The sequence below is a fragment of the Anolis sagrei genome, chromosome 4, assembly GCF_037176765.1.
Source record: "Anolis sagrei isolate rAnoSag1 chromosome 4, rAnoSag1.mat, whole genome shotgun sequence".
Lineage (NCBI taxonomy): Eukaryota > Metazoa > Chordata > Lepidosauria > Squamata > Dactyloidae > Anolis > Anolis sagrei.
Window position 1 is genome coordinate 139,631,006 of NC_090024.1, and position 144,179 is coordinate 139,775,184.

Here is a 144,179-nt window from a genome sequence, read left to right on the forward strand (position 1 = left end):
GGATATGATGTGAAATTGTACATTTATGTATACTATTTTGTGAATTTGAAACGTTTCTGTAAATTCATGACAATTCTCTAAGCATCATTTTTTTCACTATAGTAAATTCAGTGGGACACACTCCCTATCACCTTTGAAAGGGCTTGTAGTTTTACAGTGTCTTTTCATTGAATGATTCATTATGTTTAAATTTTATAGTGTTTAAAAACAATATCATGCACTCATAGATTCCTGATGTTATGCCCATGCTTTAAAAATAAGACACTGTTTCTAGTGTGGTGGAACTCTCTGCCCCAGAGTATGGTGGAGGCTAGATGGCCATCTGTCGGGGGTGCTTTGAATGCAATTTTTCTGTTTCTTGGCCGGAGGTTGGACTGGATGGCCAACAACGTCTCTTCCAACTCTAGGATTCTATTATTCTGTCATATTCATTACTCTTTTTAAACTACCAGATCTTAAAATATGCCATATCTAATTGTTTAAATTGACCCATGAAGTTAAGTTATATTGATATAGGGCATGTATGTGCAAATGTCACACTATAATCTCAATTTATGCTGTTTTTATTTCTTCCACCGGAAAACAGGTTTTAAAAACCAGTGTCAGCTATTGTATACATGTATAAATTACAATGGTACCAGGAAAGTTCAGATTAGTAATAGGAATCGAGAGCAAGTGTCAATCATGGCATGTTAGAATACTGACCCATGAGGTCTAGTATTGTCAGCTCTGACTGTCATAATATCCCAATATTTCAGTTGGAATTCTTTCCTCGAGTGGCGCTACTACATGGTCCCTATATCCCAGGGCTGATCTGGACCAGCAAATGCCAGATTGACCGCAGGATGGTTTTGACCACCAGCTCCTTCCCGCACCAGTCCTCCAGAAGTGGGAAGGAGTCCTGACTGTTTGACTGCACTGGTTCGGTGCTGCTGAACAGCCACCTTTATCGTTCCCCTCCCATTCTTGTCATCACAGTGGCCAGCAGATGCGATATGGCTAGTGGATGTCACTCATTACCTAGACTAGTGTTGATCAGGAAACAAGTACAATGCGAGAGAGGGAAAAAAGAATTGCCCTTCCCTTGCCCCCTTCTCCAATCACCCCTGTGTCTCGGCTAGCATCACTCCAGGCAATGAGCAACAGCCATTAGTTGTGTGAGTGCAGTATGTGTCCCAAGCCTCCTGAGCCTGGGAAAGATGGAATAGCTGTGTCAACTGGCTCGGATCCAGCCCAATTGATTAAACAGACCCAAAGAACTGGTTTCTTCAGATTCATGGGGGAATTTGGAGCAACCTGTGATTTTTGTTAATGCAGTTCAAGGCTGCATTTAGCCACTGAGCTAATTTGCCCACTTTTCAATATAACGGTCAGTGCAGATGTGCTCCTAGACTTGTATGGAGATTCCTGATGTATCCTGATTTCCCTGTGCCAGTCATGAAACCTAATAATAATAATAATAACCTAATAATAATCATAATCATCATCATTTATTTATTTATATTCTGCCCTATCTCCTCGAGGGACTTAGGGCAGATTCCAACAAACAAAAAAGGAGCAATCATTCAGTGCCTCGGAACAACAACAAATACAAAAATAATAACCTAAAATAACCCCACATATGAAAACAACTTACAACTTGACATATACAGATTAAACAAAGCTATCAAAATTATATCTAACTTAAAACCTAAACATAAAAATCCGGATTTATTTACCAAAGCCAATAAAGGTTCATCAAGATATGTGGGTTGATTGAGTTGCCAGTGACGTTAACGGGGCCAGCATGGTCCGGCAAAGCCTGAACACAATAACAGTTAACTCTACTTAGCTCCCAAAATTTGGTGCATTTTGTTTTGTTTAGGATAGTATGGTAATGCCCAGAGCATAGAGCATGCATAGAATATTGTCCAGTGATCCTGCAAGACAAAACCATAATCCATTGAAGAAGAGGAAAGGGCTGCTTATCAGGGAAATGAATAATAATTTCTGCATTGTTGTTTCCTTTCTAGTAGTATGTTCGATGGATCTCAACATCAGGAGTATTTTGTCATGTGCTTTTGGATATGGTTTGACCAGAAAAGTATTATTAAAAATCAAACATTTTCTAAATTCTGTGAAAGTGTTGGTTTTATTCTTTATGCCCCACTGTTCTATCATCATGTAAACATTAGCACTGGAAAATCTCAAAAACATTATTTGGGAAAAACTGTTTCTAGCGTTGTTGAATTCTCTTACGTTGTGTTAAAAAACCATATTCTTTTAAACATTGTTTTAAAATTTCTGCCCTGCTCCCTATTTAAATATCTATTCCTGCTACCTTCTTCAGGTCAGAAGTTAACTTTGTGTGGTTTCTCTTAATTTAATTTGGTAAACAACTAATTAAATCTGTTCGTTGTTTATCCTTTTTAAAGGTTTGAATATTGATGGAAGTGGTTTAAAGGAACAGAAAAATGATAGAACCAGTTCAGAGCCTAGTTTTTCATCTCCGGAAAGAAGAAGCTCTTTGTCAAGGTAAAGTCATTAAAATGTTTCATTTTTGAATAGCTTCAATCCACCGAGAAATGCTCCTAGAAAGTTAATGGAGCCTTGGCAACAATATTTTGATCCAAAGGCTATGGTTCAGATGTTTGTTTCTCTGAAACAACCGTTTAAAAATTTGTACACCTTAGAAAATATTTGCACTAAAGCCAGGTATTGTTTTGCAGCTGTTGTTTTCTCATTTTAAGACTCAATTGACATCTCAGTGAACCACAAATTAGCGTGTACAGCTGCTCTCAGTAGGACTACTTAGAGACCAGACAATGGAAGTTGTCAGGAAAAGGGCAGGCGTAAAACATAAAGTCTTGAAGAAATAAAGTGGTGTGTCGTCTTCTGGATGTAGTTGAAATGTAAATGAGCTTCAGCTCAATACCTATTTTGTGTCCTTTAAAGAAGTATTTGATACTAGATTATTTGTTACTTTCTTCTTTTGTGTTTTCAAATTGAGAGCATTTAATTAATGTCCTTGCTTTTTCCAAAAGAGGTGCAATTTATCTTTTTTCAGTTCTTTGAGTAACGTTTTGTTACTCTTTTTTCCCCCTTGTTAGCAGCATGAATCAAATTACTGGCAATCAAGCGGTAATAGCAAATGAACCATGGTAAACAATTGTGGACTTTTAGATTGGCTTTAGATTGTTACATAATAATTATTAATGCACTTTCATAGCTGGCTCTGCTTGTGTTTCTCCTTGGAAGCTCCTGTTTATGATGCCTGATATACAGCTTACGTGTTTATACATAGAGGTATAGTGTGATAGTGCCTTTTACTGTAAGCAGTCCTCATGATTACATGTTTTATCTTTCAATGTGCTTAGAATTTCTAATTGTGAACTACGTGATTTTTTTGTACAGGGTTTGGCCTGAATTATGTGTTATTGTGATATATTAGTATGTTGCATAGTATAAAGTATTCTATATCTGGTTTTTAAGAGGTAGGCATGGTAAGTAACACTTTTAAGAGTTGCTTTATTAAAATGAATGTCTTAAAATTGCATTTTCCAATTGGCATTGCTATTTGAGAGAATAATAGGCTGTGGAAGCTATATCTAGCATCCCAAAATTTGAAGTAGCTTTTAGCTATTATTTCTTTTATAAAGGAAGAGGCATATGTGCAAATACAATATTTTTTTTCTCAAAAATGAATGTCCTAGAGGGCAGTTGTTTACATTATAATATGAATCAGGAGTTTCTAGCATTTTTTTGAAACACAGTTCATACAATGCAAATTTTGTAGCATTGAGATTATTTATATACACGGCAGACTGATATTTGGAAAAACGTTTGCTACACTGTGTCATTTCTTGCCCCTAGCCTTGGGAGAAAATGCATTTCATAGTACAGTATGAATTACTACTACTTTTTGAAAAAAAACGAATAGTGTGCATTTTACCTCCCTCAGTAACTGGGAAATAAAATGCTTTTTAAAATCAAATCAGTTAGTAACACTTGCTGCTTTACACTTGACATCTATCTTAAAAAGATGTTTACAAGCACAGTGTAGGAATAAAGTGTGAAAGAATGGGAAATGACTCAAGTGCTTATTTGCAATTGGGACACAGTGAAATTTCTTACAGGCTGATGTCTAAGGATTCCACTTATTGTCACTCCTTGCGCTTTATTGCTTTTACAAGTGGTCTCGAAACCCAGTACTTGAAAATACACATAACAGTCTAGTACCACTGTGGTACTTTTATTTTTTCCCCCTTCGCAATGTTTAGTCACTGAGCTGATGAGTGACCTCGAAAAATACCCTGATGGACCTAAATAAAAAAATGGCTTCCTCTGATGTTCTACAGACAATAATTATGATGTGCTAGTTAAGCCCAAACTACAGCTGAGGGATTTCACTTTAAAGCAGAGGCTTGGGCGCAAAAATGCATTTATAGCTCTTTGTCTGGCACCTCATTATGCGTGGGCCTGATTCATTAAGTAATTGGTTTGCAGTTGTTTACATGAGTATTAAGGCTTTCTATTCAGCAGTCTTTGAGAGATACATTGTGCAAATGTTGCATGTTATGAATGCAGAATGAGGGGCAGCGGCCAAGTCCTATTGGCTAAACACTGCACTCTGTTGAAAAGCGAGAGAAAGAGATTGGGTGCTGCTTTGCATAGCAATGACTTTCTTAATAAGCTTTACAGATTAATACACGCAAGCTATAAAAGATGCAAAGAGATACTCTTAGCACATTTATCCATGCTCATTTCACTATTATGGCACTGGAGATGGGAAGAATTGAGTGCTTTCATATTCCTTTTTTTCCAGTGCAACTTCAGTGCATGAGACTTAATAGAATCCAATGTTTATTGTATTATAAATCATGGGGGGAAGTCAGCAGACCTGCAACAGTTTATTATTAAAGATTCCTTCAATGTAAATCTTTTTCCACCATTGTGTGTCCTACAGCAAAATCATTTTGTGGTTGAGTGGGGATGAAAGGCATAATGTACGAAGGACTGAGTCTTAATAGGAAGCTGCTCTTCGATTGAAGGCCACTTGTTCCCTTTTGTCTGGAGATGCATGCCACAGCTTCCTCTTCTCTGGCAAATATTCCTTGGTTGTGTCTTAGCTTGTTAAATTGTTTTTGTGCAAAATTTCTGCAGGTTAATACAAATATGTTTAAACTGAGGCCTGTCTCCCTAAACATTATGACTATAATATATTATCAAAGGAAATAGAATGTGTTTTAAACAAGTGGCATTATTTTGAAGAATGGGTATCATTAGCTTTGTCCGGGCCTTTCTATCAATGGCTGCGGTGCAATGTGTGTGGCATTTTGTAGTTCTGTAGCCCTACAATCCACCAGTGGAGGTCAGTAGCATTCTATTGTTGAAGGTTTTGGGGAAAGGCAGCTTCTCTTTCTTAGCTACTTTACATCTTTGAAGATTAAAACTAAACAAGATGCAAACATTCTGATATATTTCACTGGCAAAACAACCTGGATTGTTGATTTCCAGAAGTAAGCTATTACAACTGCCTTTTCAGTCTCATTTAACCCCACTGAATCTAAGGCAGTTTACTTCTGAGTAGACAAGTATTAAATTGCACTTTTACACCCCTTCCTTCCAAATAAGTAGAAGTTTTGAAATGGTTTACATATTTGAGTAAATAATTGGTTGTTGGTGATGGTTGCTTGAACTAATGAGTTCAATTTGTGATGTTTGGGTATCTGTGTGATGAATATGCCTCTTAGAATTCTTTGCATTCTTTGCACAGAACCATGATGACCATTGGGGGTCACTGTTTCCTTTACTAAATTGCAACAGTTTTAATTTGAAGTTTGTTTTTCAAACCAAATTAAGTTACAATTATGTAATGATGGAGATCACTTAGTATAATTGTTGTACTTTATATCATTTCCCACCCCTGCTTTAATTGCTAGGTTGCTACAGAAACAGATAATACTTTCTGTAAAATACAATATGCCACAAAGTTTAGCCATGTGATTATTAAATTTGGTTAGTTTTTGATATTATATATGAAAAGAACTAGCATTTATTCCAGAGGAATGAACATGTGTTTCAATTCGCTTGATGACAAATTTAAATAACAGTGTAAAATCCAAACATTCACCACCATTTGGATTTGCCTCGCTCCTTTTCCATTTCTCTATCTGGAAATTCCATTGCCCTTCTAGCTTGACCTCTATACTTCCTTTTGCTTCTGGGCCTCACTCCTCTAGATTCCCATCCACCCTCCATATTTTGCTATCAGTGATGAAGTAGATTGCATATTTGTTCTCTTGCTCCCATAATGCTAAATATGTTTGAAAGCTTGTGGCATTCCATATTGTTTGCTTGATACTCTATAAAAAAACTGGCATGTACAAGCAGAATATGATTTAGGAAGTTTTTGGATTGCCTACTATGAACTATATAGCTATAGGCAAGTCTTAATTTCTACCTGTGCCAGCAGAATGATAGTGATAGTATATCCCTAACTATAATGGAGTAGGGAGTGGCCAAATTAGATGGCAACAAGCGCCATACATAGTAAAGGTAAAGGTTTCCCCTGACATTAAGTCTAGTCGTGACTGACTCTGGGGGGTAGTGCTCATCTCCATTTCTAAGCCAAAGAACTGGCATTGTCCATAGACACCTCCAAGGTCATGTGGCCAGCATGACTACATGGAGCACCATTACCTTCCCGCAGAAGCGGTACCTGTTGATCTACTCACATTTGCATGTTTTCAAACTGCTAGGTTGGCAGAAGCTGAGCCTAGCAGTGGGAGCTCACCCCGCCTCCCAGATTTGAACTGCCAGCCCTTTATTCAGCAAGTTCAGCAGCTTAGCGGTTTAACCCGCAGCACCACCAGGGGCCCCTACCATACATTAGTGTGTATAAATCATTCTCATGGGCAGATTTAGTGTCAAAATTATTGATTTTATATGAAGCCATGAACAAACCAAGAAGCTAAGGGAAGTACCAATACCCCCACTACCATTCCCTTCGATGCACCGCCACTTCTATGCTTTTGGTTGGGTAAATGGTGGCATCTCTATAGTGCTTCCCCACCATAGCATAGAGAGCAGAGGGAATTGGTGCTTCTTTCAGGCTTTCTCTGCATGGACTTTGTGGCTTTCAGAGCTAAGTGCAGGGTGGGAGACTCTGAAGGAAGCAATGCCTCCCTCGCCATTCTCTACCGCAGCTCTGTTGCAGCTTCCATCTGTGGCAGAAAGAGAAGAGGAGATGGGTGCTTCTCCTTTCATTGATCTTCGGCCTACCACCACCACTTCTGTTCTTCCATGTGACTGACAGGCTATTCCTGGACCAAGGCAGGCTTCATAGCACCCCCTCACATTGGTGAAGGAAGCGAAAGGTTCCACAGATTGAATTTGTCTCTCTGGATTAGAACTGTGCTATTGCTTGAACAATTGTGAGAGGAAAAGGAACATCCACCCCAGAATTTCGCATGTCTATTTCTGCTGGTCTTTGGCCTGCTGCCACCACACCTGTTCTTTCATATGACTGATATAAACACACTAGTGATTACAATTCAGCACACACATGCACCCATGAAAAAAGTACTAGACAAGGTATGCTGTTGGATTTCTTTAAAAAATAATTCCTCCCTACAACATTTAGAACCGGCTACCAGAAGAAGATGAAGGAAGCTTTCAGTTTCCTGATGAGGTATATAGGAAGCAAGTAATACATGGGGAAGAGAATATCAGAGGAAATCTGGACAAAAAAGTGAAGGAAATATCTCAATTTCTAGTTCATGTTCATGCCTGTATAGCATAAGACTTTATGTGTGAGCATCCTTTGGAGGATCTTGACTATGGTGGTAGCTTGTGTAATTCGTCTCTTAACTCTTGCAAATCGCAAATATGTAAGATAAAATGTTAAGGAATAACTTAGCCAGTGTAAGAATCAGCCATTTCTACTTATGATGATCCTTATATGTTAGGAATTATTCATTTATTCATTTATAAATATTTATAAGACACATTTTAACAATGTGCGAATAGCAGTGTGTTAATTAAACATAATATAGTATTATATATCTAATAATATCATATTACAAGAAAGCTTTTAAAAATAGAAAACAGGGTCCCTCCACAATACATTAAAAGGCAATTCAGACAATATAATGTCATTTCCTTAAAATAGTAATACAATTGCAAAATGTCTGTAATATCAGATAAGTCAAAAGCCATAGGAAACAGATGATTTTCAAAAGCCCTTTTTGTAAGCTACAACTGAAGGGGACAATAGTACATCCTTTGGAAGTTCCACAAACAGAGGCCACTATATAGGTCCTTGGTATACTCCAGACTAACTGATCTTAAAGGTGAACCAGTAAGCAGGACTACTGATATTGGTCTTAAAGCATGGGCTGCTTTTTATAGTTGCAGGTCTTTTTAAAGATCTCATGTCTCCAAATCATTTACGTCATTAATTGTGAATAAAATAAAAGAGCACCCATAATTAAGTCAGTATAAATTCTAGTTGAGTGCCTTCAAGACATTTCTGACATCAGGCGGCCTTGTTAAAGGGTATTTCTAGCAAGAGTTACTCCTGGTCAGTCAGAAGGCAGATCAGAGTGTGGAGTTTCACTCTGTGCTGGATAGGGGTCACACTCCCCCTGAAGACACAGGTTTCGAGATTGGCAGCAAGATTGCTAACTGGGGCACCTTCAGGGAGCGGACAACTCTCCTGTTGCAGCACTGGCTTCCGGTCTGCTTCCAGGCTAAATACAAAGTGCTTACACACTGTAGAGCCACTTTTACATTTATATTTTGTATTTCTAGTTTTTGTATTTAAACAGTCCTTATTGCTATTGCACTTTATGAGGCTTGACCATTTATCCTCCCCATAGAGTTTATTTTATATGCATTTTTAAATTTTGATTTGTTATTTTATTGTGCTGTGTGTTTATGATTGCCTATAGCATTGAATATCTGCTTTTGTTTCTATGATTGTGTATGGCATTGAATATTTGCCTTTGTACTTGAAAGCTGTCCTAAGTCCCTTCAGGGAGAGAGGGTGGGTTAAAAATTATTATTATTATTAATATTAATATTATTATTATTATTTGAAACACCACAAGATGAGTCCACAGCAGACACTCTACTGGCTGTTGAATTGGATCACACGTCGGACACTTCCCAAGTGTCTAGGACTGTGTGATGTATCGGCGAATAATGCGTGCAGATCCCAGTAAGGTGGCCTTCTGCAGCTGGCAGATGGTAATTTTGTCAGTGCCAATTGTGTTTAAGTGCAGGCCAAGATCTTTAGGCACTGTACCCAGTGTGCCGATCACCACTGGGACCACCATGACTGGCTTGTGCCACAGTCTTTGCAGTTCGATCTTTAAATCCTCATATCGTGTCAGCGTTTCCAGTTGTTTCTCTTCAATCCTGCTGTCACCTGGGATGGCCACATTGACAATCCATACTTTGTTTTTTAACACAATGTGTGTTTTAACACTTATTATTATTATTATTATTATTATTATTATTATTATTATGCTTTTTTGTAGTTTAGTGAGGCAACAGCATGCTTTAGCACAGTAAGCTGAAGGCTTTATAAAACTACAAGTTCCACAATTCCATAGCACTGAGCAAGGCATCAAACTGCATTCATTCTACTACAGTATAGATGCATCCCTAGTTCAGAACTCAAACCACTACATCCAAAGCTGGCTCTTCTGTTGTAGTTTCCTGGATCTCCCTCATTTCTAAAATCCCCAAATTGGCATGGAAGCGGGGTAGGACTCTTTTCTTCCCAGGGAAATGAAAAAGGGCCCTCCTTCAAAACACAAAAGGAAGGAGAAAATCCTGTTTCTGCCTCAGAAAGAGAAACCAGAATATATCCCATGTGGAAAAATATTCTGATCTGCCAGCAAATTGTGTATAAAGAACAAAACCCTGTATAAATTATGCTATTTGGTCAGATGTACATAATAACTCTTGTAGCTCTGTTTGCTTACATCAGGGATCCTCAAACTAAGGCCCAGGGGCTGGATACGGCCCTCCATGGTCATTTACCCGGCCCTCGCTCAGGGTCAACGTAAGTCTGAAATGACTTGGAAGCACAGAACAACAACAACAACAGCAGCAATCCTATCTCATCAGTCAAAAGCAGGCCCACACTTCTCACTGAAATACTAATAAGTTTATATTTATTAAAATTGTTCTTCATTTTAATTATTGTATTGTTTTAAAGTGTTTTTTGCACTACAAATAAGATATGTGCAGTGTGCATAGGAATTCAGTATTATTTTTTCCCCCAAATTATAATCCAGCCCTCTAACAGTCTGATGGTGGACCCCTGGCTTACATAGTCTGTTCATCAACAGTTATTTACACACTCCCATACATAGCTTGAAAATAATTCCGTATCCAAGGGCTAGAAGAATTGTTGACAACACTGTGAACTGCCCTGAGTCCCCTTTGGGGTTGAGAAGGGAGGTAGACAGACTGCAAATAAATAATAAATAAATAAAATAAAAGTTTGCTTAAAAATTAAGATTCTGAGGAAGCTGATTTTTCTACGCAATATCACTTTTTGTGCTGATGTGAAATCATACCAAATATGTCACCCTGAAAAAAAAACTTTGATAATATTTCTGTATACATTATTTATCCTTTACAGAAGTGGGCTTCCCCAGTTTTGGAGCCAGGATTTTGGAGTTCACTGGTTGGAGAAGTTCAGACTTTACAGGCTTTTGAAGCAATCTTATTTTCAAAACCTCTTCAGAATTTATTACAGTTGCGCCTAAAGTTGTCTCTGGGCTTTTATTTCTATTTAAAATGTATATTACTGTTTGATTTTGATTTGTTGTAGAAACTATTACTGTAAACACATTGTTGCAAATGGTAAATAGAAAACTGCTTGTTAAAAGGCAGAAACATAAAATCCTCATTTGCCAGCTTACTTAATGCAGTCAGTCCTTACTTCCCAAATCAAATCCTCAAAATAATGAATATTCAGTAGATGACCTCATAATGTAATCCTTCATTGGACACTCCTGTGTTAGCTAAATTCCATGGTATCCACAAGTCAAACTAATATAATGGATGTTACCGATTGTACATGACCCTCACTTCATTTTGGAGAGAGCAGATCACCCAAAAATATGAGAATCAATGCACTATGTCTTAACAGAACATTGTCTCTCCCTACACTGCAATTAAAACTGATGATGCCATATTTTGTAACAGAACTGCTACCTGCTGAATCCTTCAGATGTTAAAGTTATTTAAAGAAAGTAGAAGATTTCTGAACTAGTATAAGATTATCAATGTTGAACGTATATGCCCACTTACCTGGAAGTAAGTCGAATTGAATTCACTGGTACTCCTGGGTAGACAAGAATTCATAGACTGGATTTTAAAACTTACATCGGATTTTAGCATTAAAAATGCTCTTGTTGCCACTTATCAGGCCTTCATATCCAATACCTCACCATCAGCAGCGCAAGACCTTCTTCAACAAAAGAGGCATTACAAGCAGATGCTCGCATATAAGAAAAAGGAAGCTATGAAAAACAACTGGGCTCAGCTTATCAAAGCTGTCAAAGAGAAAGACTCAGCCACTTTCTGGCATATTACATCAAATGCCCAAAGATCTGATCAACCTATTGTGGATTCCCACATCCCTCCGGGGATTTGGGAGGCATATTTCCAGGATCTCTATATGGACACCTCTACTGGAAGGGACTGTCCCAACTTTGATACAGAGAACCTTCCACCATGGTCACCTGTATCAGCTACAGAAATTAAGAACCTGGTTGCCCAACTACGATCAGGCAAGGCTCCAGGAGAAGATCTTATCCCAGCAGAGGCCATCAAGAACAACCTGGATTTCTGGACCCCCATCCTAGCCTCACTTTTTACATGTATTGACAACCATGGCCAAATCCCCAAGGATTGGGGGCTTGCAATCATTGTTCCCATCTATAAAAAGAAAGGGAAAAAGGATGATCCTGCGAACTATCGACCAATCAGCCTCCTTAACACTATCAGCAAGCTATATGCTAGACATCTACAATGGAAACTCCAAGATTGGTTGGAACAAGAAAGCATATTAGCTGAGGAGCAAGCTGGATTCAGGGAAGGTCGATCCACCATAGATCAGTGCCTAGTGCTGCAACACCTTGTGGAAAAATATTCCTCTCAAAACATAACCTCACTGTATGCTGCTTTTATTGACTTTAAAGCAGCATTTGATTCCATCTCGCGAGTTAAACTTTGGGAAAAACTGGAGAGTTCTACAATTGATCGCCGTCTATTATATCTAATACGCCAACTTCATGAAAAGACCACACTCAAAGTAAGATGCAACCCACAGGGCCACCTCACTGAGGCTGTTGAAACATGCAAGGGTGTCAAGCAAGGCTGCATTCTGGCCCCTTTGCTGTTCAACTTCTATATAAACTCCATAGTGGCCCAGCTTCAAAACATGGACTTCCACCCCCCAAAGCTGGCGGGAAGACACATCTCCATCCTGCTCTATGCAGATGATGCTGCTGTACTCTCTAGAACACCCATTGGGCTCAAAAGAGCTTTGAGAGCATTAATACAACATTGCAACACAGATCAGCTCCAACTCAATTACAATAAAACCAAAATCATGGCTTTCGCTAATAGGCCCAGGACTTACTCTTGGAGCATAGATGGTCATAAAATTGAACAAGTTACATCCTTCAAATATCTAGGTGTAGTTTTCCAATCTAATGGTAGCAGAAGAGCTCATGGGGATCAAGTATCCAACACCGCGCAGGGGAGCTCAATTGCCATTCTTAAATATCTCAGGACAAGAGGGGGTCACTTCACACCGGCAGCGCTCAAGCTGTTTGAAGCCAAGTCATTACCCAACTCTTGTATGGTGCTCAGCTGGGCCCCTTCCCCAGTTTTGCCCCATTAGAGGTGGTTCAGTCCAAGTTTCTGAGATCGGCCTTGCAGGTACCTAAATGTGTTTCTAATGCCACCCTGCGACTAGAGACGGGTTTTATGAGAGTGGAGGCCAGGGTGTGGGTGGCCATACTTAACCTCTGGCTCAGACTGTTCCGTGCACCCCTTGGCCTTGCCCCACTAACCATGGAGGATGACTTCCAATCCACATGGAAGCAGGCGGTAGAATCCAAAATCTCCTCGTTGGGATTTTCTCCAGGTCTACTATTAGCTATGGATTACAATCAAGCCAAAGCACTTATTAAACAACGTATCACAGACACAGAGCGCCAACTAGATCTGGCCTCGGCTCCAACCTTTCTTGTCAGTGAAGACAGCAGATACCTTGCCTCCCCTATGGCATATTTAACATACTTAGAGGTTCCTATTCATCGGAGGGCTTTTACCCTGGCGCGATGCCACGCTCTCCCATCAGCTGTACTCGACGGCCGCTACCGGAAGATCCCTTTCTCAGAGAGACTCTGCCCCTGTGACTCGGGCCATGTGGAAACAATAGAACATGTGCTCCTTCAGTGTCCGTTCTACAGGGATACCCGTGCCAGGCTTATCTTACCCCTGATAGACAAGCACCCAGGCCATTCAGGACAATTTTATACCTCCCTGCTACTTGCGGATACTAATTCAGCTACAACCTACAATGTCGCAAAGTTTTGTGCAGCAGCATACAAAATCCGCCAGGGAATGACTAGTTCCAAAAGTCAACTGTGTGTCCAGTAATCGTCTTCCCTGAATCTACAATTTGGTGATGGATCTGGACATTGTATGTTTTTACCCTGTTTCCCCTTCTGCTCCCTCACCCATATTGTGTTTTTAGTAGTTGTATTTATATTTTTAATGTACCAAACATGCCAGGTTTGTAAGGAAATGTGACACTATTTCCTGTGCTGGTCAATGACCGAAATAAATGTTTTGATTTGATTTGATTTTAGCATTTTCTATAAGAAAAGGTGCTTAAATCAAATATGTAGTAGTAAATACCAAGCATACAAGTTTTAATGTTAATATGTGGATGTTAACAGCTGTTTTTTGAAGATGGGGGATAATCAGATTAGTCCGATTTTGTACAAGATGGTGCACATAGGAAGCATAAGCAGTCTTTCTGGATTTCTCTGAATGCTGTGCCTCCCTAAATGCATCAATACAGAAGGTTAATAAATAGAGAATTTGGGGATATGGAGTGGATCTAAACAAGATGAAGAATTCTGGATATAGAAACGCAAGGAAATCCATTTTTGGATTTATTGAAAATGAGCTTAAAAAGAAATCCAGAATTGCCGGGTTTGTATCTGTCCTCTAATGAAGCTTTTAGCTCCAACTCAGATATAAAAGCTTCATTAGGGGACATATACAAACCAAGCAATTCTGGATTTTATAATTGTACAATCTATCTACAGAATCTATCTATTAAAAGCATGTATGCATGTTTGTCCATTTGTACCACAAAGGCTGTTGCTAGGTAAAGTGGCCCTCTGTGATGTCACTGCGGGAAAAAGTGACATGTAAGGTGGAAGGAAGGAAGAAAGGAAAGGAAAGTAACAGGAAGAGAGGAGGGGGAGGGAGGGAGGGAGGAAGGAAATGGAGGAAGGAATGAAAGAGTCACAAAGACAGCCTGCCTACTGTTGTCGGGATGGAGACTGTGTGGTAGGTCTTCTCAGAGCTGGAGAAGGGAGAAGAGAGGCAGGCAGCAATCCCAACATCCAGGTATATATGCTAGTATTGTACTAAATGCTGGGAAATGTGTCCCAGCCAACCAGTCTTGAATATACCTTTAAATGTAATTAGCAAAGCTTTTAACTATTAGACATACATACTGCCTGTTTTACCTTGACTAGTCTTGAGAGATGCCAACGAGATTCACTCTGTTAAAGGAGATGAGTCTTCATTGAACGAGTCTTCATCTTTTCCACAAAAGGGGTGAGAATCAACACATTTGGGTTTTGGACTGCAGTCTGAATTTTCCAGTGCTTTCTCTGCTGTTGCTGCTGATTCACCAAACCTACAGAGTTCTTGCATTCCTACCTAACAATAGCGGATCAAACAACAATGCCACTTTTAATTCCAACCAAGCTCTCAACATGGAGAAGCTAAAACATTTGGGCTTAGAATATTGAAATGTACTCAACTGCAATAGACCTGTTTGATATGAAAGAGCAGAGGCTTACAGAGGCAAGACTTATCTCAGAAACAATTGCATGTACATGATATAAAAATACAAAAGCTTACATTTATCTAGCAGTAGATACCTGCTTAATTTATCACATTTGGAATTTATGCAATGCAACAACAATATGAAACAAGTTAAAGGAATTTTATGATTCTCCAAGCAGAAGACCCAGACTTCACTAATTGTGTAGTTTGTAAATAAAAAATTAAAAAGACCTAGTATTATCATATTAACACATTTATATACTGGTTGAGTTTCAAACTCCTTGAAATTCTGTTTATTTCTGATCTTCCAAAATATTATTCTCCCAGTGAATGAAACAGAGAAAGAGATGTGTTAAAGCAAAATAATTTTAAATATGAAAACAAACCTGGGAGATGCTTTCCATAAACTTTGAAAAAAGGAAAGGAAAAAATAATGGTAAAAACACAGTGAGTCCTTGGTATCTGCTGGGGTTTTGTTCCAGGACCCCTGTAAATACAAAATGGATACTCAAGTCCCATTATGTTCAATGGTAAACTGATGGTTTCTGAGACATGGAGAGGCATCTCATAGAATCCTAGAGTTAGAAGAGACCTCATGGGCCATCCAGTTCAACCCCTTGCCAAGAAGCAGGAAAATCGCATTCAAAGCACCCCTGACAGATGGCTATCCAGCCTCTGCTTAAAAGCCTCCAAAAAAAGAGCCTCCACCATACTCTGGGGCACACCCTATCACCTCCTTGTTCTTCTTTTTTCTACTGACGTAAACAAGGAAGCCCTTTTTATTGTTTTTAATGTACCTGGCAAGCCTGAGCTCATTTTGCAATTTAGCCTTGCGAACTTTTTCCCTAAAGGAGTTGGTTATTCATTTAAATTCTTTTTTGGTGATTTCTGCCCTTTTCCACTTCTTGTGCACGTCTCTTTTGAGTCTTAGCCCAGTGAGAAGTTCTTTGGACATCCATTCTGGTTTCTTTGCCCTTGTCTTATTTTTTTCTCTTTGTTGGCACTGTTTGCAATTGTGACTTGAGTATTTTAGTCTTGAAAAACTCCCATCCATCCTGAATGCCCTTGTCTTTTAGTATTGGCATCCAGGGAATGCCACTCAGTATTTCCTTCATTTTTTGGAAGTCAGCTCTCCTAAAGTCCAGAATGTGGGTTTATTGTATTAATCTCAAAAGAAATTTGGCATTTAACAAAATCTGTACATGAATTTTTTGTTGAATAATGATTATGAGATCCTTGCAATTTTAGCTAAGACTGAAAAAATCCAGCAGGATTTCTTTCGTAAAGGTAACTGTGAATTTTTACTATAAAGATATCGGCAAGTTAATATGAGAAGCATTTTTTGAACTATTTAAAATGGCATAATGAGAAGCAAACAACAATTATTTTTTGGATGCAGAAAAAGCTTTTGATAATTTGACTAGAGCCTTCTTATTCAGGAAGATATTAGTTATGGTGATAATTCTCTCAAAGGAGTAAAAGTGATTTATAATTCGCAGAACACACAAATAGCGGTCAGTGTTTTGCTCACAAATCATCTGTAATACAAATAGAAGAAGACAAGGCAGCCCATTGTCTCATTTTCTTATCATTGATTTTGAGGCTTGGAATAGAATTATAGGATGAGACAATTTATAAAGGTTAAAGGAAATATTTCAGTTTAAGGGCATTTGCTAATGGCTCAGTGATTATTTTGGAAAATGCTTGGGAAAGCATAGACACACAGTTGGAGGAGTGAAGAGAATGTTGACAGTTGTCTGGATTTAAGGTTAATAAACAAAAGAGAATGATGTTGACAAACAACACAGTTCTATGTGTTTTGGATAAGAGATACTTAACCAGTACAAGTTTTTGTAATATCCAGTATGACATCTGCTATTGCAAGAATGCTTAGTAAAAAATTGCTTCTTCAACAATAATCTCTGTTGAGTTTCCTGGTAAGAATATTTGTTTCTTACAGTGTTGATTACTGTGATGTACCATATTTCACCAATTCTAATATGCACTCCCCTCCCCCAGAAAAGAGGCTGAAAAAAGGTGCATCTTAGAATTGCAGGTGTTCTAGATTCAGAGTTTGTTTGTTTGTTTTAAAAAAAGAGGATCAGGATCGGTGACTGTGAGAGTGGGAGGGAAGCCAGCTATCCCTGCCCGTTCCCAGAAAGCTGTAGCAATCCCCCAGCTTTCATGCCACTGCCTCCTGCTGCTGGCTCAACTGTAGCTGATGTACGTGGCTTCTCTCCATGCTGTCGCTGTTGCTCTTTGTTGCTGCCATTGGCTTAGTATCCCCAGGTTTCTTATAAAGGATCTGGGATGGTGGCGGCGACTGAGAGCGGGAGCCATGCGGCTTGTCAGTGCTGATTTGGGCTGTGGGGGAGGCAGGGCTTTAACGTAGAGGGCTTTCTTTGTAGGCTGGTTCCAGATCCCCACTTGGAGCAGCTGGAAAACTTGTGTTGCTTCTTACTGTCTGTGTACTGTTTCTCTCTCTCTCTCTCTCTGTCCTGCCATGTGTGCTGCATGAGGCAGCAACAGTGGAAAGGGGAAGCATGTTCCTGGCATACAGTGTTTCCTTCTACCTGCTTGTCTCCTCGCTTCTGCGACCTTCACTATTGATGGCAGGAAGCCGTATTCCCTATTTGTCCACTGTAGAGTGTTGAAGGGCATTGCTGTCAGAGGATGACATATATCTCATTAGAGGAGTAAGTGAAGGTACCTCTAAGATTGTAGGTGATGTAATTAGGTCCTGTAATTGTATTTCCTGAGTAGATGTGTGGGCAGAGTTGGCATCTAGGTTTGTGGCATAGTCTTGTAGCCGTCTCCATAACCATTTTGAGTGCCATCCTGCTGATAAGTAACTGTTAGAAATTGGGAGGCTGTCTACTGGCAAGTAAAGGCCTGCTACTAAGATGTTCATTGATTATTCATCTTCGCAGTCTCAGTTGGGATCTGTATGTCACTATTAGTTATATTCTGCCATTTCCTGTCTTCTGTCTGTAACATATAAGTTCTGGCTTCAACTTTTGCCTTGTTGGTTCATTTTTTTAACTTCATGTTATAAGTACTGTGCCTTGAGAAATATTTGCTGTATCTCCATAAGTTTGGTGTCCCTGTCTGTTGGATCTCAACAGATGCATTTGTACCAGAAGACTTGACTCTAAATTATAGATTTGTATTGTGTTTTTAGGCTGTAACATGTGGGCATGTAAGTACATGTAATGATATAGTGTGGTGTTTAGACATCCATTGCGTAGTTGTATAGTTCTCTTGATAGTTGTATGGGTCCAGAAGGTTCTCTTGAGAGTTCCAGTTTGATATTGGTGGTGGGGTGGAAGTTGTTGAAATTATGGTGGAATGTTTTAAGTGAGTCCTCTCCATGAGTCCAAATTATGAAGCCATCAATGTACCTTAGGTAGATGTGAGGTTTTGGGGTGCAAAGTTTATGAAGTAATATTCTAGTCTAGGTCATCCATGAAAATGTTGGCATATTGTAATGCCATGTGTGTGCCCGTGTCAGTCCCATTGACTTGAAGTCTTATGTTATTACCAAAATTAAAGAAGTTATGTGGGAGAACAAAGTGGCTAGGTTTGCAATGGTCCTATCTGGAATGATGTTCCTGACAGCTTGTAATCCATTCATGTATGGAATTCTACATTCACAATGGCTAACATGGTATTCTCTGGAAAGTTGTAGAAGACTATAATTTCAACAGGAAGTTGGTAATGTCTTTCATGTAGCTGGACATTCTGGTGACATATAATCTAAGAATATTAAAATTCCTTCCAGTAGTCATCTATGGGATCATTAGGACCTTGTAAAATGTAATGTTGGAAAGTTGCCTCTCAACTTCCTATACATAGTCAGAATTGTCCATGATGACAACAATTCCTCCTTTGTTTGACTCTTGTGTGACAATGTGAGATTGTTTCTTACTTAGATTGTAAGCATGAGGATAGGGAACTGTTGAACTGACTATTAGTAAGCCAGTCTGAGAGCCTTTTGTGGCTGAAGAACCAGGCATACACACTGTAAATAAATAAAATAAATAAATAACTACAATTCAGAATTTTATCCTGGATGACCCTGCCAACCTGTCCTATATCAATGAGACCTTGCTGGATGAAGCATGGAATGTATGTAAACTTTCTCACCTTTTCCCATCCAAGTTCTGTGTGCAGCAGCAGGTGACATCAGGAGATGAGGAGTAGTCACAATGGCCTATGGGATTCCATCTGGGTGCCCTATCCTGCAGCCTGCCAGGTTGAAGGTTGGTGGCCAGGATAGATCAGGACTTGTGCTGGTTTACTACTCGACATTCTTCATAGTTTTCTTTTGTAGAGTGGTATTAGAGTACTCACGACTTGTTGGGCTGAGAGATGTCAACACTTGTTCTGAAGCTGCCAGAAGTGGCTAAAAAACTTCAATACTTCTTTGACAATCTTAGTTTTGTTTCAAGTGTTATCTACACTCACTAGATCTTGATTCTTGTATTGTGTAGTAAGATGGTGAGTGGAGGAGGTTTCTATAATTCTTCTGTCACTAGACAGACAGATCACTGCATGATGGGACTTCAACTCAATTGACTCAGAACATTTACAAAGGTGAGGAAGCTATTGAGATAGTTCATTCCAGTAGAATGAATCTAAGTTGTCTCCTGATGATTCTCAAGGATTTTCTTGCTATCTTTGTAACAATGCTGTAGAAGCCTTCCTTGACCTCTGTAATGGAGAATTGGCCAAGGCAAACTATTCCCTTGGTAGTTGGTGACAATGAAATGAGTGAAACAGCAACTAGAGTGATGTTGGCAGAAATCTCAAAGTGAGTCTAATGAAGCACAGACAAGTCCTTTTCTGAAAACTCTATGGCCATGCACAGGCAAAGCAAGAGAGCAAAAGAAGTTTTTACTGAGACCATTGCATCAGCAAATTGCTTTCCAGCAAGGCTGTTTTGAGAGGTTGGGGTTCTTTCAGCCTGGTCCATAAGACAATTCAGTTAGACAGTCAATAGTGAAGAATCTCCCAATGATTTGCAGATAAATTCTCTTATTCCTTTCTACAGCTAATCCCCAATGCTATAAATGATACACATCAAGCAGCTCCTGTTGATGCAGTAGTAATAGATTCTTTTCCATTTGTGCAGGATGTTGAAATAGTCCCTGGGGAGGTGAGAACCACAATTTGTGGTCTAGAAAATCCTTGCCTCTCCTGTCTCATTAAACAGGCCAGAGGAGGGGTGGCTGATTGGTAAATACATGATCAGTAGCTACCTATTGTAAGGCAGGTTCTCTACATTTCTGAAGGAACCTGTTGTAAGATTGGGTTTTGCTGGACCTCTTAGTGACTTTCAGTATCTTTGATCACAATATCTTTCTTGACCACATTGATAGGATGGGGCATAGAAGTACTGTTGGACAGTGACTCTGTTCCTTTCTTGCTGGGGGAAATGCTGGTTGATTTCTTCGGAGTCCTTCAGGATTTTATTTTCCCCTCTATGTTATACAGTGTATATATAAAACCACCAGGAGGGGCTGCCTTGATTTTTGGGGCCATTTATTACCAGTATATGGATGGCACCAAGCGCTATTTCTCTTTCTGCCTAACTCCAAGGAAACACTCAGTTCTTGTGGGTTTTTTCGGGCTATATGGCCATGTTCTAGAGGAGAAATGCCTCTAGAACATGGCCATATAGCCTGAAAAAACCCACAAGAACTGAGTGATTCCAGCCATGAAAGCCTTCGACAATACATCCAAGGAAACAGTTTGTGGTGTAAACCAGCATCTGTCATCAGTAATGGATGGACAAATGAATTGAAACTTATCCAGAGATGACAAGAGAGTCCCTCATCATGCAAAAATCAGATTTGGGAATAGGAAGAGTTCACAGTTTGGAAAACGCATCAAATACTGAGCCTGTATACCTAGGATTCTGTAGTGACCAGGAGTTTATTTGCACATTCAAACCAATGTGCCAGATATGCCTATCCTGAGAAATTTCTGATCTAGTCATGCATTAGTTACATCCCATTTGAATGGCTGTAACACACTCAATGTGGAGCTGTCTTTGAAAAGTGCTCTTAAACTTCACTTAATCCAAGTTGCTGCAGCAAAACTACTGACTGGGGCAAGTTACAGTGAGTAGGTGACTCCTTTGTAACAACAGCTACTGGTCCATTTCTAGGCATAATTAAAAATGCTAGTTGCAATCTATAAAACCGTATATGGTCACGCTCAGGATTCTGAAGGACCATTCATTGGCAATGGAAAGCTTTTCAGTTCTAGGAGGTTTTTAGGAATGTATTGCAGGGGCATTTGATACTGTGCTGTTTTATTAGCTTTTATTTTTTTTAATCTGTATTTATTTTAAAAGTTTGCACTCCTTGGGTAGTTTAATTCAATTTTAACAACCTTTTTCATATTTTTCTTTTGTCATATCTGTATTAATTTTCTGGAAGTTGCTGAGTCCTTGGTGAAGTATTAATAAATATATAAGAACAAAAACCACAACACTTATCTACTTTAGTGTGCTTCTAGAGCAACTTGCAGGCTGCTAAATAAACAGTCCTGGCAGTATCGTGTAACTTTGGTATCATTTCACAGTTTTAGCCATGTGTCGCCTATGTAACAACAAAATCATCACTTTTAAAGTAAATTTTCATAGTAGTTTCATTGCAATCTTGTTGGAATTATAATCATAGTTCATTTCAGTTTTATATTGTCTTTTAAAATAAGGGTGATAAAGTGTGGCCCATGCTCCAGGAAGGCCCCAATTCACCTCTCATGCTTTTCAAAATCTTTTTGGAAAGCACAGTAATTTTGTCCCACTGCCACTCAATGTTCCAGCCCATCCATGTCCTCCAAATCAGCAAAAATCCAATAACAGCAATACCAGAAATGCTTATGTCATTTCCGGAAGCTATTATGGGTGTGTTCCCTGTAAAACAGTGGTTCCCAACCTTTTTTTTTTTTTTTGACCAGGGACCACTTGACCAGAAACCACTTTGACCAGGGACCATTCTCCAACCAACATTAGTACCAAAAGGGTTACAAATCAGTTTTTTGTCAACTTCAGATTTGGTTTGGTTATTTGGGGTGCTGGTTCAGAAAATTGCATTGGATAGACCACATCAGCTCTAGTTTCTGATACAGAACATATGCCATCCAGTAGTCGCCATCTGCTCTCCCACAGAAAACCATATTTAATCATCTAGATCTGATGTGATTTATCCAAGGAGCCAGGGCTGGTCAGCGACAGGGAAGGAGTGGCAGGTGGTGCAAAAGGAGCAGAAATAAAATAAAATAAATAAAGAGAAAGGAGACTCTCGGACCAAATTTTCATCCTTGTGGGCCATTGGTGGTCTGCAGCCCATAGGTTAAGAACTACTGCTGTAAAGCATTTGGCGGTGAAAATGATTCCTGCCTCCTCCCAAGTTTTGTAACAGTATAAGTTTGCTTCAGTTTGAAAATGTAACTAGGTATAATGACTATTTGGCATTCTAACACATAAGCAATGAGGGAACTGAATTCTCATTTATCATATTCAGCGCCACTTGGACAATTTACTTCCTTTTCCAAATGATGACAACGGGGCAGTGTTTGAACTGCAGTAGCAAATGTAACAAGATCTCTACATCTTGTTTCCATTGACTGATCTTATTTAACTCTTGAATAGACATTTAGGGGAAAGTTTTGGGGTGAATGAGAAGAAACAAGCTGAAATGTAATTTAGATACAAAGAATTGAGAGCAAGCCAGCCAGAATATTTTGGAGAGAGGTATTCAACTAATTTAACCAAACAAGAGCAAGTCTGTTTCATTTGAAAGTGCAAGTTCATAACTTGAGTGTCCTCTAGATGTGACACAACCCGGGGAAGCACAGATTAGTGGTGGATATGAGTACCTCTTAGTAAGATGCTATCTATAGTTGTTGCCATAGACTCTGTTTTTAGATCTCAAGGTTTGAAATTTTCTTGCTCTCTTTGTTTGTTTCTTGTGCATGATGCTGACATGCTGTAATATTTTGTGCTTGTTTTAATTTTGTGTGCTATTTTGAGAAATTAATTTTGAAAAGCTCATACATATTTTAAATAAATAGTGGAAATAAAATTTGTTGCAAGCTTAAACTAAGGAAACAAATCCTGCCAGCATCTATCTACTTTAGGTGGTTTGACAGCGTAAGGATTTCTTATCCTAGTTAGCAGAACTGCAGAGGGTGTCCCATGCATTAAAATGAACACTTTGATAGGAGCATTTATAGAAACAGATAACGGTTCTCATGAAATCACCTGTCCAAAGGGAGAGTTCTTTAAATCTGTGAGAGGTAACTTAAGGAATGTGGACCTAATTTTCTGTGGTGTCATCTACCTCTCAAGAAACCTGTAAGTCTACCTTTAATACTGCCCCTCTGGTAAACACTTTCTAATCTGTTGGTGTGTGTGTGTGTGTGTGTACGCATATGCCTAAGAGAGTAAGGGTGAATAGGGAAGGAATATGAAGGCACAAGAAAGAAGGTGTAGTCATGGGATATCATCCACATTTAGCTCTGGGTTTCACCACTTGCTACATCCCTCAGCCTCTGATAATGAAAGTTTCTCATTCTGCTCACACACATCATAAATCCACAATATCCTGTTAACACTAAGTATCTGTGTTATTGAATAAATTCGTAATACACAAACCCTGCATTCAATAGAAAGAACATTGTATTTCTCTTGATAGCACTTTTGTGGGGGCTATACGATATCTTACATGCAAACATGCATTCCAAACCTGGTTGCTATTTTGATTTTGGAAATCTATTAGGAAAAGCTGTGATTCAAAACAACAGTATGTTTTTTCTTGTCTTTTTTGTTCTAGATCAGAAGATCCCAATCTTTGATCTTCTAAGGGTTTTGGACTTCAGGTCCCGGAACTTTTGACAGCTTGCCAAGCTGGCAGGGGTTTCTGAGAATTGAAGTCCAAAACATCTGGAGGACCAGAAGTTGGGAACCAGTGCTCTAGATTCCTCTTGCAAAGTTTCTGATGCATATTTCCAAATACACATGTGCATACCTATGAAGTAGAGTTCTGATATATGGCTCTGTATGTGCAGAATATCTGCATTCTAGAGACTTCCTTATAAACATATATCATTTTAAAGGATGGTGCAATTATTACAGACCAATGTATGTGTGTATTTAGTACAGAATACCTACTTTATTGCGAGCTGCTTTGAAAGAACTTTGACATACCGTACAGGGTAGAAAACAAAGAAGAAAGATTTTTTATTTAAAAAACCTCAAATTTTAGGCTTTTAAAACCCAAGGGATCTACTCACCAGCATCCTACTGGTGACATACACAGATACAGCTGGGTATTATGTCTGGATATGGGATTTTTAGATATTGTGCAAGGAGATGCAAGTATCAGCCAAAGCACAGCCACTCTTTGCCCAGACTCATTCCAGCTGTTTGAGCACCAAGAGAGGAAAACATAGCTGTATTCTGAGCACAGATGTTATTCTTTCTTCCCTTTTTATTCAAAATTAGCTGTAATCAGTGCTTGTGTCTGATCAGTGCCCAGAAAAACAGAGCTCTACTTAGAAGTCTTGCAGAGAATGAGGAACAGCCTTCACTGCCTCCCACAAGTACACTGATCGAGACTTAAGCTCTGCTAGTATTATGGAAGATCTTGAGCGGTACATTGCATGATTACTTTTGCATCAATGGGAGGCTGGACTTAACAAGCTGAGGTTTACTAGCTAAAATAAGATCTACTTAATCTCTTTTCCACCATGTCCTCTTCCTGCATCATTTCTGCTTTCAGCATTTTGGTTTGTCACAAGTCCTTTTGTCAGGCAAGGAGTAGAGAAGGGAATATGGAACTATGGAACTCTGAAGCTTGGGCTGGAATAACTAGACCTATTGACTATGAGCTTTCTGAAAAGCTGGCTTGTGCAGGAGGAAATTTGAATTACATCTCATGAATATGTTTCAGATTGACTAAGGAATCAGTTTGTTTAAGAAGAAGTCATTCTGCAATATTATTTTCTACATTTGAATTTGCCTTCCATTTTCTCTCTGTAGAGATATTATTTGACTTTAATTACGAAACAGCAGACTGTCAGGTCACAATGTTCTTGATTGTATTTCCTGGCTTTTAAATGTCAACATTAGCTGTTATCAAGTTTTACCTGGGTTTTTTCCCCCTTCAACTCATTTTAATTTACCCTGTGCATTTTGGAAAGGCCTGTGCAGCACTCCTTCTCCAGAGAACCTTGTGTCAAATAGCTTGCTCAGCACACATATTCGTGATTAATTTGGTCATGCCCCTGAAAGAATGGCTGTGACCTTGAAAATCCTTTCTGCCAAGGACACATTTCTAAAACCAGATTCATCAAATGGATGATGCTGAGGTTGAGAGTGTTGTTATTCCTCTCCAATCCTACTCCAGCAAGGGGCACTGTAAGTACAGTGCCAAGACTTGATGGAGGGGATTTTATCTTTTACAGCACTCATATTTGTCTTTCGCTTTGGTTGGATCAGAGTATATAGCTTTTATGAACTCTCTTTCATGAGATCATTACTGTCTATCCAGTATAGCCCATTTATCTCAAATATTTTGCTTTTACTTCTTTACCCACAAAAAAGCCTCTCCTAAGGGAACCCTGGCTGAAGGCCTAAGATGCAGTGCAGAGCTCTACAGGGAGAATGATTGGGTTACAAAAGACATGCATGAACGTCAGAAGTCTGTTCTGATTCACTTTTCAAAATACAGAACATGTTTGGAAGCACTACTGAAAGGCATCAATGTTTTGTCTTCCCTCATTCAGACCAACATGCATTGTCATTTTAAAGCCAGTATTTACAAATTAATATATGATAGCCTGCAGTGGAAATGTTTAAAGTTTGCCTTAGGTGCATGAATAATCTGTGTCGGAATATAATCTTTCCAATATTAAATCTTCCACATCAAATAGAATGGAGGTCCGTTTTATTTTTCCTCCTTTATCAGAGGACACTTAATAGAATAGTTAATTCCTTACATCACTGCCCCTTGTGAGTGAGATTATTTCACAGCAGCAAAGCAGCAACACAATATGCTTGTGACACACAAAAGATCAAAATGATTCCAGCTTGTTTGGCAGATTCAAAAGGGTCTGTGATGCTGGACCCACAGGAGCATTCATTTAGCAGCACAGAATGGTGACTGTATTTGCATCAAGGTAGATCAAAAGCTTATAACATTTACATAGGAAGAGGTGGGCAGCTATGGAAACCCAACTGTTGAATTCTGGCAACACATATTCAAGCCAGGGAATAAAGATAGAACAGTGGGTGTATGGAGCAAAAGAACTGGATTTTCTTCTAATATATTTTAGAATGGAAATTACTGGCTTTTCTAAACCTCAGGTGTTTGTAGCAAAGACATTCAAGGCCAGAATATTCCAAGTACTTTTATGCTAACAGAGTTGGCCTTCAGGAAAAAAAAATCCTTTTTTCCCCTTAAAGTTTGAGTAAATTCACTGGCATTTGCTTTCTGAAACAATTTGGAATCTTAAGTTTATTGCATATATGTTATGTTTTAATATTTTATAGTGAATGCTTTTCCTGGATCGTGATTGCCTTTTGAGACACAAATACCAGGATATTAAATCATGTATTTATATGTCTAACATGTATTTTTAGCGGCAACATTATATTTTTTAAAATTACAGATAATTCCAAAACTAATCTAGGAATGGAATGGGAAAATTCTATTGGTAATGTCACAAAGGTTAGCCAGTAAACATTCTTTGGTTGAAAATGAAATACATTGCAAATATATAGGCATGGTTTTGCAAAGTGCACAGTGAATCAGCAAAAGATAAAAAGTCAGCCTTCAATCTGACTTTTGCTCTTAAAGAATTAAGATTTGTTCTCAACTTCCAAGGGTTCTGATTCACAATATATATATGTGTGTAGTTTCAGGAACACTGCAGTAAATGTGTATTTTCTAATCCATTTTTAAACATTTGTATAGGTTTGAAAACGGAGGGAAAATAGTATCTACAATAAAATCCAAAGGTAAGTACGCCATTGTTTGTAATGACTGATTTTGTGATTTGGGGCGGGGGGAGGCAAGAAGAAATTGGGGGCAAGAAGAAATTGTCTTTGCTTTCTCCATATTATTTGGTGCTCTTAGGACTGCCCCCTATGTCTGCAGAGGCTGCGAGAGGGGGTGCCTGCCTGACATCCCAGGGCCAACCTGGTATACGCCATGCTGGATCAGCCAAGGGATAGTGGATCAATGTAGATGCTCTGTGTCTTATCGTTAGACCTCAGAACTTCTGCATCTATCCAGTTACTGTCATGGCCAGCAGTTTTTCTGGACTGGCTTGGCTGCTTCTGTGTGCTTGGAAGGGGTCAAGCTGACTTTCCTCCCTGAGGAATGCATCACAAACTGCTGTGATTATCTGTACAGGCTTGACAGAATGAACAGTAGCTGAGATCTCTGGAGAAATAAGGGGTCTGTAAGAGATAGCTCTTCGGTAGCATGCCATACTTTGGCACTTGAACCTCAGCTGTTACCCTGAGTTAGAACTCTGGACCCTAACCTTTTTCCTGCAATCCTATTTTGGACTCTGTCATTCCTGTAACTTTGTCTTGGAACTTTTTCTGTCCTGAACCCTGGAATCTGAATCTTGTACTACCTTCCTAGCTTTGACTTATGGACTTGGACTTGACCCCCCGACTTTCCGGTTTTAGTTTGGAATGCTCACTATGATTTGTACTTGTGAATTCTGGAATGTTATTCTAAGTGAACTCTGGATTACTGTTTCTTCTTCTTCCTGGACTGGCTTTGTAGTACTCTCAGCCTTTATTGGACTTTTGACCTTGCTTTTGTTACCCTAGCTATGTGCTGTATTGTCTGTTTTGTTAGTCAGACCTTTGAAAAATTCAAGGTTTCCATTTAGGTAAATCTGGTATTGACTCATCCTGTATTCCTTTGATAAAACTCTGCTCTGGTCACTGGATGACAGCTGCTCAGAACATGACAGTTACTCAAATTAAAGAATGATGAGGTGGAAGAACAGTTGGGTGGATAGTTGCTGGATGGGAAGACTAACATGGGTTGATGAGAGGATTACAATCAGATGATGATTCATTTTCAGTCTTTTGTATGCGTTCTAACTGCAGTATTAAAAACCATGAATATTCTAAACAGTTGTGTTTTATCGAAGAGATTAATGTTTTGTCTCTCTTTATCCCGTTTTCCTAATCCAGCTTTCTGGGGTGAGTCTGATGACAGCAACTCTGAAATTGAAGCAGCTCTGCGTCCTCAAGTGAATTGCTCACATAATGATGAATTCGATGACTTCTATGATTAAGAGCCAAGAGTGTACACATGCACATACTAAACATTTTCTGGTAGTTTTTCCTGCATCCAGGAAGCAATGACAGGGCACAGTATAGTTTGTGTACTTTTTCCTGTTGGCCATATTTTTACTTCAGATGCCACAGTGTGCTTTCCCTCCCTGCTGGACACTGAATGTATATCTGCTGGTGAGCATATCTCCAAGAACTAAGAATTAGCCCTTTCAAAGATGTGCTTGAAATCCACAGTGATTTTGTAGTGAAGAACTGAAAATATGGTGTGCCCTCAAGTTAGGTATGTCCCCTTCCACTTTTCTCTACTCCTGATTGTTCCCCTCCAGGCTCTTTTTCATGTTCTTAAAAGGGCCATTAGGTTGTGGGTAAATATGTTTACATATTGTATATTGCCTTGAATTCCTGTAGGAACAAAGATATGCTGTTATTGATACCATTACTGATCTAGTTAGGTATTTTACCTTGAGAAATATAGGGTTTAAGCCCCATACATCCAATAGAAATCCACCTAGATCTCCCCTCCCCAACCAGGTATTATTTGAATTGGAAGTGCAGTTTGCATTGCATGGAAGCTCCTTTTTCTACATAGGGTTGGAGGGTTTGCATGAGTTTCACAGAAAGAGCAACAAGTTAGAATCTTCCTTCTTCAGTTAGGCTCATGCTCACCTTCAGTGGCTGCCAATAATTGAAAATTCATAGAGTTAGTAATTGTCATGCCTGCTGTAGTCCTAAGCAACCATTGTACAGAAAAGGGTTTTTTTTTAAAATATATATATATATAGATGCCCAGCTAGGAAATATTACAGCATTTGTTTTCAAGCCTCCCAATTAAAATATAATATGGCTAATTGGGGGAAAAATCTTACTACAGCTATGCAGATTTTTTTTTTGTTGTTGTTGGTGGTATATATTATGATATTTTTTGAACTGTGTGGAACTAAGTGAAATTGTTTTTAACTAAGTGGGCTTTTCTCAGAAGAATGCTGATGTTTTAATATTGTTCCATTGTGATTATATTAATACATTTTAATTTTACTTGAATACAATTTTGGGATTTGTGTTCTTAAAGGCAGCATATGAATTATAACAGTTATGTGTGAAATACTTTGTAGAAAAGGTTTCAAGCCTTCCCTTTAGATTTGAATCCAATCCCTTCTACAGGAAATAGTAAGATGTATAAGACAAAACATTAAGAGTGTATAATAAAAGATGGATTATTTTATGTGTGTGTTATACTTGCTAATATTTAAATCCACCAGTACATTTTCAGTTCTTCATTGAGCATTCTCTTCATCCAATTCCACACACACATTCGCCAAAAGCTGTCCCAAAGAAATCCAATTTCTATATCTTTTTGCATCAGCAAATTCTAAAAGGTAAGAAGCATTTGTTGCAGTAAAAAACATCAAAAATACTGAAAAGTTTCAGTTATATTCTGGAAAACTTATGCCACAATAAAAGTTTCATTCTTTAATATACCTCATCTTTGTTTATATTTGTTAATTTACTATGGTATCTTTCAAGATTCAGGATTTACATATTTACAAAATTTGCATTAAGCCGGTTGATGTTTAGAGCGCAGGGCAGTAAGTTTCAGTGGAAGCTGAAGCGCTTTATGAGGCAAACGTTTTCAGTGATCTTGTCCCTCTGGGGAGCATGTGACCTGCCTGCTTCCCCCTGACATGTAAGTATGAAATTATAATATACAATGCCATATTGATTTCCTTGTACACAAGTGTTTCCAGAGATTATGCAGCAGATCGACTTGCAAGACCTAAGAATGCTTGTGTCATGCCTTCACTGTTGCCCTGGGATAGTTCTCAGCCTGGTTGCACTAGACATCAGGTTTTTGTTTTTAACAAGCTATTTCTGAATTTTTAGTTTGCCATTAGTTGAATTCACAGATCTTGAGGGCCCATTGCAATGTTATTTGTACTGTTCCCTGTCAGTCATAGTTTCCATATATCGCTGAATGTAATGACAAAATCAGCAATGATAAAAAAGTAACAACGAAAAAAGCACATGGTTGTAGCACAAGCAGATGGAACCACGAGATCTGAAGCATCATTGTAATTGAGTGATAATGAAGTACATGTGCAATAAAAGTTGAAAAAACAACTGTGTGTGTATATACTCACACACATATACATACAGTACATGTAAAATGGTATTCTGAATAATGTTTTTGTAACTGTACATGAAAGAAAGAAGGTGAAAGAAGAAAGTGCTAAAGCTGGGTTGCAGTTAAACATAAAAAAACAGGATTCTGGCAAGCGGACTGATTGACAACTGGCAAAAGAGGGAGAAAACATGGAGGCAGTGACAGGCTTCGTATTTCTAGGTGCAAAGATTACTGCAGACACAGACTGCAGCCAGGAAATCAGAAGACATTTACTTCTTGGGAGGAGAGCAATGCTCAATCTCGATAAGATAGTGAAGAGTAGAAACATCACAATGGCAACGAAGATCCGCATAGTTAAAGGAATGGTATTCCCCATAGTAACTTATGGATGAGAGAGCTGGACCATAAGGCTGGCTGAGCAAAGGAAGATAGATGCTTTTGAACTAACCCTGTATTTTTATTGAGGTTATTATGTAGTGAATTTTTATCTATGTTTAAATGTTTTAGCTATTTTTATATTGTTATGGGCATCAAATTGTGCCTTTCTGTAAACCGCTATGAGTTGCCCCCAGGCTGAGAATGGCGGTATAGAAATATAGTAAGTAAATAAATAAAGAGTTATTGAATTGTATATGTGGTATTATATATTTTTTAAATTTTCTTCTGTAAAAAAGAATAAACACAAATGTTTCTCTCCTTTAAAAATCCAATCTTCCCACTTCTTTTTATTCCTTTATCCAATTTGTCGTTGATCCACTCCTTTGGGCTTCATGCAAATCTACCATTTGTCAAATCCTGTGCTATTCTTTTCCATTTCTGGCCAAACAGCTTACATTCAGATAATATTTTGACTTCGGTATTTTAGCAATTAAATGTTGTGGTCCTTCCATCAATTTCCTGGCTCAATCCAAATTGCTGGTGGACAAGACACTGCGGACCTACGTCTTTCTGGTTACTCCCCTTCACTCTGTGACCTTACCACTTAAACTGTTTTAAAACATCCCCAGGTGCATCTACATTGTAGAAAAGACATGGGCAAACTTTGACCCTCCAGGTGTTTTGGACTTCAACTCCAAGACATCCTGGCCATCTTACCAACTGTTAAGGAATTGTGGGAGTCAAAGTCCAAAAGACTTTGAGAGCTGAAGTTTGCCCATTGATCTGTTCCACCTTCCATGACAACATCCAGCGTGCACTTGCTGACAAAGATGACAGATACTTGCAGATCACAGGAAGAATTCCCTCACTGTCCAGCATGCCAGTCCTTCAGACTATGAATGAAAAACTGCCATAGCTACATTTCTATTGCAGGCCATGCCCCCAATTCTCAAAGGTTTTTTAATTTTGGAAATGACTTTAAATGCTCCTGCTGAGCATTTGTGACATGGGGGAGGCTGGCCATTTTAGCCGAAGAGTAAATTCTTTTTAAAAACAGAATTAGCTGTCCCCTGCCACACGTTGCTGTGGCCCAGTCTGGTGATTTGGAAAATAAAGTAATGAGAAAGTGTTGATTTCTAATTTATTTATTTATTTATAGAAATACTGTAAATAAATACACTAAATAAATTTCTAATATATGTTATTCCTTTCTGCAACTAGAAATACAACAGTATTTCTTGTTGTTTCTTTGTCAGTGTTGATGTGGAGAGTATCTGGTTTGCCTACTCTGGAACATGCAGCATATAATTGTCCTTCTTTAGGGGTCCCTTTCCAATCTATGATACTATATTTGTGTGTGTGTGAATCATATCTATCTATATCTATGGCTGGATGGCTCTTTGTCAGGAGGGCTTTGATTACGTTTTCTTCCCCTGGTGAAGGGAGTTAGACTGGATGGCCTTAAGTATGGAGTTTCTGTGTGGGATGTTTGCCCCAATTCTGTTGCTGATGGGGTTCAGCATGCTCTTTGATTGTAGGTGAACTATAAATCCTAGTAACTACAACTCCGAAATGTCAAAGTCTATTTTCCCCAAACTCCCATCTGTGTTCATATTTGGGCATATGGAATATCCGTGCCAAGTTTAGTCTAGATCCATCATTGTTTGAGTCCACAGTGCTCTCTGGATGTAGGTGAACGACAACTCCCAAACTCCAGGTCAATGGCCCCCAAAACCTTCTAGTGTTTTCTGTTGGTCATGGGAGTCCTGTGTGCCACATTTGGTTCAATTCCATCATTGGTGGAGTTCAGAATATTCTTTGATTGGAGGTTAACTATAAATCCCAGCAACTACAACTCCCAAATGACAAAATCAATTTTTTTTTTGAGTGATGGTCACTCCTTGGGTTAGTAGGCGTCTTGTGGTGGCAATTCGTCCAGCGGATTTTGAGTTATGATGCCACTCAAAACGAACAAAGCATTTTATATGTATAGAAGGAATATTTTTGGCAATTTCCTGAGAAAAAAATAGTCTTAGGGAATCACAGTTTGCCCATGCCTGCCTTGGCTCAAAGCTATGGAATGATGGGAACTGTAGTTTGGGAAGGCTCCAGTACTCTGTGGCAGAGAAAGCTAAAGGCCTTGTGAAACCACGATGATTCCATAGCATTGAGTCTGGGTAGTTAAAAGTGGAGTTGAGTTCCTTAAACCCAAGACTCCCAGTACCGTTTGAGCAGAATGGAGATCATGACAATAACCATCATATGTATCTAGTTAAAGTGCATTGAAACAAAACACGTAAACTAGTTTCCTGTGGATAGAGAAGGATTTTCTATCCAAAGGGCATAAGTTTTATTTTTTTCACTGATAAAATACAGATAATGTCCATGCATGCCTTCAAGGATTTGTAAACCTAATGACTTTAATTAAAATTCATGTTAATAATAATAATAATAATAAAGTGGAGTCGAGCTGCATTATTTCTACAGCATTGATCTACTCGTTTCTCCCTCTATGCCAGGCATGGGCAAACTTCGGCCTTCCTAACACCTCCCAACAAAGGATTCCCCGGGCAGCAACCAGCCAGCCTTTGAAGCTGCAAGGCCATTCAATGCTAATCAAGGTGGCCAACTGCAACATTCACACTTGCCTCAAGCAGACAGGAGTCCTTTCTCCTACCCTGGACATTCCAGATATACAAACCTCACTTGACTAGTTTCTAACAGACCTCACAACCTCTGAGGATGCCTGCCATAGATGTGGGCGAAACGTCAGGAGAGAATGCTTCTAGAACATGGCCAGACAGCCCGGAAAACTGACAGATAGGCTCTTAGATTCCTAATAGGCTATTAGGAATTGTGGGAGTTGAAGTCCAAAACACCTGGAGGGCCCAAGTTTGGCCATGCCTGCTCTAAGATCAGACTTCCAGTTGCCGCAAATGGAAACAAGCAACTTACACTCTAAAGCCGCCAATATTTTGATAAGTTACTACATTTCCGGTATTCCGCTCCCCTCCCCCATTCATACTCAGCTCCCGCCCGCCTATTAGCAGGGCTTCCTTTCCCGCGCATGCGTACTACTCGAGGGCTCGCGAGCAGGGGGCGGAGCGCCGCAATGACGTCACTGGCCACGTGAGACTCGGAGCACGGCGCCCGGGTTCGACGTACGTACGAAGGTACGGCATCTGCTTTCCCTCCACCGTCAAGCTAGCCGTGACCTGGTGACCCGGAAATTGTCGCCGCTGCCGTCGCCGCGGGTTAGCTTTCTGAAGGCTCGGTTGACCCGAGCAGCGGAGGCGGCCAATGGGAGTCCCTGCCTTTTTCCGGTGGCTGAGCCGCAAGTACCCCTCGATCATCGTGTCCTGCACCGAAGAGAAGGTGAGTCCGCCGCCGGGGAAGGCCTCACTTGTCTTGGTGCGAAGGGGCGCCTGGATGAAAGCCAGGCCGAGGCTGGAGGAGAGGCCTGCCGCTCTCGCGAGGTTTCCTGCAGCGCCTTGGGAGTCTCAGGCGGGCCCTGAACCGCTTCCCTCTCCACGTGCGGTTCTCATCCGGCCCGGATAGAGTTTCCTGCCCAACCTCCTCTTTTGGCTCCTCACTGTGCGCTTCATGGGCTGGTTTCCCTCCATTTTTGTGTGTCTATGCTAGGCATGGGCGAACTTGGGCCCTCCAGGGGTTTTGGACTTCAGTCCCCACCATTCTTAACAGCCTCAGGCCCCTTCCTTTTCCCCCTCAGCCGCAAGTCCAAAACACCTGGAGGAGGGCCGAAGTTCGCCCATGTCTGGTCTATACTGTTTCTGATTCATTGTCTTCTCAGTATCCTTATGTCCAGTGGGGAGGTGTGTCTTGTCCCCGTGTTTCACAAAGGATAGGAGGGAAAGTGATTTATCTAACCACTTTATCCCATTGCGAATTTTCTCCCTCGGAGGACACTGCAGCCTCTTTTATTTATTTACTTACTTAGTTACATTTATATGCCTCCCTTCTCACCCCGAAGGGGACTCAGAGCAGCTTACATGATATAATTGTTTCAGACTTGTGGGTTATTTTCTTTGGACTTCATTCTGGTCTTGATATAAATACAATTAAGACACTAGGAGTCATTCAGTATGTGTTCCTACGGCCGGGCAGCTAGGCCTATAAGGTATAATTGTTTGAGACTTGTGTGCTATTTTCTTTGAACTTCATTCTGATCTTGATGTAAATACACTTAAGACACTAGGAGTCATTCAGTAGGTGTTGCTATGGCCGGGCAGCTAGGCCTGGGCACCCTGTCCAGGAGTTATAAGGCAGCAGGGCCGAAGAGGTGTTTCTATGGCCCCACACAGGTGTTGCTATGACCAGCAGTGGGCAGTTAGGCCATTGAAGTACTCTCAGCATGAGGCTGTGTGGACATGGAGGCGCCCTGTCCAGGAGTTATAAGGCAGCAGGACCGAAAAGGTGGTGTTGTAGCCCTGCGCAGGAAGAGGCAGAGACCGCATCACATGTTCCAGGGTTGAAAAGAGGCAGAAATGTCCCGAAAGGAGGGAACTCAGCAATCTGTGATCAGAGCTCCTACCTCTTATCACACTTAACTCCCATCTTTACAACTGAAAAGCAAGTGGGATGGGAACCATCAACGTGTTTTCCCATCCTGTTTCATTGCCTAACTGTCAGTATCCTCTGGGGTTCCATGCAGGTCAATGGGATTCTATGGAAAGCAATGGCTTAACCTGGAACTCCCTTTCCAGTGACATCAGATCCGCCTCCTCCCTCCCGATCTTTTAAAAACTTAAATTCTGACTGTGGAAGCAGGCCTTTGGCGACTTAGACCCTGCTTTCCCATGGAAAGCAGTGGTTTTGACCTGGCTCTCTGTCTCTTGTGTCCTCTGGGGTTCCATGCAGATCAGTAGGATCCCATGCAACAGACCCTCACAGACCCGACATGAAATAGGACGATGATTTCAGGATTGGTGATTTGGTTACATGCTTTAACTGGTTTTAATTGAAATTTATATTTTATTGATTTTAATGATGCATTATTGTTTATTGTATAACTGTGGCATTGAATTTTTGCCAAAACAAGGAAGCCACTCTGAGTCCTAGTTGTTATATATCTTCAGTACTAGTTGTTATATATCTTCAAGTTGTTTTTTTATTTATGAAGAAAAAGATATGAAGTTTCACTAGGATCCCATGGAAAGCAGTAATGTTTATTTATTTATTTATTTGCAACATTTTTACCCCACCCTTCTCAACCCCCAAGGGGGGAGTCAGAGCGGCTAACACTGGCAACAATCGATGCCGCAGTATCTCAGTATAACAACAATATAAAACCATAAATACACAATAGATTAAAAACAATAACATTAATAATACAGTCATATGACCGTTCCCATTATCATAACAATCACATGGTGCAGTTCAATGTCCAAAGTGCCATTATGCCTACTAGCCAAAAGCCTGGTTAACCTGGCTTGCTGTCTCTTGTATCCTCAGAGGTTCCATGAAGATCCATAGGATCCCATTGAAAGCAGTGGTTTTAACCTGGCTCTCTGTCTCTTGTATCTTCTGGGGTTCCATGCAGATCAATAGGATCCCATGGAAAGCAGTGGTTTTAACCTGGCTCCCTGTCTCTCGTGTCCTCTGGGGTTTGGGGCAGAACCATAGGATCCCATTAAAGAAGTGGTTTTAAACTCTTGTCTTCAGTGTAAGGGGCTTTGGACTGGGGAAGGAATCCCTTGTTTTCAGATATTGTTGTTTCTCCTGATTTTTTTAAAAAAGTAATACTGACCTTGTGATGAATGTAAAAGATGAATGTATTGCCAGCTCTTAAGTTTCCAGTGTGAGTCTGATGAGGAGGCAGAACTCCTTAAAGGGACAATCACCCGTGCTTTCCCCTCTCAATGTGATGAGGTGTTAGGAGTGCTTAAACTTACGAAAGAGACAAAATGGTTACAGTGGACCTTTCTAGTCCATGAATTCAACTTTCTACTGCTTGAAAAAAGAAAATTACAAAAATTAAATTTTGGTTTGGCCATTTAACTATGGCACTGTATGTAATGGGAATGGAGCATCCACAGATGTTGGTCTCCAGAGTTATTCTTGGGCCTCTCCACAGATGCCAAGGGCCCACTGTCCTTGTTTCTGACTCAATCTATTCCCATTTGTAATACTTACACTTGCTCTTTGGGTTTTTCGACATAACCTTTCATTCAGTGCAGGTCTTCTAACAATTCTTCAGGGTTTGAACACGTTTCATAAAATTTCTGAATCTGAATGGAGAGTTCATTACAAGCACTTTGTGATTCACACAAAGGGATATGCATGGATATCATAAGCATGTGTCTACTTCTAACAGATTGGTGCCCCACGATTGTGAGATGATCTGCCAGAAGAGAGATGACAACTAAACAATTTGAAGAATTTAAGACCCAAGTGGAGGCCTTTCTCTTCCAGCAGGCCGATTATTATCATAATAATGGTGTATACATACACACATTCTTGATGCCTTTTGTCTTTGTTGCACCCCTCCTCGAATCATAGGAGAGATGTGTAACAAATAAATGTATTATTGTTACCAGTATTATTATAACGGTTTATCCAGATGAGTTATGTATGCTCTACCATAATGACTTTGTCCACGCATTCAATTTCTGAGCTGGAGTAAGAAACGTAAATGATGGAGTTAATGAACAAGTGGCAGGTCAATGAAAAAGACCTTCCACTGATGTATAACAGTGTGAGAAGAGTATTTGATGGAGAGACCTAGTGTGGTGTGACACATTCAAGTAAAACACCCCAAAGTAAACAAACAGAATGCCATAGGTTTCTGAAAACCCAGTCCACTTTGTCAGAGGCATAAGGTGATGTCCTCAATTGATGGATTCATATACATATGCCGGAGTGAGTGAGGATTGTGAACAGTAAATTTGTAAGTGGCTTAATGGCAGAAATTACTGGCTGCTGGCAGTACTAGTTGCTATATATCTTCAAGTTGTTTTTGATTTATGAAGAGGATACGAGGTTTCTTTGTAAGATTTGTCAATAAGAGATTTACCTTTGCTTCCTCAGATATTGAGGCCCCTTCTACACTGCCATATAAAATCCAAATTACCTGTGTTGAACTGGATTTTATGGCAGTGTAAACTCATATAATCCACTTCAAAGTAGATAACATGGATTATCTCCTTTGATAATATGTATTATATGGCAGTATAGAAGGGGCCTGAGAGCGTTTGACTGGCCCAAGGTCACCCAGTGGGTTTCACGATTGTTTCTCAGAGTTGTAGTCCAATGTTCAAAGCATTACACCATGTTAGCTGCCCATCAGACATGGTAGACAACTGTAAAGGATTGAGAAAGATAAATCACAGCTAGTGGGCACAATCGTATTCACAGTAGGAATGCCTGACTTTTCCATATCATTGATCATGAATCCAGGAATATATAATAGCAATGGGTAACTTCCCCATTATAGGGGGCACATGTGTAAGTGTTTATACCACTTGTTTTGGAAGGACCTTTCCTCATGCTCTGCTCCTTTTTAATCTCAAAATGCCTGGGTAACATAAGGCCTTTTGCTAAAGTATGAGGGGTTTGATTGGCAGGTGATTTTGTAAGAAACAATAAGTGATCAGAAGTCACTTGCTGGATACCCTCAGAAGTTCTGGGCAACCCAGCCACAAGCCACATTTGCTCCTGGTGATTGACAGAAACATCAGCATGATAGTTGTTTGAAGAGGAAAAACTTGACAAAATAATGTGTATACTCCAGTATAAATCTTGAATTTTAGTCCAACAATAAGAGTGGCAAAAGCTTAGACCATTCTAGCAGAATCTAAAACAAACATTGCCCATTTTCTACCCTCTGTAACACAGCACTGCTTTGAATTGTTTTGAATTCCTAGTTGGGAAAATGATAGTGGCACTTTGGAGCTACCCCTCAAAGGAACACCACGAGAATAGATGCAGTCAGTGCTTGTTTTCCGTTCTTTCAGGATAGGCAGAATACTTCTCTATACTCAGAGAAGGGAGTGGTTCCTTTTAAAATAAGAGTTAATTCCATACCTCTTGGCAGAATGATCCTTGGCCTACATATGGACCATATAGCATTCCATGATTATGGGCACCAAATCCGATCTCGATTTATACATGAGGTTGATTTATATACAAGTATATATGATACTGTTTTGCTACGACACCTCCTGCTCCTTTGTCCAGGTCTGGAGGACTTTTGTCCCTTACAATGTTTTTGAAGCCATGTTCAGGCCCTCATAAATGCATTTAAAATACAACTATCACAATCTCCTATCATTGGGAATACTGCCTGGTATATTTAGAAACTGATGTCAAAAGCATATAGAATGATAAATCTCTAAAATTCAGTGTCTTGTATTTTAGCTAAAATTATTAACACCTTGATTTTAAAACATAGGATTCTAGAATTCTTTTCAGTATGACATGGTTTATGATTTTGTGTTAGTGGACTCATTCTGGGTTTCAGATTTTACCATCCTAAATACTAAGTCCCATTCACATCAGATGGGGTGCTAATGGGGGGGGGGGGGGGAAGCATATTTAAGCTCTGGCTTGACTTTGGGAGCTGGGCATGGGAGGAATTAAAAAGAGTAAGGTAAATGCGTTGGAAAAAAGGAGAAGCAGGGAAAGTGGGAAAATAAGGACATTAGAAGAGATAGTCTGTCTTGATCCAAGAAAGGAGGAAAGCAAAAGGAAACAGGGATAAGGGGAGATATGCCCAGTTAAATGCGCAATTCCAGAGGTTAGCCAGAAGAGATAAGGAACTATCTTTAAATAAGCAATGCATGGAAGTGGAAGAAGACAACAGAATAGGAAGGACAAGAGACCTCTTCCAGAAAATTAGAAACATTGGAGGTAAATTTCAGGCAAAAATTGGTATGATAAGAAACAAAGATGGCAGGGACCTAACAGAAGCTGAAGAGATCAAGAGAAGATGGCGAGACTATACAGAAGATCTGTATAGGAAGGATAATAATACTGAGGATAGTTTTGACGGTGTGGTGAATGAATTAGAACCAGACATCCTGAGGAGTGAGGTTGAATGGGCCTTAAGAAGCATTGCTAACAACAAGGCAGCAGGAGATGACGGGATCCCAGCTGAACTGTTTAAAATCTTAAAAGATGATGCTGTCAAGGTGATGCATGCCATATGCCAGCAAATATGGAAAACACAAGAATGGCCATCAGACTGGAAAAAATCAACTTATATCCCCATACCAAAAAAGGGAAATGCGAAAGACTGCTCAAACTTCCGTACAGTGGCCCTTATTTCTCATGCCAGTGAGGTAATGCTCAAGATCCTGCAAAGAAGACTGCAGCAATACATGGAGCGAGAGTTGCCAGATGTTCAAGCTGGGTTTAGAAAAGGCAGAGGAACGAGAAACCAGATTGCCAATATCCGCTGGATAATGGAGAAAGGCAGGGAGTTTCAGAAAAACATCTACTTCTGCTTCATTGACTATTCTAAAGCCTTTGACTGTGTGGATCATAATAAATTGTGGCAAGTTCTTGGTGGGATGGGCATACCAAGCCACCTTGTCTCTCTCCTGAGGAATCTGTACAAGGACCAAGTAGCAACAGGAAGAACTGACCACGGAACAACAGAGTGGTTCAAGATTGGGAAAGGCGTACGGCAAGGCTGCATACTCTCACCCAACCTTTTTAACTTGTATGCAGAACACATCATGCGATGTGCGGGGCTGGATGAATGCAAAGCTGGGGTGAAAATTGCTGGAAGAAACATTAACAACCTCAGATATGCAGATGACACCACTCTGATGGCCGAAAGCGAGGAGGAGCTGAGGAGCCTTCTAATCAAGGTGAAAGAAGAAAGCGCAAAAGCCGGGTTGCAGCTAAACGTCAAAAAAACCAAGATTATGGCAACAAGAATGATTGACAACTGGAAAATAGAGGGAGAAACCGTGGAGGCCGTGACAGACTTTGTATTTCTAGGTGCAAAGATTACTGCAGATGCAGACTGTGGCCAGGAAATCAGAAGACGCTTACTTCTTGGGAGGAGAGCAATGTCCACTCTCGATAAAATAGTGAAGAGTAGAGACATCAGACTGGCAACAAAGATCTGCCTAGTCAAAGCCATAGTATTCCCTGTAGTCACCTACGGATGTGAGAGCTGGACCTTAGGGAAGTCTGAGCGAAGGAAGATCAATGCTTTTGAGCTGTGGTGTTGGAGGAAAGTGCTGAGAGTGCCTTGGACTGCGAGAAGATCCAACCAGTCCATCCTCCAGGAAATAAAGCCCGGCTGCTCATTGGAGGGAAGGATACTAGAGACAAAGTTGAAGTACTTTGGCCACATCATGAGGAGACAGGAAAGCCTAGAGAAGACAGTTATGCTGGGGAAAGTGGAAGGCAAAAGGAAGAGGGGCCGACCAAGGGCAAGATGGATGGATGGCATCCTTGAAGTGACTGGACTGACCTTGAGGGAGCTGGGGGTGGTAACGGCCGACAGGGAGCTCTGGCGTGGGCTGGTCCATGAGGTCACGAAGAGTCGGAGACGACTGAACGAATGAACAACAACAGGTCTGAAACATACCAGATAGACACTTGAAGTAATTTAATACCCACATTGAAACTACCTTGTCTGGTATACCCCATGTTATTAATAAATTGTAGGAAGTAACATATCTTCTAAGAAATTGTAAGATGTGCTCTATCAAAAGCTAGTTCTACATGTGAGAAGGATCAGAAAGACAACGGTTTTGTACTGTACTGCATCAGTCACTTGGGTAGAAGTTAACTAGAAACTTCATTTTTTCTGGGTGTACATAATTGGGAGGTAAAACAGAAAAATCAATGAATAATAAGCAGGTTGCCTGAAAGAGGAAAAAAGTGTAGCATGCAATACTCTTTTCGACAAAAATAGATGGCATAGAAATTTTGCACCAACCCTAACTATGTGTTAGCTAGTGACAACATATCATAAGAGAAATCATAAGAGCAAATTTTAAAAAGTGACATTGGATAAAAGCTTATTGTAGAATATTGTTACAAGGAATAAGAGAGAGCACAACACCTAAGGGAGCTTATGCTGCTGGAGTTCCCATCCTATAATATATAGGGTATGTCAAAAAGATTGACCCAATTTGAAATCATTACTTCTGCAACCATGAAATGTCCATGAATGAAACTCTTCCTACTTGGAAAGGGGGGGGGGAGGCATAGAATTTCTAAGGATTACCACTAGATGCCTCTCCAAATGCGCAAACAGCCCCTACGGTCATTTGCTAGTTGGCCACCCCACAATGCAAGACCTAATGAGATATTCTTCATCTACAGAACTATTTTTTTAGTTTTGTTTTTGGCTCAAAATGGTTAATAAAACTTGATAGCTCATTAAACAGTTTGTAACTTTTTGTGTAATTGTGACATATTGCCATTGTAAAATATACTGCTTTGAAATATTTTGAAACACTGTATATCACAAGGGAAAACCAATAGCCGCTGGTATGTTGTAAATAAATCTTTGTTTTTAAGATGCAATATCAACTCTCTAGCTGAAGAACGTTCCTGGTATATCCGTGTTATTAATAAAGTTTAGGAAGTAATATATCTTCTAAGAAATTATAAGATGTTGAGTTCCTGCTTACTGTTTGCTATGTTGGTTATTATGCCTCTGGTCCTCAGAGGTATGACTGATGTCAAGTTTCTATGTTTTCTTCCACCTGTATAATAATAAAAGTGTGTGTTCGTACTGTCTCTGGCATATTTCCAGAACTATTCAGTCTAAATATCTAAAATTTGACATACATACTAAGTCTATATGGATGACTTAGCTAGTGACAACCTTGCTTTTTGGATAAAGGATACTAAACTTGTATAATGTGCCCAAGAGTAAGTATCATGGAGTAAAGAACTGTTTACTTCTGAGTAGCCATGCTTAGGATTGCAAAGCACTCTCCTTCCATTAATTCAACAATCCTAAAGCATCTTTAAGCAAATATGCTTTTGAATAATATATCATGGTTTTATTTTGGAAGCTTTAGGTGTTGATTAGAAAAAATATATGTACGTGCACATATATGGCATTATATAAATAGATAATAGTGTGGTCTATTGGTTCAGAATTGAAACTATGAGTCAGTTTCCACTGAACATCCCTTTTTAGCAGGGCAAAAAACATTTGGCTTCCTCAAATGAAAGCCTATCTACACTGACCATTTAATACAGTCAAACTGTGGTAAATGGATTAAAAACTCCCATAAATCCACACAAAAAGAGGTCATTATTATGCATCAGTGCTCTGTGGTATAATCACTCACCCAGGACTCAAACTGGTTCCTAGACTTCCTATGTAAAACCATCCAAAGAGAGAAACTGCTTTCTTCAGAACCGTATTTAAACTATCAAATGGTCAGTGTAGTTGTGCCCTAATTTGATTACAGCCTCCACAATTTCTTACAATTGGTTGCTCAGCTTTTGGTGAATATATTTTTTCATTTATGAATGAACCTACTTTTTAACTTCTTTTCAGCAGTGGACCTTCTGAGTTACCTCCAAACACTATTATCCACATTTCAAATAATTAGAAAACACTGGTATCTTACCAAGGTGGTTAAAGTACTAAGTGTTTATATATCTGAGGTATATTTAAAGTGGAACTATGTTGTAAAAATACATGCTGCTTTAATCTGTCCCATTGTGAGAGATACATCACTCAGTAAAGTGTTGCTGGTTGCAATGCTACTTATTTTTTATGTGGGTGTAGATCCCAGTACTCTCTTGTTGTGTTTATTCCAATAAGTGCATATGGAATTGCAGTCCTTGAAAAAGAAAAGGCATAGGAGAATAGCTCGTGGTTTCTTATTCACTTTAAAGTTCTGGGCCTTTGTTAGTAACTTGCTATAATGTTGCTATTGTTTGCCCTCACCTAAGTTGAATCTCTCTGCATTTCACAAACTGTTTTATTTTCAAAGCAATTTGCTTTGGGAGTCTTCCAGTTTTTTAAACTGATAGAGAGCTCTTCTGCAAGAACTTACACCTGTTTCCTGTTTCTTAAACAACAAAGACTCCCGTGGAAACTTTTCAAAAAATTTATACAACACGAACTTCCATGGACTATCGCCCACTTCTCCAGATGCATGAAGTGTTATCAAGCATTTCAAGTGTGTATGTGTGCGCGCGTAGTGACAAAGAGTTTGAGAGAGTACACATAATGGACAAGGAAGATTGAGGATAATTTCATATAGAGATGTGATTCCATTCACAGTTTCAAAAATAATGCTGAGGTTATAATTAGAGAGGTTGACAAATCAAACATTACTGCAATCATGAAAAAATTGGACTACATACAGAATAAGAGGTAACCTTTGAGCACCACCTTTCTTAAGAATGACAAGAGAAAATACAGAACCTGGTTAAGATATTTTCTGCAGATTTGTAAGTTAAAAGTTCATGGACATAAGAGCCCAACACATAAACTAGCCACTTTTTGACATACCATAGTCTCAGGCATTAGTATTACCACAGCAGGAGTTAAGCTATATTTACCTTATTCTAGTCCAGTATGAGAAATCACTTATTTCTTGAGATGCAAACTATCAGCAATCTTTCAGACCCCTCTTATACTGCCATATAATTGAGATTATCAAAGCAGATAATCCACACTATATTTTAGCTAAGAATGAGAATCCACATTATTTGCTTTGAATTAGTCTGCACTACCATGTAATCCAGTTACAAACCTGCTCAGGAACTACGATTAGCGAAGGAGGCCCTGCTCTTGGTCCCACTCCTGTCTCAAGCACAGCTGGTGGGAATGAGAGGGGGGCCTTCTCTGTGATTGCCCCCCCCCCCTGGAACTCTCTCCCCTCCTTACTCTCTTTTTAAAAACCAATTAAAAACCTATTTTTGATCCTAAGCATATTGAGACGAGGAGGCATTAAATATCATGTATAGTCACTCTGGCTGCTGACTACAAAAAAATCCCATATTTTTATCTTATTTTGCTTTGTTTAGATTCTGACTGTTTCTTCCCAATGTAAGCTGCGGAATTGTATATTTGTTTTGTTATTATTATTATTTAATTCTTGTTAATCTGTGGTTACTTTTGATGTAGATGTGGTTTGTTTTGGGTTAGAGTAGGGTGGATTATTTTGTCGTCTTCTAGTTTTTATGGCATTGAATATTTGCCAATTTGGTGTTTACTGCCCTGTGTCCCCTCGGGGAGATAGGGCGGGATATAAGTTTTATTTATTATTACTCTTACCTTGCCGTGGGCCATTGGTTGAGAAAATGGGAGGCCAGATGATTCTAAAATTCGATTGATGAGCTCTATCTGGCACATTTCCATATTTTGGGCTAAATGTGCCCTAAAATGCTTCTGTTCTTGCTGCACCAACTCCTCTGTGTATTGCCTGTGTTGTAATGGGATATAGCTTCTAATTGCAGTTTTTAGCTAAGCAGGAGAAGTGTAGCCTACAGTATGTAGATTAAGTGTACTGAATCAGAAGGATTTTGGTTGGTTTGCTGCCAGGCTGCAAAGGTATATTTTTGGCCTATTAGTCATGCCTGTAAGTGTGAAACCCTAGCAGTTACAAGATCATAATCCCAGTGTACAGCCTCATAAGTGTTGAATAGGATGCCAGCCAACATCGGTGTGGATGGGACTCACCTGAAAAAGTTTGTCTTCAGAATTTTCATGCCACCATCAACGTGCATCTGGATCAGCCCACAAAGCTGACTCACTTCTTTGAGTTAATGCTTTAGCTACATAATGGCCATACGATCTCTACTATATATATTGAAATATTGGAAGCTTAAGGAATGGTCAATAAAAAATTCTGGTAGCTATTGGGAGTATAAACTGCAATGAATTTTTAAAACTTCAGTCACTTACTAAATATCTCCCACTGTTTTCATTTGATCAGATGAATGATTTTCTTGTATACCTTGGTTTTTTAAAATCATGTCAGAAATTATTTGAGAAACTGCAAGTTGCTTCTAGTGTGAGAGGATTGGCCATCTGCAGGGCCTGTGGGAGGCTTCTCTCATGTCCCCGCATGGGAAGCGGGAGCTGACAGATGGTAGCTCACCCTGTCTCACGCATTTGAACCGCTTACCTTCAGATCAGCAGTTCAGCTGGCACAAGGGTTTAACCCATTGTTTTAAAAGTTATATGGTCAGTTTAATTCCTAACCAGTGGCTGCTGCCGGATGCCCAGAGTAAGGCAAAAAACCTTCAGGCTCTCTGGCCAATTTGTCATGGAGGAAAATTCCTTCCTGACTCCCAAAGTGGCAGTTAGTGTTACCCCGGGCATGTTGGCAAGAACCACAGACCACCACCACATTGCCCCTTGCTCAGAAGGTTAAATTCTTGCTCTCCTTCTTTAAGACTCAGAGAAAAAGTCCTGACACCCATTTGTGCCTTATCAGTTCGCTTCCACTCTCTACAAGAAAGCTGACTTGATCTTCAGATGATTCATTTTGCAAGGCTCCAAATCAATATCTCTTCCTAAATCTTTAGCCCACAAAATCATGCCAGTTTTTATTCAACTGTCTTCTAAGTTATATTCTAAAATATGTGTATAGTCTCTGTACAGTAAGCCTTTGCTACCCTTTTAGAAAATATTCTCCAGCTCTAGTTGAAAACCCTACTCTTGCATCATTTGTAAATCTATCAAGTAGTTGTTGGAAGCAAAACCAGTCATTTATCTCTTAACTCCTCTCTCCTTCTAAGTCTCCATGGCTCATTTTCTTTGGGAAGATACTCCCTTTAGGTCCAGCAGTTGACTTCTCCATCTCATTAAGTCTGTGAACAACCTCACTGCCATCCAAACTTTTCTTCCCATCCTCTTTTTTTTATCAACATGTTCTTGTCAGTACTGGTATTTGAGACACCCTCAGGCTCCTGCTGACTCATTTGGGTTCCTGAGGCAGAAAATTCCCAGTCAAAAACCTCTCCTTTCCTGAAAGCAGAATCAGTGAGAGAAAATTAAGAGAAATAACCCACCTTTCCTGCCCCTTTTTGATCCTTACTGCCCAACTGATGAAGCCAACTGCTTCACTCTGGGCCCCTTACTCCTGTCTTGACTGCCATGGAATCTTTGTTGCATCACAATGGGAAACTTAAGGCATCATCCATACCCTGTTAAAGCCATGGGTATCCTGCCTGGAGAATATGGCTATTTTGATAGATATTCCTATGCTGGTCCATAAAATAATAAGAATAAATGGATATATTTTATTTAATGTCCCGAGTTTTTCACAATAGTGTTTGTTAGAGTGTGTTCAGTGGTTCAGCAGAGACCAGAGATCTGTATTTAAGGAGCAAACACACCAATGGCTTGGAGACAGGAAACGAAACGTTATTGTAAGAACTCTATTCCTAGATATGAAAGTTACTCAGTGAATCATGGAATCATGGATCATTTCCAACAAAGTTGATTCACAACATAGATGAAAACTGAGGCTGGATCTTCATTGCCAAATAATGCAGTTTGAACTTCATTATATTCAGTTCAAACTGCATTATTTGGCAGTGTAGATCCAATTTGATTTTCCCAACTTTGGTGTAGAAGTCCCAAAAGCAGTAGGAATAGACAGCACTGAACTGTCTGAAAAAAATGTGTTTGCTGGCGTTACTGATGTATTGATGGAGTTAATATATGAGTCTGTTTACAGTATAGTACAGTCAGTTGAAGTGTAGTACAGTATAGTACAGTTTGATATAATATTCAGTTGACATGAAACCAATAAGAAATATACCTGTGTGTTAAATAAATAAAGTAAGTAAATCAAATAAGTTAATTTAAACAAAGACTACTCATGTTTTGGTCTCTTGAGAGCATGATTTGAAAGCAATATATTTTATGAGAGAGTAGATTTGGGGGGGGGGGGGGCAACTGAAATAACACTGCAGAAGATCTGCTATAGATTTTATGCACTGGCATATCTTTGTTCCTAACAGTTCAAAGAGATAACCAGGTATATCAGTCTAACAGCTGAGAAACTTAAATTGCCTTGCATGAATACTAGTGGACCACTAAGGAGAAGATTGATTCAAGAGTTTTTAACTCAGGAAGATCATACTTTACAAAAAGTTACGATCTCTAACAAGGACATGCCTTTCCAAAAGATTACGATTATTCCAAATAGTTTGAAAGCCAATTAATCTCCAAAAGGGTCACACTTCCAAAAGGCATTGGAGATTCCTGGTTTTCCCAATATGCCTCCAAGGGAGATTATGGCCTCTTCCTGACATGGCCACTTCCTATTGCAACAATCTCTACATGGAGCTGCTTTTGAAGATAGTTTGGAAGCTTCAACTGGTTCAGAGATCGGCAGCCAACTATCGGCCAGTTTCCAATCTTCCCTTCTTGGGCAAAGTCCTGGAACGTGTGGTGGCTTCACAACTCCAGGTATTCTTGGACGACACGGATTATCTGGATTCGGCACAGTCTGGCTTTAGGCCGGGACATGGAACTGAAACAGTCTTGGTCACCTTAGTAGATGATCTTTGCCAGGAACTAGACAGGGGGAGTGTGTCCCTGTTGGTTCTGCTGTACCTCTCAGCGGCCTTCGATACCGTCGACCACGGTATCCTTCTGGGACGCCTCGTGGGAATGGGCCTTGGAGGCACTGTTTTGCAGTGCTCTGGTCCTTCCTAGAGGGTCGCTCTCAGAAGGTGTTATTGGGAGACACCTGTTCAACCCCACAACCATTGTCTTATAGGGTTCCTCAGGGTTCAATACTGCCTCCCATGTTGTTTAACATCTACATGAAGCCAGTGGGAGAGATCATCCGGAGTTTCGGGGTACGATGTCATCTGTACGCGGATTATGTCCAACTCTGTCACTCCTTTCCACCTTCTTCTAAGGAGGCTGTTCAGGTCCTGAACCGGTGCTTGGCCGCTGTAACGGTCTGGATGAGGGCGAACAAATTGAAATTGAATCCAGGCAAGACAGAGGTTATGCTTTAGCAGGGAGGTGTTGCCCAGTTGGCCTGCTCTGGGTCTTAGTGCCCATTGGATTCAGGACATATATTAGGTACAATATTTTTAAACTATTGGTTGTCCAAAGGCATTGAATAGTTGCCATATGTAAAGCCTCCATGAGTCTCCTTTGGGGTAGAGAAATGCAGGATACAAATAGAGTAAATAATAATAACAATAACAATAAATAACAATAATAACATTGAAGCATTGTGTGTGTGTCTATGTGTCTGTTGACTTAATGGTGACTCCATGAATTTCATAAGATTTTCTTAGGCAAGGGATCCACAGATACGGTTTTGGCAGTACCTTCCTCTGAAACATAGGCAAGATCTACACTGCCATATGATGCAGATTGAAACTGCATTATATAGTCAGTGATTTTAAACTGTTGACAGAGTTGATTCCTGGCTCTCCCTTCAAATTTCTTTCGCTTGTTTTGCTAATTAGTCGCACATTTCTGTCTCTCTCTGTATTGTACTATGTTGAATAGTTCAAAATAACAACAGTAGCAAGAGTGTTAAGTAATGGAGTGAAAACCATGCCTGGTCTTCCTGTAATAAAGCCTGTAAGACTTTCTTCATCCTTTTTGTCAACATCACAGTAAAAATCTTGTAGGGGAAACATCCTTCAGAGCTGTTCAGGACTGGGCCCCTTCCTCCTCCTCCCCTTCAAGGTGAGACAGTTTTGCGAGGGGAAAAATATGGCCGGGGAAAATATGGCAAATTTGACTCCCTTTAAACGGGGAAAAAGTACACCTTATATTTGAGGACATAGAGCATTTTTAATTGTTTTCCAGTCGGCAGTTGATCAAATCCTTAAATGAACAGAGAGGGCCCACTATATTAGATTATATTTTGCCGCCTCTTAAGGATGTTTTATCTGTGAATTTCTCCCCTGGAAAAGGTTTGGGCTCATAGGCTCAGGTGATTGCTTCCAGCTCCATGATTCCATTAATATTAATATTATTATTATTAATAATAAATAGCAGCAACAACACTTTATATTCTGCCCTGTCTCACCAAGGTGACTCAGCAGATCACAGTACACACACACACAGCAAACATTCAATGCCATTTTGGACAAACAGGACAGAAACTGACAGAACATAAAGGAGGTATGTTGTGTCGACATCCAGCTTTTTTTGGCGCCTAGGAGGTTGTGCTCAAATCCAGCCACAGGGTTGCTATCGCTTCAGCCTCTATGAGGAAGAGCCACCAGAACTTCTTCCTTTTGGTCACCGGACATTTTCTTATCTTGTTCTTTTATGGTGTCATAAAATATCTCCCCCGCTTTTTTAGTGGTACCTAATTTCTCTACTTACAACTCAAGCTGTTTTCAAACTGCTTAGGTAAACAGTGAGCTGGGCTGACAGATGTGTGCTCACGGGGCTTCGAACTGGTAACTTTTTTGTTTTTAGGCCTGGCCAAGGGACAGAGGTGGCCTTGGTCGCCTTGGTGGATGATCTACGAAGAGAACTAGACAGGGGAATGTGTCCCCACTAGTCCTCCTGGACCTCTCAGCAGCTTTCAATACCATCGACTGTGGTATCCTTCTGGGCCATCTCTCCAGGATGGGGCTTGGGGGCACTGTCTTACAGTGACTCTAGTCCTTCCTGGATGGTCTGACCCAGAAAGTGGTGCTGGGGGACTCCTGTTTGACTCCCTGGCTGGCTGCCTGTGTGGTCCCTCAGGGCACAATTCTGTCCCCCATGATGTTCAACATCTTCATGAAACCACCGGGAGAGATCATCCAGAGTTTTGGAGTTCAGTGTCAAATTTATGCAGACAACACCTGACTCTGTTAGCCCTTTCCATCTAATACCAAGGATGTTGTCCTTCCCCTAAACCAGTGCCTGTCAGCTGTGATGGACTGGATGAGGGTTGATAAATTGAAATTAAATCCAGAAAAGACAGATGTACTCCTGGTCAGTTGGAAGGCAGATCAAGACGTGGGCTTACAGCCTGTGCTGGATGGGGTCACCCTCCCCCTGAAGACACAGATTAGCAGTCTGGGGGTGCTCCTGGATTCATCACTCACCCTAGAACCCCAGGTGTCGGTGGTGGCCAGGAGCACCTTTGTACAATTAAAACTTGTGTGACAGCTGCGCCCATACCTCGAGAGGCCAGATTTGGCCATAGTAGTCCACGCCTTAGTCACATCCTGCTTAGACTACTGCAACAATCTCTACATGGAGCTGATTTTGAAGATAGTTTGGAAGCTTCAACTGGTTCAGAGATCGGCAGCCAAATTGCTACCAGGAGCTCCATACAGCGAGAGATCCACTTCAATGTTGCGGCAGCTCTACTGGCTGCCAATGTGCTTCTGGGCTAAATACAAAGTGCTGGTCATTATCTTTAAAGCCCTAAACGTCTCGTGTCCAGACTATTTGACTGATCGCATCTCCTCTTACGGACACTGCGGTCATCTGAGGAGGCCCTGTTCTTGATCCCACCCCCATCCCAAGCACAGCTGGTGGGAATGAGAGAGAGGGCTTTCTCTGTGGTCGCCCCCCCCCCCCCATCTCTGGAACTCCCTCCCTAAATAAAGCTGCCCCACTCCCTCCTCTCCTTCAAAAAACAACTGAAGACATACTTTTGCCCATTAGCATATGGAGAGGAGGAGGTTTAGATGGCCGAGAGATCACTGCCAGGCCTCTGGTTGAGAACCATTTGTAGTTGGACATTTCTGGACCACACCAGCCCAATGACCTCATCTGACTACACTAATGTGGATGTTTTGTTTAGATTTATGTTATTTTAGAATTTTGTCTGACTATGTGTAGTTTAATTTATTGATGTCAGGTTTACTTTATTGATGTTAGGTCTTAATTGGAAGTTAGGCTTTAATGTTACTTTTATATGTGGGGGTTTTCTGGGGTTTTATGTTAGTACCATGTGTTTTATGTAGGCATTGAATGTTTGCCATTGCTATGCTGGAATCTACCCTGTGTCCCCTCGGGGCGATATGGCGGAATACCAATAAAGTTTATTATTATTATTATTATTATTATTATTATTATTATTAGACCTTATCATTGCTGGTGATTTACCAGCTGTGCAAAAGCCCGGCCATACTGTTTGTTGCCTTCATTTTGGTATGGAATGCATTGTCAGCATCTTAAAATCATCTGTCATTCCTTCTCTGCAGCCAAAAGAATGCAATGGGGTCAAAATTCCAGTTGATACCAGCAAGCCAAACCCCAATGAAGTGGAATTTGATAACCTATATTTGGATATGAATGGTATCATACATCCTTGTACACATCCTGAGGACAAGTGAGTGCCTTTCATGTTTAAATAAATCGCATGACTGTTTCAAGTATGTGGAGTACTTACACAATATCTTCCATTGCAGGCCAGCACCAAAAAATGAAGACGAAATGATGGTGGCCATTTTTGAGTATATTGACAGGCTTTACAATATTGTGAGACCAAGGCGACTTCTCTACATGGCAATAGATGGAGTGGTTAGTACCAAAATAATGGTTCTCAATGTGTTTGGTTGCCCAATACAGATATATTCAGAGATAAGCTATGTAGAGAGCGCAACTCCTACAACAGCTTTTGTGAAAAGGAGGCATTGGGGATTTTCAAGGGAAAGAAGTCTGAGATATTTGGTGTGGATTTAGAGTAAAGCTGTCAAACTTGTAGCTGTCAAGATATTTGGACCTCTAACTCCCAGGAGCCCTACCTAGCTTGTTCAATGCCCATGAATTCTTGGAGCTAAAAACTAAAACACCTGGAAGGCCACATATTCAGCACCACTGATTTAGAGCTTTATATGTAGATGATTAGATTCTTCTGGTCTTCCAGATTCAAAACACTTGAGAAAACCATATAGAGATATATTTTTTTTGTTCAGGTTGTCTGTGTGCTACACGAGCATTGGTGACAAAGGATAAAACCCAGATGAATTATTATTGAAGCATATAGAATTGCTTTGTAGTTTCTTAAAATGGTATTGCAGGAAGGAATGTCAGTGACAACTTCAGTTCTCCTTTGTTATCTTTAAGCAAAATAGCATATGTTTGGAATATAAATTCACATATTCAATGTAATGCAGTCCTCTCTGATTTAACACAAGCACAAAATCTCAGTGTAAGTAAAGCAAATAACAAAACAGACCTCCTTTATATTGTTAACACCAATTCTGCTCTTATAGGCTCCCCGTGCAAAAATGAACCAGCAAAGGTCCAGAAGGTTCAGAGCATCAAAGGAAGGAGTAGAAGGTGCAGAAGAGAAGCAGAGAATAAGAGAAGAGATCATGAGTAAAGGTATGTAGTCTTTGTATCTGTTCACTGTAATTATAAATGATATGTACAGTTGCATCCTGTGACATATTTATCCCTTTGAGGGAATTTGTAAAAAGTTAAAGTTGAAGGGATGATGTGGGTGGTGCATAATCACTAGCTTCTAACATCGGCAAAGCAGCTGGAAGTGACTTACCATTCTATTAGTGCATTTGGCTGAATGCGGTTACAATACCTCCATATATGAGAACTCACATCTATAATCTGAATGTGAATAAAAATCCAGGCTTGCATGTTGAATGCATGAAAATCTATCTTACGGGGTGCTCAGGGGACATTGGAGGTGGGACTTACATATACAATCATGTTTCCATCTCCAGTTGTATCCCTCTACAACAGGGGTGTCAAACTTCTATCCATCAAGAGCCACATCAGCATTATGGTTGCCTTCAGAGGGCTGTTGAATCCATGGATAGAGAGAGTCCATTATATATATTTTTAGATAGTGGTTGGTGCTCTTTAGGTTTTACCAAATTTGGGTCCTCAGATGTTTTTGAACAACATCGCTTTTTGATTATCCGCCACGCAAACTGGAGATAATGGGAATTGCCACCCAACAACATTTGTGGCTCGGAGGTTGGGGAAAGAATCGAGGATAGTTTAAAACCAGTCATCTTATCCACAAGCCATGTATCTACATTTTAAACTCCACTACCTTGACTGAACAGAACAAATCCACAGACTTCTAGATGTTACTGTATCACAACTCCCATCAGCTCTAGCCATGATGTCTAATGGTGGAGTTGTGGTCCAGCATCTGGAGGGCTACCTAAAGTGATATGATGGGCCGGATTTAGCCTGAAAGCCTTGTGTTTGACACACGTGCTGTACAGGTTCAGGTGACTAAACAGAACTGTTACTGTTATTTGGATGAACTAATCTTGCAGATAGCAAATCACTGGATTTGGGAGGAAAGCCTCTGATAAAACCATATTTAATTTTGTATGAATAAGATAAACTGTGTTTTTGCAGATTGTACAGACAGCCAATCTTCCATTTTTGCAGGGGTCATGTGCATAGCCCCATCTCCAACAAAAATAGAAAAACAATGAATTTCTCAGGAAGGTTGCTACCTGCCATAGACCCAGAGGGAAGAGGAGGAGTAGCAGCCCCTACATGCTGTCTCCATTTTATTTCCCCTGTGGATACTGGCTTCTTTTCCTCTTCCTCTATGCTATGTGTCTGTGAAAGGCAGGGAAGTACCAGGAGAAATAGACACATGCAGCACACAGGGATATGGAGAAACACAGGTCCAACACACTGCTCCCTCTTCACTTACCCCACATATCTTAGTTTCCAAAGATGGGGCTGCACTGTGAACTTTCACACAGCCACTCTTTCCTCAGGTGGTGAGTGGCGTCATCACTATCTGCGCTTTCCTCCCAAACAGCAAAACCTATACCAATATAGTCATAGATGCAAAACCTATACCAACATAGTAACAGTAAATGAGCATTGGATTGTGATATTAGCCAGTTTTTGATTGGAATTAACTGTAATTCTCATAAAAGAGTTGTTGGCAAAGTAGGATATGATGGCTTCTTAAAATTAACTGTGATGGAATATATCTTTTCTCCTTCCTTGCCATAATTATTTTTGTCAACCTAGTTTTTAATTCTGCTGTGTTGTTTTCAAGGTGGATATCTTCCTCCAGAAGAAGTAAAAGAAAGGTTTGATAGCAACTGCATTACCCCCGTAAGTAGTCTTTCACTTTAAATTCGGGAAACAATGTTTGCAAATGTAAAGGAAGAACTGTGAAACAGTCTTGTGCGCTTCTAGGACTTTTGGAAGATAAAGAGCATATAGAAAAGAACTTTTAATGGAAACTTTTAACATTAGCTGAAGAATGAACTTTCTTTTGACTTTTTATTTCCTTTGACTTTTTATTTGCTGGGGAGGAGGGAATATGTCATTTGAGGCATGAGGAAAATTAGAGAAAAGAAAGGAATTGGCCTGATAAAGCTCCTAATTGTACCTTGGATCTTGTAGGTGAGCATTTGGGATAGCATGGTCTAGGCATGTTATTTGTATAGACATTCATTTCCTGTCGTGGTCAGCTGTGAATTGCACATATGGTCTATTCCTGCGCTCTTGAGACTAATTTGGTAGTTAGAGTAGCCCCGCCTACTCTCCCCGTCAGTATAAATAGCCTGTGGAAGGGGCTACTGCCTAGTTCTTCTCATCCGCCGCTACAGCTAGGAAATTGGAGACTTCATTGGACTGCCATCAATTTCAGTTTAAACTTATAACAGCAATCTAGGACTCTCTAACATGGCTCTTATACATATTATCTCTCATGAAGAATGTATCTCAAACTTCCAAAGCTCATAGTACTAACGTACATTAGCATAGCGTTTGTAGTACATTGCAGTAGCAAGAAATGTCAGCCTACACCATGTTGTGTTGTATTGGTGTTACATATTTGCTGAACCAGCAAACATACCTGTCGTCATAAATAACCAAATTTTAAAAAACAAAACAAAACTGTTGGGATGTCTTGCCACTTAGTTGTGGCTTTTGTCTTATTTGACAACTTAATTTTGAGTCATCTCTAAATGATATTTGATTTCACTTCTATCAAGAATCAGCATCGTTCTCTTTTTCTATTTATTTTTTTTTGTTTGGAAAAGAACTGCTTATCTATATTTTACTCTCTGGCTCCACACCCCAAAAATAAGTATGTAATCTGCCCACCTATATTTAAATTATGTCCTGCATTTTTGTTGTTTAGGGAACAGAATTTATGGACAATCTTGCTAAATGCCTTCGCTATTATGTTGCTGATCGTTTGAACAATGATCCGGGATGGAAGAATTTGACGGTAATTTTTGATCTTATTATGTCCAAGTAAACAGAGCTTTTCCTATTTTTCACAGTAATTCCCAAGTGTACTTTTTTATGTACATGAGTTGCAAAAGACAAGTTTTCAATAAAGCAGAGGTAGCAATGTTTAGGAGCTTCAAAGGTGTTCCATCAAATTGCGGGAAATGTATAAACTTCTAGATGTCGGACAGCTATTTGTCTCACCCCTGCTACTGAAACAACAGTGAGAGCGATAAGAGTTACAGTCCATCATCATCTGCAGTTTTTAAAAGGTTACTCTAGGCATTAGAAAAATGAGAACAGCTATGGTCAGGTAATTTTTATGGTGCTGCTATTTCATATTATATTTATATTTTATAATTTTTCTCATGTATAGGTTATTTTATCAGATGCCAGTGCTCCTGGTGAAGGTGAACACAAAATCATGGATTACATACGAAGGCAAAGAGGTAAAAATCATATTTCTTAATGATCTTTACTAATAGATACATAGGAGTCAAACAAGGTGATTGGATGTGAATAAATAATATTTTTCTGAGTATGGTCAAAAGATGTAAAATATATAGAGAGCAGTAAGTGAAAGATATATATTGCAATGGCTTGAGTACACAATATAGTTTTTGGAAGATGTGAAATGAGATATAAAATATCATCTAAAACAGTGGTTCTCAACCTGTCGGTCCCAGGTGTTTTGGCCTACAACTCCCAGAAATCCCAGCCAATTTACCAGCTGTTAGGAGTTGAAGACCAAAACATCTGGGAACCCACAGGTTGAGAACCACTGATCTAGAACATTTGGGTGGGATTTATGTCCCCCATTTTTTGTCACAGTAATGATTTCTGAAATGAAATACCATTTACACTTATGTATAAGTTGACCTTATGTATAACAAGGGGACAGGTCTTGCAGACAAAATTACAGATTTTTATATGACTTATGGATGGGTTGAGGATAATTCTGTGGAAAGGGGAAACCGCCAGTGCTGTCTCAGGGACAGCCTTCCCTGGCCACTCTTGTCTCCATTTTCCTACCCAGACATTCAAAAAGGCCAGAAATAATGTCATAGTGGAGAGAATAGAGGAGATCAGTGCTGCTTTTAGGTTCCCCTGGGCATAACTCTTACCTTTTGGCACTCTGTTCAGAGAAGGAGATGGATCTTGTATAGTATAGTGCTTATATTGATCCATGAATAAGTCAGCCTATGTTTGGGACTAATAGGATTCAGACCTTTGACAGTAATCTTATAGTTGTTTACCTACACGAGTTTGGAATTAAATGAAATGAAAAACCATACATTAAGCAATTTGGTAATAATAGTGGCTAATATAGTCATACATTTGTTTATCTTCCTTTGAAGAATTAGCCAAGCCTGCTGCTTTTTTACCTTTCAGTTTAATTCTCAACTTGCTTGCTACTCAAAATTCAAAGCACAGCTAAAAATATAACATGTCTTTGTTCAGTAATAGGGATGAGTAATGAGGCAAACAACCTTCTGTTGCATCTGTTTGCTCTTTATCATTTACACCTATTTTTTTTTATTTAGCTCAACCAAATCATGACCCAAACACTCACCACTGTTTGTGTGGTGCTGATGGTAAGTCAATTTTAGAGATTTTCTTTAATCGTTCTATCTCAAAAAGGAAAAATGATATTATCACCTGAGAACCTATTGTGTGCACTATCAGCAATAAATCATATTAATGCAGGGTGGGATCTAGTGATATATTGGTGAGATGATTAACTGAAAACTGTTCTAGGTCAGATCTTGTTTTTTCCTCTTGTTCTGCTCCATATAATTAACTAATATCTTAAGAACTTGGATGTGGGTTTCTGGTCCCTGTGCAATTTCTTGTCCCTATACATTTGTCTGTAGAATGATGGGTTAAGGGAGCAGACAGGTTTCACACCCCCACTAACATTTATAGAGAGATGTCATAGACAATGGCACCATATTGCATACAAGTGGTACCTTTGTACAAACTTCTCAAAAGTGCAGGTAGTTGACTATTTTTGTGGACTCCCTGAAGCAAAACTACACAATTTTGAATTCTGAGGGTGCCGAGTTGGGAAAATGTGTAGATACCAGCCACCAGTGCGTAACTCAACCCTCCTCCTCCTCCACAAATGTCTTTAGTTTTGGAGAAATTCCACCTCCTATTTCTGTCCTGCTTTCAACCAGATTCCCTCCCTGCACAAATCAATATGTTTTTGATTTAGGGCAAAATTTCAAAAAGATAACTGAGTAGTCAGCTAAGTTGCAGCTTTGTCCAGTACTGCCTTTTGGGTCCATTTCATCTGTAGGAGTATTCCTCCTTATCAAATGGAGTATCCCCCTTTTCTTACTTTCTGCATGAAGTGCTATTCAGATGCTTTCTCTTTGGAATCGTTGCTGTGGAGAGTTACTGAAGAGATGGCTAATCCTCTAATTTCCATGGAAAACCCTGATAAATTTAGGACTCATGGTTCCAGTATACATGTTTCTTAAAGCACTGGGAAAACCTCTGATTATCTGTTGTGACTTTATTGTACATTACTTTGGGCCCAGATGGATAGATAACTGATTCATAACTACTTTAAAATCACAGCTTGGATGTTTGTGGATTAAAAGGATTATTTCCACAGCCAGACACATTCTCTTCATTGCCTGTTCAGTACTAACTAGAATTTGCCAATTTTAACTTTTTTGTAAACTATGCATAAAATGAATCAATAAGCACATGACTTGTTCCCACCTCTCAAAGTTCAGAGAATCATCTGATCTTGAACTATTGTTGTAGCTGTTTACTCAAAGAAAATGTTAATATTTGATGTTTGCTCATTTCTTTGATAGCTGACCTCATTATGCTTGGATTAGCTACACATGAACCAAATTTTACTATCATCAGAGAAGAATTTAAGCCCAATAAGCCTAAGCCGTGTGGTCTTTGCGGCCAGTTTGGACATGAGGTTAAGGAGTGTCAAGGTCTGCCGAAAGAAAAACAAGGGGAGGTAAGTTAAACAGTTCCCTTCCTTCCTTTTCGTGACATCTAGGTAATATGCAAATAATGAAGGGTTACATTGTGATGTGGGAGAGCCCTTCAGATTCTGTCATAAAGCTCACTAAAATAATAGTGTTATTAAGTATCACCATCACAAATTATTACATTGTCAAATTTCTTATTACTCAAAAACTTTAGAAATGGTTTCCAGTTGCTCAAAAACCCTTCAGTAGGTTTATGTTTACATTAACTTGTGATGACTATGTCTTCCATGAACATGTTGTCTGTCTGTGTGTTTGCAAAACTTGTTGAGAGTACTTTGATTCTGGCCTGATTGGACTGGGTGGCCCTTGCGATCTCTTCCAGCTCTGTTTATACGATTCTATAACTGTGAGTTGTAACATTTTTCAGTTTTCATTTCTGCTGGTAGGAAAAGGTTAGGCAAAACAAGATTTAAGCCTCTGAAGTGCAGGTCTAATGTTCCGTCTCCCAAGAGTTTGATTTTCATTGCCCCATAGTTGTAGGAAATAGCACCTCTTTTGCATTTTTTCCAGGGTTGTTACAGACTCAGCAACACCCTGATAGTTTACCATTAACAGAGGCATGAAGTCAGCCTGCAAAGCCTTTGCTGCTATTGGCTTGCAAAAGTATCTTTTTGATTTTGAGACCGCCCCTTTTTCCTGGGGATGAAATCTCCATTTTGAGAAGCTCTTCTGCCTTCTATAGTATAGCAAAAGACTCATATGTGCTTGTGGTCAAGCCAGGCCAGCTCAGACAAGCCATCATAAGTACTAACCTCTTGCCTTTAAAACTAGTTCTGAGTTTAGATAAGGAAAGACCTGCTCTTTCTAAAATAGCAACTCAGCACTAGAGCAGAGAATATCCCAGGATTTCTCTGCCATTGGAAGAAGTTCTAACTACTTCTTCTCCAAGCTAGCTTTGAGTTTAGATAGGGAAAGACCTGCTCTTTCTAGTATAGCGACTCAGGGCTAGGGTAGAGAGTATTCCAGGATTTATCCACCATTGGAAGAAGTTAACTCAGCAGCTGAAGGGAAAAGTAAGAAAGGAATATCCACATGATTTTATAAGTTGACTGTTTGTATTTGTAACCTCAACAAGTTGTGCCAAGCCTGTCAAGGACTTTGAGAAAATGAAAATCTTGTTTGATGTTCAATCTGGAGATACCTTAGTTGCTGGGACTCCTGAGCTTCAAAGTAAGGCCCCTGCGGTCCACCCAGCTAAAGAAAGAAGCACATCATAGTTTCAACCTTAAAGTGCCTAGGTGTGACTGCACATCTTAGAAAAAAAGGGGGATGCAGGAGTTTAATTGTTACTTGGTTTCTGTCATCATCTGCTGAATATGTCTGCGAATTCTATGCCCTGTTTGTGCAGTAGCCAAATATAGTAAATGAGCTTTTGTTGTGGTGAAGCTCCTCAAATTTGCTGCTTGGGCATTTGGGAGACTTTTCAGATAGTGGCCGAAGCAGCAAAGAGGGAACGAACCTGAGTTTGGCCAACTACGCTATGATTAATATGTTTGTATATGAAAGCAACTCTAGTTTGTTCAACATATTGTGGTAGAAGGAAAACGTAATATTATGTGCATGCGCAGTATTGTTTTGAGCTATGCATGTTGGTGAATATAATGCCTAACCATTTATTGAACGGGGGGACGGGGTTGAAGTGCAACTATTAATCCCTCTCAATGTGCCTAAATACTCTAAAGCAGTGGTTCTCAACCTGTGGGTCCTCAGGTGTTTTGGCCTACAACTCCCAGAAGTCCCAACCAGTTTACCGGCTGTTCGGATTTCTGGGAGCTGAAGGCCAAAACATCAGGGGACCCACAAGCTGAGAACCACTGACTAAAGGGATCAGATTCCTTTTTATCTTTGCTCTTAAGCTGGGTCATTTCTAATTATTACCACAGAGGTTCTAGTGCCGTAGGCTGTATTTCAGAGAAAGGAACTGGCAAACCACCTTTGAGAATTCCTTGCCTAAGAAAACCTGTGAACATGACAGGCATTACACAAATACCAAATTCTTATAAACAATGTAACACAGTTATAGGAAAAGTACAATAAATTCACCAGAGTGGCAAAACTGGTTTAAGGATATGATTACTAAACTTGCTTACATATGAGTGAGCTACATTGAGCACATGGGATTTTGTTACAAAATTAATCCATTTATATTTATGGTTAAAGCTTTATTCCTAAACACACTTTGTGAATATAAACTAATGAATTTAGAGGGATTTATTTTTGAATAGGTATATGTGTGATTTTGGTGTGAAATAAACTATTTCAAAAGCAAATCTTATGTTTAAATACTGTGTTATCTTTACTTTGTGCAGCATGATCAGTTTGCAGGTAGTCCTCCTGGTATGGAACAAGAATTTATCTTCATTCGCCTGTGCGTTCTGAAAGAAGTGAGTGTTTTTATTTTTACTTAATTAATTTGTATCCCCCTTCACAAGAGTTTCAGGTGTTGTCACAAAGTTACAATTTCCGTTCTAAATTCCAGTAATTGAAATTCAATTACCAACATTTAAACTGGATATGTTTCCCATGATATACAGAGAAGGCTCTGCTATGTATTGTAGCCTCGTAGACATGCATTTTACGGATCTTAAAAGCTGGATGAGCCTGTAATTGGGGAGATGGTCCTCCATGTTCCTGGATTCTGAGTTCTTTGGGGCTTTCCTAATTGTTATTAATGCCTCAGGTGACACTGGTGGTAGATCAGGAACCACAGCAGATGTTTCCAAACAGGTGCTCACATCTCCTTTCCCATTTCAAACAGAAGTAACATTAAGATGTGCTGGAATTAAGGCTGCTATATCTTCTCAGCTCTAGTTTTGAAAACAGAAGATGGCTGGGGCGGGCTGGGCTGTGGTACTAAAGGAGTTCTTTGTCTGCGTAGATTCAAAGAGAAACCTTGACAAGACAAATAAATTGAGAAATCAACAAATTAAGCATTTCTCAATTGAATGGGAATTTGGAAAAACAGGCCAAGTCTGGATATAATGCAAGGAGATGGGGTTTTGCTTAACTTCCAGAAAGAGATATTTGTAGATTTTTAGCTTGTAGGAAAAAGTGTCACTTATGATTTTTGTCTTGGAAAGCCATGACCTTTTATAAATCATAACCTTTTGGAAAACCAGAATCTCCATAGCCTTTTGGAGACAAATGATATTTACAACCATTTGAAAATTATAACCTTTTGGAAAAGTATGATCTTCCATAGAAGAGCCAAAAACTCGTTTGAATGAAGTCTTCTCTTCAGTGGTATATATCCACATGTACTTATGCAAGGCTTTGGTTTTCCAGTAGTTAGACTGATAACCTGGTTGTTTCTGATCTGTTAGGAACAGAGATTATGCCAATGCACAAAATATAGCAGTTCTTCAGAAGTGTTCTTCTCAGTGCCCAAAAACATATACTCTCCCATAAAATATGTTGTTTCTATATGATGCTCTCAAGAGACAAGAATAAAGTAGACTTTGTTAAAAGTAACATATTTGGTTTACTCACAACCTTCATGTATTCAGCATACAGGTACATAACTTGTCAATCCAGTTACAGATGGGTTTGAAGTAGTTTCTCTGTGCAGATAACACAGGGCATCTGTCTTAGAATCAACAACAACCTGAGTTTGCTCTTAACAGTCCAAAGTCTAATGGTATCTCTGTTCTAAAATCGAGTCTGAGCTCTGAGTAGTCCCAGATCTGATCATATGGTCTGCGGCCCCTCCCACAACCTCAAGAAACATAGAGTAAAGGGAGAGCTGCATACCAAAACATACATATACAATACAGTAAGCAAACAGAATCATATACAAATAAATTATTAGCAGAGGCTTGAAGAACACTTTCTAACACTTTCCAATCATTGGGAAGGTTAGACTGCATTCACTTAATGAAGAAGATAGTTATTCTCAAATTGAATTTTCCTCACTGGCTGGCTAATTATTAGATACTATGCCCTGATGTAACTTACAGACACCCCCCCCCTTCTCTTTTTGAAATAATTCTAGTATTTGGAAAAAGAACTAACGATGGCGAGTTTGCCCTTTGCTTTTGATGTTGAAAGAAGTATCGATGACTGGGTTTTCATGTGTTTCTTTGTTGGAAATGACTTTCTTCCTCATTTACCCTCATTAGAGATCAGGTAAGGTCTACAATATTGCATGCAGAAATGCTTCATTGCATGATAAAATATTTTAATTATATAAGAAATATTGGGTAATGAAGAAAAGTTGTAATTAATATCTAAATCGAGAGCTATTTAGGGGACCCAAGGAGTAGGTATGTCGAGTGCAATTTTCCCCTTTCTTCAGAACCCATATCATACTATAATTTTATTTTGAATGTTCCCTCAGCTTCAAATACTGTTTTATGCTCTATGAGAAGATCAAATTGGTATTCCTGTTAGTGTGCCAAGTTAACTGTTCATTATTTGGGTCCTGGTTGCATTCAGCTTTTCGCTGTTCAAAACTCAATGTATGCTACAATTGGTTATTGAGTTATATCATATTTATAGCTTTTAAAATACAAAAAAGTCTAATTATTTATGTGCTGCATTTATTATTACTGCAGTTTTAGTCCTCTTGAGCCTTAGGCCCCTTCTGCACTGCCATATAAAATCCAGTTTATCTGCTTTGAATTGGATTATATGGCAGTGTAGACTCATCTAATCCAGTTCAAAGCAGATAATGTAAATTATCTGCTTTGATAATCTGGATTATATGACAGTGCAGAATGTACCTTGGATGGCTGTTTGAATGGGTCTTGACTCATTTACTCCTCATTTAGTAGCTAGCCATGTGTGTCCGTGTCCCTGTGTGTGTGTTTTCAGGCTCCAAGTAATTCAGAATGCTTTTTTACAGAGATTTTTTTCAGATCCCCGTTTCTTCTAGCATGGCATAAGATGACAATTATAATAGAGTCAAAGGTCAGCTTACTGGCATGTAGATACCCATTCTTACCGTCTTATTTTTTTGGTGGTCATGCACTGCTCACACAGGAGGGTGTGGGTTACATTTTATCCATTATTGGAACAAAATAATAGTTTTTCTAACAGACAGCAGTGTTGTCATTGATTTGAGGTAGCATAGAAAGCCAGTTAGTGAAATCAGTTCCAGTTCAAAGATGACGAATTAAATGCAGGAGAGAGATCCAGAAAGTTGAAATTTAAAAGGTAACTTGTATTAGCTCTATTCTGTTTACGTTGCCTTCCTAGACTAGCTGTTGCTGATTTGTTCTTCTATTTCAGGGAAGGAGCAATTGATCGCCTAGTGAACATATATAAAAATGTTGTGCACAAAACTGGGGTAAGTGAGTCCTGCAGCTAATTCAATAACCATTTTTGAGAAAGAAAGGATAGTTACACTCCTGTTTTGATACTTAACAGGGATACCTTACTGAAAATGGCTATGTCAACTTGCAAAGAGTACAGATGATCATGTTAGCTGTTGGTGAAGTTGAAGATAGCATTTTTAAGAAGCGAAAAGATGATGAGGTAAACAGTACCTTCATTTTTTTGTTTGTTTTTATATAATGTAATCACAGTTATCACAATGGACTTCATTTGTTATTTTATTGTATTTCTTAGTTCATTGTACAAAATGCATTTTAATTCAAATGAATCCACCTGAGCTGTTAATTAGTACAGTATGTATTAACTTTCCGTTTTGTTGATGGTGACGGTATTTTTTAACAGCTGTTGGTTTAGAAGTAGATCCAGTTTGATGCTGGTGAAACGAAGAATACTGCCAGCACAGTTGCATTGGATTTGACAGTTGAAACAGTAGTGCAAGTTACAGCACATTTGCTGCAAGTTACAGTCACTTGCACAGTGGGAAATTACTCGTTTTTTGTCTTGTGTTAATTTCTGCTATTCTAATAAGCCTTGTACTATAAAAGTGGCATCACTCCATTCAGGCCATATTGTTTCATAACAGGAAGTCTGTAAAATGATTACAGATGTGAATACAATGTGTTTGGCTGTATTATTTTCCAAAAATAAGCAAATTCATGTTTTTGGTAATTTTTTTCTCTGTATAGTATGATCCACTATATCTATGGTACTAGTAACTGCAGTATCATTTATCCACATTTGATAAAATATATCTCCTGCAGGCATGTGATTCTGTGATATTCCTGGGCCAGAAATCCTTCATTGCAATAGAATTTGCCATTATCTGTCATTTCACATATTCTTGCAAGTTCAGGGAATGTATCCCCCACCAATGCAGGGGTCATAATGCATTTTGCATACCACTTAGTTCTTCTGATAGATTTCTTCTTTACGGCAGGAAAATTTCAAAAGACGACAGAAGGAAAAACGAAAAAGAATGAAGGTAAATATAAAATTGTCCAAATTTTATTGAAAAATTGTGGATTTTTCTTTTGCACAGCATAAACTGCTTTTTGAAATTGTCCTCATTTTGAAAAGTTGCTTAGTTTGAAAAGTGCTTCTTTGGGTAACACAAGCCCTTGTGAATAGATTCCTTGAATCCTAACTAAGTGTGGCAGATATAGCACAATCCTTAGACTGAGTTTTTAGAATTTAGCCATGTTAAGTGACATATGGTTTACTCTCGTGTAAGTATGTATGGGGTTGCTTATTTAGTTTGATGCAAGCCATACTTGTGGTCTTTCTTCTGTATGGTTTCTAACTCCAGCTATCTCTGTAGCTTATCATTCAACAGTTTAGAGATCATTGCATTATTTTCCCATCACTGGGAAAAGTGAGGTACCTTTAATTGTGGATTATTGCCCATGGGATACTATTCTATTTTGAACCGCTTCCAGCTGTCTGAAAAATGGGAAAGAATGGAACAGCCCTCTTGGCTATACTTTGTCAGTGGTTGTGATGAGGAGATTTGTGTATGGTAACTAGGTCAGGGCAGTGAACATAATGGAAGGAAGGAGAAAGCTGGTCTGGAAGTAACCTTGTTCAGAAATGAATTAAAAGTCTAGGGGTAGGATAGGAAAGGATATAGGTATTACTAGGAAGAACGAAGGGACTAAACAAGGGAAAGAGAGAAAGAGGGTTGGGTGAAGAGTTAGTTTTGATGATTAACGTCTATGTTTGGGAAAGAGAGAAGTGCTGGAAGAGAAACAGCCGAGTTGGTAAGTCTTTTGCATTAGCGGGAGGCAGCAGGAGAATTTAGAGGAGATGAGCTTGATTATGTGGACTGATTGATGTGCTCTTCTGTATTCTCACCTGATCATGGGCACCACTGAAAATTTGGACAAATTACTTTTCTTCCTAAATCAGCATTATAGTAGCAATTTTATGAATGGGCCCCTGAAATTCAGCTGAGATACCAGGTCATCGATGAAAGGGGGTAGTGACATTGTTGGAACAAATTGGTTTCTTGGAAGAGTTTCATGTGTGACAGGCTTGAAGGAGGCCTTTCAGTGATACTTATATGAATGTTAATATGGAACTTGTGTGGTGTGGTTTAATCATTGGATTCCAGGATATGAATCCCACTCAACCATGGAAACTGACTGAGTAATCTTGGACAAGCCATAATCTCTCAGCCCCTAGGAAGGCAAAGGCATACCCCCCCCCCCCCCCCGAGGACATCTTTCCAAGAAAATGTTGTAAAAGGTTCATCCTTGTGTCACCATAAGTTGGAGATGTCTCGAGAGCAAACAACCACAACAAATTGAAAATAATGGCATTTTGAATTTTGATCATGGCCAAAGTGTACTGCTGTCATTTCCTAAGCAGGTTTATTTCAGGGACAGAATGCATATTCTAAACACGAATGAGGGTATAAATCATTGAACTCAATGAAACATTTTATAATACACATGCTTAAGATTGCCCAGCTTCTTTCCTAATACGGTACATATGAGAATACCAAATGAGAATGTGACAAATGGGCACATTCTTTGTTTTTTTGTTTTTATTTGACTGTATTTCTTTCACTATTGTAATGGATGAGATTCCCATTGAAGTTGTTACAGTGACCTTCGCAGAAACTGTATCAGTGTTAACTTTTGAGATACTTGGCAAATTCAGTTTTTGTTTTTTGTTTGGTTTTTTTTTTTTCATGCCAGGAGCTATTTGAGAAACTGCATGTTGTTTCTGTTGTGAGAGAATTGGCCGTCTGCAAGGACGTTGCCCAGGGGATGCTCGGATGCTTAACCATCCTGTGGGAGACTTCTCGCATGTCCTCACATGAGAAGCTGGAGCTGACAGATAGGAGCTCACTTCACTCCCCAGATTCGAACTGCCGACCTTTCGGTTAGCAGTCCTGCCAGCACAATAGTTTAACCCATTGCGCCATAAGGGGCTCCTCAGCAAATCCAGTGGAATTATAAGATAAACTTGGAGGGGGGGGGGGCTACTTCTATAGCTGTTTCTGATTTCTGTGTTAAGTGTTCTGAAAGTATTGGTTAAAGAGCAGTCTTTACTATTCCAAATAAAAATAATTGTTAGCTTTTATCATTAGTCTATCATTTAAATAGAATTTACGCTAATCATGTTTACATAATAAATGTAAATATTTTATTCATAATATAGTATAGAGTGTAATATTTGTATATTTGTTTGCAAAGAAGCCCCACCAGGTATACATAGACTGACATCTTAAGTAGTTAGCACTTCTCTTCAGGTTTTCCCGTCATATAAACATCTCTTAAAATGTAGTACATCTTAGAATCCAGTGTTGAGCCGCCATTGTTTCATTATAGTGGCGTGTACTCAGTGCCAACTGGGAAGTTTTAGTTATATATTTGAAACCACCTACATAACAAGTTGAGTTGTTGTATTTTGTTCATTTTGATTCCTTATTGCACATCAAAATGTTATCAAAAATTGCTGAATTGAAACAAAGAACTATTGTGAATTCTGAAGAAATTCTAAAAGATAGTTTAAGAAACGTATTTACTTTAAAATCAAAGCTTTTTTGGTGGTGGTGGTGGTGGTACTGAAATTAGTGTGCATGTTACAATCAGTGGCATTTTAGAATTGAAGAATTGTGGTAATTTGCTCATCCCAGACATCCATGGGATGTTTATACAGTGATTGCTCTGATAATTGATGGTCAGTATTTCTGCTAATTCTTGTATGCTTAATTTAGAGGGAACAACATTCTATGGCTGGTGGCCAGTTTACTCCACAACCTTTGGGAAGGGGAAATAGGTCAAGCCATCAGCCAATCAGTAACCCAAGACATACAGCCTATGAAATGAGAATGCAGGACAGACAGAACACCGTAAGTGCTCATTCTGGAGTTTGTTGCTACATATAGAAAACTACAACCAGCACCCATGTGGATTTTTAGATACTAGATAAATGTAGTTTCTGGTTGATTGAGAGTTACCATTAAAAATAGGCCTTGCTAATACAATACCCCAAACTATACCAATCCATAACATCTATTTTGACTAGATATTAATATAGAAATATAGTAATTAAAAGCAAATAAATGAAAACCTAATGTAACACTGTTTTACTGTTTTTTATTTATTTTTAAATATTATTTCCACAAATAAATTCCTTTAAGCACAACCGGGTGGTAGTTCTTTTTTAAACTTACATTTTAAGTGCGTAACTATCTACTTCTATTTCTCTACAATTTTCATTTCACATCTAAGATAATTTCAGAGCGAGCCACACTGTAGACTTTATTTCTGTTTTTCATGATTGTTTTCTGTTAATATTATTTTGAAATACCCAAAACACATATTTTTCAAGTTGTATTTGGAGGAATGGTATGTCCCTCCCCTTCCTCTGAAGCCATTGAAATTGATTTTATATTATTTATTTGTGAATTACCATGGCAAATAAAAACCATGTAGAAAGCATTTGTCTCACAAAAAATCTGGCAGATTTTTAAAAAAAATAATTTGCATGGTCCAAAATATTTCATGATGTGTGATTCATTAAAAATAATTACCATTGCATGATTTTAATATGAATTTCAATAGATTTTAATGTTTAAGTTGGACCGCATGTGATACATAAAGGCTCATGTATATTTGAAATCTATCCCTTGCCCCAGTTCTTTTAGGTTTGGTGAAATATACTCTATAGGTAGTCTGTTGTGATTGGCCTCGGGTTTTAGTGTGTATTGCCATTGTGTATATGAAGTTGAAGGGTATTATGTACATTTCAAACATGATTTTGACAAGCACACAAAATGAGCATGTATCCAAGAAAAGTAACATGTAAAGTAACCTGTATTTCAAGGACAGGGGAAGGAACAGGATCTCTTGAGAAATATTTTCATCTTTCTCTGAACCCAATCCTTTCATTGCAGTCTGCTTTTAAATTCCTCCTCAGTTTCAAGAGCAATTTGTTCCATGGCAAAATGGGAGGCTGTTCTAGTGAGTCCCAGAGCCCTCTAGGCATTGGAACTATTTTGCTCGTGGTTCTTTTGAATCCCACCCTCTGTATCTAAATGAGATTGATGGATATTATTCAGTTCTTCATGACAAACCCATTAATTTTAATTTTATAAGTGTAATGAGACCTTTTCCCTAACTCTCTGCACAATAACTGCATCCCCAGACTCCTTCAGCTTCTCCTAATACAAGCTTCACATCCGATGGTACGCCATCCCCAGCAGGAGGAATTAAACGAAAAGCAGAGGACAGTGACAGTGAACCTGAGCCTGAAGATAATGTCAGGTGACGCATTTGGTACTTTGTTAGCACATTGTCAAAGGGATGTTGCCTCATTAATACTATTTACCCTATATCTTCAGCACCTTCTAATGCTTCTCCATGATCTTTTTATCCACCAATAATTAATGCTGAGGGTTGGGATGCTCTGTAAATTCCAGTGAGATGTGTAGGCTATAGCTGTTAAATTTAAGTGTCTCCATTAGTATGCATGCAGGTTTTCATCCTAAAAGCTGCTACTCCCTTTGAGACTCAGCTTGGCTAGAGGTTCAATATTCAGCTCAGATTCTGTGCGCAGAATGTCACTGTTCTACAGCATAAATGAAACTGTTTAACCCTTCAAGCTCTAGAATCACATCCTTTTGTTTAGCCCTTTATTTTGTATCCTTTGGTGAGTTTCCTTTCATTATTGACAATGAATGGCTAAGCTTTGCATGCAGAAGCTTCCAGCACCTATGAATAAAAACATCTCAGATTTACAAAGCTAGGAAAATTGTCTGCTAGATACTTTGGCAAAACATTTAACTGAGAAGACACTGGGCAGAACTGAACAGAGGAGTGGCTCTGTATAAAACAGGTTCATAGGCCCATCTTTTTCTTTCCTAGCCTGAATTCAAATTAGCCCAAGGTTGCTTCTGCTAATATATCAGTGATTATCTGTTTCCCCCTTTCCAGCAATCTCCACTGAAAAGCACCCCTATAAATTGAGAGATGTTTCAGAGAATCTGTCCATGGGATATGAAGGACTGTAGTTTATTCATTCTTTTTACCTTGCATGTTGGGAAAGGCAATGAGTCCAAGGCCGGGTCGATTTTACTCTATATTAATTACGCACTCAGGTTCAATGTTCATTAAATAAGAGGAAGAAATGGGATATCGGGCAATCAAAGCAATAAGTGCATACGTAGACATCACCTAATGGCCAATATAGAAACAAAGTAAAGTGCATAATTTGAAGTGGGAGGTGGAGAGGTTCTTTTCTTTCTGCAAAAACAATAACTAGGAGCATATTGTGGCACTGAATAGCAATTGCTCATATATAATATAGATAAAAGTAAAGAAGCACATTTAGCCATTTACATTTGCTGGGTTAGGGGCACAGGGAAATCCACAAATAAAAAATCTGTTTTTCATTGTGTTTCTTGTCTATGGATATTATTTAAATATAAATTAATGTTTTTAAATTGCTATTTTTTAACCCAAGAGAATACCTCGGTAGGAATTTTTAGGTCCTTCAACATGACTCTGTGGTCAACATCCTCTGGAAGCTAAACGTAGAATTGCATTGTAGAATCCACAGATTCTTGGAAATAACATTTTCATAAAATCAATGAATAATAAAATCTGCAGAAGTTAAACCTGCAAATGTGGAGGGATGACTACGCTAAATCTATCATTATACTAAAAACATTAAGAACATTCATGTACAGTTTAAACATCATGTAAAGAACTACTAAACCTAATTGACAGGGAGCCTGAAGAATTGGGGATTGAAATCAAGGAGATTGTCAGGGAGATTGCAAAAAAAGTCAAAATCTCTTGCCAAAAATAAAGAAAGGTCTTATTAGATGATAGGTGAAACATCTTCAAACAAGTAAAGACATATGAGAAATGATAGTAAAAGTGAAAGAAGCAGTATCAGTATCCTGGATGCCACTGTTCAGTGACTTGGTTATAGAAAGAAAGAAAAACATTATAATAATCAATGCAAGAAAATAGAAGACAACAAAAAGGCAGAACAAGAGACCTCCTCCACAAGATCCAAGAAAGTTAGGAGAAATTCAAACTAAGAGTGGGAATGCTATATCACAAAGTAGGAAACATGTGATCAGAGCAAAATTAAAAGATGGTGATAGCAATGCATTGAGGAAGAGAGGTGAGAAGGCCGGTATATAAAACTTTTAAATAAATAAATAAATATAAAAGGGATGAAACAAGGTCAATTTTCTTTAAAGAAGAACCATTTGAAGCTAAACCCAGGTGCAGGTGGTATAACAGTAAAGCTCTGTCAGCCTATAGAGAAAAGTCCATTCCAATTCTAACAAATATGAAAAACAAAACAATGATCTACAAACCAAAAACACTAAAAATACGTTCCGATCCCCAAAAAAAGGAGATACTAGGTCCTGTAATACACTGGACTGCAAATAACAAAAACATGTCAGAATATTCTACTTTGAGGGTCAAGGACAGAGGTATCAAATGTGTGATTCTCCAGATGTTTAGACTCCAACTCCCAGTTTGTCAAATGGCTAGGAATTCCGGGAGCTTAATTCCAAAACACTTGAGAGGTTACAAGTTTGACACCCCTGGTCTAGGATTTTAGCAAGCATCTTGATTGATTTCTGTCTTTTGCTAAAGGGTGCATGGGACTAGTTTTACAAGTGTTAGTTGAATTATCACTTAGGGCCTAATGAGGTCAGCTCATCAACGTAATATAAGTTATGTTTAAAAGTGACGTGTATATCATATAAATTGGCCTTATATAACTACTAACAAAATGGAATTATTCTCTAGGTTATGGGAAGCTGGCTGGAAACAGCGCTACTACAAAAACAAATTTGATGTTGATGTCAATGATAAAAAATTTCGCCATAAGGTTGTCCAGTCTTACGTGGAAGGGCTGTGCTGGGTTCTCAGATATTATTATCAGGTACATATCTATTCATCTAGTTAAAATACATTTTTTCCTTAAGATTGACCATATATTTTTACCAGTGGTCAGTAATTCTGGTTAATTTTGTGTCTTCTGTGTGTGATTTGAATTCTTATTCCATTTTGCAAACTAGGGATGTGCCTCCTGGAAATGGTATTATCCTTTTCATTATGCACCATTTGCTTCAGATTTTGAAGGGATTGCAGACATGTTCTCAGACTTCGAAAAGGGAACAAAACCGGTAAGATTTGTTATACTTCTTTGTAAGAATCCATACGACAAGATTATTAATCCATCAATTAAATGAATCCTTTATTTCTGGCAGTTCAAACCTCTTGAACAACTTATGGGAGTCTTTCCAGCAGCTAGTGGTAACTTTCTCCCGGTGACTTGGCGGAAACTTATGAGTGATCCGGTAAGAACGTTTCCTTTTTTGGTTTCTCTCCCCCAACCCCCACCCCAATACCTTTTTCATGTGTGCAAATTTTAAATGTTTTGGGGTTTTTTTAAAATGTTATCTTAACAGTTTCACTGCTTTCCTGAAGAATGTGGCTATTCTTAGTCTGTGGCAAAATGTACTTCTCCAGAACAGGACCCAGTTTCTTCTCTCCTACCTCTAGCAGACTGTGGAGGAAGAAGGTTCTTTGCCCCAGTCAATTCAAGACACAGCATGGGGTGGATGTCCAAAGCAAGCAGAGAGAATTGAGCTAGGCAAGAGAGTTTGTAGCCCAAAATGAAGGTTAATTGAGTCACTGGGTCTACTTGAAGTGTTTAAGTTTAGGAAAATGCTCAAGTCTTTGAATATTCAGGATGTATTTATTTATCGTGTCAGGAGCAATCAGACAATATTCGGAATGTATATGCTAGTATTTTATTGAACTGAAAAAGGATAGAAAAGTACTATTCATTTCCAAATGTTTCCATGACTTTGAGGGGGGAAAAGTAGGTAACTTCATCCAGTAGCACTCAAACCTGATTAATTATAATTTTTTTCATTAAAAATAGGAATCAAGTATAATTGACTTCTACCCTGAAGACTTTGCTATTGATTTGAATGGGAAAAAATATGCATGGCAAGGTAAATTGTTTATTGTTATAAAAGTAATATGCTTTTAGTAGACCTTTGAGATTGCTTTTGAGCTATGTGAAGTGCCTAGCTTTGATTATTATACAATATAGGAATGAATGAATAAAATGTTTATTCCATAACTCACTTGCTCCTACTTCCCAAGGTTATGTCTCTTATTGCATTTAAAAATGAACAAGAAAAATAGAGAACAAACAAGTGGCCTGAATTCAGTGGGGACAGATATTAATTTCAGCAGTCTCTTTAAACCAAACACGAGCAACTTTATGAGCTTTAGATGTTCATAGGCAGCTGGCAGTGATGAGAAGGAGAGAAGAAGGAGATAAAACAGGAAAGGTGGGCAAATGGAAGATTTAATACAGTGGCCAAAGGAATATCCAAGCTGTCCTTCTGTACTTCACAGGGAAATGGCATGACCACTTACACTTAAATTTGAAAATAATGTTGTCATTACTAGGTGAAAAAAGATTACCCAAGATGTAAATGCTGGTCTATAGATAAATAATAGTTGCTGAGGATGTCTTGATACACAGTGCCCAAATAAAAGCCTAGTTATAGATATGTGTTCTTCTTTAAGAATACCCACTTAGTTGAAAGCAGCTTATCTGATATTTTTAGGTGTAGTGCATAGAGTGCTTGATAATTGCAAAGTTATTAGCAAAACAAAAGAAAACAGTCTTCTCCTTAAGCTTCGCTTTTACAAGAGAAGACTTAGAAGGAGAAAAAGAGATAAACTTGGACTTTTTGATTAGTGGGAACAGCTTTGTGTTAATCTTGCCAAAGTCTGTGTGCTCTTTAATTCTCAATGCTGACAGAATGGAGATGTGGAATCTTAACACTTATTTTCTGTAGGTGTTGCTCTGTTGCCATTCGTTGATGAACGTCGTTTGAGAGCTGCTCTGGCAGAGGTGTACCCTGATCTCACTCCTGAAGAAAGTAAGGAATAAAAATGTATCCTTTTATCTGGGGTTATCCTAGAACCTTTTTCTTTTGCTGTCTGGGACAGAGCAGCAAATAGCACCCCCCCCCCCCAATAAAGTCAAACTGCATAGCATTGCTTGTATGTTTCCACCAACGCCCTACCTCCTCTATCTTGTTCATGCCCAGCATTATTTTTTAACTTTAATTACATTTGGCCCAGCCATAGATTTTAACTGTGTTTTGTGCTATTGTTCAATGTTTATGCTATTTGTGTATGAGATTTATTTTAATTGCTTTGTATTAGTATTTGTATTTTGCTTTGTATTGTGGTTGTTATTGCTTGTATTGATGTATTGTGGCCTTGGCCTCATATAAGCCACACCGAGTCCCTTGGGAGATGGTAGCGAGGTATAAAGAATGTATTATTATTATTATTTATCCAGAGCTAGGCAGATTATCTTCACACATAAGGCTGAAGATCTCACTACCACTTTTCTCATTCCCTAGCAAAAGCAAACAAAACCCTATACAATGGATAAAATAAGCAAGCATTTACTCGTCTTAATCATCTATAGATCAGTGTTTCTCAAACTGTGCTCCTCCAGATGTTTGGGACTTCAGCTCCCACAATTCCTAACAGCTGGTAAGCTGGCTGGGATTTCTGGGAGCTGAAGTCCAAAACATCTGGAGGAGCACAGTTTGAGAAACACTGATCTATAGAATGAAGATGCAACTTCCTCATTAGCCCTAATGTCTTACATTTTGAGGTGGCTATCCTTTTTATATTTTGAATCATGTAACCAAGTCTATAAAAATCTGATGGGAAACAAATCATTGTTTCTTGTTTCTTTGGCAAAATATTTCTGCTCATTTAGATGTTTTTTTGAGTGAAAATCGAACCTTGATTGTACAATCTTAACAAACAGTGTCAGCCTGAAGCACCTCAATTCGATATACTGAAATGGAACTAGATATGGCATCAGAAAAAGTGTATAAGGCAGATATTAGCAGAAGGCAGAGCAGAATAGGGATGTGGAAAGCCTGGGTTATTTAAGCTTCACTGGTATGTTGTCCAAGCCAAAAGCAATGCAGTTTGCATAAGTGGAGGTGGAAGACTTTTAGTGACTTTCCTGAGAAGAGGCTTCTGCCCTGAATGTTGACTGTGTTGATACAAAAGGGATGTAATTCCCTTATTTAATCAGGCATCCTGTTGATAACTTCCAGCACTATAAGTTAAATGTTGTCTTAACCACTTGTTAAATCAAGGTAACAGAGTCTACTTCATGTTCAAATGCCACTTCTCCAATAAAGCAGCAGATGGCTGTGAAATTCTAAGCTGATACCGTCCTCTTCTCACAATATCATTACAGAATTAACTCAATACATATTAAGGGAACAAGTTTGTGTAGTCTTAAATACATGGTAAACCAAGAAAGAGAACTGTTTCATTTGTGTGCATATAAAAACTATATGGAACAGTTTCTGTATATCTTACTACTCTTAATCATTTTCATTTCCATAAAAAGTTAACATTCGACTCCTTTCTCTAGAGAGAAGAAATAGTCTTGGCGGCGATGTTCTTTTTGTTGGGAAGCATCATCCACTTCATGACTTCATCCTTGAACAATACAAATCTGATGAAAAACAGGTATACCCAGCAACATTCCAATGATTTCTACATTTTTCATGTGTGCCAATCTAAGTCAACTGAACCGCATGTTCTTATTCTCAAACAGGCAGTAGACATGCCACCTGAATTGTGTCATGGTATTCAGGGTAAGCTTACCTTGAATGAAAATCCAGTTCTGCCAGATGAGTAAGTATGATTTGCAACTTGGAGGGGGGGGGGGCTGTTGGGGCATGGAGGGGACATATTTTCCCCTCTGGGGGACCTTGGAGGACCACATATCTCACCTACCCCTTAAATTTTTATTTGCTCCCAGATAGCCTTCTAAGGGGCATAGGACAATGTTGCCATTGCTTTGCCCCTTTCTGGACTATTCCAAGCCTAGGAGACACTTTTTTTTGTAACAGAGGATGAGCAGGTTCATTTGGGGTTAACAACAGAATTGCTTCCTTTGGGGGGAAAAATCATTTCCTAAAATGGCTGAAGGGGAGCCAAAAATGTGGCAAAATTACCCATATTTCCTAGGAGGCAATTGAAGACAAAGTGTACTTAAATGGTGGAGGAGTTTCACACCTTACAGTATCCCATGGCTTGCAGAAATAATTATTTGCTGATAAAGAACCGATCATGTATCAAAGTTGTTGAAGATTCTTGAAAAGAAAATAATTCCAAGTGAATTTTCCGATATTTGCTTCCAGCAGCCAAGTTGTTTAATTAATGTCCATGAGTTGTTGTCTACTATTATGCAAGCTCTTAGCCACTATGGAGAAATCACATCCAAACTGAAGATAGATTAGACTGGTAGCATAATCACCATTTGTAGTGTTTAAGAGATAATGAGGCAGGGGAAGAGAAATGTGGATAGCACAGAGAATGGAAGTGGGAACATAAGAACAAGGCCCTAGTTGTAGGCTAGGACTAAAAGTAGATCATTGATGACCAAACAAATGGTTAAATTAAGCTGATATAAGTATGTGTTTAAAAGGAACCCCTGGTGGCGCAGTGGGTTAAACCGTTGAGTCGCTGAACTTGCTGATCGAAAGGTCAGTGGTTTGAAACTGGGGAGCAGGGTGAGCTCCCTCAGTTAGGCCAACCTAGCAGTTCAAAAACATGCAAATGTAAGTAGATCAATAGGTACCACTCCAGCGGGAAGGTAACAGTGCTCTATGCAGTGATGTTAGTCACATGACTTTGGAGGCATCTACGGACAACACCAGCTCTTCAGCTTAGAAGTGGAGATGAGCACCACTCCCCAGAATCGGGCGCAACTAGACTTAATGTCAAGGGGAAACCTTTACCTTTAAGCATGTGTTTAGTTTTAAAATTAAAATAAATTCATTTTGATTAAATTCTCCATGTTTGTACTTGTTTAAAATTTATTGTTGATCATTCTGTGTTTCCGAATTGTTTGCTCACTGAATTGGCATATCATGTACAGTCAGACTTCTGACATTTCAAAATGTCAATGTGCTGTCTTTTCTGTTTCTTTACTGTTGTGTTTGAGCTGAAAGAAATTGCCTCAGCTTGTTTTGGGCTTTCTGTAGCAGCAATCACTTGGGTTTTTAAAAAATCTTTTTGAGTTTTTGGGTTTTGGGACTGTTACTCAAATATTTAAAATGTCTGTGGAGCTTTTAGATGAAGAATCTTTTCATTTGGAACATTTAAGTGTCCCTTTGTATCAAGATGTCCTACGTAGTTACAACTTCCATTTCATCATAATTCAGAATAGCTTTGGTTGTTGTTTTTAGTGAAAAGCTGTTTAGAAATATGTTGAATATCCTTTACATTTTTCAGCTAAAATTCGTTATTCTAAATGAATAACGCTTCAATTTTCCTTTATCCATTAGGACAGTACATTCTCCTGTGCCAGTGCTACGTGATCTGACACAGAATACTGCAATAAGGTAAACCACGATTGCATCCCAGTGGCTTTGGCTGTATGTTTAAGTCATAACACAGTGAGCTTAAGTGCAGTTGTTAGTCCTAGTTAGAATACTCACTGAGTTAGTTGCTAAATGTAGGTTAATGCGTCTGTAAATCCTAATGATTCACTATCTGTTCCCTAAATGAGACTAGTGATTTAGATTGAAGTCTCCAATAGTTGTGGCATTCATCAGTTCCTGGCTTGCTTCTCATCTTGAAACTGTTAAGGAATATAGAAGGGTGAAGGAGCAAACTTATTTCATCAGGCATGGTATTTCATTATCACTCAGGTTTCTCTGGACTTATAGGAAGCTGAGCTATGAAATCCCAGAAAATGTGCACTTTCAAACAATGATGAATTATTCCTGACTTCATTCTGCTTGTGTTTAAAACTATGAGTGAAGCTTCTTACTTCTCTCTGTCAGCCACTAAACAGTTGTGAAGGTCTCCGCATTTTAATCACCCCTTGTAATCTCATATTTTGTGTCCCTTGTTTTGTCACCTGAGATCTACATAAATCCCTTTGGCGCTGTAATTCCATACTGTATATCAGACTACATTCAAGAACATGAATGTGTTCTGTGAAACCAAAGTATCTACCCATAGAAGAGGTTGTTTGGTGCATCGCTACAACATTCATTCCTCTGGACTTATTTTATTCAGGAGGCATATCCGGATCTGTGACTCATGCAGAAACACAGGACTGGCTCTTAAATTGATGGGTAATTTTTATTCTTACCCTTTTTAGCTGCAAAGATAAAGGGTGCCTCCTACTTTAATTTGGAAAACAGTATGTGTCAGCTGTCAAAAGCTTGGGAAACACTGTTCTGTTTCTAAACCTGCTGAGTATAAATTGTTCTGGGTAGAATGAGACTAGTAAAAATATCAAGCCACTTCATCAATGCATGTATAAATCATGATTCCTCACAATCTGATGAGACATCACAAAAGTCTGGGTCTCCTTGGAGAGATAGGGCAGGTTACAAATAAAGTATTATTAAAGGTGTAAAAACTAAGTTCATTGGAAAGCCATGTGGGCAAAGTAAGACAATATGAAGGCGGGATATGACCCATCCTGGCTCCCTATCATGTACAAGGAGACATTCAAGTGTTATAGTGGTTGTTTGATGGATATAACTGTGAAAACCAGCTGCTCCTTAGAGATGTTTGGGAAATTAGCTCTGTATGATAACGAGGAGGAACTGAGAAACACCTCCATCATCTCAGAAACAGTGCATCCTTCCTCAGAGTATTTTTTTGGGGGGGTCTGTCCAACAATATCACTGAGACGTTCCCTTCAATGCCACCATCATGCTCTGCATGCAGCTCGAAAAAAAACTAAGGAATGTATTGCATGGAGATACATCTTTTTTCAAAGCAGGCTTCCAGACTTTGTGACCCACCAAACAATATGTAGTCCAACATAGGAATCAGTAAATCTCTTGGATTTGCTGACAAGAAAGAGAGTGGGTTCTAAAAAGAATAGAACATGGTAGGCTACTTTTATGTTGGTGGTTCACAAGGTTGAGTAGGCCTGATTTCCATTTTGTTATATCAAAAGCATGAAGGAATATGTTGGCATGTCATCTCTCATAATTGTTCTAAATATTTTCATTCTTAGTGTCAACTTTAAAGACCCACAATTCCAAGAAGACTTTGTTTTTAAGTCAGTGGTGTTATCTGGAGCAAAGTAAGTAACCTTCTTGTGTTAATGTATTGTCGAAGGCTTTCATGGCTGGAATCACTAGGTTCTTGTGGGTTTTTTCGGGCTATAGAGCCATGTTCTAGAGGCATTTCTCCTGACGTTTCGCCTGCATCTATGGCAAGCATCCTCAGAGGTAGTGAGGACCTCACTACCTCTGAGGATGCTTGCCATAGATGCAGGCGAAACGTCAGGAGAAATGCCTCTAGAACATGGCTCTATAGCCCAAAAAAAACCCACAAGAACCTTCTTGTGTTACTTTTACTTGCTAGTTCTTCTGAAAGTGAAAAAGTACTTCACAAAGAATTCCACTGGATCTGATAAGGGTAAATGACCCTGTGTCGGGCCAGGACACTCAACTTGATAACTTTTGTTTCTGGTGTCAGTGTTACATTTAACATTGTTTTATTATTTAGAAAACCCACGCCTGTCCTGAAGCCAGGTGACTGGGAGAGAAGTAACAGTGATAATAGACCTTGGAGACCACAGCTTGGCTTTAACCGTGATAGAAGACAGGTTCACTTGGACCAGTCAGCATTCAGAACATTAGGGTAAGTATCTGTGACTCCAAGAAATTATCTCTGCTCTGATTGATTTGAGTGTACATTTTCATTAGCAAAGAAAATGCAAATTTATTTTTATCCTGGCACTGGAATCAGTAAATTTTAAATGTTGAAATAATGGAGAGAGAAACTTTACATTCAGCACTCTTGGTGTTTTTGAATCACGTTGACGGAAATAAAAATTCTGCATGATCACTACCAATTTGAATTATTTTAAAAGGGCATAAAATAAATTCATACAGGAATCAGTGAATACTAGTGAAGATCTGTGAATTAATGTTCAGTTACCCATGTATAATTGTCCTATATACTCATATGTAAGTGTAGATATTTTTTTTCAAATTGATTTTTATTGATTTTATAAGATTTACAGCAAAAGTGGGGGGAGAAACATAAGTGTGCATTAGAGAGAGTAAAGTGGGAAAAAGGAGAGATATAGTATATTGAAGGGAGAGAAAATAAAATAAATAAAATAAATAAAAAAACCACCCCACCCTAAGTCCCTTCGTGCTCGTGATGTGACATCACATCACATGTAAGTGTAGATATTATAGACCAAAAAAAATTCCAAAAAAACTGGATTGACTTATCCATAGGTCAGTGTGACTATTGTATCTTAACACTTATTAGAAAGGAGCCATCCCATTTTATGAATACAGTAGCAAAAGGGGAGAGCTGAGTCTGTCTTGAGAGAATTCCAAAGAAGCAATTTCCTACTCTGTTCTTTCCGCCATGATGCTACTTCTGGACTTTTTGAATGCCTGGGTAGGGAAATGGCAGCAACGACCAAGGACACCTGTCCCCTGAGATGGCATTGCTTCTTTTGCTTTTTTTGCTGAATGACCTTCCTTTCAACTTAACCATGAGTCATATCCAAATTCATAATTTTGGTTTCAAATCATACCCTCGACTTATATATGAGATTGATGTCTATATTAGTATATATGGTAATGTACTATCTATTTATTTATCCCGCTTTGAGTCTCATCTGTGGGAGAAAAGAAGGTTAAAAGTAAATAACAACAACAACAACAACTTTTTTCAAACTATTATTTTGTTGCCAGGGTTGTTCACTCACAAGACAGCATACACTAAAAATAGCAAGTATTTAATTTCAAGCAAATTACATTATTACATAGTGGATGTAGCTAAAACTACATGTTTACTTAAAAGGATACTTATTCTACATCTGTTTTATTGACTATTCTAAAGCCTTTGACTGTGTGGACCATAATAAATTGTGGCATGTTCTTGGTGGTATGGACATACCAAATCACCATGTCTCTCTCCTGAGGAATCTGTATAAGGACAAAGTAGCAACAATAAGAACTGACCATGGAACAACAGACTGGTTCAAGATTGGGAAAGGCATATGGCAGGGTTGTATACTCTCACCCAACTTATTCAACTTGTATGCAGAAAACATCATGTGATGTGGTAGGCTTTACAAATGCAAGGCTGGGGTGAAAATTGCTGGAAGAAACATTAACAACCTTAGATATGCAGATGACACCACTTTGATGGCCAAAAGTGAGGAGGAGCTGAGGATCCTTCTAATCAAGATGAAAGAAGAAAGCGCAAAAGCTGGGTTGCAGTTAAACATAAAAAAACAAGATTATGGCAACAAGAATGATTGACAACTGGCAAATAGAGGGAGAAAACGTGGAGGCAGTGACAGACTTTGTATTTCTAGGTGCAAAGATTACTGCAGACGCAGACTGCAGCCAGGAAATCGGGAGACACTTCTTAGGAGGTGAGCAATATCCAATCTTGCTAAAATAGTAAAAAGTAAAGACCTCACACTGGCAATGAAGATCCACATAGTTAAAGCAATGGTATTCCCCATAGTCATCTATGGATGTGAGAGCTGGACCATAGGGAAGGCTGAGCGAAGGAAGATAGATGCTTTTGAACTGTGGTGTTGGAGGAAAGTGCTGAGAGTGCCTTGGACTGCGAGAAGATCCAACCAGTCCATACTTCAGGAAAAAAAGCCCGACTGCTCATTGGAGGGAAGAATAGTAGAGGCAAAGATGGAGTACTTTGGCCACATCATGAGAAGAAAGGAAAGCTTAGAGAAGACAATGATGCTGGGGAAAATGGAAGGAAAAAAGAAGAGAGGCCAACCAAAGGCAAGATGGATGGATGGGATCCTTAGTGATGGCCAACAGGGAGCTCTGGCATAGGCTGGTCCATGAGGTCATGAAGAGTCAGAAACAACTGAATGAATGAACAACAACAAATTCTACATCCGTCTTGAACTGAAGCACACCTAAATATGAACTTTTTAAAATAGTTCTTCCACTTCAGAGTAACCACTAAGAAGGTCCTGTCTCTTGTATCACCAGCTGAACAAGATTTCATCAAGGAGAAATACAAACAAGACCTCTGCTACAGATGGTAGTTTTAGTGAAAGGACTCAAACTCATGCAGATTGTATTTAAAGTAATTGAAGGTCAAAAATAACACTTCTGATTGGGCCTGGCAATATGTGGAACTACTCCAAAAATGATGTTATGCTCAGGCTGTCAAATTCCCATTAGCAACCACTTTGCACTAGTTGAAATTTGTAAGCTGCTTTCAGATGCAGCCCAGTGTAAAATACATTGCAGTGCTCCACTCTAAAGATGCCTATTGGGGCAAACCAGTCAAACCAGACCAAGTTCTTCCTTTAAGCATAGGGCTAGCAGTAGGCTGGAGGACCATAGTCCAAGCTACGGCATGTTTTCCCACAGATAATGATGAGTGCAAGGAAAGTCAGCCGCTCTTTAATGAGGCAAGAATTTCCTTTTTGGAAGGGAAAGGCCCAGGTAATGTTAGAGTGGGGATTGGTTCAAACATTTATAGATCTATTAATTCCTTGCATTTGGCAGAACATGGCATGCTACTCTAAGATGTGTGCAGGTGCACTCACATTATTTCTATTCCTCCCTCCCACCCATAACTTTTTGGTGGAAAAAATGAGGGAATGCTTGTCATATATAGAAGCCTCCCAGGCCCACTAATCTTTGACCTGGCTTAGCATTACAGAGTTACAGAAATGTACAGTTGCATAATTTAGAAAATCAGAGTTTGTCCTTGCCACTTTGTCTTTGCTCAGAAGTTATTTCTCCATGGATACAGTCTTGCTTTTAACATTTCCTGCTCCACATTTCAGGCACACAATGTCAAGAGATCGAGGACAATCAGGAAGTGGCATTTATAGCAATATTGCTCCTCCTGGAAATTACAGTCAAGGGAACACATACAGACCACTCCTTGGCAGACAACAGCAACAGATTCCAAAACTGCTATCAAGTAAGTGTTGGATTTTTAAAATTGTTTTTACTTCATCATTTTGGCCTGGTGAAAGTAGGAATTAATAAATTGGCACTTGTATCTGCTTTTTTGTCAGGTGTTTATTTTAAAGTCAACCTTTCTGTGACATGTATTTGCTGCTAACACTTTGCAATCTTGTGTCAGTTGTTTGACTATTTTCTGATATTCTAGAGCAAGAAGTGTGGGCAGCAGATGAAAAGTAGCTTAGGCATGCAGTTGAAAAAGAATGTGAGCCACAAAACTCACCTATGACTAGGCTAGCCACTTTCTTATGTCTCAGCCAATCAACTATGCCAATTAACAATACCAGTCTAAACACAGGGTTGTTGTAAGTTTTACTGATACTATGGAAAAAGTAGGATTTCACTACTTTTCATATGGATGTGGTGTATAACTACATTTGGAATTTTGAAGAAATGATGTGAGTGACATCAGAAGGTGTTTACCGTTGTTGGCATGGCTAGAAACAACATGCCTATCCATTATGAAACTTAGTACAAAGCAGAGGAGAGATTTGGGCCCTAAAATACAAAACCACTTTGTTGTATCCAGTTTAACATATCATCCCTTTATAGCTGATAAACTAACTTTCTTTAAATTACAACTGCCCAAGTTATTTTTCAGTGGTTCTCAACCTGTGGGTCCCAGGTGTTTTGACCTTCAACAGCTGGTAAACTGGCTGGGATTTCTTAGAGTCATAGACCAAAACACCTGGGACCCACAGGTTGAAAACCACCATTTTAGATTAATTTTGTTCCCCTGCCTTATGACAGCTACATCCCTTCTATCTTCTTAAACTATCAATTTTCCTTGTCTTTAAGATTTTAGAGTAGTAGTAAACCAATAAAAATTGCTGGTGATCTGAACCAGTTAGTGAAATAGAAGAAAATTATGTCTGTAGCAGTTGTAGACAAACACAGACAACTTTCCCAACTAAAGCTTTATCTTACTACAGACAACCAAATGTCTTTGGCAGTTGAAAGTCTGTGTTTCTCCATTCTTTAACCACTATTGTTATAGGCTAAGTATTTTTAGTTGCCAAATTTTGTGGCTTGGGAATGAATTAGTAAATGGACCAACAGAATGTAACCTAGTTTTTTCAACAAGCCTTCAGCCATATTTAGATTCCTTTAATGAATGTATGTGATGACCCATAGGTTTCACAAAGCACTTTACATGATTGAGATTTATTATTATTGTTTTATACTTGCAGTAATTGCGGTATTTTAACCAGGAGTTTTTATGAAGTGAGATATTTATGTTGGTTGTTATTGTTTTATGTCATTGTTTCTGTAATTTTGGTATTTTATGTGTTTGCACCTTTGAGTGCTTTGTAAGCTGCCCCGAGTCCCTCTGAGAGATGGTGGTGGGGTATAAATAAAGTTGTTGTTGTTGTTGTTGTTGTTGCTGTTGTTGTTGTGTGCTTTCAAGTCATTCTTGACATATGGTGATTTTAAGGTGGTCCTATCACATAGTCTTCTTAACACAATCGGTTCAGAGAACAGATATATATCTTTGTATTCCATTGAGACTGAGAGTGTGTGAATTACCTATGGTCACCCATGGGTTTTTATGACTGACCAAGGATTCAAACCCTGGTCTCCAGGACCGTAGTCCATTTCTCAAATCACTATACCATGCTATACCACAATGTTTGAAGCCAGATGTATTAGGATGTGTGTTTACATCAGCAGAAGCTTGGCTTCATCTTGAAGGCTCAAATATCCATAAGACAAAACTGTAAAGTAACTACACTGTGGATAGACCTATAATAATAATCTCCTTGCAGGTCCACTGTCTGATATAATTAGGATGGCAGACAGACAAAGGCACTAATAAGGAACCATATCTAATTATATCATATTATATATCATATATCATATAATAAATATATATTTATATACATTTTTGGTCAAAAGATATTTAGCTGCCTGCGCTCCATCTATTTTTATCAGTTTTATACTAATTTATGCAATATCTAAAGGTCTTGGTTTTAATTGGATAGCAAATGTTCTGGGTAGGGCTAAAAAGAGAGAATGAAAGAAGCCAAAATAGAGCCATAGATTAGATCAAAGCTTTCTAAACTGTGTGTCACAACACGTTAGTATGTTGGCCGCAGTGCATAGGTGTGTTGCACAAATATAATGAGAAATCTCTGAGTCTATGTGAAATAAGCCATCAATCATATATTTTAAAATTATAAATGCCTCCATACAGTTCCTGATAATAATTTATGTATGTGTCCGTTTCTCTCATAATGGGTTCCAGCTAAACAAGAGGACAAGCTAAAAAGAGGAGGTGGGCAGAAAAATACTTTTGTGTCAGAGCTTTGTTAACTGAAGTGTGCCTGTAATGCAATATTTATCAAACTGTGTTCCTCCATTTCTTTTGGACTCCAACTTCCAGAAGTCCCAGCCAGCTTACCATATGTTAGGAATTATGGGAGCTGAAGTCCAAAACTTCTGAAGGAGCACAGTTTGAGAAACTGTAATGCATTACCAGGGCAGGTGGTAACAAGGTCCAATGGCATTACTTCCTAGCATTATTGGTAGTTTTGGTAAATCAGTAATATTTACACATTGCAGTACTATTTAGAATGGCTCATTTGTGAAATTCAATAGGATTTTGAATTCTCAGTTATTACAAGCTACCAAATCAGTAGCAAAAAAGGTAAAACAAATTGATTCAGCAATAAGATGCTTTGATTTGTCTGTAATAAAAAAGACACCCCTGTTGCAAGGTGTATAAGGTTATTAAGATAGCATTGCATCTGTACTGGCCTTAAGAAGACGACCGCATTCAAGATGGTTAGATTTAGTCATAGAAGCCACAGCCTTGAATCTGTAAGCCCTTGGGTAGGGCTGTCAATAAATGGGTACATTAGAGGTTTCTCATGCATTGGGTTGCCATAAGTCTTAAGTTGACCTGATGGCAGTTAACAACAACACAACCTTAGCTAATGCATGGTCATTATATTTAGAAAAATCTTGCCCCATTTCAGACCAGACTTTATAATTATTTTCTTGGAACTTTATATTGCCAAATATAACAGATTGTTTCAAACTGTGTAACTTCAAACATTTTTTTTCACATCAACCTGTGTACTGGTTGTATAGAACATGTACGTATAGAACAATTCTGGAGAACATTCTGTGGTAGTACATAAGATATCTGAAGTGGGGGACTGACAACTGGGAAGCTCTGGCACATGAGAGGGGGGTCAGCTGTTACGAAGGATGCTGTGGACTTTGAAGACGGACATATAGAGAGGACAAAAGGAAGAATGCGCCAATTTGTGTCATGTCTGCCTTCCATCTAGAAATCTGTATCATCAAAGTGAAAGAACATTTGGATACAGAATAGATCTTCACTGCCTAGAGTCTCCATCTAGAAGACAATCTGACTTGAACATGAATGATCACCCATGATTATGATGATGCATCTCCTCCTGCTACAGCACCACTTCTAATCCTTTATAATGCCTGCAATAGCAACATGCTCTGAGAGTCAGGAAGCTTAGCCTTTGCTGAAAGTCCCTGAAGGAAACAGTGGCTGCCTCTGTAATGGCTCTGTTGAGGCCTCCACTGTGACTAGACATCAATTCTCTGCTGCAGGAGGGAAGCACCAGTGAGTCACCATCACTGGCATTTTTTTTTTGTCAACCTGGGAGAATAGAAAGGGTCAGTGCATCTTCTGCGAGGGTTATCTGGAAAGTAAGGTTACAAGGCATGCAGCTCTCACAGGGATTTTTTGCGGGGGAGTTGGTATCACTGCCGTGTAGCAGGAAGCCAGTGGAAGCGAACGAGCAGTGCCCATCGTCAGTTGCTCATTGACTGGCGTTGTGGTGAAGGTTAGAGATGACCACTCTCGTTCCATTTCCCTCCAAGTGCGAAATAATACACTACCTAAATGCTAAGGACACAAACGCCACTGCAATTCATCACAAAATCGTTTCAGTTTGTGGAGAAGATGTAATGTCAAGACAGCATGTGACAAAATGGGTGCAGAATATACTGTGAGACCATGAGGAAATTTCTCAGAGCCATCCAAAACAAACATAGTGGGATGCTGATGGTGGGAGTCTGTCTTCTTCATGACAATGCGCATCCGCACACCGCTCATGCAACACAAGAGTTGTTGACTTCATTTGGTTGGCATGTTTTAAGCCACCCCTCTCGCAGCCCCGATCTCACATCCAGTGACTACCATATGTTCACCAAATTGAACATATTTGGTGGGAAACACTTTTCCAATGACAATGAAGTGAAAATCGACTTCTATGACACAGGCATCAAAAAAGATGACACAGGCTTCAAAAACTCGTCCCATGGATGACAAAATGTATTGAACTGAATGGTGATTATGTGGAAAAATAATGTAATACCTATGCTGCAATCCATATGTTTTATTAAAAAAGATTCATTCTTTGTATTTTTAAAAAATCTTGTAACCTTACTTTTCGGATAACCTGCTGTAGTTTCTTCACAGACACATTAAACTCTCACTTTTCACTACAGTGCTGGTATCAGCATTGAACCAGTATTACCTCTCTACCTGTAGTAGTAGCCATTTTGTCTTAATCTTCTCCGGAAAAGGCTTTCACTTTTATGAGTGTAATACTACAATAAATCTGAGCGTAAACCTATCATCCATCTGATTTTTAATACAAGAGCTCCTATAAAATAAAAGACATCAGTTCTTTCCCTCTTCAAAATGGTTCTGCAAAGAAAAGAAGAGCTTCTTCCAAGACATTGTTCAAGCTAAAAATGTTGAACTACAAAGGAATTCAAATCCACTAAAGAATTTGACAACAGGGAAAGTTTTGTAAAAGAGACTGAAATACAAGAAATGCCGAAGAAAGCACTGTGCCGCAAACCCTGCATGTTTTTAGAGGAAATAGAAAAGGATCTGAATGCCAGGGTCACAAAATGGTTGCATCATGACTTGATCCTACCATTTGGATAAGTGCTCTTCAAATGGTAAAACAACAAAAGCATTCAGCAAGTGAAGAAATTGCATAGCTGAAAGCATCTGCTGGTCAGTGTAAGGGGTTAATGGACTGTTATGGATTGTGCCTTCAACAGCAAACAAAATATCTCCCAGAAGCTGCCTAAAGAATGAGAGGAAAATATAACTTCATTTCATAGGGGTTTTTTTTACAAAGTAGAAGCAAAATCAATATAACTAACACTGGCAATATGGACAAACCCCTCGAGATTTTGGATATGCCTGATAACTGAACTGTAACAAAAGTTGGTGAAAAGACCATTCTTGAAAATCACTGGTTATGAAAAGATCCATTTCACAGTCATCCTTTCTGGCAGCTGCACAAAGTTGTACCCAGTGATAATATTCAAAAGGAAAATGGTGCCAAAGAGCTTTAAAATTCCAGTACATATAACTCTCCATGTTTACCCATTGTTGACAAGACAATGCGTGGAACAGGTGACAAGGTGCAGAGCTAAGATCACAGCCATTGCTGTTGATGTGGTATAGGGTGAGGCAGCATAACTTCCCTTTTTTAAATGCGCGCCATTCAGTCGGTTGAAGATGTAGCGGAGCGCTAGTGCTCCCGTTCGAGAGGCGGGAGTATAAAGTTTTGTCCTGACACAGTTCAGTCGCCATCATGCGTTGAAACAGTGAGGAGCATGCTTTTGCCGTTGAGGCCTACTTTTCGAGCGGATTTGGAGTGGCTGGCCCGCTCTCCAGATTTGGCCCCTTGTGATTTTTTTCTATGGGGTTTTTTGAAATCCCGTGTTTATGTAAACCGTCCAAGGACCCTACAAGATTTGAAGACCAACATCCAGGAAGAAATTGCCAACATAACTATGCCTGCTGTGCTGGCAAGAGTCATGACAAACACCAGAAATTGCTTTACTCAGTGTATGGAGAATGGGGGACGTCACCTACCTAATTTCATCTTCAAAACTATGTAAAACAAAACTTTAGGTATGTGCCTACATTATAAAATAAAAATTAAAAAATTCTGATTCATACAATGGGTTTTATTAAGTTTTGAAAAAAGGAAGTTATGCTGCCTCACCCTGTATATGTTCCATGTTCATGTCATTCAGGATATCAAGGGCAAAGCAAAGAAAATGGTGATTATGTTAGCAGTGATTCTAGGTGGGCTAACAATAATGGTGCAGCCGCTGGATGTTTGTATCAACAAGCCTTTCAAGGACCGATTGTGACAACAATGGAAGTATAAAACAAAATTAACAAAAGGAGGGACCCTGAATTGGCAGTCAATTGGGTAAAGGATACTTAGGGATTCAATTCCATCAGAAATGGTGAATTAGTCATTCCTGAAGTATGGCATTAACATTCTTGTGGATGGCACAGAAGACAATGTCATCTATGAAGACAAAGCTTGAACTAGCATCTAATACTGATTCAGTGGAACAGTTCCCCTATTTATTCAGTTATTCTAATGAGGAATCAAGCTTTGGAGGATTTCAATAAGACATGTGTATATGTATATTTGTCAACGTTTCTGGGTTAAAATCAGGCAGTTATCCTAAAAACGGTAACCCTTTACATCCTTTACTACATTCCCTAAATTTTACCCTTGACTTATCCATGAATTATATCAAAATCCATAATTGTGGGTCCAAATCCAACCATCTACCTTCATTCGAGGTCAATTTATATACAAGCTTATACAGTAATGCTATGTTCCAAAGTGCTCTGTGCATGTGTATTTGCAATATTGCCGATATTTGTCAGTATATTCATCATGACCCAATTCAAAATTGGCCTGATGAACTACTGAATGCCATTCCTATTTTCTTAAATTTCATTTCATTCCAAGACTATTAACATATGAACTTTGTGTACTAGGCTTTTGTTTATTTTCCAGAACATATTTGTATAAGTGAATCAAAATTAGAGTGTAGCAGGGTAATGCAGTCAATCCAATCTAAGCTCTCCCAAAGCTAACTGTGGGGGTTAGTGTTATTCCCTGATTTGACATCGATGTGGCAATTTTCAGCTGATGAATAATTGTATGCTGATAGATTTCAGGAGTCAAGTGGAGTCTAGCAGTACTATCTGAATACAGGCTTGGTACTTCTTCCGCTAGATATCTGACTTCATTACCTTCATTTTGGTCAGCAAACTTGTCAATTAACTGACGTTCCATTAATCAGGAAAAAGGAAAATTCTTAAATCAGTAAACATGAGGTCTTGCCTTTGATTGCCATGCTGATTATATAAGTTGTCACTTGAATTGCAGCAGGAAATGGCAGCTTGAATCACTGCATCGTTCTAGGACTTGCTCACATTTTCAAGACCAACAAATTATTAACTGTGCTTTCTCCTCTTAAAGTCTGTACAATTCTTTAGAGTGTCAGTTTCATTTTTTGAAATTTCTTACTTACTGTCAAGCCAGTGAACACATTGTTGACCAACAATGTGGTTCAGCCATCACTCTGCTGGTCTCTCGTTTTTCAACTCCTTTCCATAGCCTGTGTTTTTTGTTATTTCTTTTCTCTGCTCATGTCTGCAAGTTACCTACTGCTATATCAACATGGTCCTTTGATACAAGATGGTGTGCCTTAAATAGATAATGAGTTTGTGCCACTAGAATAGGGATGATCAGCCTGTAGCCCTTTAAATATTTTCATCTCTCATTATTGATTGTACTGACCAGAGATGATAGCAGTTGCAGTAAAAATACATAAGTTCCTACACATTATTTATTTAATTAATTAATTATTATTTATTAATTGCACCATTTCTACCCTGCTTTTCTCACCCCAGAGGGAATTCAAGGCGGCTTTTCATACAGGCAACGATTCGATGCCTTAAAACACAATGTACACTTGAATAAATATTTAAAGAGAATTAGAAAGTACATGAAAAACAATTAAAACCTTTAAAAACAATACATTCAGAATTAAACACGTAATCCACAAGTGTAATCCGGGCCGTTCCAATAGTCATTGTACATTGTTCAAAGTCTAACTATTGCACAAGTTCTCTAAAGGCTTGGTCACAAAGCTATGTTTTCACTCTCTTGCAGAAGGTCAGGAGGGAGAGGGTGTGTGTGTGTGTGTGTGTTTACCCCACTCCCCCCTCCCCCCCTTCACCCTAAACACATAATTTATACAATAAACTACAGAAATTATATTTGAAATATAGTCTCAGTTTTTCCACTCCACATCTTAATACATTCTCTAAATAATTCCTAATTGGATCCCATGTGTTCTTAACTATTATAATATTTTCTATTTTGTCTATAGTGTTCCAATTACAATGTGTTATTTCCACATTTAACAAATTAATTATATAGCTATACCAATTTGTCAGAGTCCACTTTGTTTTATCTTTCCAACCCCTCACTAAAACATTTGAGCACACGCTATTAATTTGTCAACCACTCTTTCCTTTAGAGGAGGGAGAGAGTTTATCTAATATCCCTGGGGAGGGAGTTCCACAGCTGAGGGGCCACCACTGAGAAGGCCCTGTCTCTCATCTCTGCCAATTGCGCCTGTATGGGAGCAGGGCCTCCCCAGATGAGCAGGGCCTCCCCAGATGATCTTATACTCCACATTCCCTGAATGTGGAAAGCACAGACATTTTATTTGGTTCATATTTTAATACTGGGTGGAATTTATTTATTTGTTTATCATGTCGGAAGCGAATTGAGGGTACAGTCGAACCTGGGCTTGATAAAATGAAAATATGGAAATTTAAAGTTTAGTCCATACCTAGTTCTGAAAGTGACATTTGATTGTTCACAGTAATTTCCTATGAAGATATTGCGCTCCACAATGCATCCCGCATTGTTGCTTACTCAGTTAACACTTTCCATTTGGACCTCTTTGGCAGGATGGGGGCAATAAGGGAATGGTGGGGTGGAAGTGAAAAGCCTTTTGTCCATCATCTCTCTCGTCAGAAAGGTTGTCATCTTCAGGGAGGGAAGAGCTGAATGAAAATGTTTCTTTGCTAGTCTTCCATGAAAAAGCATAAAGAGATGTGCACTGGTTTTAGATATTCTCTCGTAAGTTCTCTTGTATGTTTCTCATTTTTGCAGGATAGACTTTCCAGGAACATCAAGATAATTCTAATAATACTTGATGTGGGCTTGAATTCTGTCCTTCACTCTTAAATACTTTTTTGGGTGGATTCCATCTTTGAATATATATTCAAGAGATTAAATGACCAACAATAATAGCTTCTTCCTATAACATGTCTCTCAAGATGTGTACTGCCCAAATTCCATTATTAATGATGGTGCTGTCTTACCTAGTTACCTATGTATGGGAGTTTATATCCAGTTTCCAATTCTCCACAACAGATCTATCTATCTATCTATCTATCTATTTATCTATCTATCTATCTATCTATCTATCTATCTGGTGTAGAGGCAACCTTTGTTTTGTCGGATTTCTCATGAACATAGTGTAAGAAGCTTTTGTTTGTTGACTTGTTGGCTTTGAATTACTTTGATCGAACAACACCCAAAGAGTAATTGCCAGTGTTCAAAAATGAACTGAATTTCTATCAGAAGAGTTACATTGGTGTCAATCAGACCTGCCTGTACTGTACACAGTTCTCTCAAGTGCCACCATAAAAGGCTTCTGTTCAGGTCAGACCATTAAAACATAAGCCATCCAGTCTCTTAGTGCATTGAGAGGGGCTCAGATTTCCTTCCAGACATTTTCTTTTTTTATATAAAGCTTCCAACTGACAATGGCAATGTGACATTCCAGTAAATTATTGTTAGACCTTGATGTCCTTGAATATTAACAACTTAACAGGGGCATTACTATCCTATCATATATATCCATTAGACAACTCCTGAAACCAGCTGTTATAATTAGGTTGCACTTAAACACCATTGAAGATAATCAAAGATGTCACTGAAACTGAAGCTTTTGATTGATACACGATGTAAGTGTTTTGAACTAGCTGGGGAGCTATTGATTGTATGTTCCTTTCATTCTGTTTACTGGTCCATTTATTTAGAAGAACAGCAGCCATTTAATTGCATGGCTTGTTAAAGTGATGTTGTTGCTGGTACATCTTTGTAGCATGTTGTACTTTTGTACTAAAAAAAACCCTTAAGTGGTGGTGTTTAGTAGTATCAGATGGCTGCAATGCTTTGTGTCCTTAGCCTCAGTTCACCGAGTATATATCTTATCAGCGCATATGTTTATGATAAAAGCTATACTTTTGTTATTTTATATATTTAAAGTACATATTTATCCCAGCCCATCAAGGCTCCTGAGACAATGAACTAATAAAAACCAATTTAATAAATACAAAGGTAGAAATGTTTTAGAACACATTAACTTACTATCCTGTTCTGAAAGTTTTGAAACAATTAAAAAACTGGTTTCAAACATTGACTGTCACGCAAAACAGCCTTGTTTTGCCCACCCCCTCAAACTTAAAAGAGGTGCAATCAGACTAACTTATTTGGAAAGGTTTGAAATCTGATGAGATTATACTAATGTTTTCATTGATGGATGGGGAAAATTCTAACAGAGGGCAATGGTTAAGGATATCATTGGTGAGCTGTTTTATGTGTGTATAGATACACATTTTGTTTGTACTTAAATGTTTAGGTTTTTTGTTTGTGTATCATTTGAGTGAGTTTTAAAGCTGCTGTTTTACAACCTTATGTTTTATTTGGTGGTGTTTTATCTGATTATTATGCTTTGCTATGTTTTATTTTAATTGCAATTTTTGTTTTTAATGGATTGTTTTGAATTGATGTTTTGGTGGACATTTTGTCCCATGTGTAAGCTGCCCCGCGTGCCATTGGTGAGATGGAGGCGGGGTACAAAAATAAAGTTATTACTACTATTAGTATTTAAAAAACATGCATCCCACCTTTCTGATCTATCAAGATTGCTTACAGCCCCACCCCATACTATCAAAATCAATTATAATTTCATAGCACAAGCCATCAGTAACTAGTGATCTATAAAAACTATATAAAAATTATATAAACATATCTATATACATTTTTAAAAAGTTTATAACGATCATTTTAAATCTTTTAAGTTTTGAAATTTTAAAAAACTAAGTCTTAAAATGTGTTTTGACACATGTACCCCCTTCTGAATTGTGGGAAAATGAAGCTTCCTCCCAAACTGTTATTCAGCAACTGATGATGGATTGCCCCATCTAGCTCAGGAAAGGACACTGTTGAATTTGGGCAGTCGTTAATGTTAAAGAATTCCTATCCTGTTCTAGCCACCAGCAAGTGCTCCAAACTGGGAGTTGGTGATGCTGAGTTCCTCCTGTTCCAACTGCTGTAGAAGATGGCCAGTGAGGCACTCTTCCCTCTCTTTCTAACCAGTTTACTGTGATATGAATTAGGACATGCAGGATTAGGTTTCCCCTTGACATTAAGTCTAGTCGAGTCCAACCCTGGGAGGTGGTGCTCATCTCAATTTCTAAGCCAAAGAACCAGCATTGTTCATACATGCCTCCTAGGTTATGTGGCCAGCATGACTACATGGAGCACTGTTTCCTTCCTGCCAAAGTGGTACCTATTGATTTACTCACATTTGCATTTTTTCAAACTGCTAGGTTGGCAGAAGCTGGGGCTAACAACGGGAGCTCACTCCATCCTGTAGTTTCAAACTGCCTACCTTCTGGTCAGCAAGTTCTGCAGTTTAGCAGTGATTAAATCCTAGATATGTGTTGATTTAGCATTAAAAAGTAGAATTTTTAGACAGGAAGGTCTACTCTAGCAGCTACTTTCTTGGTTAGTTTGCAGCCTGAAAGGGGGGCACAGACAAATATAATCTTGCCCCTCATTTTCCCCATTGGTGTCTTCTACCATATCGTCCCCTGCTTGTAATGGGTCACTGATACTTCCTTCATTCTTCAAAGATCCCTAGATCAGTCATAACAATACTTCTCAAAGTGCAGGTACATATAAAAATGAAATACACAAACACTTTCAGATAAATTATTCAAACTTATTTACACATTATTAAAAAGCCATAAAGAATCGTAACTGCTCTTTTCTTTAAATGTTTTTGTATTTTTTAGTTTTTCAGAATTTATCGGGTAAATGACATACAATGGACCAAAATGTAGTGATAGCAATCAAAGGTCTAATTAACGTTCACTGCTGCTGTTTCAAAGTATCCACTGAATTTTGAAAAAAATCTTACATATTATGACAATACTCTTTATCCAGATATTTTGTAAATATTTATTTGCCTAATGAAGGTTTTTCATTATTGAAACTGTAAACATTCTCAATTTTCTAAAATGTTTTTTTATTCTTGTTATTTCTATTACAATTCAAACACATTAATATAACATTTACATGTTGTTTTCCTTTTTCTTTGCAGATTTTAGGCCCCACGATTCCTGGCAAGGTCCTACACCTCTGTTTCAACAACCACCACAAAGAACTGCCAGGTAATAGTTTATATTTACTTTTTTTAAAAAATCCGTAATATATATTTACAATTGTTTTTCCCCTACTTATATTCTCGGTGTGAGATCAAGTTCCAGTATAACTAGTATAGCTTATATTTTTATTATAAAGGGGCATCATTTAACTTTCTAAAGATATGTGTCATTTGAAGGAGAAATCCTGGCCATTAATCATCAGAAACTCCAAAATTAACTTTGCTCTTGATGCTTTTCGTATAGCATTCTTGTTTCTTTGGCCTTTATCTTGTTGGGACTTTTGAGGCACTATGAATTTCAACACAGACAGCTTAAAACTGCATTAGGTTTTGGACAGGCTAAACAAATTTCTTTTTAGGAGAGTCGTGGAGCTTAATGAGGCATAACTAATGGTGGTTCGCTTTTATCATCACTGCGCTGGAACCGCGGCATTAGTACAGACTAGCCATTGATTCTTGCTACAACCCTCTTGAAGTCCCTAATCAGCTTCTTTGGTATAGCTTTTTCAGGCCTGACAAGTCTATTGTAGGGCAGTGTCACTGTAGGTCAGTAGTTATTAGTTGCCACTGAAAACAGTTTCTTTAACTACTTAAGACTGAACTGAATTAAATGCAGGAGGGACTCTAGGGAGGATTAAGGAATCTGCAGTCCAATAAGTACCATGGAACACAGAGAATGTGACATGGTTTGATAATAAGGGATGTTTTAGATATCTGTTTCTTCCTGGAGAAGCAGATTGTATGCCCTTAAAACCAGATATCCTGGAGTTTGCAAAGTGTATCTGTCGATAATTCCTATTATATCCTGTAATGAAAAATGAGACTATACATGTAGAATGGCTGCTAAAAGGAGCATATGCTTTCTTTTTAACTGTTGCTTTTATGCTGTGAGAACAACTGAGAGCAAAATGTGGGTCTCGTTTACTCAAGGAATGGATTCAAGTTCTTACCACATTCAGCAAAGCTGCTTTTTAATTATTATTTTTTGACATCATATATCAAAGATAATATATTTTATTTTGGGAACACAATGCAGCAGTACATGTTTATACAGTAATTTAAACGGTGTATCTGTTTATTACATTATACAAATCCAAATGCTTGGTCACAGTCATTGAAATGACTACATTATTTGATAGGTCCAAAAGGAAGACTGTAATATGTAATAAGCCTAGTATTTATAGTACATGTTGGTATTCACAGTTCTTTCCCCAAGTACTTGTGCTGATCGTATACCTAGCCAGATATATTTATCTCAGGTCTTGTAAATATCAGCATGTACTGTAAATACCAGTCTAATGATGTAGCATTCTGCGTTAATAACATTTTAAAACAGATTTCATTTTTAATGAAGATTGTAAGAATCATGATCAGGCAGCTCTTTGCTCTCTGGGTATTTCCTGAGTCTAAAGTGTTGTTGTTAGACTTTAAAGTGGTGAATAGTTTATCCTTATCTACCTCAAAAAGCACCTGCAGCTCAGTTTTTGTGCTAATTTATTTGTGACATCGTTGGGTTGCTTATTTTGGATGTTGCTCCCTGCAGTGGTGCACCATCTGTGGAACAGATCTGCCTGGCACCCCATTAAGACCATTTCCATGCCAGGCGAAAGCTTTCCTCTCCTGGCAGACATTCAGTCCTTGATTTACATTTTACTTTGCTTTTCCTGTTAATATTTTCACTGTTTTGGATGGTTTTTTGTTCATTTACTTGCTTTTATTGTAAAATTGTGTGGGCTTATCAGCTGTTGGGTTTTTCATGCCTGTGAATCATCTCGAGGGCATATTGAGTTGGCGATACAATGACATTGAAAATAATACGTTTATAAATATTTATTTTGATGAGTAATTTTTATAGATACCTGTTGCTTTATAGTGGCACCGCTTAGCTTAGCCTTGACGCTTGAAGGTAGTTAAAGCATTCTTGTTGATAATCCAGTATAGCATTCTTTGTGAGAATAGGCATTGCATTTGTGTTCCCATATAAACTGTACAGCAAATGTTGATTGGTCCATGCCAATTAGTGCTTATGTTGCTAGGTCACTGTGGTCAATTGAAAACAGCATCAATAGAACTTGAAAAGATTTCTTCCTGATCAGACCTTCTTCTGCCATCTTGAGAGGAATAATAGGGAAAGTGTGGGGTGCGGTGCGGGAGATAACAGCTAAAGCTACTACCCTGGATTCAAACAACTCTGCCCTAAGAATTCATTTGCAACCTGCAATTAACTAGAAATAATGGATTCCCAGATATAGCCTGGATGCCTAGAAAATAAAGCGTTGTTCTTGTAGTTGCATACTCTTTAGATATGATTTATCTTAAATCTGCACTTGCACATCAATGCAGAGAGACAGATTGGAGTGTCACAGATACCAAATGGATCGAATCCTTTCAGGCCATTTTTAAAAACCTGAATTTGACCAAGATTGTCAAATCTTTATGTTTGGGGCCAATTAATATAGAGTGAAAGGGCAACGCACAGGGTTTTGTTGTCCATGGTTTGATTTAGATGTGTTTTCTTTTTAAGTTTCATCATTAGGAAAGAGGCTGCATTGTTGTAATATAATGGCAGGCCTGATAAGAGGCACTCAGTTGTTCTGTAAACAAGTTGTATGCCAGAAAGAATTAAAATATGTCATATTACAAAAAATAATGTTCCTTGCAAAGGATAAACAAACAAGGATATACATGTCATTTTCTCAGGAATTCTGGAGCCTCTCCTCTTCTTGCTTGGAATCAATCATCCCATTCCCAAGGACCACCGTATCAACAAAATCAGTACCAAGGTCAAGGTGGACCAATGGATTACTCACAGAGGCCCAGTGATCGGAGGGACCGTGGAAGACAGGTAACAGAGCAAGTTGTGGAGGCGTATAGTCTTGTAACAGGATGCCAGCCAAAAGCGTGCTCTTTTATTTTTTGGAAAAGGAAAAAAAAATTCTATGCACATTGTCTAGTGAGAGCTATATTAGCTATGTTAATCTCAAATTGTTTTTCAATAAGATTGTGGTTTTACAAAGTCCTTGGGCATCACGTGTATTTTTCAGATAATGTTTGCCCGTGAAAGTTAAATGTGGTTAAGTCCATTGAAACTAGCATTCCTTAAACTGTAGTCCATTCGTCCTCTTGGTTTTAATAACTGATATTTCTGAACTTGTGCCCATGATCTGGAACAGGGGTCCTCAAACTTTTTAAACCGAGGACCAGGACACAGTCCCTCAAACTGTTGGAGGGCCAGATTATAATTTGGAAAAAAAAAAAGGAATTAATTCCTATGCACACTGCACATATCTTATTTGTGGTGCAAAACCACTTAAAAACAATATAATAATTAAAATGAAGAACAATTTTAGCGAATATAATCTTATTAGTATTTCAGTGGGAAGTGTGGGCCTTCTTTTGGCTGTTGTTGTGTGCTTTCAAGTCATTTCAGACTTAGGTTGACCCTGAGCAAGGGTCGGGTAAAAGACCTTGGAGGGCCGCATCCGGCCCCCAGGACTTAGTTTGAGGACCCCTGATCTAGAACTTAGCCATCTTATATAAATCAAGTTGTTTTCACCAAAAGAACTGTCATCCATTAACTGCCAGAAAATCTGATTTCATCCCAACGCTTCAGAAATAATCATTCCATGACAGAAACGAGGGCCTGGAGAAGCTGCTATACCTCCTCCATTTATATCAGTGGCTCCCAACCTGTGGTCTGTGGAATTCATTAATAGTTTAAAATTCTGTACAAAAGCAATAGCTTGTAAGAGGGTTGAACGGGACTCAGCGAATGCCTTGGTGGATAATGCTGCTCTTGGTACTGCTGTCCAAGAGCAGCAACGGTGGTCCGCAGCCTCACCGTTACTACACCTTTGCAATGCCCCACAAACCATGCCTTCTTCCTCATGGCCATGTGCCCATGACGAAGAAGCAAGAGAAAGCCATTAGGGACTGTTTCTTGGGTTTCACGCTCCACTTTTTGTATTTTTTTTACCCCCCCCCCCTTTTTTTTTAATATGAGCCTTAACAAAATCCACTGATAATAATCCAGCCCAACCCCCCAAAAAATGTATTGGTGTCTTTGTTTTTAGGCCTGTTCCTGGAGTTATTTTGGTTTGCTGGTTCAGAAAAGTGCATTGGATAGACCACATCAGTTCTAGATTATTAAATATGGTTTTCTGTGGGCGAGCAGTTGACGACTACTGGATGGCATATGTTCTGTATCAGAAACTAGAGCTGATGTGGTCTATCCAATGCAGTTTCCTGACTTGGCACCCCAAGTACCCAAACTGAATTTAAAGTTGGCCAAAAACTGATTTGTTACCCTTTTGGTACTAATATTGGAAAGTGGTCCCTGGTCAAAGTGGTCCCTAGTCAAAAAAGGTTTGGGAACCACAGGTTTATATTGTATCTCCTTTTGCCTTTGACTCTAAAGTAGGCATATTCAACCTTATATGAGCCTTAACAAAATCCACGGATACTAACATAACACAGGCCACAGCTATTCAACCTGTGGCCCTCCAGATGCTTTGGACTTCAGTTCTCAGAATTCCCGACCATTCAACAAGCTGGCTAGGGCTTCTGGGAATTGGAGGCCCAAATGCCTGGAGGGCCGCAGGTTGAAGAGGTCTGCTCTAAGATGTGGCTTGGCTGGCTTACGTGAGTCAAAAGTTCTTTGAGATGAGATATACCTGCTGCTCTCTGATGCTCAAATGGCTCTGCCTTAATGTCATCTCTGTTCTTTAATTCTGCTGCCATTGTGGTTTAAATACAAATTTAAACAAATACAAATTTGGAGTGCTAATTACAGCTTGAAAAATTGGTGTCAGGAACTTGTGCCAAACTTTCACTTGTTTTTGAAAGTGAATTTGGACTGCAGTGTCAGGCATCCTGAAACTGTGAGGTGGTAACTTCCCTATCCTACTAAAATACACTTTTTAAAAGCACATTTTCTAGATACATTGTCTCAAGTATGGATTTTTGTGAGATATCATTTCTACTATTAGTAATTACAGAAAATCTCATCCCTTCACATGTAATCACCATGTTATATATACAGAATTGCATATGATCTCTAAGACAAAAATGCATTTCTTATACTTGATTTTTTTCCAGTTCACTTGATTCTCTGTCATTACGTTGCTATCTCTAAAACACAGCCACCCACTCATATCCTATGCCCTGCATTGCAGGGATGATTGCATGAGAGTGTAAGTGTTTCGGCGATACCTGTCTGGAATATCTCACACAGAAGCTCCATTGAAGTTGAACAAGCTGCCATAAGCATTTAGTGGCAGCTTCTTGCCACTGTTATAGAGATGGAAGCTGTCCAAACACTCAAGCAAGTAGTATTTCGATTCAGTTTGTGTTCAAAAGCTGTTGTTTATATCAGTAAAAGATGCTGGTGATGACAGATTGAATTTCTGCACACTCAGCCATGTTTCATAGTTGTAGATCCTAAGTGCTTGGTGCTACCTGCTTCTAGTAACCAACATAGTTGGGAGAGGTGTGCATGGGTATAGCATTTGAAAATGTGTTACCCGCCTGATGCTGGTTATTAGGTTTGGGTTTCATTTTTAAAATATTATGGATTGATTTAGAATTCTTCAATATAATGACAGCAATAGATATGTGTTGTGTCGGCTAAATGGTTAAACAAAACACACAGACCTGTCCTACTTTGTTTGGCAACTGATCCATAGGTCTTCCCACATTATCTCTACCCAGCCATCTGCTCACATGTGCCATCAGCACTACTTGTTTACCTGTAAGATTATTGTTGTCACATCACCTAGAAGTACTTAGGAGATCAGATTTAGATCCCAAAGCCTCCTATGATTTATAATTCACTGAAATGTTAAAACTACATAAGAAACAATGCATATACTTCTTTAAAAAAATTATAATATTATAATATAATACAATATAATACTACTACTACTAATAATAATAATAATATTCTTGGTAGACACGGATTATCTAGACCCGGCACAGTCTGGCTTTAGGCCGGGACATGGTACCGAGACAGCCTTGGTCGCCTTAGTGGATGATCTGCGCCGGGAGCTCGACAGGGGGAGTGTGTCCCTGTTGGTGCTGCTCGACCTCTCAGCGGCCTTCGATACCGTCGACCACGGTATCCTTCTGGGACGCCTCGCAGGGATGGGTCTTGGAGGTACTGTTTTGCAGTGGCTCCGGTCATTCCTGGAGGATCGATCTCAGAAAGTGTTGTTGGGGGACACCTGTTCAACCCCACAACCATTGTCTTGTGGGGTTCCTCAGGGCTCAATATTGTCTCCCATGTTGTTTAACATCTACATGAAGCCGCTGGGGGAGATCATCCGGAGTTTCGGGGTACGGTGTCATCTGTACGCGGATGATGTCCAACTCTGTCACTCCTTTCCACCTGCTACTAAGGAGGCTGTCCAGGTCCTGAACCGGTGCCTGGCCGCTGTGACGGTCTGGATGAGGGCGAACAAATTGAAATTGAATCCAGACAAGACAGAGGTACTCCTGGTCAGTCGCAAGGCCGAACAGGGCATAGGGTTACAGCCTGTGTTGGATGGGGCCACACTCCCCCTGAAGACGCAGGTTCGCAGCTTGGGAGTGATCCTGGACTCATCGCTGAGCCTGGAACCCCAGGTTTCGGCGGTGACCAGGGGAGCATTTGCACAGCTAAAGCTTGTGCGCCAGCTGCGCCCATACCTTGGGAAGTCTGACTTGGCCACGGTAGTCCACGCTCTGGTTACATCCCATTTAGACTACTGCAACGCTCTCTACGTGGGGTTGCCTTTGAAGACAGCTCGGAAGCTCCAACTAGTCCAACGCTCGGCAGCCATGATTTTAACAGGAGCGGAGCGCAGGGAGCATACAACCCCCCTGTTGCGCCAACTCCACTGGCTACCGATCTGCTACCGGGCTGAATTCAAAGTGCTGGCGTTGGCCTTTAAAGCCCTAAACGGTTCCGGCCCAAGCTACCTATCTGACTGCATCTCTGCCTATGAACCCACCAGGAGTTTGAGATCTTCCGGGGAGACCCTGCTCTCGATCCCGCCTGCTTCTCAAGCTCGGCTGGCGGGGACGAGAGATAGGGCCTTTTCTGTGGTGGCCCCCCGGCTTTGGAACACCCTCCCCATAGAGGTACGATCAGCCCCTTCGCTGATGGTGTTTCGGAAAAGATTGAAGACATGGATGTTTAAACAAGCATTTGGTTAATCCATTGTAACGAATTGTGATGACTAAGGATTGGTTATACACGGACGATGAATTTTGGATTACGATTCCAGTTATGAGATGCATAGGATCGTTATTGGTGGCCCAATAATTTGTACTGTATATGTGTTTTATGCTTTTAACTGAATATTGTTTTTAAATGTTGTAAACCGCAATGAGTCGCCGATTTAGGCTGAGATATTAGCGGTATACAAGTGCATTAATAAATAAATAAATAAATAATAATAATAATACGATATTATAATTATATATTTTATATTACATGTAATATTACTAATAGTATTACAATATAATGGTATAGTACAATATAGTAATATATAATACTGACATTGTACTGTGCTAATATAATATATTGTATGTATATATATCTTGTAAACCGCTCTGAGTCCCCTTCGGGGTGAGAAGGGTGGCATATAAATGTTGTAAATAAATAAACAATAAATAAAAAGCTTCCTTTTTCAAAGAAACTATAGAATTGTTTCACATTATAAACCTAACATCAAGGCATTGTGTTGGGGAATCTCAGCTGTTGTTGTTGTTCATTCGTTCAGTCGTCTCCGACTCTTCGTGACCTCATGGACCAGCCTACGCCAGAGCTCCCTGTCGGCCGTCACCACCCCCAGCTCCCTCAAGGTCAGTCCAGTCACTTCAAGGATGCCATCCATCCATCTTGCCCTTGGTCGGCCCCTCTTCCTTTTGCCTTCCACTTTCCCCAGCATAATTGTCTTCTCTAGGCTTTCCTGTCTCCTCATGATGTGGCCAAAGTACTTCAACTTTGTCTCTAGTATCTTTCCCTCCAGTGAGCAGTCGGGCTTTATTTCCTGGAGGATGGACTGGTTGGATCTTCTCGCAGTCCAGGGCACTCTCAGCACTTTCCTCCAACACCACAGCTCAAAAGCATCGATCTTCCTTCGCTCAGCCTTCCCTAAGGTCCAGCTCTCACATCCGTAGGTTACTACAGGGAATACCATGGCTTTGACTAGGCGGATCTTTGTTGCCAGTCTGATGTCTCTACTCTTCACTATTTTATCGAGACTGGACATTGCTCTCCTCCCAAGAAGTAAGCGTCTTCTGATTTCCTGGCCACAGTCTGCATCTGCAGTAATCTTTGCACCTAGAAATACAAAGTCTGTCACGGCCTCCACGGTTTCTCCCTCTATTTTCCAGTTGTCAATCATTCTTGTTGCCATAATCTTGGTTTTTTTGGCGTTTAGCTGCAACCCGGCTTTTGCGCTTTCTTCTTTCACCTTGATTAGAAGGCTCCTCAGCTCCTCCTCGCTTTCGGCCATCAGAGTGGTGTCATCTGCATATCTGAGGTTGTTAATGTTTCTTCCAGCAATTTTCACCCCAGCTTTGCATTCATCCAGCCCCGCACATCGCATGATGTGTTCTGCATACAAGTTAAAAAGGTTGGGTGAGAGGATGCAGCCTTGCCGTACGCCTTTCCCAATCTTGAACCAGTCTGTTGTTCCGTGGTCAGTTCTGACTGTTGCTACTTGGTCCTTGTACAGATTCCTCAGGAGAGAGACAAGGTGGCTTGGTATGCCCATCCCACCAAGAACTTGCCACAATTTATTATGATCCACACAGTCAAAGGCTTTAGAATAGTCAATGAAGCAGAAGTAGATGTTTTTCTGAAACTCCCTGCCTTTCTCCATTATCCAGCGGATATTGGCAATCTGGTCTCTCGTTCCTCTGCCTTTTCTAAACCCAGCTTGAACGTCTGGCAACTCTCGCTCCATGTATTGCTGGAGTCTTCCTTGCAGGATCTTGAGCATTACCTTACTGGCATGAGAAATAAGGGCCACCGTACGGAAGTTTGAGCAGTCTTTCGCATTTCCCTTTTTTGGTATGGGGATATAAGTTGATTTTTTCCAGTCTGATGGCCATTCTTGTGTTTTCCATATTTGCTGGCAAATGGCATGCATCACCTTGACAGCATCATCTTTTAAGATTTTAAACAGTTCAGCTGGGATCCCGTCGTCTCCTGCTGCCTTGTTGTTAGCAATGCTTCTTAAGGCCCATTCAACCTCACTCCTCAGGATGTCTGGTTCTAATTCATTCACCACACCGTCAAAGCTATCCTCGATATTGTTATCCTTCCTATACAGATCTTCTGTATAGTCTCGCCACCTTCTCTTGATCTCTTCAGCTTCTGTTAGGTCCCTGCCATCTTTGTTTCTTATTATACCAATTTTTGCCTGAAATTTGCCTCCAATGTTTCTAATTTTCTGGAAGAGGTCTCTTGTCCTTCCTATTCTGTTGTCTTCTTCTACTTCCATGCATTGCTTATTTAAAAATAGTTCCTTATCTCTTCTGGCTAACCTCTGGAATTGCGCATTTAACTGGGCATATCTCCCCTTATCCCTGTTTCCTTTTGCTTTCCTCCTTTCTTGGGCTACTTCCAGTGTCTCAGCAGACAACCATTTTGCCTTCTTGGTTTTCTTTTTCTTTGGAACGTACTTTGTTGCCGCCTCCTGAACAATGTCGCGGACTTCTGTCCATAGTTCTTTTGGGACTCTGTTTACTAAATCTAGTCCTTCAAATCTGTTCTTCACTTCCACTGTATATTCGCTAGGAATGTTAGTGAGATCATATCTAACTGGTCTGTGTATTTTCCCTGATCTCTTTAGTTTTATTCTAAATTGGGCAATAAGAAGTTCGTGATCTGAGCTACAGTCAGCCCCAGGTCTTGTTTTCACCGACTGGATGGATGTCCGCCACCTTTGGCTGCAAAGGATGTAGTCAATCTGATTTCGGTGTTGACCGTCTGGTGAGGTCCATGTATAAAGCCGTCTTTTAGGTTGTTGGAAGAGAGTATTCGTTATACACAGCGAGTTTTCCTGGCAGAATTCTATCAGCCTGCGTCCCGCTTCATTTTGTTCTCCCAGACCATGCTTGCCTGTGATCCCAGTTGTCATTTGACTTCCCACCTTGGCATTCCAGTCTCCTGTAATGAAAATAATGTCTCTTTTTGGTGTATTATCCAGTAGGTCCTGCAGATCCTCATAGAACTGATCTACTTCTGCTTCTTCAGCAGCTGTGGTTGGGGCGTATATTTGGATCACTGTGATGTTGAAAGGCTTTCCTTGCACTCGAATTGAGATCATTCTGTCATTTTTTGGGTTGTATCCAAGCACCGCTTTAGCGAATTTCTTATTAATTATGAAGGCTACTCCATTTCTTCGATGTTCCTCTTGTCCACAGTAGTAGATCTGGTGGTCATCTGATGTGAAGTGGCCCATTCCAGTCCATTTCAGTTCGCTGACCCCCAGAATGTCTATCTTTAGTCTTGACATCTCACCAATAACAACATCTAATTTGCCCTGGCTCATAGATCTTACATTCCAGGTTCCTATGGTGTGTTGATCTTTAGAGCATCGGATTCGTCGTTCGCCTCCAGTACCGTCGGCCGCTAGCCTTCCTTTCGGCTTTGAGCTAGCTGCGTCATCACATCTAGGGCTAGTTGAACTTATCCTCTGCTCCTCCCCAGTAGCATTTTGGCCATCTTCCGACCTGGGAGTCCCATCTTCCAATGGCATACCGACATATCTCTGGTTGTACTGGTCCATTTAGTTTTCTTGGCAAGGATACTGGAGTGGTTTGCCATTGCCTTCCCCAGGGATCACGCTTGGTCTGACCTCTCTGCCACAACCGTCCCGTCTTGGGTGGCCCTTCACGGTTTCGCTCATGACATCATTGAGGTGCTCAAGCTCCAGCGCCCCGACAAGGCGGTGATCCTTTGCTGGAGCTGTTAGGCTCAAAATAATCCTCAGTTGGGGTGATTCCACCATAAATATAGCAGACTACCAGAAGTAAATCTCATAACCAGCAGAAACATACGTGTGGTAAACTGGGATAGCCTTCTATATCTTAGGATGGATCAGGATTGCAAAGTCAGACCTTCAGGTTCAAAAATATTTATTGAGGTAAAAGAAATACATTCTTGATATAAAAGGTCTTGGAGCTAACTAGCTTACTAAGTTTCATCTAAAGGAGGTAAAAGGTAAAAAGATCCATGCAGCTACATTTTGCCTAGAGAGAGGCAAAATGCATCCTTACTAGAAGGAAGAAGAGGCAGAAGAGAATGGAAAATGATAGAGGGACCACATGGTCAAACCAGGGCAATAAAACTTAAAAGAGGACGTTCCCTCACAGAATTCCATTACTATATCATCAAAGGGGGAGGATACTGTGGCTGACAGGAAAAATAAAGACAAAACCCTTTAGGGCAGTGGTTCTCAACCTGTGGGTCCACAGATGTTTTGCCTTCAACTCCCAGAAACCCTAAGAGCTGGTAAACTGGCTGGGATTTCTGGGAGTTGTAGGCCAAAACACCTGGGGACCCACAGGTTGAAAACCACTGCTTTAGGGAAACATGCATAAGAATGTAGGGGAAGGAATCCCTCAGCCTAGTACTATCTCTAGCCTAGCTACTCATTGAGGTCTGGAAACTTGATGACACAAGAAAATTGTGCAGTCCAGGGATGAAACCCAACACATTAGGATGAAATAGTTCTAGTGAAATACTCTGCACCAGATTGGGAATGGTGCATACCTCCAGATGTTGTTGGACTGCAGCTCTCAGAATTTTTCCTTCTATGCTATGTTAACTAGGTCTGCTGGGACATGCAATCTTACAACAACCTGTAGTCCTACATTATTCCCCTTATTACATTCAAAAAGCAGGCCAGTTTCTTTGTGGGGCTTTTTATTTTTTTAAGAAAAAGATGAGTAAGGGTAGAGACATAGTGTGAAGAAGGGGGCCAGGAGAAGTGTGTTCCTCTGTTACAGTAGTAGAATCCAGGGTCATTCAAGGAAGGTTAGAAATAAAAGATTCTGGGTAGACAAAAGGAAGGAAACTAGCGAAACTGTAGTAGGTAGCAACTGTTAATGACAACTATAGAATTCAGTACTGCACAATCTGGTGACCGTCATAAATTTGGATTGTTTTTAATGAAGATAGGATGAATAGGTGAACTGTCGAGAATCCAATGACTACTAGTCAGGATGGCTGTATGTTACCCATGGTTTCAGAGACAATATACCTCTAAGACATTGGTTCTCAACCTGTTGGTCCCCAGGTGTTTTGGCCTACAACTCCCAGAAATCCCAGCTAGTTTACCAGCAGTTAGGATTTCTGGGAGTTGAAGGCTAAAATATATGGGGACCCACAGGTTGGGAACCACTGCCTAAGAAGTAGTTCCTAGGAATTGCAGTGCTAGGAGTATTATTCTGCTCATGTCTTGAAAGGTGGCTCTCTTTCGGTATTTGGTCACTAAATGCAGACTAGATAGGCTTTTTGGTCTAATCTAGCATCTCTCTTCCGTCCTTTGGAGCTACCTTTTACTTGCTCTAATTGAAGTGGCACGACTCTTATCCAAGGTTGTACCGCTATAATATAAATAAGAAACTGAACATCAGTTTCTAATTGCAGAGCAGAATTATATCTCAGTCTCAAGCAGTTAATTAAATGTATACTAAATTTAAGTATGTATTTAATAAATTAGTATGTTACCATACTAATGTTTGTATACTTTGCATCTCTTAAAATTCCAGTTTTACTAAAACAAGAACGGTCAGCTACATACCGTATTTAATGAGATGGTTCAGCATGTTATTTATCTCATTCAATTGTTTACATTTGACTGGATCTTTCCCTCTCATGCACGGCCCCTTTCCCTTGTGCTGTTGCTATTTGAAATTATGTCTAAAACAAATCGTACTGTCTTTTGTTGCCTTTGCAGGGTTATGGAAGACCTTTCCCATTGCCACCCTCTTCTGGAAGATACAACTGGAATTAGGCTTTTGGCATTTTCTGCCATTTAAAAGAAGTCTGTTTTTATTATCACACTTATCGTCTGAGTAGTTTTAAGATGATAAGCTTTCTTTTTAAACTCTGTACATTTTTACTAATAAGATTTGATATAATCCATGTGTTGCTTTATAACTGTACTGCAGGATACAAATGAATCAATACTTGTTTGTGTAAAATATCTGGCGAAGCAAGGGTACTGTTCTGTTTTTATTGTCTGTGGGTTGTCTTGCATTGCATTGCTGATGCTTTCAATTTCACACCAGAATATCCCTTAGAGTCACAGCTACGAAATGATTAGCCTAAGAAAAATTGCATTGAAAAAGATGCACATAAATTGTGTCTAGTTGTGTAAGTTTACTTAGCCATCTACAAGCACAGCATTTAAAGACGTTGTCGGTCGGTATTCCTTGTAGTCCTTTATTGATGTATTTGTCCCTTTCAACCAGCATTTGCTGAACCTCTGAAGTAAAAGTTTCAGCATTTACAATATCTGTGTGGTCTTTTTTACATAGTTTATCTCATATTATAGAATTAAAGTTTTTACTTGTATCATGCCTACAATACCATGAAAAATTCTGTGACAATTCTAAATTACGTGTTTCATTCTGTAGGACAATTATCTTTTTGTCAACCTAAAGCAATCACTGTGTGTCGAAGGGGGAAAACAACTCAGATTGCCAAACTGTCGTCTTAATGATCCAGTTCAATAACTGCTTGACTTCTTTTTCCACAGTTTTCAAACAAATATATTTGGTTCACTATCCACACCATTTGATGTTCTCTGCTCTCCCATCATATGTACAACTCTTTGCGCTTCGAAGGTCTGCTGACAGGAAGTCAGTGACATGAAATTTCTACATGAAACATACCAGAAAAGGGAATATGAATGCAGCTAAATTACTAAATTAACCCAAGAAGTTTAAATATAGAAAACAAATAGTTGAATTTTAATTTTCTAGTGTATTTTATTATATTTTATTAAAATCTGTACAGGAAATATCTTTTCCTAAGGACTTATTCATTTACTACATTTATACCCCCTGTTTCATTGGAATGCTAACAAAAAGTCACACCCAAAGCTGCAGAAAATCTGTTTGGCTCAAAAGTTACATATTATTCACCCATTGTTAGCTGCAGTATTAGCAGATTACTTTTGGGACTGGTCAGACAAAGCACAAATGAAAAGGGGATGATTTAGACTGATTTGTGAAAACTCCAGATTAATGTGGATTTGACCCAGTTTGGTTTTGGAGTGGAATAGTATCAGGGAGATCCAGACTTGTGTGTGTGTGTGTCAGGAGCAACTAGAGAAACTGCAAGTCACTTTTGGTGTGAGAGAATTGGCTATCTGCAAGGACGTTGCCCGAAAGATTGATGTTTTACCATCCTTGTGGGAGGTTTCTCTCATGTCCCACTTGGAAAGATGGAGCTGACAGATGGGAGCTCACCTGCTCCCTGGGTTTGAACCGCCTACCTATTGGTCAGCAGTCCTGCCAGTGGCACAATGGGTAAAACCTTTGTGCTGGCAGGACTGCTGACTGAAAGGTTGGCAGTCTGAATCCTGGGAGTGTGGTGAGCCCCTTTCTTTCAGTTCCAGCTTCTCATATGGGAACATGAGAGAAGCCTCCCACAGGATGATAAAACATCCAGGCGTCCCCTGGACAACATCCTTGCAGACCACCAATTCTCTCACACCAGAAGCGACTTGAAGTTTCTCAAGTTGCTCCTAACATTAAAAAACCTATTAAAAAGGCTCCATGGTGGTATGATACAGAGAAGGAGGAGGGCTGTGTTGTTCTCACTAAAATCTCGAGTGTGCAATCCTGGAGCAAGAATCACCAGAACTTTTTAATCACAATAATTATGGCATGATATATCATTGAAATGGTACCCCCCCCCCCATTGTTCCTTCTGTGTTTGTAGCAATTTGTGAAACAGCTGTGGCTGTGGCTGTAGATAATTGTCATCTGAATATGTCTCACTCTATTTTTAATTACATTCATTTTGTTGAATTGCTTGTTTCAATCTCATATTTCTCTCCTCTTGTTCGTTTTATCTCCTGAGTCTCTGGCTGCTTTATGTAGTGAAATCTGTTTTCCTGGCAACACACTATGTTGTTGTTGCTGCTTAGGTGTGAAAGTAGGCTTTGCAGAAAAGGCAGATTATTGTCTGGGATTGCTCTGAGATCCCAACTATGTTTTCTGCTTGCATTGTAAGCAGCAAATAAAGATGAAAAAGCCTGTCTAAGAACACCAGCAGTTTGCTCCTGTACCATAACAAGCTCCAAACAGTCCTGCCCATGGCAAAAGCAGAAGAAAATCTGGGCAGCCATGTAACAGGGGCAACAGTTGTAAGACAGAAACAAGAGATAGCATATCTCTTCTCTTCACTTCTCACCCAAAGAAGACAACACTAAAACAGATGCTATTGAGGGAGGGGGCATCTCAGTAGTAAGATCTGCTGTGCTGTTCCTTATGCTGCATTATTGGATCTCATTGATTGATTGACTGGCAGAATAAAGCAGAACAGCTGTCAAATCATTATGATATATTAGACACAGCTAATCAATGCTGTAGAAGCCAATGTCAGGACAAAAGCAGCCTAAAAAGAATAGCCAAGACCGAGCAGCCAACAAGATCTGTTCAAAATTGGTTGTGGAGGTGTTGGTTGTTTCTTACTGCAGACTTTAAAGATGACTAGAACAACAATTCCCAGAGTTTCCCTTCTGAAACGGCATTGCTGCACTTTATGGTCTGTGTGAAACAGTTTTCACACAGACCACTACTCTCTTTGGGGTTTCCCAGTGAGAGTCAGTGAGGAAGGGTTGGCATTCAGAAATCTCAAATCTCAATTTGAAGTCTGGATCAGAATGTGCTAGGTCCAGATCATAACCCAGATTCAAATCACCAAGAAATTTGAGACCAAACTGAATTGGGAATTGTGCACCACCTTAATTCTCTCCATGTACAAATTATCGGTTTCTCAAGATACTTTCTAGAAAACATTAGGATTCATCCGATGTCATCTGCATGTTGTATGTTTACATGGCATCGAATTGCTGCCTATATAAGTAAGCCGCCATGGAAAGGTGGGGTATAAATATGGTAAATCTATATAAATAAAAATGTAATGCTCGTTTGTGGGATTAACATAACTCAAAGACCACTGGGCAAATTGACACAAAATTTGGACACAATACACCTTTCAGGCCAACGAGTGACCATTAATCATAACACTGAGAAACAGTGGAAGGGACTTAAAAAGCAAAAAAAGCAAAAAGACGCTGCAGTGCATGTGCAAAATGACTCCCCCTGGCAAACAAAACACACAATAGCATATCCACACTCTCTTCTGAACTACAGCTCCCAGCATCCTCTACACCAGGCCCTTTACGAGAGGAGGATGATCCAAATGCACTACTTCCAAGCTGCAAGTTTTCTTCTTAGATTTCTTTGGGAACATCCCAATCCCTGCATATTTCCAATTTCCTACTCCTGGACTGCCACTCCCAGCAATCCTCCAGATAGATTAGATAGATAGATAGATAGATAGATAGATAGGTAGGTAGGTAGGTAGGTAGGTAGGTAGGTAGGTAGGTAGGTAGATAGATAAATTGGAAGACTGCTGGGAGTTGCAGCCCAATAATAGGTACAGAAGGGAGAAAGGGGAAGAAAAGGGGAAGGAAGGGAAGAAGTAGAGATGGAAGGAATGAGAAAATGGAAAAAGGAAGGAAGGAGAGAAAGGTGGGGGGAGGTTGGCCACAGCAACCCGTGGTGGGTACAGCTAGTAAATAAATCTCCATTTGGAATGTCTTTAGTTTGTATGTTCAGACATCCACTCCACTCTTGCTAAAAATGATGTTTCTACCTTATACTAATCCAGACATACTAGATAGTAAGGCTGCCATGCTGTTCCCTTTTATCTAGGAACAAGGAAGACAGTCGTCACTACAATGAGGGATGTCATTTATAATGGAATTGGGGGACACTCTTCTGTCTGCAAATGGCACACATGATCGAACAAATATGGTCGCTTTCTCTTTACTGTATTTTCATTTAGCACTCTGTTTAAGAAAGAATATCCCACCCACTGTCTACAAAGGCGCAGATCTGTCACTTTCTGCTTCTCTAAAGAAGATCTGAAAGATGGAATATTAAAATACAAATCTCATTTTCTTATGAAGGAGCTGAAAGGTTGAAACTTCAAATATGTTTGTTTATGTTAAAAGAAGAACCTCTATATACTGATTGGCAAACCCGGCCTTCCCATTGTCAAGCTCGGGAATATTCGGCCTTTCCATTGTCAAGCTGGGAAATATTCCGAAGTACAGGTGCAAACAAAATAAAGTGTATGCTGCCATGTGATAAAAGACGCCAGCCAGTCTGTGAGGCAATAAACTGGACTGCAGTGAGCTGGATGCCTATAAATAGGTACTCTTGAGTTTGGTGCTTGAGTGTCTACTGCCTTCTGAGTGTGATCTGCTCTAATCATAAACACATGGTAGACTATTCTAACAGTCTACAGTCCTCCCTGCCTGATGAATTGCATTTCCCATCAGTCCTCATCACGGCTGAGATAATGAGAGTTGCCATTCAGTAACATCTGCATGGTCAGAAGCTACTCCCCTATGCTTTTCCTCAGTGATGCCAACTCTTCCAAGACAGACCTCTCAGTAGGTGAAATGTGTCAACCTGTCCAAGATGGGCAACAGTTTCCCTTCCAAAAATCCTAGGTGCAATTCAGGCCCCTTCCACACAGCTGAATAAAATCCCTCATTATCTGCTTTGAACTGGAATATATGGTAGTGTGGACTCAGATATCCAAGTCAACACTGCCATATATTCCAGTTCAAAGCAGATATTGTGAGTTTTTCTGCCTTGATATTCTGGGTTATATGATTGTGTGGAAGGACCCTCAATGAAGTGCCAAGGAACTGTGATGTCTCCCATCCCAGAACAGTAAACAGGATTATTTCTGAGCTGACACTTGATATGTCCCTACCATCATCTTCCTGCTTTACACACAGTGGTCTAAATCAGGCATCATCAAACTGCGGCCCTCCAGCTGTTTGAGTCTCCAACTCCCAGAAGTCCTAACAAGCTTGTTCAGTTGTCAAGAATTCTGGGAGTCAAAGGCCTAAACAGCTGGAGGACCGCAGTTTGAGGGTACCTGGTCTTAATCCTATGGTAAGTCCTGACTAGAGATCCATTGAACCAGTGGGATTTATCAGTATGTTCACTCCTCACACTACAATTAAATGAGTTGGTCTAGAGTGGCATAGTAGTTTCAGCTTCACACTATGTCTCTGGACACTAAGGGTCCTTCCCCATCTACCAGGGAGAACCACTGAGTGACCTTGGGCAAGTCACACACCCTCAGCCCAGAAAATCCCGTGATAACATCATCATTTGTTGGGAAACAACCTGAAGACAACAACTCTATTTGGGATTAACCAACAGGATTCCTGCCTGGATGGAGAAGAAAAACGGCGTCATCCCGCACCCACTTCCCAAGGCTTCCTTTGCCTTGACCACTCCAGAGTTTTCAGTGGGTGCATGTATTATTGGTGCAGAGATCTGATTTAGGTCCCTTCCACACATCCATAAAACCCAGAATAGTAAGGTAATATCTGCTTTGAACTAGTTTATCTGAGTCTACACTGCCATATAATCCAGTTCAATGTGGATTTTCTACAGCAGTGTGGAAGGGGCCTAAGACTTTGGTTTAGAGATTTGGTTTATAAATTGGGGAGATCAGCAGAGAGTCCTGTCAGGGAAGCAGGGAGGAAAGAGGGGAGGAAGGAAGAAAGGTGTAGGGAGGGGAGGAGGAGGAAGGAAGATGGAGGGAGGGAGGGAAGGAAGTTAGAAGGGAGAGAAGGATGAAGGGAGGGAGAGAAGGAAGAAAGGGGAGTGAAGGAGGAAATGAAGGAAAAAGGGAGGAAAGGAGGAGGGAGGGCGGGGGTGAAGGAAGGGCAAGTAGGAAGGATGGGGAATTAAGGAAGGAAGTAGGCAGGAAAGGAATAAGGGAGGGAAGGGTCAAGGGAGGGAGAGAGAAGGAAGAAAGGAGGGAAGTGTGAAGGAAGGGAAAGAAAGAAGGGGAGGGAAGGAAAAAGAAAGAACTAAAAAGGAGAGGGTAAATGGAGGGAGGGAGGAAAGGAGAGGGATAAGGGAAGGAAGGGTAAAAGGAGTGAGAGAAGGAAGGGATGGAAGAAAGAAGGGGAAAGAGGAAAGGAAGGAACAGGGACTAAAAGGATACATGGAGGGAGGGAGGAAAGGGTAAAGGGAGAGAGGGAGGAAAGGGAGGAGGGAGAAAGAAAGGAGGAAAGGGTAAAGGAAGCGCGAGAAGAAAAGAAAAGAAGAAGGGAAGGAGGAAAGGAAGGAAGAAGGGAGGAAAGGGTAAATTGAGAGGGGGGAAAGGGGGAAGGAAGGAAGGAAACGGGAGGGGAAGGAGGGAGGAATGAACGAAAGGAGAGAGAGGGAAGGAAGGAAGGAAGAAGGGGGAAAGAGGAAAGGAAGGAACAAGGGAGGAAAGGGTAAATGGTGGGGGAGGAAAGGAGAGGGAGAAAGAAGGGAGGGAAGGGTAAAGGGAGTGAGAGAAGGAAAGGAAGGAAGAAGGAGGAAAGGAAGGAAGGAAGGAAGGAAGAAGGGAGGAAAAGGTAAATGAGGGGGGAAGGGAGGGAGGAAGGAAAGAATGAAAGGGGAGAGATGGAAAGAGGAAAGGAAGGGATCTGCCCTGTGATCTTCTGTGGAGCCTCTGCGCTTGCATTCCAGGAGGAAGGGGCCTTCTTTCTCCTTCGGGTGCCCAACTATTAGTAAGGAAGCCCTTGGGAGCCCCTCCTCCTCCAGTGCCCGAGATGCCCAGGCCCTTCTGAGCCTGGAGGGTCTCTCAGTGCTGCCCCCTCCTCCCCCCGCTCCCCTGTCTCCCATCCCTGCATGCAGGTGCCCCTTGGCGGAGTGAAGCGCCGCTCTCCCTCGGGCCCCCCACTTGGCCTCCCATTAAAGGCCTCCGCCCGTGGGATCCTGCCCCCACCCATCGCACCCCCTCCCCGCCTTCCTCCGACGTGGCCCAAGGGGGCTCGAGAAGCTCCGGGCGGGCGGGGGCGCCTCTTTTGTCTCCCTTTCGGACCCTTCCCGGCCGGGCCGCTCCAGAGGCACTCATCGGCCTCTTCAGATAATGAGCTTCCCCGAAGGCGGGCCGGCCTCCCTGGCTTTCAGGCTCTGCGGCGCACTAATTGCCCCCGAAGGGAGGGAGGGAAGAAGGTGGGAGAGGAGGCCTGCCTTTCAAACCCCACGAAAGAGGCCGCGGAGGGGAGGCTTCCTGCGTGGGAAGGAGAGGCTCCGACAGCCATTGCCGAGGAAACGACCCAGCCGTCGACCCACGCGGACAAATCCGAGGCCAGAGAGTGTGACTTGCCTCAGAGACCAATTTTTTTCATGACCTCCAACATGGAGCAAAGGGGGGTTGAGATCCGAAGTGGAAGAAGCCGTGACCCATAGCTTCGGCTTGGGGAAACGACCCAAAGAGGGGTAGAAAGGTATTTTAGATAGGCGCTAAGGCAACAATCCTTCACCCAAAGGCTTGCCAAGATCCCCTTCGCTTGGAATTGGGTTGGTGGGAGAGACCTTTCGATGGAGTTGTTGGTTGGTTGGGTTGAATGTCCCAGTTCGGACCAAATGGTGGAAGCCTCTGGGCTGCCAGCAGATACTTTTGCACTTGGAGGGAACTTACTTTCTTAGCTTACCATCTTCTCCAAACGGAATTGTTCTGAGTGCCAAACAGAAAGTCGTTCCCAGTTTGGGGCAGGTGAAAGAAATCCCGCATGGTTGCTATAGGGACTCAACCCAGAGTATCCCAGGAGCACAAAACCGCATTAAACTGGATTAGCTGAGTCTACACTCCCCTATAATGCAGTTCAATGTAGTTAACCTGCATTCTGAAACTGCCGTGTAGACCCAGCCTAGGATTCACGCATCACTGATACGATTTATACACCTTTAGTAAATGCAATCATTCATAAATTTATTGATTGATTGATACGCCTTTCTTCTGCCAACCTAGCAGTTCGAAAACATGCAAATGTGAGTGGATCAATAGGGAAGGCAACGGTGCTCCTTGCAGTCATGCCGACCACATGACCTTCGAGGTGTCTACGGACAACGCGGCTCTTCGGCTTAGACATGGAGATGAGCACCAACCCCGCAGAGTCGGACACGACTGGGCTTAATGTCAGGGGAAAACGTTTACCTTATACACCTTTAGTCGGGCTACAGACAGGGGCGGCTCAACCATTATGCAAAGTATAGCAGTATAGGGGTGGGGGTGGGGGGCGTCAAAAATACTGTTTGCTTACCGTTGAAAATTACCTAGGGCCGCCTCTGGCTACAGACCATCACGAACTTGATGAATGGATTTTAATTTCTGTCAACACACACCCTTCAATTATTATTATTATTTGTTTAACACATTTCCTCCTTTCAGAAATAATAATAATAATAATAATAATAATAATAATAATAATAATTTTATTTAATTAATATTTAATTAAATTATTATTATTATTACCCCGCATTTCTTCAATTGTACACCAGCACGCCTCATCTCTAGAGATATTTACCTAGTGAAGAGGGAGTCTTAGAATGGAAGAAATACAATCTTTTTTCTAGGCAACTGAGGGCTCTTCCAAGCAGCCCTATATCCCACAATACCAAGGCAGAAAACCCCACAATATCAGCTTTGATCTGGATTATCTGAGAGCCCTTCCACACAGCCCTATATCCTAGAATATCAAGGCAGAAAATCCCACAATATCAGCTTTGAACTGGGTTATCTGAGTCCACACTGCCATATATCCCAGTTCAAAGCAGAAAATGTGGTATTTTATTCAGTTTTGTAGAAGGGGCTTGAGTATGATTCCTGCCCTTTCAGACCCAAAGGATGAGCGGTGAAAGGAGGCTCCTGAGATAAATCATATAAGTCGCCTGTCGCCCTATTTAAAGTTAATTAAATTCAAATTAAATGCAGTCAAATTCATGAACAAGAAAGTAAACAATCCAAAGATAGCAAGAAAATGGACGGACGGAAGATGGAGAGGAGAAAAGGAGCTTTTCCTATATTACTCTAAAATATGTGGGTTGTACAGGAATCCTATACCAATCTCTTTGAGCCTCATTTAAGAGAGGTAAGCGAGATATTATTATTATTATTATTATTATTATTATTATTATTATTATTAATTATTATTATTATGTAATAAAAGCTGGAAAAAAACGTTCTGTTACTGGTTTGAAAGTGTTATTTCCTGTTTAATTGTGCCGTGCTTACTTTGAAAGTAGTTGTTAGACTCTAGAAACTTGGTTTTTGTGGCTACCACAAACTAGGTTGATTTGGTTGAGACTGGATGAGATATTCATTGAGAAACTATAGCAAAATGTTGCGGCAGGATGTCCCCAAAAAGTTTATTGAACTTTTCCCGTGTTTTTATGATAGATCCGATTAGAAAATGACATTTATAATCCAGGAACAAAAAAAGTGTTACATAGTGTAATTGGTGGCGACTCAGAAGGAAATCCCAGCAGCTTCAATAGAAAGAGCTTCTGTTTAAATACAAAGAGGATTTTCTGAATTCAAGGAAATTTACCACTTCAATCACACTAGAGGAAAAAAAATCCACTTACAATTCAGTTTCTGCCTTCTGCAGAATTCTTGGATTTGTAGTTTAGGGAGGCGGTTAAAGGCTCCTCCCTAAACTACAAAGCCCAGAATTCTGCAGGAGGCAAAAACCGGATTTAAAGTGGATTAATTCTCTAGTGTGATGAGGCCCTTATTTCACACAAAACCTGTTGCTTCGAAGGTTAATTTAGAACAGTGCTTTTTACACGCCCGCTGGCAAAATTACTTGTTTTCTACAAACTGTAATGTTTGTTTGTGGAATTAACATAACTAAAAAACCACTGGACAAATTGCTGCCAAATTTGGCCACAGGACACCTACTAACCCAAGGAGTGACCATTACTACAAAAATTGATTTTGTTATTTGGGAGTTGTAATTGCTGGGATTGATAGTTCACCTACAACCAAAGAGCATTCTAAACTCCACCAACGATAGAATCGGGCCAAACTTATTACACAGAACTCCCACGAGCAACAGAAAACACTAGAAGGGTTTGGTGGGCATTGATCTTGAGTTTTGTAGTTCACCTACATCCAGAGAGCACTGTGGACTCAAACAATGATGGATCTGGACCAAACCTGGCACGAATATTCCATATACCCAAATATGAACACAGAACGAGTTTGGGGAAAATAGACCTTGACATTTGGGAGTTGTAGTTGCTGGGATTTATAGTTCACCTACAATCAGAGAGTATTCTGAACCCCACGAACGACCGAATTGGGGTAAACTTCCCACACAGAACCCCCATGACCAACAGAAAATACTTAAGGCCATCCAGTCCAACTTCCTTCACCAGAGCAAGAAAACATAATCAAAGCCCTCCTGACAAAGAGCCACCCAGTCATAAATATAGATACTAGCTGGACCCGCCAGGCATTGCTGTGGCCAACCTTCCCACCCTCTTTCTCTCCTTCTTTCTTTTCTTTCTTCCCTTCCTCCTTCCTCCCTTTTCCACCTCTGCCTCTTTCTGTCCTTCAAATCCCTTTTTCTTTCTCTCCTTTCTTCCTTCTCTACCAGCACTTTTATTTTCCAGATCACCACACTGTTTATTTTCCAGATCACCACACTGGACCACAGCAACTCGTGGCAGGGGACGGCTATATATATATATGTATAGGTAGAGGTGGAAAGAGGTAGAGGTGGAAAAGGGAGGAAGGGAAGAAAGAAGGGAAAGAAAGAAGGAGAGAAAGAGGGACGGCTATATACATGTCAGCAGCAAGGTGAAGTGTTTACAGTGGGCGCTGCAGGAATGGATTCAGCTTGACTTCTTGCTGGCGCATTGTGTGTGTGTATATATATATATATCCAATATCCAATATCCGATATACATACATACATACGTATGTGTGTGTGTGTGTGTATCCAATGCACCAGAAAGAAGTCAAGCTGAATCCATTTCTGCAGCGCCCACTGTAAACACTTCACCTTGCTGCTGGCAGATTTATTTAAATGGGTGGCCTTCAGAAACCTTGTTGCCAATTTTTCGTGGCCCCCAACACTGAGCTTAAAGGGGTCAGGACCCACGTTTCGAGAAAACAAGTAATTTTGCCGGCTTTTTCTTCTCCAAGGCCCCTTCCACACCGCTGAATAAAACCCCACATTGTCTGCTTTGAACTGGAATATATGGCAGTGTGGACTCAAATAACCCAGCTCAAAGCAGATATTGTGGGAATTTCTGCCTTCTGGGTTCTATGGCTGTGTGGAAGGGCCCTAAATGCAGACGTGGAACACAACCTGGCCTTAACCTGATGCCGGTGGAGCAAGTTAATGGAGAACCACCGAGTCCTGTATCAGCTCCAATCTGCAAAACACGGAGCTTTTTCCTGAGACCCCTACTTTGAACGTCTGCAAACTAATCCTCTTTCAGTGGGCAGGATCCTAAGTTGAAAACTCCAATGGGATTTTTCACTGGCGCTGTTCTCCTATAAATCAACTGGACTTTTTTTTTTAAAAAAAAAGCACTTTCCTTTGGCTGGATCATGTCCTTTCATGAGCCCCCAGTGCGCAGTGGTTTAAACCCTTGTGCAGGACTGATGACCGACAGGTCGGAGGTTCGAATCCGGAGAGAGCGGGTTGAGCTTCCTCTGTCAGCTCCAGCTCCCTGTGCGGGGACATGAGAGAAGCCTCCCACAAGGATGGTAAAGCATCAAGAAGTCTCCCACAAGGATGGTAAAAGATCAAAAACACGCGGGCGTTCCCTGGGCAACGTCCTTGCAGACGGCCAATTCTCTCACACCAGAAGCGACTTGCAGTTTATCAAGTCGCTCCTGACACGACAAAAAATGTCCTTTCAGATCAAAACTTGGTACATACCTTTTACTGTCGTAGAGACCAGTTATTTTATTTAAAGGGGACTGGCTTTCCCAATCCAGAGAAATTGAGGTGAAAAAACCCAACGTTTCCAAATGTACCGTGAGGGTAGGTGATCAGATGCACTTATTTCCAAAAATAAATTTCTTGGGGAGCCTTTGCTGCCTTCACCCCTGATCCATGTTGCTCTAGGCAAGAAAATAATAGCCCTCAAGATGGGAAATGGAGAGATGAACAGGCAGCGTTTGTGGAAGTTTGGGAGGAAATCCCATTCACTGACTCCCCCTCTCTCCCTCTTCGCCTGTCCTGCCTCCATCTTTGGATGCTTAGACTGATACTCTTAGGGTCACAACCTTCCTTACATTTTCCAGCCCCCTTTCTGGAATTTCACTTTCTTTTGTTCTTGGGACTCAATAGGATTTACTTTTGAGTTGCCAGAAGCCTCGGGTTTGTTCTGTCGAGGCAGACTCCAGGAAGAAGTTCTCCTTCTGAGCCTCGAGCTGGAGGGAGCTCTGCAAGAACTTCACCCAGATCTCACCCAGAATATTAAACATCCCCTTTAGTGTTTAGACCTCATCACCTCTGAGGATGCTTGCCATAGATGCAGGCGAAGCGTCGGGAGAAAATGCTTCTAGAACATGGTAATATAGCCCGAAAAACCTGCAACCACCCAGGGATTCTGGCCATGAAAGCCTTCGACAATACATCCCCTTTAGGATTTGCAGCTCAGACCATCAAAAGGGAGGAGAGATCGCTTGGAAGCGTTCCTGACCCCCAAATCTGAGCAGAGCGGGGTGAGCTCCTGTCTGTCAGCTCCAGCCTCACATAGGACGGTAAAACATCCATTCCTTGGGCAACGTCCTTGTAGACGGCCAATTGCCGGCCTCTTCCCTCTCTAACAGAGGGAATTCTGTTTGCTGCCTTTATCTCGGTTCCTGGGCTCTCCTTTGAAGTCCCAACTTCCCCTTGATTTGCATGAATCCCACAGACATCATTGACTTGAAGTGGTCGCCATCCGATGTGGTTATCCAGGCTTTATTTTATTCAATTGGTTTCCAATCCAGGCTTTTGGAAAGTGACCCACGAATCGCGAAAAAAGCTTCGCTCGATCTCAAAACAAAACGGGAACGGCGATACCAAGAATGGCGTGACTTCTTCTGACCAACTGATCCACACAATCGATAGTGAAGCCCAGCCTTAGGCACAACGCATTAGGAAGGGGCGACCTGTTGTGTTCTCTCTCTCTCTTTTTTTTGAAACAACAAGCAATCAATAACTGAAAACGAAGAGAACACCAACCCCAAAGACACCGAAGGACGAGTCCTGTGTTGACAAAAGCCAAATCCAAGGATGCCCGTCGAGTTCAAAGAAGTGAGCCCTCCACCTTTCCTATTTTTCTATGATGGCATACAACTTTTATTTCTGCTGATGGGGGGATACCGGGACCATTTTTGGCAAATATACCCAGAAACAGGGCAATTTTTCCCTCCCCTCCGGTTCAATGGGCAGAAGCAGCCTACGCTGTCTATTGCCCAGCCAACTTTCCATTTATTCCTCTAGTTGTTTAAGAGCTCGCCCAGGAATAACACTTCTTTTCAAAACAAACATGGACGTTACATTGACACGAGTGGTCCCCCCTCTCCAAGAAGGCTCCTTCAGAAAGCATCCCTTGAAAAGGGGAGCTGGTCAGAAGTTCCTGAGGCCTTGGGAACCTTTCATGAGGAGTCAGTCCCCCCCCCCTTTTTTTTGCAGGTAATAAGGTAATATTAGATGTGGAGCAAGACTGAGTCCATCTCTCCAGTTTCCCTTTCATTTGACTGTGATCATTGGCCAGTTCCTCTAAGATGTTGCAGATATATAAGCAGGAACAAACAAAAAAATCAAATTTTGTTACATAGTGTCATTTACAAAAAGGAAGGCGGGGGAGATGCAGTAGAAGCAAAGTTGCATGATTGGCATCCTTCCAATGTTATGAGGATGTTTTGATGGAAGGAATATATATACATATATATACACACACACACACACACACCTCTAACATTACAGTGTCCACTTGGGGATGTATACACGCACGCACACACATATACACATAAATTGGAGATATCCCCAAATAATATTTTTCTCTTTTCTCCTTCCATCAAAACACCCTTATAGCATTAGGAGAAGACATATATCCATATATCTATGGATGGAAGGAGGATACACACACACACACACACACATGATGGAAGGAGTGTGTGTGTATGTGTGTGTATATATATATATATATACATATAATTACGTGTCCATTTGGATATATATATATATATACATATCCAAATAATATTTTGTCTCTCTTCCCCTTCCATCAAAACATTCTTATACCATTAGGAGTGTGTGTGTGTGTATATATATATAAAAATTATGGTGTCCATTTGGATGTGTATGTATACACACACACACACACATATATATATGGAAGGAAGGAAGGAGTGTGTGTGTGTGTGTGTATATATATATATATAAATTGACACCGCAATTTTATATCCTCTTTCCATTATCTATCTATCTATATATATATATCCTAATACTATAAGGATTTTTTGATGGAAGGGGAAGAGAGAAAAATATTATTTGGAGAATATATATATATATGTGTGTGTGTGTGTGTATACATATCCAAATTGACACCATAATTTTTATATATATATATATATATATATATATATACACACACATATACATGTGTGTATACATATACACACATGTATATGTAAACATATACATACATATACACACACACAAATAATATTTTTCTCTTCCCCTTCCCTCAAAACATCCTTATAGCATTAGATGGATGCCAATCATGCAATTTTGCCTCTACCGCATCTCCCCCTCCTTCCTTCGTGTAAATTACACTATGTAACAAAATTTGATTTTTTTTTTTTGTTGTTCATTCCTGGTTTGAAAATGTGACTTCCTGTTTAATTTTGCAGCGTTTACTTTGAAAGCTGTTGGTCTACTCCTGCCACAAATTCTGTTGAACTGGTTGAAACTCTCATTGAAAAACTCGAGCAAAATATGCTGCGGGATGTCCAGCAGCACTCCTCAGAAACTCTCATCTATTCTCCTCAAAAATAATCTTCAGGAACAACCAGTTACCTTTCACATTTTAAGCATGGACTTTGTTGTGGGGGAATCCAGTTAGTGTCTGACCAGTTAATAAATCCCTAGCATTTCCTGGGGTTCCTGGCTCAAAGAGGAAAGCAACCCAGCACCCCCCAGGCTGACAGAAAGTTAGGACACAACAGATACTGAAAGCGGCTTGGGTGGGACAGCACACAGCTTAATAAACTTTCCCCTAGTTTTTAGAACAGAACCAATTAGGAAATGGCATTTATAACCCAGGAACAAAAAAAAGAGTGATACATAGTGTAATTGGGGATACATGTTGCCCATTGACCCACCCCGGAGTTGCAACTCAGCTGGCTCTGTCTCCAACAAGGATGAGGTTGCACTTGAGAGACTGACTCCCTCACGAGTATTATTAGTATATTTGTAGCTCTGGCTCCAGAAGTGAAGCCCGCACAAACCAATCTGCGAGTTTCTGTCCCGAGTCAGGCGTGGAGAGGTTGCCTTTCCCCTCCGGCTCCTTCCTTTTCGCTTCTTTCCTGAGCAGAAGGCAACCTCCCGTTGGAGCGTCTCCCCTTCGCGCCTCCAACTTGGGCTCGGCGCTTGGAAGCGGCCAAAAAGGGAGGCTCCGAAAGCGGCGTCAAGGGTCCAGTTTGGGGGCAGAAGGAGCAGAAGAAGGGGTTTGGGGGAGACAGAAGGAGCCGCGGGGAAACACTTGGAGGGGAGGCGAGGGAGGGGGAAATCGCTTCCTCCTCCTAAAACTCCGAGGGGCCTGCTGGTGCTTGTTGTTACCAAGTCCGGCCATAGAGCAAGCTGGCGTTGACCATGCCCCCGTTGTAGTCGGCGGAGGCGGCGGCGGCGTCCATCTGGGCTAGGGCTCCTACTTGGCTGTGGAGGGAAGGCGGGCTCGGGGCCAGCTCCTCCAAGTCCGGCCCTTGGCCCATGCCCGTCCCTGCCGCCGCCGAGGGGTGCGAGTGCTGCTGCTGCTGTTGCCCAGAACTGTTGCCTCCTCCTCCTCCTCCTGCTCCCCCTCCTCCGGCCCCGCTGCTCTGCCCTGCACCGCCGCTCCCGTTGGCGCCGTGCGGACAGGGCTTGCCGTCCTTGACCAAGACGGGCACGGCCACGCGGCGCGGGGATTGGGGCGCCTGCTGCTGCGTCGACGGCGCCTGTTGCTGCTGCTGATTCTGCTGCTGATTCTGCTGCGGACACAGGGCCGGCCCCTCCGTTTGCGGCTGCTGCTGCTGTTGCTGGAGCTGCTGGGCCGCCTTGTCCTTGGCCTGGCGCTTCATCTTGTAGCGGTGGTTTTGGAACCAGATCTTGACCTGGGTGGGCGTGAGGTGGATGAGGCTGGCCAGGTGCTCCCGCTCCGGCGCCGAGAGGTACTTCTGCTGCTTGAAGCGCCGCTCCAGCTCGTAGACCTGCGCCTGCGAGAACAGCACCCGGCGCTTCCGGCGCGGCGCCGCGTGGAGGCCCGGGCCCAGGCACTTGGCCGCCTCCGCCATGCCCGACAGGGCGCCCATGCCAGACATGTTCATGCCCCCCGAAGGGCCCATCAGCCTGGAAACTGGGGCAAAGGGGACGGGGAGGAGGAGGAGGAGGGAACAGGCCACACGTCAGGGAAGGACTCAGAGAGGCAAGCATCGGGGGCAAGGGTTGGGGGGGGGGGGGACAAGGAGGTACATCATCATCACCACCCTCACCATCATCCTCACCACCACCTTCATCATCACCACCACCATCACTATCCTCACCACAGCCATCGTTATCACCACCACCACCACTGCAGCCATCATCATGGGACGAGGATTTGGGAGGGGGAAGCAATTATCACCTTCACCACCACCATCATCCCCACCACCACCGCCATCATCAACATCACTATCAACACCTGCATCTCCACCACCACCATCATAACCATTACCATCATGACCATCCCCACCACCACTCTCATCTCATCACCACCTTCATCACTACGGCCACCACCACCATAATCACCATCACTATCAACACTTGCATCACCACCACCAACATCACCATTATCATCATTACAATCCCCACCACCACTCTCATCCCATCACCACCTTCATCATCACGGCCACCACCACCATCATCACCATCACTATCAACACCTGCATCATCACCATTATCATCATTACCATTCCCACCACCACTCTCATCTCATCACCACCTTCATCTTCACGGCCACCACCACCATCACCACAATCATCACCACCACCACCACAATCATGACCATCCCCACCGCCACTCTCCTCTCATAACCACCTTCATCACCATGGCCACCACCACCACCATCATCACCATCAATATCAACACCTGCATCACCACCACCATCACCATCATGACCATCATCACCATCACTATGAACACCTTCATCATCGCCACCACCATCACCACAATCATCACTATCACTATCATGACCATCACCTTTATCGGCACCACCACCACCATCAACACCTTCATCATCACCATCTCCACCAACACCACCACCTCCGTCATCATCATCATCATCATTTATGCCCCTATCATCACCACCACGACTATCTGTGAAAGGCTGTGTCAGCAGTTGCCCCCCCCCCCCCCCAACCCCTCTTCCCGGGCGCTTCTCCAAACTCCGCGTTTCTCCCGCGAAGGGAAGGAGCCCCGACGGAGCGCCCCTGGGCCCCGCACACCCCGCGCCCCTAGCCCCGCACTTACTGGTGGGGTAGCGTGGGTCGGCGTTGGCCCCGTACCACCCGGAGGCGGCCCCGCTGCCGCGCACGCTGTCCGGGTAGGGCGCCAGTTCGGCCACGTTGCCCAGCCCGCCGTTGCAGTATCCGGCCACCGAGCTGTGGGCGAACTGGGAGACCCCAGCGTGGGCCATGGGGTGGTAGGCGGCGGCAGCGGGGTTGTGCGCGGCGGCCATGGGGTGCTGGTGCTGGTGCTGCTGCGGTTGCGGGGGGACGGGAGGCGGGGGCTGCCGGTAGGACGAGGAGGCCAGGGGCCCGCCCAGGCCGCCCTCCATGGCGCCGAACTTCTTGTAGCTCTCCTCCATGGGGCTCAGGATGTCGGAGACGGAGAAGGGCGTCGTGTGCTTGGGGCTGAGCGACATGGCGCGCCGGGCGGGCGGGCCCTGGGCTCCCTCCGCACTCGCTCCACGCGGAAAGGGGCACCGGCGGGAAACCAGGAGGAGGAGGAAGAGGAGGAGGAGGAGGAAGAGGCGGAGGCGCGCCAGCCCTCCCTCCGCTCCCTCTCTCTTTCTCTCTTTCTCTCTCTCTCTTTGAGTCCGGCAGCGCCAGGTTTGCGCCAGACCCCGGCGTTGGGCGGAGCTACCACAAATGCCCCCTTGGGCAGGCACGGTGGGGGAAAGGGGGAGGGCTTCCCTGGGACCCCGCCAATTAGAGGCGCGCCTGCTTCCTCCCTAGGCCCCCCTCCCTCCTGGAAATAGGGAGGAGGGGAAAAGTGTCCACCTGGAGGCCCCCCTCTTGCTTCCCAGGGGCCTGCGACCTCTCAGAATCCTCTCCTTGCCCCCTCCCTCAGAGTCTTCTTTCCCCACGAAGGAGAGCTGTGCCTTGCCTTGACCCAAAGGTCGGGAAAGGAGAGGGAGGGGCCTCAAGGGAAGCCTTTGGAGCGACGTCCGAAAAAAGCGCGCCAAAAAGTCCCCTGAAAGGTGAACATTTGGGGGGGAGGAGGAGCCCCGCACTATATCTCCGTGTGCTTGTGAGGGAAGTGAGGGGCGAATTGGAAGCGGGATGAGATACCCTCCAAAAGGTCAGAGGGAGGCAGTTTGAACCAGGAAGAGCAGCACTTTTGGGGGGAGACGTCCCAAAGCTGAGAGGCGAGAAATGAGAGGAAGAGAGAGGGGAGGGGGCGCGCGGAGAGGAAGAGCCAAGGCGCGTGAGGGCACGAAAGGAGGAAGGAGTTCGGCTCCTCGCGGGAAGCGCGTGGCCCTTTGAGTGGGGAAACCTCGAAGGGAGGCTGCCAAGGCCTGAGGACTTTCTCTCTCTTTCTCTCACTCTCTCTCTCTTTCCAAGTTTGGGCTTCCTTTCTCTACCCTGAGGGCCAGAACTGGCGAGGAAGAAGCCCCGAGGGCGCCTCGCCTTTGTCCCGATGGGACTCCTTTGCTTCGTGGGTTTCACACTCCGTCGGGCCACATCAGCTCGCCCAGAGGCCCCTTTTCTGAACAGCACGACGGACGCAAGAAGACCAGCATCGCTTTCCAAGCCAGGGAGGAAACCACCTCACCCAAACACGACAACTTTTGTCATAGATGTGGGCGAAAGGCCAGGAGAGAATGCTTCTGGGAAATAGCCAGACAGCCTGGAAAACTCCCAGCAACCCAGTGATTCCGGCCATTTGGAGCGACTTGAGAAACTGCAAGTCGCGTCTGGTGTGAGAGAATTGGCCGTCTGCAAGGACGTTGTCCAGGGGATGTTTTGATATTTTCTAAACCTTGTGGGAGGCTTCTCTCATGTTCCAGCTAGAGCTGACAGAGGGAGCTCATCCGCGCTCTCCCTATATTCAAACCTGCGACCTTTAGGTCTCCAGTTCCGCCAGGACAAGGGTTGAACCCACTGCGACACCGGGGACTCCGGCCATGAAAACCTTGGACAACCCACGCGGGGAGAGTCAGCCAAGAATGCAGTAAAACGAGACCCACAAACCCACGCTTTCATTCTCAGAGAGTGGGGAGAGGACAGCGCGGAGGGAAGACGTGTTTTCAAAAACCTTAAAGTCTATATATAAAAAAGAAAACATGGTTATAGACGGGACTGATGGGTGCTAAGTGGTTCTGGGCAGAGGAAGAGGAGTGCTAGACCTATCACTCATACATACATACACAGGCAAGACTTCTTTGCACTTTCCCCGAAATAGGAGTCTTTTCATGGGGATCTTGTCGCCCGTTTCGGCCTCTCCACGCGTGTTCTTGCCCGCCATCGGAAGTCACGCTCCTGCTCTAAGAGAACGGTAAGAAAAGCCCTAGAACTTGGCCTGGGTTTGGCGGGATCCCCGAGAGACTGAGTTGAAACAAAGTGGTGGGGAAAGGGGCCCAATTGTTACAGTGAGAGAACTAGGATACTGTTTGAATCTCTCCCATTGCAACTTATGCTGCCATACTAAGGGTCAATCCTGTTGTTCTTGCTTCGATTTGGTTGAATCCTTGGGAGATTTCTGGGTCAGGTTTGTGCGGACTGGACGGTGGAGAGAACCGCGGCGAGTGGGTCGTTTTTGGCCTTCAGAAAGGAAGATAAATCCCACCCCAAAGCCTCTCCTGAGGATATGGGGCGTACTGGGAGAATCCATTGCACGGATTTAAAGGGAGAGATACTCTCCTAGTCCTGCTTTCTGATTGCTTTTTGGGCCCCTTCTATACAGTTGAATAAATCCCATATTTTTGCATTGAACCGGGATATCTGGTAGTGTGGACTCAGCTAATCCAGTTCAAAGCTGGGTTCGTGTTCGTTTTTCGAGCTGTATGGCCATATTCTAGAAGCATTCTCTCCTGACATTTCGAGAAAAAGGATATCTGGCAGTGTGGACTCAGAACCCAACTCAAAGCTGGGTTGTTGTAGGTTTTTCGGGCTGTATGACCGTGTTCTAGGAGCATTCTCTCCTGACATTTCGCTTGCATCTGTGGCAGGCATCCTCAGAGGTTGTGAGGTGGCAGGCACCCTCAGAGGACCTCACAACCCCTGCCACAGATGCAGGCGAAACGTCAGGAGAGAATGCTTCTAGAACATGGCCATACAGCCCGAAAAACCTACAGCAACCCAGTGATTCCGGCCATGAAATTCTTCGACAAGACTAAATTTAATGTCAAGGGGAAATCTTCTGAGGATGCCTGCCATAGATGCAGGCGAAACGTCAGGAGAGAATGCTTCTAGAACATGGCCATACAGCCCGAAAAACCTACAGCAACCCAGTGATTCCGGCCATGAAATCCTTCGACAAGACTAAATTTAATGTCAAGGGGAAATCTTCTGAGGATGCCTGCCATAGATGCAGGCAAAACGTCAGGAGAGAATGCTTCTAGAACATGGCCATACAGCCTGAAAAACCTACAACAACCCAGTGATTCCGGCCATGAAAGCTTTCGACGGTTTAAAGCAGATATTGTGGGATTTCCTGCCTTGATATTCCGGGTTATATAGCCGTGTGGAAGGGCCCTTAGAGGCCTTGAAGCCTAGGATTCAGGGCCTTCCTTCCCTTCCGCAGAATACAAACCCTCCAATACGGTTATGCCTTCAAAGGTAAGTTCCAGCCGTTTAATGGGTGGGAATCGAAGTTCCAAAATGTTTCAGGTCAGGGGAGAGAAAAGTTCAAAGCACCACCAATAACAACAACAGCAATAATAATACATTTTGCGAAAATAAGTCGCACTATTTTGGTCATTATTCGAATACGATCCTGAGTAAAGTCCTGCAGAAACTGATGAGAAGCGTCCAGGGAAACTTTTCGAAGGCTCGTGCCCGGTTTCTTCAGGCTCATTTTCTTGAGTTAAGGATTTTGCAGGGTTTGGTTTGCAGGGACGACTTGGGGTCTCTCGGCTATTTCAAATGATCTCCATCCCTGATCCAACCAGAGGTGAACATTTCCCCTTCCGACTAACACGTTACTTTTAAACCGATGCGTCTAGAAATCTCTCGACACTAAAATTTTGCTATTTATTGTCGAAGGCTTTCATGGCCGGAATCACTGGGTTGTTGTAGGTTTTTCGAGCTGTATGGCCATGTTCTAGAAGCATTCTCTTCTGACGTTTCGCCCAACTCTATGGCAGGCATCCTCAGAGGACAATTTGTTGGAAACTAGGCAAGTGGGGCATATATATCAGGCATGAAGCCCCTCGAGCCCCCCCCCCCCCCGAAATTTTCATGGTGGTTCGCGAAAAGGTCTTACTGGTGCATTATTTAAACTGTTATGCTTATTCATATCATGATCTGATCACCATTCTCAATATATCCCATATGCATGGGGGTATTGGGGTAACGATACAAAAGGTTGGCTAGGGTAGACCCTCTTTCACTCAGACTCAGCCCCCCCCAACCAAACTCAGCCCCCCCCCCCCCGAATCGAAATCCTAGCTATGGGCCTGATATATATAATTTTAAATATCCACCATGAAATACCACTTGCCCAGTTTAGTTCTCAGCATATAATTTTGGATTTGCAATTCAAGTTAAAAAGTTCTAAGTGGATATTTCCTTTAAAAATAGAATTTGGATCACTGGATTGCTGTGAGTTTTCCAGGCTGTATGGCCATGTTCCACAAGAATTCTCTCCTGCCAGCATTCTCTCCCTACGTTTCGCCTGCATCTGTGGCAAGCATCCTCACAACCTTTGAGGATGCTTGCCACAGATGCAGGCGAAACGTCAGGAGAGAATGCTTCTAGAACATGGCCATACAGCCAGGAAAACTTACAACAACCGTGTTTGCGATTATTTCTCTCGACTTTCGCCTCGTCTTAATTTCTCCACGGAGGGCCCTTCCACACAGCCATATAACCCAGAATATCACGATATCTTCTTTGAACTGGGTTATCTGAGTCCACACTGCCGTATATTCCAGTTCAAAGCAAATAATATGAGGTTTTATTTAGCTGTGTGGAAGAGGCCTAAGAAGCAGGCGATCTGGAGACCATGAAGTGATTATGGAGGAGGAAGCACACTTTGGGATTCACGCTATCTGAATTTTCTAAGGAAGAGTGATCAATATAACCAGCCAATTTTCTCACTGGGGATTCATCTGGAGGAAAATGAATTGGAGAGACATTGCTTTCCTGGTTTTCTCTCCCCGTCCCTTCCAGCCAGATAATTTCTCAAGTGGACCATTGGCTGAAAAAATCAGTTGCTGTGCAGACTCCAACATGGAAAGGGCCAAGAAGCATAATTAGCTCCCCTTTCACTAATCCAAACACCATACAACCGGTGGGAAAAGCCCCAGAGCATAATAAGTCTTCTAGTTATATTTAAAAAACAAAAACAGAACCAGGTTAAACATTCTAAAAATGCAATCTGTGTTGGAAATAGCCTCCTATACTAGTAATTTGTTTGCGTATTAATTCTGATTGCTTACTGTATTGTATTGCTAGGCAGTTTTCCTTAACTCTGTGTTGTGGGAGGGGCTGCAGACCTTGTGACTGGATCTGGGACTATTCAGACAGATCTCAGACTCCATTTTTTAGAAGTCAGTAGAAACAGAATGCTTTTCAGACTCTATTAGACTCTCAAGCTAGAGAGATGCTTTAGACCAAGGGTTCTCAAACTTTTTAAACAGAGGGCCAGGTCACAGTCCCTCAAACAGTTGGAGGGCCGGATTATAATTTGAAAAAAAGAATTAATTCCTATGCACACTGCACATATTTTATTTGTAGTGCAAAAACACTTAAAAACAATACAACAATTAAAATGAATAACAATTTTAACAAATATAAACTTATTCCTATTTCAATGGGAAGTGTGGGCCTGCTTTTGGTTGATGAGATAGGATTGTTGTATGCTTTCAAGTCGTTTCAGACTTAGGTTGACCCAGAGCAAGGGCCGGGCAAATGACCTTTGAGGGGCAAATGACCTTTGAGGGCCGTATTCGACCCTTGGGCCTTAGTTTGAGGACCCCTGCTTTAGACTTTGGAGTGTTGATTATGAGAAAGATGCCCTGTGTTATCTACACAGAGAAACTATTTCTAATCCTGGGTTGTTGTAGGTTTTTCAGGCTATGTGGCCATGTTCTAGGAGCATTCTCTCCTGACATTTTGCCTGCATCTATGGCAAGCATCCTTAGAGGGCTCACAACCTCAGAGGATACTTGCCATAGATGAAGGCAAAATGTCAGGAGAGAATGCTTCTAGAACATAGCCATATAGCCCAAAAAACCTACAACCACCCAGAGATTCCAGCCATGAAAGCCTTCGACAATACATTATTTTTAATCCTATCTGTAACTGGATTGATATGCAATGCTCCTGTATGCTGAATACATGAAGTTTGTGATGAAACCAATTATGCTATTTTAATGAAGACTACTTTATTTTGGTTTCTCGAGAGCTTGATTTAAACCAAGATGTTTTAAGGAAGAGTAGATAGATTTTTTTTGGGCAACTGAAGAGAACACTTCTGAAGCTCTGCTGTTTTTGTGCATTGGCATATCTTTGTTCCTAACAGTTCAAATAGATATCTAGGTATATCAGTCTAACAGCTGAGAAACCCAATTGCCTTGCATGAATAGTAGTGGATATTTACCACTAAGGAAAAGGTTGACTCAGGTGAGTTTTTAACTCTTCTCAGGAAGATTGTACTTTACAAAAGGTTATGATTTCTAACCAGGCCATGCCTTTCCAATAGGTTATGATTATTCCAAATAGTGTGAATGCCAATTAATCTTCAAAAGGATCACGCTTCCAAAAGCCTGGGGAGATTCCTGGTTTTCCCAAATGGTTATGAAGAGCCATTTTCGAAAAATCTGTAGATGGGAGCTTGATTTAATATTTAAGTGAGATCAACGACTCCAACACATCATGGGCAAAAGTAGCAACTAATTCTTCCCAGCGCCCCCTCCCTCACTGCTTCCAGGGAGAGTCAGGTGGGCAGGCCAAGGTTAGACTCTAAACCAGTTCTGGCAACCATTAATTCTGACTGGGCACTGCTTATCCAACTTCTTCTGCCAGGAGCTTATTCTCATGCGGCTTCAGTCTAAGCAGCTGGAGGTGTACTCATTGGCCTAATGTCATAAAGCATAACAATGAGGTAGAAGCAGGGAGTATGGGTGGTGTGTGTTTACCTTGAATAGCCTCAAGTTTTAGCAGAGAGAGGTACATATCAGGAGGAACTATGAGATATCTCACTTACAGAACATAAAACAGTAGCTATATTTTCCAAAACAAAATCCCTTTATTTGAGATAACTATATAATTGATAGAAAAAGGGACCCGGATCTTTCCCCTAGCTAGGGTAAGCTCATTCTGTAAGAACAAAGAGAATGGAAAATTCCAGAAAAGAGGCTGGAAACTTGAAAAAGGTGTGTGATCCCAAGAGTATCAGTATAAACATCAAAGATGGGGCCAGGGCAATAACTTGAGAAGGCAAGTCAGAGACAAGTTTTTGGGGACAACTCCTTCAAAGTCAGTCACAATAACCAAAGCAGATTAATTGCCCATGGATGTCACCAGCAGCCAAGGAAACAATAGTTTGGGAAGACCAGACAGTTCTTAATATCTTTCCAAACTAGTGAAACAGAAGCCCCATGCAGGCCTTCATTCATGAAGTATGAGGACTGCAAATGGAGAACTGATGTTCCTTAAACATTGACTTTTCCATGCAGAGGTTGAAAGTGGTTTGTCAATAGATCAAACAATTTGATTAGGAACTGTGATAAAACCAACTGTGCTGAGATGTCTACTCCCATCCAAGGAAACGTGAATCCCCTTCAGAACTTCCCCCTCAATGGAAGATTAGGGAGACTTATACAGGTGAAGCTAGAACTTTGAAATATCTGCTTCTGGTCAGGCCAGTTTGGAACTGGCCACATTGATCTGAACCCAAACCTGGTTCAAGAGTCAGAAATCCAGAAATTGTCCATATTTGAAAATTCAAAAATAGCAATATTTTAGTTTGGTCATAATTAGACAAAACTTTCTGGAGCAGTAGTCACTTGGTTGTGGATTTCATCTGTGGAATTGTAGATGAATGGAAAAAGGAACTTTTGTACTACACACCTAAAGTCTATTTTTAAAAAATCAAACAGGAACTATCAATAAATTATTTTTTTGTTAGTAGAAGTGGCAGAAGTTTGCACATATAGTGGTCTTTTTGAAGGGAATCAAGGTCGATAGATTTCAGATGAGTAGGTGCAACAATGTTTATGCAAGAGGGGACTTTCCATTGACGCACAGGAGAAGACTTTTCTTCAACAAGAAAAAAAGAGATCTATCTTAATCTCAAGCTGCCTAATGGGTAATATTTCAAAATGATGGGTAATATAGAGGTGGCCCTAAGTGACAAACTAGTAAAATCCAAGAAGGTTAACAACAGCTGTGTATGTTGAAGTCCCCTGGCTACAGATGTTGTGATGATACATCTGGGTCAACGTTCGCTTCCATCACATTAGACTGGGGTGGACAACTGACACAGTCCAGAAAGCATGTTGTTGAATGGCATTTGAGGCATTTTTGGCAAGTTTTGGACACTTTGGGCCTAGACAGGTCTTTTCGCCAATACACGGAAGGAGAAACCTTGGTAAATTGTTCTATATTCTTTAGAAGACATTCAGTTGCATTGTTGGCCCCGGAAGTACCTGTTGACTGTTGGCCCTGGAAGTACCTGTTGACTGCAGACCCATCTTTCCTTACTCCCTTTAAGCAAACAAACAGATTGCACCAACATTCATCAAGCGTTGGATGATGACCATAGAGTCTTATGAAGAATTGAGGGGGTCACCAGAGGCTAGGATTTTTTTTCTGGATCTCCAGCGGCCCATAATATAGGGGGGGAAAAAGAAGTGCATGAGCACCACTCTCCATCTCCAATCAGAAGTAAGAAGCAGCACACAGTACATAATTCCATTGTCCCTCTATCGCCTCAAAGTATAAGGACTGGATTATTTCAGAGTATGCATGAGCTCCAGTTTCTGAACATGGACAATGTGCATTACTGTTAGTTTCCTTCCTCATACCAACTCAGGTGCAACAGTGATAAATGAAACAGTACTCCCTGCCCCCCCCCCCCCCCCACATATGTATTCAGTCTATGTATGTGTACTTAACCTCTGTGGAAATACAGACACTGCAGTAAGATGGCAATCTTGTATCTACTTACCTGGAATAAGTCTAATTGAAAACAATGTAGCTTATTTTCAGTAGACATAATTCTTTGAGAGGAGATAGGCTGAAATGGTGAGAAAAGTACTGCATATACTCACAGGCATTTAGTATATTTAATGTTGATTTTGCTTACATTTACTATATTAAAATTAATTTTAGTAATTCTAATTTTTCATGTATTGTATACATTTTTACTTACAGATTTTAGGCTAATTAGCATTCTTGATCTTATAAGTATCCAGCAATGCTGCAAAGCACCTCTATGGCTACCTATATTATCAAAGACAAATCCACGCATGCATATCAGATTCAAACAGCAGGTATGAGTGTGTTCCACAGAGGTGAGTTTAGTTGTTACCCATTTCTCCTCTGTTGACTTGCCAGCATAGATATTCGGAAATGTTCTGAGTATCCATGCCCTGGCTATGTGGTCAATATCAATCTTGGAACCCAGAATGTTTGGATGGTTTTGTGCAATGGAAAGAAGTTTGCTAAAACTTAGCAAATATGGTAGAGGGAACATTGTACTTGCTACTAATAGCAAACAAATAATGACTTGAAGGTGGATCATGGAGAGAAGCAACCTCCTCATGTCTACTATACTACCACCACTGAGCACTTGGTAGACACAGGGAACATCTACATGATCGAATTAATGCCATTTGACACCACTTTAACTGCCATAACTCAATGCTATGGAATCCTGAGATTTGCAGTTTGGTGAGGCACCAGGATTCTGGCAGAGAAGGCTGAAGATCTTGTAAAACTAAAACACCCATGATTACATAGCATCAAGCCATGGCAGTTAAAGTAGTGTCATATTACATTGATTCTACAGTGCAGATGCACTCACAGACAGTTGTGGAGTTAGATCTATATTTATTTGTGCTTGGAGCAGACCCACTGATACACAGCAGACTGTTCTATGTTGTTATTGTATGTCTTCAAGTCATTTTTTACTTTGGTAACCATATAGCAAACCTATCACAAGGCTTGCTGGGGCTGACAATGTAATTCTGTCAAGGTCACCCAGTGGATTTTCATGACTGAACAGAAAGTTAGTCTTAGGGCCCTTCCACACAGCCCTATATTCCAGAATATCAAGACAGAAAGTCCCACAATATCTGCTTTGAACTGGGTTATCTGAGTCCACACTCAGATAATGTGGGATTTTCTGCATTGATATTCTGGGATATAGGGCTGTGTGGAAGGGCCCCTAGTTTCCAGAGTTGTAGTTCAACACTCAAACCACTACACCATACCGGCTCTCAGACAAGTTAATAATGGTTAATTTAAGTCCTATTGATTCCCATGGACATATTTTGAAGATGACAAAGCATAGGTCTGAGAGTCATAAACAATGCCTTTGTAGCCCAGTCATTAATACTGGTTCAAAAGTAAATAGTTCAGTCTTCGATGGAGATTACCTCCATAGAAGTATGCATAGGATCGTAGTCTTACTGTTTTCCATAGCTTCCTGCCTTTATCTGTCTTCTTGTTTTTGAATTTGAAGTATTAAGAGCATTTTCCAAATTATCTTTTATTAAAAAATAAATTACAGTCAACAGTGCTTCAGTGGAGGCTGTCATCATTATCTTTTCTCTCTACAGAATAGGATCTTCTGAGAGAAATTACTTTAGGTAATCTCATATGTGAATTTGATGCCAAGAAAATTAGAAAATAGAAGATGATAGCTTTTATAATAACCTCAATGTAGTTTGTCATTCTGTGTAAACATTTTCTCTAAACCTGACTGATGTTCATATTAGTTGATGAAACATGAAAAGAAGATCCCATATGCAGAAGGACTGAAGTGCTTATTTACTATAAGTAAAGCAAATATAAGACTTGGCCATTAAATATATATTGTACATATGTATTGTATTACATTATTATATATAAAACCCCATGTAATCTTGAAAGCTAAGCAGGATCAGCACTGACGAGTACTTAGATGGTAGGACACAAATGAAGCACCATAGGCTACATTTCAGAGGTAGGAACTGGCAAAACAACCCTGAACCACATTCACATATTATATTGCATTATATCATGTATCATATCATATCAGCAAGTGAGCATGTTTGTCTTGGTGGTTGTCCTGAACCAGAAGATCTCATCCATTAGATCAGTGGTTCTCAACCTGTGGGTCCCCAGGTGTTTTGGCCTACAACTCCCAGAAATCCCAGCCAGCTGTTAGGATTTCTGGGAGTTGAAGGCTAAAACATCTGGGGACCCACAGGTTGAGAACCACTGCATTAAACCATACACCAGTGGTTCTCAACTTGGGGTCCCCAGATGTTTTTGGCCTTCAACTCCCAGAAATCATAACAGCTGGTAAACTGGCTGGGATTTCTGAGGGTTGTAGGCCAAAAACATCTGGGGACCCCAGGTTGAGAATCACTGACATACACTGATCCCTTTACAGTAACCCACAGGAAGAGGCATTTGTATCTTCAGCAGAGAATTACTCTTATATGCAGTATATTTTAAGAAAATCCCAACAGAGCTATTATTTAATATGGGGAGGGAGGGGGGAAGAGGCCCTAAACCAGATCACTTTGAATAATTATAAACTTTGAAAAACGTTTCAAACACTCAATGACCCAGAGAACTGGAATGATACAAAGTGGTCAGGTTTAGGGCAGGAGTTACCAAGTTTCCTCCTTTAGATATGGCTCTAGAGAGCAAAGAATAATTTATCATAGTTTCTCCCCACTCATTTTAAGGACTTTACATCCTCTGTATGCTGGGGAAAAGGCTGGTCAGGAGAGTAATATCCAAAACCCATTTAAGCCCTACTTGAGTTGTAGCTACATAAACTGGTCACTGGCATACACTAACTGGGTCACCAGCGCACACTAACAATATTTGAACAAGAATTGTCATTGAGGCAAATGGTATACCATTCTTGCGTTCATCATGACTTTAAGGCTAAAGTTAAATAACAAAGGTGCCAATATACATTATTGTTAGTTCTGATGTTAGTTTCTATATTGGGAGTTATATAGACCATTACTGTGTGTTCCTGTTGTTACCTGTCTGAGTTATGAATGAGAGACCTCCAAGGTCATCAACTGCTTTGCTCAGGCCTGCTCAGGTCTTGCAAACCCAAGGACCTGGCCTGGCTAATTCAATCAATACACCCGAGGTGTGGTCTTTTTATTGTCCTACTTCCTTCACCTTTTCTAAGCATTATCATACTTTCCAATGAGTCCTGTTGCCTCATTATATGTCAAAATACACACACACACACATATTATAATATCAACAACAATAGTTTAGTCATCTTTGCTTCTGTAAAGGATTCAGGCTTGATTTGCTCCAAGACCCATTCATTTGCCTTCATAAGCAATTTGCTGTATCTCTAGAACTCTTTCCAGCACTACGTTTCAAAGGAGATTATTCTCTTTGGTCAGTTTTTGTCACTCTCCAGCTTTCATATCTAATAAATATACAGAGAAAGTGGAAATAATATGATTTGGACAATTCTGATTTTCACATTTAGTTATATGTCTTTACACTATCTAATTCCTTCAGGAGCACTTTTCCAATACTTAACCATGATCTAATTTCTTGACGGTAGTCTTTATTTTGGCTAATTGAGTGAGCCATGGTATAAGAAATCTTTAGTTTTGTTATTCACTTCAAAGTTAGGTAAATAATATTCAGCTGGAACTCTGTTTTTGCACTTCCTTCCTTAAATTTTCTTAGATGCCATTCCAAATTTTAGCTATTACCTGCAGGTATGGTGTCATCTGCATATATAAGATTGTTGGTGTTCCTGTAGTATATGTCTGTGTATGCATTTTTGGAGGGCTTTATCATTTTTTATATATTATGTAAGACAATTAGCATATTCAATGTGCAGTTTTATCCAATTTTATAGACATTTTCAGTCCATCTTTCATAGATATCCTATACGACCAGGAAAGAGACCATAGAGTTTCATCCAAATATCTCTCCTATAACCTGCTCGTACTCATTTGTCTCTTGTGAGGACCCCATGGCACAACTATGTAATGGCTAGTGGAGACTGGGAGGCAGTAGTAGAGGAATCCCTTTCTATGTCCCTATAATTGGATGCACAATGATGAGAACATTTGCTGTTGTGCATCTAACAATATTTCTATACATTCTTCTGTTACCCTGGAATTTCCATCAGCCACTGAATGGCCATGTTGCAAGGGGCTCAAGAGACAGGTGAGGTTTGGGGGAGTTGGAAGTCATTATGTGAAGAAAGCACTGAATTAATCTTTACTCAACAATGAAGAATTTAAAGAAGAAGAGGAAGGAGGAGAAGCATACATCTGTGTTATGTTTAATGTTAGTTGTAGGCTAGACACAAAACTTATTTTCAAGGCATTTCTCATCTTATGCAATATATTTCAAATGCTTTTGTTCCATGAAATATTACTTTACTTAGGCGATCTCTCATTGTCCGAGTAGGATTGTCTTCCAAGATGGGTGTACTTGTGATGGGTGTGAAGGTGTCTGTGGAGCCCAATTCTTGATCTGCATGTTCTCCCGCAGTAAGGGCATTGGTTTCCAGGTGGAAGGTGGTCCCGGTTGGGGTTGGCTTGATGTGCCTTCCTCTTGGCATGTTTCTCTCTTTTGCCCTCCAATCGTGCCTCTTCAAATTCTACAGCACTGCTGGTCACAGCTGACCTCCAGCTGGAGTGCTCAAGGGCCAGGGCTTTCTAGTTCCTGGGGTCTATGCCAGAGTTTTTAAGGTTGGCTTTGAGCCCATCTTTACATCTCTTTTCCTGTCCACCAACATTCCATTTTCCATTCTTGAGTTAGGAGTAGAGCAACTGCTTCGGGAGATGGTAGTCGGGCATCCGGACAATATGGCTGGTCCAGAGGAGTTGATGGCAGAGGGCCATCGCTTTAGTGCTGATGGTCTTTGCTTCTTTGTCTGCTTGTCTTCCCAAGAGATTTGCAGGATTTTTCAGGGGCAATGCTTATGGAATCATTCTAGGAATCCTTCTACTGGCTGTTAGGAATTGTGAGAGATGAAGTCCAAAACACTCGGAGGGCTGAAGTTTGCCCATGCCTGGGTTATAGGCATTGCTTCAGAGAGCATTACTGTAGTGGGGAACTGACATTTCAGTTAGAGTATGCTGAATTCTAAATGTTCTTACCCTATATTTTGCAGATTGTAATTAGTGCAGAAGACAGCTTTTGTGTTTTCAGCATAGCTAATGAAGAGCTAACAAGGCATAATGGATTTAAACTCCTGAATGGAGTTGCATGATATGCCTACTATGTATATGCCACAAGCAGGAACTTATACATGCTCTCTGTATAACAGCACAATAACACAGCTTTGTGGTCAGCCTTTAGTGGAGGATAATGACATTCTAAAGAAATTTAAAGAACAGAACTATTTCACGAAGATCGTCTTGAGGTGCCAAAGCTATGAAAATCTTCATGGCTGTTCTACACAAATGTATATCACTCATAATTACAATTTTACTATGAGTGAGTGCACTTAAAATATGCTATATTATTATTCTCTTTCATGGTCTGTCAAATTGTATCTCTTCCCATTTCTTGGATTCAACCTTACACAGTAGCGATTGCTTGCATTCAGAATTCTGAAAGTTCTCCAAGAGCTCTAAGCATTGTCTGGCTCTATGAACCAGCATTTTGGTTAGACTACAGTAAATTCAAAGTGTGCCTCTTCTACATTCTATAGGTTGCAATCACTATAGAAAACAGCTTCTGTGCTTCCAGTGCACCTCTGAGGAAGAGTAGATCAATGGCTATAGACAATCTTCATAATGGAATACAAACCGTTAGTGTTATTGGATGTATAACAAACACCCTTAACAAGAAATGAAATTGTTCTTATTGCATATTTTAGGTTTAATTAAAAGAGAAAATGCTAATCTTGCAGAGAATGGGAAATTGAGGCTGTCATGGGGGATCACTATGATTTGCCAATCATGATCATCACTACCACCATCATCATGTTGCATTTCATGCGCTGTGCCTTTCAATTAAAAATCTAAAGGGCTAGTCTGTGTAAAGACAAGCTGGAAGGAATATTTTTTGTGTTAGTGACTGTCAGGGAAACCAGCGACACAGCTTGCTTAGATCAGAATCATTCCTGGTTTCTCAAGTTGGATATACACTGGATATACACTGTTGGATATATCCCAAGATCTTTTTTAATTTTTAAAAATGTGGATCATACGAGGTTATACAATCTTGGTTTTGCTTTCCTAGATGGTATTAACTCCTAACACCTGGTCTACTTATTCAAATCTGAGATATAGGCTGAATCTACACTGCTCTATATTCCGGGATCTGATCCCAGATTATCTGTTTATCCTATATTATCTGGCAGTGTTAACTCATATAATTAAGTTCAAAAGCAAATAATTTGGGATCTGATCCTGGGATATAAGGCAGTGTAGATGCAGCCTATATCTCAGATTCTCTGAACAAGTAGACCATGTATTAGGTGTTAATACCATTTAAGAACAGTCATGAGAGCACTACCAGTTGAGAGCTACAACAAGAGTGCCTCTATGATATACTGTAGAAACAAATCCAGACTTGAGAGATCACTGCACAGGGTTGGAAGCAAGAAGAGTACTACAGAAATGCAACAAAGAATAGAAAGAGGCTGAGAAGGAAGGCTGAAAGAGGCAGAATCAGATGGAAAAGTTCTTCATGCTGCCTCCTATTTTGCCATAGCTTGAAACATTTAACTGCACTTTTTTTTGCTTCATACAGGACTGTATTATCTAATCAAATATTCTTGGAATACCTGAATACTGTGTCTTTCTTCTGAGAATAGTTTATTATCCCACCAAAGAACAAGGGAGGGAGGAGAGGAAGCAAAGTATCCACAATTCATTTCTATTGGAACAATGCGAAAAAGCCTGCTATCAACTCCAACTGTAAAATCGAGAACATAACTACATATAAAGGCATGTTTCACTATATTAGCATGAATATAAATGTGTAACAGAACACTTAATATGCAGCAGGACAGATCTCCAAGAGAGCACCTTGCTCTGGCAAGGCTTGTTGCTTATCTGAGGCTGTTGATACTTCTGGGCCAAGACAAATTCTTCCACACTCTCCATTTTCTGTTGTCTCAAAACATTGGTGTGATTTCTCAAAAGAGGTCCTACTCACAGTGCAGAGGTTCCATGACTGAAGCAGCAGGCAAGAGCAAACAGCTTTATCACATACTTTTCTTTACCCCAGAGATATTCTGATGGAGCTCCCTCATTCTGCAATTAGTGCTGAGCCTTTTCTGTTGAGGGAAATGTCTGGAAAGTCTGAAACTCATGGAAACTTGCTCTCAGCCATCACTATAACAAAGCTTAATCATATGGACTTACCATATAAAAGGGATTGTGCTCTTTCACTCAGTTCTGTCAAGATCTCTAAGGAAACCAGTTTTTCATAAAAAGAGGGTCATGCTCATTGTGTAGAAGCATATCTCTAAGAGAGAGACACAAAGCACACTACAAGGAGTCACCCACAACATGCTGGTGTGCTGTTCAAAGTTTCCCATCAGAAACACTTTTCAAGATGAAAGGTTTTCCAACAACAGTATGAAGAAGGAGTGCCAGGAGACTACAATATTCACTCCACAATTGACACTCTTTATTGTCCACTTGGATAAAAGGTATGGCTAGAACACAAGCTTTCTGCAGATGGAGGACTGGGAGGCAGAAATGCAGTGTCAATGACAAATAGTCATAATAAAAAGAAGAAATGACCATCCACTATTTTTTTCCCTTTAAGAAGATAACTGTGCATTTGTCATCAATCATACTTGTATAGTTGCTAGTGCTATTACTTCTTCTTCTTCTTCTTGTAAGATGTCTTAAGACTTTATTAGAAGAGGTAAGGTAAAGGTAAAGGTTTTCCCCTGACATTAAGTCCAGTCGTGTCTGACTCTAGTGGTTGGTACTCATCTCCATTTCTAAGCCAATGAGCTGACATTGTCCGTAGACACCTCCAAGGTCATGTGGCCAGCATGACTGCATGGAGTGCTGTTACCTTCCCGCCCGAGTGGTACCTATTGATTTACTCACATTTGCATGTTTTCGAACTGCTAGGTTGGGAGAAGCTGGGGCCAACAGTGGGAGCTCACACTGTTCCCCAGATTTGAACCTGCAATAGCCTGCTTGCCACAAGCATGGAATCACAATGCAGAATAGCTTCAGAGCCTTTTCAGTAGATTGAGGCTGGGACTTTGGATGCTGCAAAGGAAGAAAGGGAGTAGCAAATCTCTGCAGTGCCCAAGAAAGGATGTTCTCACAAATAAGGGAAACTTACCTATGTGGATGCCCTAACAGAAATCTGGCTGAAGCATTTAATCAGTTGTCCTCAACCTGTGGGTCCCAGGTGTTCTAGCCTACAA

General features: G+C 40.5%; 3 protein-coding genes across 6 annotated transcripts in view; 2 read left to right on the forward strand and 1 right to left on the reverse strand.

Moving 5' to 3' along the window:
• KIZ (kizuna centrosomal protein) overlaps positions 1-29,669 on the forward strand; it is a 76,755-nt gene extending 47,086 nt beyond the window's left edge. For all 4 annotated transcript variants that reach the window (XM_060774076.2, XM_060774077.2, XM_060774078.2 and 1 more), the window contains 3 exons: positions 2,415-2,514; positions 27,099-27,142; positions 28,343-29,669. In XM_060774076.2, the coding sequence (XP_060630059.2) occupies positions 2,415-2,514; positions 27,099-27,142; positions 28,343-28,446 (248 nt within the window). In that variant the 3' untranslated portion in view covers positions 28,447-29,669. The remainder of the gene's footprint in view (positions 1-2,414; positions 2,515-27,098; positions 27,143-28,342) is intronic.
• Positions 29,670-34,058: 4,389 nt separating this feature from the next.
• On the forward strand, positions 34,059-109,367 carry XRN2 (5'-3' exoribonuclease 2). The gene is made up of 30 exons (XM_060774075.2): positions 34,059-34,322; positions 52,056-52,183; positions 52,263-52,374; positions 53,070-53,181; positions 54,854-54,912; positions 55,949-56,038; positions 56,417-56,489; positions 57,585-57,635; positions 58,872-59,029; positions 61,373-61,447; positions 63,055-63,188; positions 64,293-64,350; positions 64,431-64,538; positions 65,335-65,379; positions 68,122-68,256; positions 69,555-69,673; positions 72,185-72,320; positions 72,457-72,564; positions 72,649-72,738; positions 73,329-73,401; positions 74,263-74,346; positions 75,882-75,979; positions 76,068-76,147; positions 77,806-77,862; positions 79,503-79,571; positions 80,000-80,134; positions 83,301-83,440; positions 95,788-95,857; positions 98,551-98,695; positions 108,810-109,367. Exons 1-30 carry the CDS (start codon positions 34,248-34,250, stop codon positions 108,864-108,866), a joined length of 2,874 nt encoding a protein of 957 aa, XP_060630058.1. The 5' UTR covers positions 34,059-34,247; the 3' UTR covers positions 108,867-109,367.
• A 15,395-nt stretch (positions 109,368-124,762) lies between these two features.
• On the reverse strand, positions 124,763-127,083 carry NKX2-4 (NK2 homeobox 4). Its single transcript, XM_067467052.1, has 4 exons — positions 126,690-127,083; positions 125,189-125,538; positions 125,053-125,119; positions 124,763-124,989 (listed from the first exon to the last, which is right to left on the reverse strand). The coding sequence occupies exons 1-4, from the start codon at positions 127,081-127,083 to the stop codon at positions 124,763-124,765; spliced, it is 1,038 nt and encodes a 345-aa protein (XP_067323153.1).
• Positions 127,084-144,179: the final 17,096 nt, after the last annotated feature.

Coding starts and splice junctions, on each gene's coding strand:
- XRN2 (XM_060774075.2), top strand. CDS start 34,248: ATGGGAGTCCCTGCCTTTTTCCGGTGGCTGAGCCGCAAGTACCCCTCG. Junction 56,490..57,584: donor TTACATACGAAGGCAAAGAG/GTAAAAATCATA, acceptor TTTTTTATTTAG/CTCAACCAAATCATGACCCA. Junction 72,739..73,328: donor GGAAACTTATGAGTGATCCG/GTAAGAACGTTT, acceptor CATTAAAAATAG/GAATCAAGTATAATTGACTT.
- NKX2-4 (XM_067467052.1), bottom strand. CDS start 127,083: ATGTCGCTCAGCCCCAAGCACACGACGCCCTTCTCCGTCTCCGACATC. Junction 125,539..126,689: donor CGACCCACGCTACCCCACCA/GTAAGTGCGGGG, acceptor CCTTTGCCCCAG/TTTCCAGGCTGATGGGCCCT. Junction 125,120..125,188: donor AGCCGCAAACGGAGGGGCCG/GCCCTGTGTCCG, acceptor ACGCAGCAGCAG/GCGCCCCAATCCCCGCGCCG.